A 144,179-nucleotide genomic window follows, 5' to 3' on the forward strand; every position below is an offset into this window, starting at 1 on the left:
GAAGCAGACTAATAAAATGAATGAAACAAGATTGCAAAATGTTGATAATTGTTAAAGCTGGATACTGAGTACATTGAAGTTTATTGCACTATTTATTTTATGCTTTTGTTTGAAAATTACCATGATTAAAAAATTTTAAATCTGATTCAGCAATTTCTATCTTATATAACTACTAGTTACTGTTGCCCTGTGTAAGCATTGTTTGAATTGTATCCTTCAGCATGAGATTGATATCACATAAACTTTTGTTGTTGTTTGTTTCAAGTAGCATTTATTCTTTGATTAGACCTGATAAACTTATAGGTAGAGTTTCAATATGTTCTGCTTCATATGCTTTCTTAATTCATTAAGTAATATGACATAGGAATTTTCTATATTTCCTTTGTGATGAAAATAAATGAAACACAATCCTGCCTGTGAAGGGCCTCTGTTTTTATTTGATATTTTATCTCAGCCGTTCCCAATCTGTGGATGCTGGGCCTCTAGCAGACCACAGAAAAAATCATTAAGCCAAGAAATATACTTTATGTGTAGTCTAAGTAATGTTTTACACATACATGAGCATGAAGAGTTTATGGAGATGACTTTATAACTGATAAAAGTCTCAATTAACTACTTAAATTATGATGACTCCTCTTCTATAAGGTTATGCATTTTGTTTACATTAATGAAAAATGTCCTAATTCTTGACAGTATTGAGGACCTCTATTTGATTCTGACACTATTCAGTGCTTATTTCAGTTTTTCAGTGATTTTAGTAATTTTTTGTATCTTTAAGGAGAAAAATCCCCAAAGATTCCCTATTGAAAAGATTCCTTGAGGATTCATCGTAAGTGGTCCTTCATCATTCCCTGAGATTAACTCCTCTCTACAAAATGTCAATAGGTTGAGAAGCCCTGTTCTAGTCTACATAGGTAGAATACCACATGAATGGAGCCCCTTGGGGCTGTGCAGCATAGTGACTCTGAGCACCAGGAAACTTTTCTGCCTAAGACTACAAAATGCAAAAACATTGTCCTTTTTATATAGTATAATTACATCAAGTTTTAGGATAACTTTGAATGTGTAAACCAACGAAGAGCAAGTATAACCAATGCCAACAGCTAGATTGTACAAAATTGTGCCCTTTTATGGCATAAATTGAATCCCTGCTAGATCTTACCTCAAATTGGTCTCCAGAGTGACTATAGAACATTGGAGGAACTGGACTAAGTGAAAGAAATACACTAGAGCCCAGTGGATTTCACATGCTGGTGAATGACTGCTTATTTATGATTGTTGACTATTACTTAGACAAAATGAAATCATGGTTATTTTTCTAGGTGCTTCTTAACTGTTTTGTAGATGTACAAAATGAATCATTTATACTATCCTTAAGAATAAGGTTACTTAAGAATTTTTTTCTTTGTACTTTGAAATCCTCTTCCAAATATTTTCCCTTTCTTAAGATAAACATTTCCAGTTGTAGTTTTAAATATGTAAGGCATGCTTTACCAAAAACATATGATTTTCCAAATAAAATGCTAGATTCTGGTTCCTTCATTTTTATAAAATGTTAAATCACCCCCTATGTGTGGAGGTGATATAATCAGGGAGGCTGTTATTTTCTGAAAAGTTTCCTTGCTCCTGGATAGTGCTGGAGGAAACCATGGTCCTAAAACCTTAGATGTAAATTGGCACCACTGCAATCAGAGTGAGATAAGAAAAATTTGTAATGTAAGAATAAGATAAAAGGATCAATCTGTCATTATTTTACAGAAACCTAAAATTAGAATGTTGGGAGAATAACAGAGATACAGATTAATTCTCTCCCTGGTCCTCTGTTTTGTACTTGCTTTCCTTGAACTATTCTCTGCTTCAGCCTCTTTCTGTTTGCTTTTCTGTAAGATAGTAAAGGGTAAAGAAATTATTAGTAGAAAATATTTCTGTATACGTAAGTGCTTAATTCATCTATGAAGAATGAGTTACCCTACCTTTAATTTTGCCTGTATCCAAAGGAATTTTTAATATTTTATGTTTATAACTAAATTTATTTAAAATCGGACATGGAAGAGAGACTTATATAGAGAAAGAACTGATGACGAACTCAGTACCAAACCCTGTACCTCAGTACCAAACCAGGCCTCTGGGTCACTTTTATAAATCTGATAACTATAAATCCAGAGGTAAGATGAACAGAGGAATAAAAAGAATAACAGGAACCTGAGATTAAAATGACTACCCAAGAGACTAGTTAAAATGATGAGCTCCCTAGTAGCAGTTATTGATGACATTTTAAAGAACAAAGAGACCAATATGAAATAGCATAAAGCAAGAAAGTGTTGTCTGATGGAGGTGACACTCAGGATAGGTTTTATTTTGGTTTTGTTTTTCTCTCTGAAGCACAAACTCTGCTCATACCCCTATGTGTCATAACTGACTAACTCGATCAATCAGCTTCCATAAAAATTCACTTCGGTCTCTTCATTTGTAAAGGAGAAAAATGAAAAGATAGCTTTCCTTTGCTATAAAACAAATAGAACTAGTTTTTTGAAAACTAAAACTATACCGTCACTGAAGGTAAAGTACTGTGAGAGGTTTTAAACTATTAACAAGTAAAAACTAAATCTGCTTTTAGAAATAAAAATGTTTCATGAGAATCATTACCTTCGTCATTGGATCATTCAGAATTTCTGGTTAAAATAGCAAACAATCTAATTTCATTAATTCTTCTTTCTCTTATAATTAGAAGATAAAAGCACTCCCCTTCTTATTATACCATAGTACTGAGTGCATAACATGCAGAATAGTTATTGGGGACATAACAAGTAGTTGATACACCAAAACTACTCGCACCAGAAACTTCCCCTAGATATTCTTTCCTTGCTTCCCTATCTATAACATGTTCCCTGGATACGTCACTCATTTCAGCAAAAAGACTGACATGTGGGCATGCTAACAAATCAAATTCTTGATCCAAGATCTTTTAGCCAATTTGAAAAATCGCATCAAAAGCATGCTGGAGTTTGAGTCACTTAAATATGCCTTGATGAAGGCATCCTATCTATTAGGAATGGTAGAGAAGGGCATTGGTAACACCCGAAGTACGTTCATCCAAATTTATGTCATCATTAGTTCTTTTGCTAAGACCAGCCTTTCCTTTAAAATGCATTTAGCACAGAAGAGCAACTTTCACCCAAGCATATTTAAATGAAAAGACACAGACAATTTAAGCATAAAAAAAAACTTCAAAAACTAAAACTAAAAAAAAAAAAAAAAAAGAATAGATAAGCCATTTCTAGTCATGATGCAAACATAAATGCCCACAGGGAATAAGTATGTAATATAGGTGAGTAAAACAAAATGATCCAGTTGTAAGAAAAACAGAGCAAAGGTAACTAAAAAATACTGGGAGGTAGTGGAAATCATAGCTGTCCTCAAGCCATAAACACTGGCTTGGCTCCAACTAAGAGAAGACAAAAACATATAAGAGAGTACTTCAAAAAATTTGTGGAAAAATTTAATTAAAGTTAATATGAATCTTTCCATGAATTTTTTGAAGTACTCTCATATTTTACTTGAAATCTCTCAGTTTTTAAACATTATGACTGTTTCAGTTCATTTGGGCTTCTGTAATAAAATACCATAAACTTGGTAGCTTAGAAACAACAGAGATTTATTTCTCACAGTTCTGAAGTTTGGGAAGTTCATGATCAAGGCACCAGCAGATCTGATGTTTGGTGAGGGCCCAGTTTGTGGTTCAAAGACAACAGAGTCTTCTCGCTGTGTTCCCACATGGTGGAAGGGGTAAAAGACCTCTTTTATAAGGCCCCTAATCACATTGTGAGGGCTTTACCCCATGACCAAATCACCTCCTAAAGCCCCTACCTCCTAATATCTAATCACAATGGTGATTAGGTTTCAACATAGGATTTGGGGGGTTGGGGGGAAGCACAAACATTGAGATCATAACAATAAAAAATTCAAAAAACATTTAGCTCCTCATGAAAACCAAAGAAAATATTATTTATTTTGTGACAAGTTCAAATTTTGCTTTAGGTCTTTAGCAATGTTTGCATTTTAGATACTGGTTTCTGAGAAATATGATGAGTAAATTATGACTACTATATTTTAAGTAATTATACAATTATAAAAAATAATTTTCTCATTAAAATAAAACACCCGAATTTCAAACAGTTCCTGATAGAGGCTATTGATGAAATTTCAAAGGTAATTTCAACAAACCCCAGGTGATCCAAGTTTCCATTTCCCTAGTATTAATGCTTCCTTGTCTTGGAGTCTTCCCTACACATGTTGATGCCAGTGTTTTTCCTTTTTTCTCTACATCCATTTGTGACTGTGCTTTATTTATTTAATAAATATTTTCCAATGTAAAATATCTTCTTGTGTGAACTCAGGTGTATGAGACTGGTTCAAACCAGCACCTGGGACTTCACACGTTAGCACAAATGTGACCCCCTATAACAACAATTCTGATATCTGTGGTGCTACAAAAATGACCATTATACTTATCCATATAGATGAATATCCCATTATGTTTTCCCATGACTTCTTTACCTATCACCCAATTAGCCAAAATCATTCAATGTAGTTAAAATTTCAGCATCAAAGTCAAGTCACTAATGAGGAAAGTACTATAAGGCACTCAGAAAAATGAAAAATTCTAACGAACATTTATAAAATTAATATTCTCAAAATATTAGATCATTATTAATTATACTAAAGGATATGACCAAGGAGAAGTAGAGAAATCATACAACTTCAGAGAAAATCTTGGTATGACTTTAGCTTATGAAAACCTACAAGTTGAAATAAAAACATATGGTAATCATACACCAACATTCATGTGAATCTACCAAACCCTCTGACACCGTACCCTATATCATTTCGTTTAATTTTGAGGAAGCTGTTAGTATCTCAATTGCACACATGAGTACAACTGAGGCTCAAGTATAAATAATCACTTAAGGTTACACAACTAAGAAAAGGCAGGTATATTCAAGCCAGAATTCAAATCCAGGTACAGAAAATTTTAAGGAGGTGGAGAGATTTCAGGAGTCATTTTATCCAACACCCCTATTTTATATTTGAAGAAATGGAGGGTCACTAAATCAAATCATTTACTAGTTCAAGGTCTCAGAAGTAGAAGCTCATTTTTTCTTCTCTTCAACTTAGTGCCAAACATATTAGTCACTTTTGCCAGCTTTAGCAGCCATGATTTACCATTTTATTCCCTAAGATGATGAGACCTCTTAGCCATGAGGTTACCATTTGGAAGAGTAAAATGGGTCAGTCCACTATTAAAAAGTCCTTGCCATCAACCAACCAAGTATAACAGAATTCTGAAGGGCATGCGAAACAGTTCTTTTATTTTTTCTCCAGTCATCCCTCTGTCTCTACAGAGCCCACCACAACAGACATGAGAGGTTCCTCTCTGAGTTCATCCCCCACCTCCACTCCCTATATGGTATTCTCACACTGATCACCTCTCTGTTCTATCCCATTTTCTTCATGGCTGCTGTCCTAGGCTGCCATTAAGGCTGGGTTTTTGCTCCACGGACCTGTTGGGAGATGGTGCTGTTTCAAAATTTCTACCTAAATGGTATTTCAGTTCAGTAATCTTTAAATGGGGTGAGGTAAGAGGTAGAGGCTAGGAGACAGGTTCAAGATTCATCTGTAAAACAAGCATTTTGTTATTAAATGGTGGGGTTTTGTTGTTGTCGTTTATGGTGATTTATTGTGGCTTTGGGAGTGAGGGCTGATTGGCATCACAGGTGTAGGGTTGCTAGAAACCTCACTCACCCTTTTAATTTTGCCACCAAAGGTGGGAGTGATATGCAGTTCAGGTCCCACTTACAGAAGGAGGAAATGAAGGAAAAATGGTCCTTCCAGGCCTAATCTCAGGGTGAAACAGCTACTGGAGAAACTAATGTTTTTCTTGTTAATATTGTCTATCACTTTTGGCAGGACTCTGGTATATTATGCTAAAAGAATCTATTTATTTTTTTCTTTCTAGCCAAAGCTCCTTGTAGTGTCCTATCTTGACAGGAAATGTGGCCCCAAGGGAGAGGTAGAAAAGTGTCTATAGTGGGTTGAATTATGTCCCCCCAAAACTCATTGAAGCTTGATTTGTGTCCTCCAAGTTTTATGTATGAGAAACTTGGCCCCCACTGTTAAGAGGGTCTGTTAAGAGAGTGGGAAATCCTATTATGGAAATTAAAAGGTGGAACCTTGAAGAGGTGATTGGATTGTAGGACTGTGCAGTAGTGAATGGATTAAAAACGGTGGTCAGGGGTGTGGTTCTGAGGGCTTTAAAAGAAGAGGAGAGTCTGTCTTTCTCTCTCTGCTCTCTCTGCTCTGCCACTTTCTCAATGTGATACCCTGATGTCACTGAAGTCACTACCAAAGAAAGCCTTCACCAGCTGTGTTCTCTAGACTTCGGGCTTCCTAGCCTCTGAAACTGTAAGCAATAAATTTCATTTCCTTATAAATCACCCAGTTCCTTGTATTTTGTTATAAGCAACAGAAACAGACTAATACAGTGTCTTGATCCAGGAAGGAAGGGATGGAGAGAAAATTTAGTCTCATCACAACAGAAACTACATATGCAAAATCCATCATCAAACATACCATACAATGCAATGTGGGAAAAGCACCACATAAGATTGTTGCTCCATAAAAAGTTTTTCTCTAGTGGTGACAGCAGTACATTTGTAAATAAATTGCCAAGTTGCTTTTGGTTTGAGGGGGGAGGAAGGAAAGGATTGTCCCCTGGAAATGCTTTTATTGTCTTAAAGGGGATAATATCTAGCTCTGTTCAGTAAACTGAACTCTTCTGAGGACCTTAACAAATTTATACACCTACCTCTCACCTCTTCCTCCCTGGTGTATTTCACAGGCAGCTTTGCTAACTGACTGCACTACTACAAATAGACTCTGTCACTTTAGAAATAGGATTGTCCTTTTAAAGGCGGATTGATGTACTAAGTGCTAAGGTTATAGAACTGTAGCATGGCTGTGGCAAACACTATAACCTATAAATCCAATATTGACAAATGTCCTGTCTAATCCAGATGTTTCCATTTGTCAAATTGCCTTTATCAAGTCATCACTACAAAGCCCAGGATATAGAAAATCATTGACAAGTTTTGAGTTACGAATCCATAGTTTACAGAGGAAAATGTTATTAAACAATTGAGTATTATTAACTGTTATATGAATATTCTATCTTAATTGTATGTCTCAGCCTCTCAAACTATGCTGCTAATTCTTGACAGTCTAATAAACAGAAAGGTAACCGTGGGTCTAAAGATTTCAAAACTTGGGACTTTCTATTTGTATCTTCTGTTTCATTTGTCAGGTCATTGGAGACAAAGTAAGTTAGTAAAGTAAAATCAACTATGAACTCTGTAACATTATCAAAAGCTTGAAATATATCTCTGTAGAATTCAAATTTAAGAATCTTTAACATAAATATTTCTTAAATGATTTATATTCCACTGTAAAAACATTGCTTTGGGGGTGCCTAGAAAAACATAATGGGTTATCTACCAAAAACCTTAAGAATCAAGGAATAGCCAACCAGCAATTCTCATTTTATATCCCTAATTCCAATATTGGCATTGGAATATCTATTTTCCTTTTTCACATATTGGTCCTCTATCAGTTATTGGATGTTAACCTTGTTCACTAGTGATTTTCATCGATACAAAATGCCATTAAAAGTAAAATACACTGTCATTTTATGACCACTAAGAAACAAAACACTCTGCCGATTATAAGAAGCATTCTGATTTCAGAGATACTGCAATGTTAAAAAATGTGTCTCAGAGTTGATGAAAAAATATCTCTGAATCTCCACAGAACATTATGTTTAGAATCAAACAGCTAAGGGAATATTATGAAGTTCAGTAGTTAGCATTTTCTTGCTATCTTTCATATCAAAGTACATTCCTACTTTGGAGTTCAGGAAGAGTTGTTCATCTGATTTCCACTTTTTACAGAAAGAATAGGTAACATAAGGCAAGCCCAACACATCCTATCTATACTATGCTGGAATTTTGCTAAATGTTTAAAAAACAAATTCAGATTGAGGGGAGAACTATCCAGGAATAAATAAACAAGCTATTAACTAGGACCTAATGAAAATAATTATTGAACTATTCATGGCAGGCATGCACACAGAAAATCCCCAAGTTAGCATTGTTTATTTTAAATATGCTCAGTTTGAACTTTCTTTGAAAATGTCATTTGTGTTTGGGCAGCTGTCATCTTTCAGAAGTTCATACTCACCTTGTACCCTTCTTGTTCCCATGGGTAGGCCAAGCGGAACATGCTTTTAAAACAACATTCCCCTTGAACTTCTGTAGAAATGCACTGACTGATGTCAGAGGCAATGAAATCCTAGAATATGAGATCCTATGTTTGAATGAATCTGAAAGAAAAAAGTCAAATAACAGACTTCTCTCTCTCTCTCCTGATACTGGGAGGGACATTTCACTAGAAACCTAAACATTTTTTTTTTTTTCTGTGAAGAAACATGAATTCCTAACAGCTTTAAAATAAGAGCAAAAGCTTCCTACTCAGATTTCTACCAAAAAAACAAACTTTGGTCCCAGATTCACTTATGAAAACATACCTTCACCAAAGCCTTGACTTATGTGCACAAAAACATTACAAAATCTCTCCAGTGAGTCCCAAATTTTATATATTCAATCTTTCTCTGTCACATTTCCCCTTGGGTGTGTCACTATCTTGAAATGCCAGACCGCTGTGTCCTAACCTGCTCTTTTTGCTCTCCCTATAATTTACTGTCATATACGACATTGCCATCCTCCCAGTTCAAACGAGAAACCTGGGAATCTGTCTTGATTTCTCATTTAATATCACCTCCTACATCCACTCCAGCAGCAGTACAAAATATATCCAAACACTTTAGTTCAATTTTCCCTTTTATCGATGATACCCTGAAGAGGCCACCATCACCTCTTGCCTGGCTTCTCTAGTTGGCTCTCCCACAGCCCCTGATCTATTTTCCACATAGCCACAAAGCGGTTCCTTGTCATCATCCAAGTGTCAGATCCTGTGCCACTTCTCAAACACAAATCAGATTGTTACTACCTTACTTTAAATCCTCCAATCATTCCCCATTGCATTCCAATTACTAGTTTCTTTACTCTCTGCATTTCAGTTTTTTCATCTGTAAAATAGGACTAATCATAATAATAACACCTCACATGGTAGCTATGAAGACGAAATGACTATATATAAAGCTATTAGAGCAACGCTTGACACACAGAAAATGCCATATGGAGCAGAGCTGTTACTGTTTACAAATAAAACGTAAAGCCCTTACCAAGTCTGACCCTTACCCCTCGTCTTCCACCTCATCTCTTACCACTGTCCCATTCCTCTAGTCTGATCTCTGTCTTTCTCAAGCACACTAGGCTCATTTTCTTCTTAAGGCTTTAGGCCTTCTGTCCTTCCCATAAGAATTGGCCCCCAGCCCTCTCGGGGCTTATTTCTTTTTATTATCCAAGTGTCAGATCCTGAGCTACTTCTTAATGAGACTTTTCCTGACCACCCAAAGTAAATGAGAACCCCTTCCAGTGACTCTATCAGGTCACACAGTTTTATTTCCTTTATAGCACTTTTTAATCTCTAAATTTTTGTTTATATATTTGTAAATGTCTTTATCATTTGTATCTCCATGTAACTCCATGACAGCATGCCATGTTGTTTCTGCTTGTCTGACTTTGGGCAAGTATTTGACTTCTTTGGGTCACAGCTCCTCCATGTGTAAACTAGGTAGGTTGATACCTTCATCTTAGAATTATGAGAATTAAAGTAGTTAATCCATGACAAGGGTCTAATAGTGCCTAGCAAATGAGTGGTCGTCACATACTGGCTTCTTCAAAAGAAAAATTAAATAAAATGTGCTATATAAAGCCGATCTATACCTGAGGCAAGAGCTCATTGGCACTGGAGATTGACGGGGCATTATCTTGATACTCAGAGAAAGATGCTCTGAGAGAATCTTTCACATGTAAAGGAAGAAACAGCATAAGTCCAACCTGCCAGAGACCCGACAATTTTTGAGTATACATTGTAGATTATAATGTTCATCTACTAAAACAGACAAAACTAAAGAGACAAAACTCTCTTCTCAGAAAAGAAGTTATAGGGTTTCCCTGTGCTCCTACTTTCTTGAAGCCTGGAACTGCTGGCCTAGATTGACTGAACAGCTAGTGAAAGGTAGCAAGACCCCAGGTTGATGTCAGAGCCCTTGGGATGCAAACTCCCAAGGTCCCCCAGTATTGTTTTATGGGCTTGCAGATGTCCAATAACAATTATTTTTACTTAGTTCTAAACATATGTAAGTTGGTGTAAGTTAGCACATCCAACCTGTTGTGGCCACGTGCTTGGTTGAATCCAGGCTCAAGGTAACTCATGCCTTCTGCTAGTACTCAGCTCCTAAGCTGTCATCAATAAATCTTATCACAGCTAACACAGCATGTCATTAGTAGTGTGGGATACCGTGTACCTTGCACAAAGCCCAGAAAACACCTACTATATTTTCTACATAGAGCATTTGACACAACTAATAAAACCATCAATCCATTTATGCCTGAAAAACAGCCAACATCACAGAAAACAAATTGCAATATGGAGAGGTTGTTTATTCTACTATAAGGCTACATTTTTTTCTGATATCTCATTTTAATTATAGAAGACATAATTAATAAATTTGCATCCTGGTTACCCTCAGTCTGTCCATGGTGCAGTTTTACCCTTTGACTTGTGTCTAAATGACAGAGTGATTTTGGTAAGGAGCAGCTCTGGATTCAGAAGTAAACACATTTATCTTCCCATTAGTTCTGATGAAATCTATCTACAGGCAGGTTATGTGCCAGGACACTGATATATGCTATGAGGATGCACTGCTATGAACTTCATCTCAGAAAAATCTTTCAGATGGAAAATAAATTAGAAAACTTCCTCCAGAGAAAATGAGCTAACTGGAAAGATTTGAGTCTCTTGGTTTAGGAGATTTGCCTAGAGTTAGCTTCTCTTGGGGAAATTCAGTGAATGTGTTCTTAGCAATTCTAGGAAGACTTGAGATCTTCTGAGACAAACATTATGGTCTTATGTAAATTCAAGGAAGCTTTCTTTGTGAAAATAGCCCAGGGAAGTAAATTTGCAAATAACTTTTAAGAGTCTACTGCAACTTGACTCTTAAAAGAATAAAATATGCATATTTACTCTTGCTTATAAGATATATAAAATGAAGTGTGGGAAAAAACTGGAAATTATCTTCAACTTTTAGGAACACATGAAACTAGCCATATCATGCAGGGTGGTCCCAGAAACATAGAGAAAGTTGTATTAGAACAAGATCTGCACTTTCCAAGCAGAATCTAGAGACATAGCCCTAATCAATAGTTACCCATCAACAAGTTAATCACAAGACTGTCATTCCAAAGAGTGATTCCTAAATGTGTCAGAATTGACAATTGCTAAGTTTAGGCAATGACAGTCTTTTCTGAGTTAGCAGGAGCATGCCAGTTTGACATTAGGCTGATACTAAACACTACTTCATTAATCTTCTCATGTGTTATCTGACTCACACAGACTCACATTAGGAGCTCATAAACCAGTTATCTATATTTCTATTTTGCAAGGTAATGAAATGTATTTATTCTCAGAAATAATTTACCAATGGCATCTGCATTAGTGACATTTTTCATATTGACTGCAGCACAAATTCAGTGTGTAATTAATAAGGCACAAACAACAGAGATTTAAAAATGGCTAAAAAACTTTGCAATAAAAATGTATAAAAAGGGAAACATGAAGTAGACATGCTTTTTCCTATTTCTACTGCTAAGTACCACTAAAAATTCAGGTCATTATATATAAAACAAACATAAGAAGACTTTTGAAAGGTGGAAAGAAGGTAGGCTGGCTAGGAAACTCAGGGCCTGGGGATTGACACAGAAGTGAGTTCCTTGGCTTGTTTTGTTTTGTTTTTATTTTTTGTCTCATATATCCCATACTTGGAGCTGAAGGAGCCATCAAACCAGAAATACTAACAAGCAGAAAAATAAAAGCCTGCCCTCTCTAGATAAATAATGAGGAAAAGGACAGCCTAGCAAGACAGAGAACTTTAGACGATAGCCACTCTACTGAAGCTAAATACCACAGAAAAAACCATGGCACCACACCCATGCATGTCCACCAAGGTTGAATGGGGTACTGAGACTTCCACTATGGGAAGTTTGTAATGAGGCACCACACTTCCTTCTGGAATGTTGTCAGAGAACTCTAGGGAAGATATTGGGACCTTCATCTCCACTGGGAGGTAATAAGCTCATCCCTAGTGGTTTCAGTGGAGACCACATGTGGATCCTGGACTTCCACCCTTTTCTGGCAGTAATGGGAACCCCCCACCACCACCCACCACCAACGCTTGTGTGTCAACAAAGGCTGAGGGGGAATCCTAGACTTTTACCCTCACCTGACAGAAATGAGGTGACACACCCCCATGCCCCACCAGAGTGATGTCAGAGTTAATGTTAAATTAAACCAATTAAAATAGAAGATACAAATAACATCCAGGGACTCATGACATAATATGAAAATGTCCAGCTTTCCATCAAAAATTACTCATCATATCAGGAATCAAGACAATCTCAAACTTAACAATAAAATACAATCAATAGATGCCAATACTGAAATGACAAGATGTTAGAATTATCTAACAAAGATTTTAAAGCTGCCACAATAAAAGTGCTTCAATGAACAATTACCAATATACTTGGAATAAATAAAAAATAGAAAACCTCAGCAATTCAATAGAAAGTATCAGCAACGAACAACCAATTGGAAATTTTAGAACTGAAAAATGCAATAACTGAAATAAAAACCCTAGTGTGTGGGCTCAACAGTAGAATGGGAAGGACAAAAGAGCCAGTGAACTGGAAGACAGAAAAATAGAAAGCACCCAATCTGAACAATATAGAGGATATAGACTGAAAAGACAACGAACAGAGTCTCAGGGACCTGTGATACTTAACAAAATATCTAACATTCATTTCATCAGAATGGAGAAGAGAAAGAGGGTGGGGTTAAGAGGGACCCTAAGGTCTGAAAGCTTCTCAAATTTAGAACATAAACCTTCAGATTTAGTAAACTGGGTAAACCCAAAATAGGATAAATACAAAGAAACTATGCCAAGACAAACCATAATTAAGCTTTGAAAATAAGGAAAGATAAAAATCTTAAAAGCCAGACAAACATGGAATCTGACCTGTAGGGAAAAACAATTTGAATGACAATGGATTCCTCGTTAGAAATCATAGAAGTCAAAAGGGAGTGGCACAATATTTCTCAAGTGCTGAAGGAAAAGAACTGTCAACCCGCATCCTCATCCAGCAAAAATATTCTTAGGAACAAGGGGAAATCAAGACATTCTCAGATGAAGTAAAACTAACCAAATTTGTTGCCAGCATGCCTACCTTAATGAATGGCTAAAGAAAATTTTGTAAACAGAAATAAAACGACAAAAGAAGGAACACTGGAACATCAGAAAGGAAGAAAGAACACAGTAGGCAAAAATATTAGTAAATACAATAGGATTTCCTTCTCCTCCAGAGTTTTCTAAATTATATTTGACTGTCGAAGCAAAAAATATAATACTCTCTCATGAAGTTCTAAATATATGTAAATGAAAATTTTAGAACAATTATATCATAAATGAGAGAGGGTAAAATGGCATAAAAATGAAGAGTTTCTATCCTTCACATCTGGTAAAATGACCTGTAGATGTATGATAAGTTATGTGTATATAATGCAATACCTACAGCAATTACTAGGGGAAAAAAAACTATACAAAGAGAAACATTAAAAAGTACTATAGATACATAAAAATAAAAATAGAATTCTAGAAAAATGTTGAAATAACCCAGAGAAATGAAAGAAAGAGGAAACAGAAACAAAAGAAAAACCAGAAAAAGAAAACAGAATACAAAAAATTAAATGGCAACATAAATCCTAACATATCAGTAATAACATTAAATATCAATGGCTTACACACTCAAATTAAAAGACACAGAATGACAGAGTGGATTAAAAACATGACAACTTTCTGCTGTCCTCAAGAAACTTACTTAAAATATGTGTAGGCAGGTTAAAAGATATACCATGCAAATATCAATCAAAGGAAAGCAAAAGAGCACATTAATATCAGATGTCAACCTCAAAGCAAAGAAAATAACAAAGAAGGGCATTATATAATGATAATGGGTCAATTTACCAAAAAGAAATAGTAATTCTAAATGTGTATGAACCAAAAAACAGAGCTATAAAATCTTTAAAGCAAAAACAAATAGAACTGAAAGGAGAAATAGACAAATTACAGATCCATGGTTATAGTTGGAGACTCAACACACTTCTCTCAACAATTTTATAGAACAAATAGAAATAAAATCTCCAAGGTTTTGAAGAACTCAACAACACCATTAATCAACAGGATCTAATTGACATTTTTTAAATGCTCCACATAGCAGCACAAAACACATTCTTTTCAAATGTCCATGGAACATATATCATATGGACAGTGTTCTCACCAGAACGCAGTCAAACTAGAAATAAATAATAAAAAGATAACAGGAAAATCTGTAAACACTTAGAAGCTAAAAAACAGTTTTAATTAACCCATGGGTTAAAAAAGAAAACTCCAATTTTTAAAGATATATGGAAATTAATGAAAATAAAAATAAAAATATCAAAATTTGTGAAACACAGGTAAAGCAGTGCTGAGAAGAAATTTTATAGCACTTAGCACATACATTAGAAAACAGGAAAGTCTAAATCAATAATCTAAGATCTTACCTTAAGAATAAAGAAGAGCAAAATAAATCCAAAACAAGCAAAAGGAAGAAAATAGTAACAATAAGAGTATTAATAAATGAAATTAAAAGCCAGAAAAATAATAAATAAAATCAATTTTAAAAAGAGCTGTGTTTAAAGAAGAAGTAACACCAATGCTACACAATCTCTTCCAGAAAATAGAAAAGGAGGGAATAATTCTCAATTCATTTTATGAAGCTAATATTATCCTGATATCAAAAAAAGGAAGGAAGGAAGGAAGGAAGGAAGGAAGGAAGGAAGGAAGGAAGGAAGGAAGGAAGGAAGGAAGGAAATTCCAAAAAAAGAAAACCAAAGACCAGTATCCTTCATGAATAAGAGGGTACTTCAAAAAATTCATGGAAAAATATAATTAAAAGATAATACAAATCTTTCTATGAGCTTTTTGAAGATCCCTCATACAGATGCAAAAATCATTTTAAAAAATCAGCATATAAAATTTAGCTCTGTGTGTGTGTGTGTGTGTGTGTGTGTGTGTGTGTGTGTGTGTGTGTGTATTTAAAAAATCATACCTTATGACTAAGTTTTGTTCCAGGAATGGTTTAGTATTTGAAGATTAACTAATGTAGTCCACAATATTAACAGGCTAGTAAGAAAAATTACATGATCATGTCCATTGATGCAGAAAAAGCATTTGACAAATTGAAGAAAGACCACACAGTAGAACAATGTCATCTCAATTTTAATTCCCACACATCATATCATAGCAAAATATGCACCTCCTAAGACGTGTTAGCTGTCCTATCTTTATAAGTTTGCTTTATTTGGTTCAGGTGGCCATTCTCAGATCAAGCAATTAAGGCCATATGGGTGAGGACCTCTGGTACATATATAGCAGAAAGAGCCCATTTTGATGAGGAATGAGGAAAGGGCATTGTAGGACTAGAAAGATAGTCCAAAAAATATCTACAGAAAATATGTTTGGAAAGTCCAATACATCTTCAATTCCAATAGGAACAAGAAAGTTATGAAGTTAGAACTTTATTACTTACTCCTTTTGATTAGCTCTTCCTATTTTTCAGATTCTACCATTCTTCAATGCTCAGTCCAATCCTACATCCTCCATGAATTCCTGTCTGTACATTCCAGTCTTCACTGATCTCAGCTCTTTAAAATTCCCACAGTACCAATGCAGCGTACCAGGTCATTTAGAATGTAATGATGTGTCGAGATATATGGTTCACTACTATTTTTAATTTATTAGTGCTGGCTCAGAAATCATGACTCATACTTCTAAATGCCCCTGTCTAGTGTTGTTTTCCACACACACAGTAGCACAACAGGTGTTGAATAAATTCTTATACATTTATTGAATAATCATGGACATATTCCTGTAGTCTTTTCCAAAATGGAATCCAAGAAGCTGCATATTTTGAAAGTGATAGAAAAATATGGAATTTATTGATCAAGATGAAGAAAAATATTCAAGAAATAAATTGGGAATTTTTCTACTGAGGTATTAAAATAAAAATGCTGGAAACTTGAGTTATTTACCATTGTTACTGAATTATTTCTCACAGAATATATGGAAGAAAGAAAAGTACCTTGCCTGCTTTACTAGCAATAAAACTGAGGTACAGAGGTACTGAGAAAATTACTTGGCTTGAAAATAAAGTTAGCTACAAAGCCAAGGCTCCATTTTATTTGTGTATTTCTATTCAGCTATTCATTCTTTATTGACTGTGTGTTATGGTTTTATAAAAGGTACCAAGGAATAAAAGAAAGGGTTCCCACCTTCAAAGAACTCTCATAAGTTAGTGGAGGAGACAAGATGTATAAATAAGGTAAAAGATAAAATAATATAATATCGAAATGCCTCTTCTCTGAAATCTTAAATTCCATTATCCTACTCTTAGACCACAAACACTTATCCTTACAGATCCCTCACTTTTACTTTTAATATATTTAGTATTTTTTTATTATTGAAAACTTTTGCCTTATACCATTACATTTCCTCCCAGCCTCTTAGACATCTCCCTCCCTTCATTTCTTCTCCTGCCTGTACCCCATGCTAAAACAGTGTGATCACTCAGTATTACCCTCAGTTCTCCTTTTTGTTCTATTCATTCATTCATTCATTCATTTAATCAATCCACAAATGCATATTAAATACCTACTTTGTACAGGCACTGTCCTCAGCACTGGGGGTAGAGCGGTGAATCAAATCATTGTCCCCTGAAGCTTATGAGGTTGTGGAACTAGCCAACCCCCCAGCTTTTCTTCTATATTCTGACTTAACTGATAAGGAAGAAAAAAAAAATCACAAAATAGGATGTTTTGATGCCACTAGAAATCCATGATCTTCTACCTCACCCAGACTACTTTCTTTTCTTTTTTGGCAGCTGGCCTGTATGGGGATCCAAATATATGACCTTGTTGTTACCAGCACCATTCTCTAACCGAGTGTGCTAACCAGCCCAGTCCTTCACCCAGACTTTAAACTTGATTAATGATCCCTTCGTGAATCCCCCTCTGACCTTTTTCCCAAATGTTTTCTCTTCTCCTCAGATCATCTACACCGTAATATCCCAGCCTTGGCAAATGGCCTTTTCCCTTTCTGCACTAAGAAAAGCAGGCCCATGTCATGAGAGTTTCCTCAGTTTCACTACGGTTTCTTTCCCCTGGGTTTGGCGTCTCTCCTGGTGTCTGGTCCTTCTCCTTGCCAGGTGACCCCTCCATTGTTTCAGAACTTTCCTGCTCTAGTCTCCCAAGAGGTATTGTTCTATTAACCAATCACCATGTTTTTCTTGTGCCTTCAACCTGTGATGAGTCATTCTCCTTTGCATATAAACATGCATGTCTCTCCTATCTAGAAAAATAAAAACAAAATCCCTCTGCTCTGACTTCTTCCTCTATTTATTATTCTATCTCCTTTCTTCCCTTAAAAACAGTGAATTAAGTGAACCTTTCATAAAGTGAAACTTTAAAATGCCCTGTATCCTCGATCTTGTGAGAGATCATGACAGTCAGAAACTCTTGGTGAAGACTCATTCTACATTGCTGTAATACCTGTAGATGGTAGTATGACAATCTTGATGATTTGTTTGCAGTTTTATGTAGCATTGTTTGTTGTGAGAAAATCCCTGGTGCCATCCTGGTAGTAGTGATAAATTGTCCATGTTCAATAACAGGGTACTTCAAAAAGTTCATGAATGGATTTTAATTCCATTTTCCACAAACTTTTTGAAGTACCCTTGTTAAGGCAGAGATAGCCTTCATTACCACTTGTCAATGCTTGAAATCCACCATAGGCATACACAACAAGCCTGAAAAAGTGAACAGCCCGGGGAGGCAGGGAAGTACAGAAGTTGGCAAAAAAAGAAAAAAAAAAAATTCGTACCTTTTGCTACCATGAAGAGCCCTTGGGACCGAGATGATTTGCGTCTCTACTGAGAGAGCAGGGTAGAGCCCACCACCCTGTCTTTTCTCATTCTGTTGCTCTGCTTCTCTTCAGGAACAAGTTTCTCCTTGGATCACCTTGCTTTGGGTTTCCTGAAAGCTCTGCTTCCACTCTGAACATCCGAGCATCGTAACTCCCCATCCTTCGGATGCCAGCAGAAAATAGAAGGTAGAATTATCTGCTGGAGAAACAATAGAATCTTCTCTACATAAGAATAAATAAATAAATAACAAATCAGTGTTTGATCCTGACAATATCTACAAGATCCAGAGAAGCAATGGATATAAAAAGTTCCAACCTTTTTTTCCACCAACTGCAATATCATTTCCATTATTTCTCCAGGCTCGCATTCTGAATTCAAAGCAATTTATCTGAAGTTCAGACACAGTCACTGCGATTTAGTTTCAGTTTTATGGCAACTGCAGGTCTCTAATAAGTATGCTCCTTTCATTGATTTTGTTCCCCTTCAGCTGCTGCTGTAAATGTAATTGAAATTTTCTGGGTTTTTTTTCCCTCCTGACCTAACTCTTTTTTTTAAACTGACAAGAAAGAAAACAGTGCAGTGTCCTGTGAGTTTCATATACTCCATTAATAAGAAATAGTTTCCTCTAGAAGTGGACTTCCCTTCATTTCCCTTTTATAACTTATCTATTTAAGAAAAAAAAGCCCAAGTAACCCCTCCCCCCATCACATTTATCTTAGAGAATCAGTTAATTTCAGCACTTAGAGTAGAAGGATCCTTTTAAATCTGGAGGGTTGCAACATGAAATATATGTAAGTAATCTGGATTTTTGAAAACAGTGTTTATTTTTTTAAGTTACTCTTCAGTGTTGAGATGTTTCTCCATTGATGGATTAATACAGCTATGTAAGGATGGACTGTTTCCTATGCAAGAGTTAACTTGAGACCTCAGGCTAAAAGGAACCAAAAATGGTTCTTGGGCAAACACAAGTACTTCCTACAGAGAAAGATATCCTTGACACAGGGAGGTTGACAGTCTTGCCTGTCATAAGCCAAAACTCAGATATCTCTGTCTCTTGTGCACAGTCATTGGAAACATACACTAAAAGTGACATATTGAAGGACCAGCCACATTTCATTCATTTCCTTCTTCCCCCTGAACTTTCCACTCTGATTTGAGATGACACTTTTAATATATACTACAATCTCGTATGTATTTGGGTACTTGGGGGATGACACTACTCTAGTCCAGTTTGCTTCTTTATTTTTAGAATATATTTTGGAATCTGGTTAGTTAGATATTTCTTCATTTTTCTTATTCAAAAGTGTTTTGGATTTGTTTACACATTGGTTCTTCCAAACATATTTTATAAAAATATAAAATGCTATAAAACTTCCCCTTCATATTTTCAAAATGTAATCAGTAAATTCATCTCTACAAGTATCAACCTTCCATTTATTTAGGTATTTATTTGTATCATATAATATAGTTTTTAATACTGCATTTTTATCAAATCCAGTACATCATTAATAGCAAGATGCCATTATTTTACATACAATTAATAAAGAGAAACCATTGCTAATTGTAGGATGCTATAAATTATTATATATGTTTTCATTTCAAAGAGGATAAAATTTTAAATAAGTGCAACTTAGAATCAATGAAATATGGTAACCCTTGTCTTTATGGAGTTCTAATTTTAAAAGTCTATTTCTGGTGCCTAAGCTTCCCATGAGTAAGTTTGTCCTATGTTTAGTGGCTTGTTTTGTTTAGATTTGACTATGAGTGAGCATTTAATTGAGGAACCATAGATACAGAAACATGTACAAATCCTGGATTATCACAAACGGAACACAGCCACCTAACATGCACCTAAGTCAAAGGTCAGAAATCACCAGCACCCCAAAACCCTCCTTGTGCCTTCTCTTATTCCCTATTCTCCTCCCAACAGAAAATTCTTATGCTGACTTCAAGCAGCATAGATTAGTTTTGCCAGTTTTTGACCTTTACGTAAATGGAACTATAGCATGTACAGTGTATACCATGTACTCTTTGGTGTCTGGTTTTGTTTGCTGAACAAAGAGATTTATTATTTTTGTTGTAGGTAGATATAGGCCTTCATTCTAATTGCTATATAACATCGCACTGTACGAACACATTTGTCCATTCCACTATTACCAGATAATTTCTACTTTCACATATTTCACTTATACAGTAAGCACTAGCTTTATTTGAAAATAATGGTTTTAGAAATAAACAAATTATTGCCTCATCATGTGTTTAAGAAATAAAACATGAAAAACATTTTAACACATTAATTTTGCTCTGTAGTTTCTGAATTTTTATCTTGATATATAGCAATGATGACATTTTAAAAACATATTTATTTCCCAAGATCAAGAAGAGATAACAAGCAAAGCCAGAGATCAGTCTGGGCTAAAGCCACAAATTGAAGCAGATTCCTTTCTAAAATATTGCACGCAATCAGAGGGATTTATCACCTTAGAAACCAAGTGTCACTATCTTTGACTTTTTTTTCTTAGTTGAGTTTCTCCTATTTCTTTATTTTTTTCTTCATTGCCTCCTTTCCTTTCCCAATAATGCTGTCACCTAGAAAATGTCCTCAAACTGCTAAGTTCAGTGGTGAAACATTCCTAAAATTTAAAAATCTACGTCTTAAAAGATATGGTTTGTCAGAGTGAGAAAGAGCAATGATCATATTTTAGCAACAGTTAAATTTATTTATCATTTCATAAAAAGAATACACCACTGAATACATGATAAAACAGACATGAGAAATTAACGTAAATTCTACTTTACTAAATTCTCCAACTTTCAGAAAAATCTAAGGGTCCATGTTAATTTCTGAAAGGTTGGTGTTCTGATTAGAGTATCACAGGACAGTATTTCAAAATAAACAGGAAAAATGTAAGAGAAGGTGATGTCTTCAAAAGCCACCCACTAAGTAGGGTCTCTATCTTTCGTGCTCCGTGTGTGCTCAGGAAATATAATGGTGCCACCTGTCTCAACTCTTCAGTCATCCACGCTCAGGTGCAGCTTAGAGCTGGGAGCTATGGAGCGAGCACAGGCTTTCAAATCAGCAGGCGCCAGCTTGGACAAGTGATCTAACTTCTCTGAATGTCAATTTTCTCATTCAGAAAATGGGAATAATAACATCTACCTCCTAGGACTGTGGTAAAGAGCACATGAATGATGCATAGAAAGCACCCAGACTGGGGCACCCAGTTTTCATTTCCTTTAGCCAACGGTAGGCAAATCTTTTCCATCTCCCATGAGATCAGTAGGTTTTAAACACATTTATCAGCCGAACCTTTTTATCAAATGAAATCTTACACAGACTTAATTGCTTATAAGCAATCAAACAAGTTAAAACCAGAGCACAATTTGAAATTTGTATCTAGATAGTTCTTCCATAGGTCATCAGGGAAAAAAATGTCCAAATCTTTTGCCATTGAGCAAGATGGTCTTCACTCACTTCAGAAAGATTATAGTCTTTTTAACAAAGTTCTCTCGAGAAAGAAATCTCACAGGAAATCTCTCATTTGTTAGCTTAAATTCCAGTATCTGCTAAGATACAGGCAAGAACTGCATCTCAAAGTTGCAACCAAATTACTCAGTATTGAAAAGAATCCCCTTTCTCCTTCCCTTGAAGGGGAATCAAAAACATCTACTCACATGCTGACACATGTATATCATTTATTGTAGGCTTGTTATGTCTCCCTATCACCCTCAAACTCTTCTCGTGAGATTCAATAACCAGTCCTTTAATCTGTCTTTAAAATTCTGTTCATTCAATCCTTTATCATTTTTCTCACCTTTCTTTGAGACATTTTAACTCTCCATATCTCACTTCAGATTCTTTAAATTTGGAAAAAATGCTCCTCTCCAAAGGGAGAAACTCTGCCCTGAAAAAACAAAGGCAGCCAAACATCTATAACCAAAATTGATTCCTCTGGGGGTTGGTGGAGGGGCTGACCCCTCATGAGAAAGAGAGAGATGTGATTTAAAATCTGCCTCCAGACACAAGCACTTAATTTGTTAGCCTTGGCAGCCCATTTGTACTATGTCACACCAATAAAGTTATAAAAATTGAAGCTGAAATGAATCTATTTCCTCTCAGCTCTGAGTCTGTCCTTTTCTAATCTGGTATAAGTGATACTTTGATTCAGAGTTCCTGTTATTCATGGTGTTGATATCCTAGAAAACATAGTTTGCTTAGAGCAAATGTGTTATAAACAATTTTGCAGGGTCAAACCAAGCCATTCAGTAAAGATGAGATTAATTCAATGGGGCAAAGAATTGCATACATTAAGAACCTCCTGTGTGTCAGGCCCTAGTGTAGACTTATCTTATTTAACACACACACATGCACATAAGCACACCCCAAGTGGGTAAGAGCTCCATTTTAAAAATAAGTAAAGTCAGCTCAGAGAGTTTAAGCAATACTCCCTGAATCACACAGCTATTAAGAGGTTAATCTAGAAAACAAGTACAAGGAAGAATGACTTCAAAGTCAATGATTTGGAGAAGGAAAGAACTAAATGAATAAAATCTTAAGGTTGTATAAAAACTATTTCCAAATATTTTTCTTTCTAGACCTCTCCTAGAAACACCTCAACTAAAATAAAGTTCAATATATCTACACTGTAACGCTGTCTTTGCCTGGGACTCCCCCTGACAGCCAGTCCTGAAACCACAGGGTTTCCATGACATGGGATAGAAAGAAGGCATATTGTCAAACTAATAGTCCCCATCAAGCTGAAAATTGCCTTCAGCAGGCAGATTAGAGCTTCAAGCAACTCCCTGTTCTCCTGCCCTAGCAACCACATCCCATCTGCAAACAGCTACGGTAGAGTCATTCCCCAAATTACGAGAAGAGATGAGGCTCCACAAACGACTCTACTTTTCTCCTCACTGTGGGCCTGCTTGGCAGATACCCTCCACTTAATGCGGCTTCTATCTCGGTAATCTCATGTAATCAGATTTTGCATCTATAATATTAATAAAATGCCAAGTTTCAAAAGGAGATGAAGTGAAGTAATATTCTTTTTAATTTAAAAGCTTTGCTACACATCTGTGCTTTACAATTATTTGTCTAAAACAAATGGACTCATCTGTTAATTTCCTGTACTAAAGTAGTACATAAATTAAATTAGAATCTCAATCATTAAAAAATAATGACACAGAGTTATGGATTTAGCCATTTCAGTGACTGAAAACAGGCCTTTTCCTTGGGAATTATCAGTAGATAAAACTATGACTAAGACAGTTAATAGCATTTAATGCATAAGGTCAGAGACCAAATCACTTTTAGCCCCATTATGAGCATTTCCTGGTTACTAGTTTGATTTTGACCTTGTTAATATAGATGTCAGAGGGCACAAGGGTACACCAAGTCTCTTTAAAACATAGATCTTCATGCCTAAGTGGCTCTTCACCATGCACTAGATGAAAAGCAGTAAGTTGTATATTCTGACCACTCCTGCTAGTACTTTTTTACAAGGGGAGCTGGTAGAGTTTCTTTTTGCATTGGTTTTGTTTTCATCAAAATCATTGATTTAACCTGTCTTAGATTGAGCTGAAAAAGAAGGGATAATGTAAGGTTAAGTTTTCAGTCGTAACACATGCTTATACATGGGTAACATAGCCTTTAACATAAAGGAAATAATGTGAAGACATCTCACAAGAAGATATAATGGCAGTATTACAAAGAGGAAAAATGAGGCATTAAATTAGGTGACATTTCTTAGACAAGAAAAGGAAGCCAAAGAGCACAGCGTCCCTGAGAGCCCAGAACAGGAAAAGTGTTCAGGCAGCCCAGAGCCCTCACACACTCCCCCAAGACTGAGTAGGAGTGCTACCAGAGAACATCGGAAATGTGAGGACAAGATCTCGCAGAAAAATGAGAATGTAAATTTCTTCCTGAATGAAAGTGATGAACTGACTCTCCCAATAATCTCAAAGAAAATCACAAATAACTATCATTCATTTAACTCTTTGCAGTCAAAAACACACACACTCCTCGTTGTAAAGTTAATATAATTATCTGCATTTTGCAAAATGAGAAGGCAAATCTTAGTGGTTAATTCATTTGCCCAAGGTAATTCAGCTAGTAAGAACTGGGATTGGGGCTTGAGCCCTGGTCCAGTGAAACCAAATCCTGTGATTTCCATTACAGCACATTATTCTAAACCAGCAATTGTTTGTGTTGCAAGAGAGAGAAAAAAAAATGATTGCTTTTTCTGCCTCTCTCCTGCTAAAGAGTAAGGACTCTTTTGCTGGACCAGATCCTAGATGCTCCTTTATAATCTTGGAAATGGAGGGAAAAGGGGAAACATTAAGATTCACAGAGGTTATCTGTGGACAATCTCTACATAATATAAAGCTAAGGTTAGGTAATGGGGGAACTGAGGAGCTCTACTGGCTCAATGTAGGAGGAAAAGTGAACTAAACCATGAATTCTTTTCCCCAGAAGTTAGCCAGGCCTGTAAAAATGTTTGGAACTAATTCTGTAGGAATTTTAAAGAGCTGTGTTTAGCATTAACGTAATAAAATGGGGTTTTTTATTATTATTGCTATATTGTTGGAATATATATATACATATATTTGGAACATATATTTCACTTTTGCTTGCTGAACTGCTGTTATTCTGGCTCCACACTAGTATTGAACCACAAGGACTTTAAGCTTATATGGGTTTCATTTGTATAATATATTTTTAAAATATCTTGGTAGTGATGGTAAATGTAAAAGCCAATACTGGACAATTTTACATAAATACATAGAGTTTTAACAGAAATTGTGCAAATATATAGTGAACCAAACCTTCCAGTCTTTTCTACCCTAACACACTCTACCCTCAGTCAAAATGGACTACATTTTGTTCCTTGGAAATACTCCAGACTTTTGTCGCTTCATATCTTTGCTCCAGGACCCCTTCAGGAATGGCTTCCTGTGCTTTTCTATATGGGCACAATGCATCTTAATTTATAGATGTCTGTTCAGACCAGTGGAGTATATTAGAGAACCCAGAGATCACTCCTCAGGCTTTCAGCCATCTGATATTAGACAAAGGAAACAAAAATCTACATTGGGGAAAAGATTGCCTCTTCAACAAGTCGTGCTGGGAAAACTGTATATCCATATGCAGAAGAATGAAACTAGATATGCATCTCTCACCGTACACTAAAATCAACTCAGAATGGATTAAAGACCTAGGTATAAAACCAAAACTGTAAAATTACTAAGGGAAAATAGAGATGAAACACTTCAGCAGTTAGGTCATGGCACAGGCTTTATGAACATGAGCCCGAAAGCACAAGCAGCAAAAGAAAAAAATTAAACAAATGGGACTATCTCAAACTAAAAAGTTTCTGCACAGCAAAGGAAACAATCAACAGAGTGAAAAGACAATCTACAGAGTGGGAGAAAATTATTGCTAACTATGCATCTGACAGGGGATTAATATCCAGGATATACATAGAACTCAAGCAATTATACAGTAAAAAAATAAATGACCCAATTAAAAAATGGGCAAAGGAGCTGAATAGACATTCTTCAAAGGAAGGCATGCAAATGGACAACAGATACATGAAAAAATTTTCAACATCACTAGTCATCAGGGAAATGCAAATTAAAACCACTTTGAGATACCACCTCATTCCAGTTAGACTGGCTATAATCAAAAAGACAGTGAATAACAAATGCTGGTGAAGGTGTGGAGAGAAGAGAACACTACTGCACTGTTGGTGGGAATGTAAATTAGTACAACCACTTTGGAAAACAATTTGGAGGTTTCTCAAACAATGATAGATAAATCTTCCATATGATCCAGCAATCCCTCTTCTGGGTATATATCCAGAGGAATGGAAATCATCATGTTGAAGAGATACCTGCACTCCCATGTTTATTGTAGCTCTGTTTACAATAGCCAAGATATGGAACCAAAATAAATGTCCATTAATAGATGATTGGATAAGGAAACTATGGTATATATACACTATGGAATACTACTCTGCCATAAAAAAGAATGAAATACTCCCATTTGCAACAACGTGGATGAACCTGGAGAAACTTATGTTGAGTGAAACAAGCAAAGCACAGAGGAGTAAATACCACATGTGCTCACTCATATGTGGGAGCTGAGAGAGAAAGGAAGGCAGAAAAGAAAGACCACAGGAGGGAGGGAACATTCCTAGGGCCGCAAATTGGAGTAGAGGGGACAGGGGGAGGGGGATGGGGCTGGGGGATAATTGGGAGGGGACAAAGGATACAAAAGTAATTTCTGGTAATGGATATGTCCCCAGGATGAATCTGGCCCTCACATCATGGGCAGGAGGGGGGACAATCATCTTTGTATCTCATGAATATTCATAATAAATAAATAAAATTTAAAAACTTGCACTTCTTTGAGTTCTAGTAAGATTTAAAATTTTTCATATGTTTCAAATTTGAATTAAAAAAATTATAGATGTCTGCTTTGAACAAGACCTCCCTAATTCATTCATGTGTTCATTTTACATTAATTCATTTCATTGTGAGGGTTTCACAAAGAAAGAGATAGGGAGAGACCTAAAGGGAGTTTACTACCTATTTAAAAAGTTACTATATGGAGTTGGAGAGTAGGGAAGAGCCAAATGCATCCCTACATAAAGTTGGAGTCTTAGGACCCTTTAGAAAAGTGAATCTTCTTTAGGTGTTTTGATCAATTCCACTGAGCATACAGCAGCTGGAAGGATGACGCAAGGGCTGGTTAGCTGATTGTCAAAGCAAAATCATCCCGAGCTTCAGACATTTGGAAATAAGCAGGAGAACTGGGATAATTGCCCAGCAGGTGGCGAGGAGACATTTCTACCATGAGACAATGAAACAGGTTTGAATATTAAAAATTGAACTGCAGTCTTCATTTATGAGTCTCCTACTAATCGTGGACGTTGAAAAAAATTGGTCTTATCTGTGACTCTAGTGAGACCGGATCCTGACATTAGTCAAGCAACTGAATGAATTTTCCTAAGTACTTACTTTATACCAAAACAAGAGTGGAGCTACTCAAGACAGCAAGCTGAAAAGGCTAGTCTCTCCAACACAGAAAAGCGTGAACAGTGTAGCCACCCACCTGGGACAACAGGAAGATTCTCCCTTCCCTCAAGGAGTTCAGTGAATTCTTGCCAATGTCATGCCACCCTCTCTGGGTTTTGTAGAATTCTGTGGGTCTAGTATATTAGATTCCATGGATTTCCAAGCTACAGACAAAGGTAATAGTCTCCTTCCTATGACACTTTGAATATGGTGTCACCTGTTTGATTCCAGAAGGAAGGCAAACTTCCTTTTAGACAATAATAGCAACCCACATAAGATGATATGTGCTGGAGTGCTTTTAAAATACACTGATGTATAAAGGATATGAGAACAGAATCTAGAAAACTTTGAATAAGAAATAAACACTCTGGTAAAGGAAAATCATACCTGTATAAATATAGCTTGTTCCAGGAAAGGTATAATATGAATCAGGAACAAATTTGGATTCAAGACTATATTTTTGACATGGTTACCTGTCTTTATTTCCATTAAAATATAGTGCTATTTCAAGTTCAAATATAGAAACGGGGCTTTAAAAGGAGCAAAACTGACTTACGTAAAGTTCAGTGTCTTCTCTTTTCTCTGTTCACCCCCAGTTGACCAAAAGCTAATCAGTTTAAGGAAGAAAATACAGGTAAAAGGTGAAGAAAATGCACCAACTCAATTTTATCCCTGAATGTTTAAGCAAGAATTGTGGCTTCTACCAGCAAATGTCCTTTGTGATAGGAATCTAGATATTTGGAAAAGTGTAATAAAATTTGGCCACATAAAAAATGACCCATTTAAAGGTGTGTTATAAGTAATCTGTAATAATTTGGGATTATAATTTTTATAATTTTTATGCTGCTCTGTACATGGCAAAAGACAACAAGAGATAATATTTCAAAAAAATCAACAATATTATTTCTGCCTGGCAGGGTGATTTGATGCATCTACCTACTTACAATAAGCATGTATAATTTTTAAATTGGAGGAGGAGGCAGTAAGACTGTTATTTTTAAAGAACATATTGTCCTTCCGTAAAAGACTTACATAGATTTTTGTCTTTAGTGCAACAGCTCCAACAAAGTAGAACTAAAACTATACTTGTCTCTAAAAGTGTATGCTCCTTTTGAATTTAACTCCTAGAATTTATGACAGGACTTACTTGAAGGAGAAAAAAACAGCTCAATTTTGCCCTTGAGAAACAAAGTAAAGTTTTTTCCACAGACAAAATAAATATAATAAAAGCCAATTTTTTAATCAATGTTATTATCATGTTCATTATTACAAATCATAATTATTCTTTGTGCCCCTTACCCAATTTCTCCCTAACCCTCCCTCCCTCCCTCTTTCTTACCTCTAGTAATCATAGATTTGTTCTCTCCTTCTGAAAGTTCAATGTATTATTTTGATCTTTCTTTCTTTCTTTCTTTCTTTCTTTTTCTTTTTTTCTTTCTTTCCTTCCTTCCTTCTTTCCTTCCTTCCTTCCTTCTTTCCTAGCACCCACTTATGAGTGAGGACATGTGGAATTTCTCTTTCTGTGTCTGGCTTTTTTCACTTAACATAATTTTCTCCAGGCTTATCCATGTTGCTGCAAATGGCAGAGTTTCATTCTTTTTTATGGCTGAGTAGTATTCCATTGTGTACATATACCACATTTTCCTTATCCAGTTATCTGTTTTTGGACAATTAGCTTGGTTCCATATTTTGGCTATTATAAATAAAGCTGTGATTAACATGGGAATGCAGGTATCCCCTCGACATGATGATTTCCCTTCCTTTGGGTACATACCCAGTATCATATGGTAGTTCTATCTGTAGTTCTTTGAGAAACCTCCATACTGTTTACCATATTGGTTGGACTATTTTACAGTCCTACCAACAAGTGTAGAAAAGTTCCACTTCCTCCACATACTTGCCAGCATCTGTTATTCTCAGTGTTTTTAATAATGATCAGTCTAATTGGGGTAAAATGGTATCTTATTGTGGTTTTGATTTGCATTTCCCTGATGATTAGTGAAGCGAGGTTGAGCATTTTTTCATGCATGTTTTGAAAGCCAAGTGTTTTAACAGATGAATAGAGTGGTTAGCATTAAAAAAAGAAACCAAAACTTAAATTCATCTTTCAATTAAGTTTTAGAATCATATGGTGTATGTAACAGACAGTTGAAGAGGTTTTGCTGAAGTATAATCTAATGCATCCAATGATTTTTTTTTTCAAGTGAAAATAAAATTTGCCTAGGATCATAGATACTACTTATTGTATCATTTTCTGTATGCTCAATTGTACAATGATCAACTCTGGTCCCTGTAATGATAATATAGGCAAACATCCAATAAATTGATGCCACAGTAGCTTAAATTTCAGAGCATCTTCAAAGCTTTAAATCAAAGCTAACGTACTTTGAAGTTGAAATGATTCCAATTAGCCTTGGTCCCTACAGGTCTCCAAATTCTTCACAGGAAAAATACAACCTCAATAAATTTCAAAAAATATTTACTTTGTTAATTTCCAACATCTTTCAAATTTTCTAAGAGACACAGAGTTCGAAGAATAATATTGCTGGTGTTAATTATGCCAATTGAATTTACATCAATGGTACTGAAAGCTCTAAGCAATTATTTCAGGTTCTTACCAGACTTGTAGCACAATGAAAATCCCCTCTAGTTCTAATAAATGTAATTGTAAAACTAAAATGTTCATGTAAAACAAGTCCAAGACAAGAATCCCCCTGAAGTCAGCTTTTTCTGGGTTTCTAATTCCAGGGGCACAAAGCTCCATTTACTTAAGATCTGATTAGACAAAAATTAGGAAGTGATAAGCTCAACAGTTTCTTCTGTCACACGCTGAAGCCGATTCCAGGTGAAAACTGTGGAATCACATGTTTATGTTTTAGAAGTCTTATGTGTGGCATAGTGAGGGTTTGTGGGGAAAAGTCAGGGTATAACAACAGCAATAATAGCTCACAAAATTTAAATACTAGGTAATTTATATGTATCATCTAATTTAACCTTCCCAACAGCTCTATGAAGTAAACATAATTATTTATCATTCCAATTTTATAGATAAAGTAACTGAGGCAGAGAAGTTCCAGTGGTCAGCTCAGGTAATATCATTACTAATTAGCAGAGCACAATTTAAATCCAAATCTATCTGATACCAGAGGTGAAGCTCTTAATCCGTTAATAACCCCACCTTTCAAGAAATTCTACATAGTTCTACTATTTTTCTGTAAACAGGGACTTTAAAAATCATATTGTCCTAGGTCAGATCTGATAAAAATCTGTCTAGAGTACTGACATCTCAGTGAAATCCAGATCTCCTTCTCTCAGATCACTGGTCCCCTTCCCCAGTTTCTAGCAGAATGGAAAAAAATTTACACTATCAGATACAAGGAGATGGAGGAACAACTTTATCTATTACCCCAGATCACTCCTAAAACTGCTGGAACCAATCTGAAATACTTAATGCTTGTCATAGGTCTTGCATGATCTACCTATTTTACAGATGAGGAAAGAGCAGATAAGTGACTCACTTAGTGTCACACATACCCCGAGGACTAGCACTCAGGTCTCCTACCTCCCAGGTCATTGATCCTCTACGATATGCTTTTACCTGCCTTCCATTCCAAAAGTCAGTTGTACTATACATTCTTTGATCCACACAAAGTTTATAAGCAATGAGCCAATGTTTTTTAAATGAAGATTCTTCACATAGCAATATGTTCAGCTTCTCTCTAAAGGGAGAAAGAGGAGGAGGAGGAGATCTGGCATACCCGGTAAAGCATTTCTGTGTAGGAACAATTTGCAGGACAAGGGGCATAAAGTTTGTAGGTCACTACAGCTGGTGTCACTCAGCTGCTGCACCTGAGGTTTTGATCTCTATTTAGCCCCATGGGTAACTTCAATGTATGTTAGTATGTGCTCTAATGTTGTAGCTCTAAGTACATCTGCTCCTGACTTTATGGAGAATGACCTTTAAAACTCCAAACTCTTACTTAGGTGATAAACTATGAATATTGTGGTGGTCATCCATACTCTCCATAAAATGTTCCCATTTTGCTTCCCAGAGCCATTGTAGCATTATACTCACCTATGCCCTTGAGGTTACATGTGGCCAAGAATTCACCTTGGACGTAGAAATGTGAGCATAAGTGATAAGGGTCATTTTTGGGAAGGAGCTTTAAATGCCCATCTGAGACTCACCACTCCTGTTTTGTTTTGTTTTATTTTCCTTTGCTACAATGAAGAGTTGCTCTGTGAGCCTGGATCCAGGAGTAAGGATGATGCAAAGCAGAGCCCCCAGCAACCTCAGTGGATATTTAGGAGGAGGGAGAGGAGAAGGAGCAGGAGGAGGAGGGAGAGGAAGAGGAGGAAGAGGAAGAGGAGGAGGAGCAGGAGGAAGAGGGAGAGGAGGAGGAGCAGGAGGAAGAGGGAGAGGAGGAGGAGCAGGAGGAGGAGGAGAGGGAGGAGGAGGGAGAGGAGCAGGAGCAGGAGGAGGAGGAGGAGGAAGAGGAGGAGGAGCAAGAGGAGGAGGAGGGAGAGGAGGAGGAGGGAATAGAGGAGGAGCAGGAGGAGGAGGAGAGAGAGGAGGAGGAGCAGGAGGAGGAGAGAGAGGAGGAAGAGCAGGAGGAGGAGCAAGAGGTGGAGGGAGAGAAGGAGGAGGAGGAGACAAAAGGCAGTGGATCTTGGTTGTAGAGGATTCATAAAACAAAGGTACTTCACAGGGCCTGGTTTTCCAAAGCCTTGCAGTTTCAAATATTGACCTTGCAAAGGACAGGAAATTTTCCCCAGGCTATTGAGTCTCTGTTGCAAGATAAGAATCGTAACACAGCAAGGCTGCTGGTTCTAAGACAGACAAGTTGCTAATTGATATGTAAAGTTACTAAAAAGCTGCTGGAGGGAGAAGGAATGTTTGCTAAATCAAGTCTTTGTTAGTGGATCACTTAATTGTCTAAATAGAATGTCATCTGACTTGTTTTTAGTGAATGTTTCCAGCTTCTATTGTAAAACTTGTTAAACTGTACTTAGCAAAACCCCACCTATGTCTCTTCCTATAACTTCTTGGTCTGGAGAATAAATGCAGGAAGAGAACACCAATTTGTGGTTAATTTCCCAAATGGAAGAAACGCCTTGCTGATGAGGGCAATGGGAGATTAACCCCTTTTTGAGGCTTCTCACTGCTCAGAAGAGATGGGCTTTGAGTAATCTTTGGCGGCTCCATCACCCAGGGGAAAAAGGGTGACAAATCCGTGGGAGGCAAAGCAACACTTGGTGACATTGGCAGCATGGTTACCAAAAAATTTTTCCAAATTTTGTTTCCAAATATTACTAGAATATTCATGAGATTATAACATTCCACAGCCTAAACTGACCCACGCAGTGTAAGTTGTCATCATGTAAGGCTCAGAATGTTAGATTAAGAGAAAACAAGTCCATGCTCTTATTTTACAGAGGTAGAAAGCAAGACCAGAAAGGTTTTCAGTATTGTCACATAGAATTTTCTACCATGATGGGAATATTATTCTGCACTGTTTAGTATAGTAGCAATTAGTAACATGTGACTAATCAGCTCTTGTGACTAATGGAACCAAAAATCTGAGTTTTTTATTTTATGTAAATTAATTTTAATTTAAATATTCAAATGTGACTAGTGGCTACTGTGTTGGACATTGCAGGTTTAAATGGTTTCCCAAAGGAATAAAAGTAGTATCAGGGCAGAATTTGAAAGAGGTTCCCCTGAATCTCAGCTTACAGTATTTTCCAAGATCCTTAAAAATATGAATCAAATTTGCTCTTGTTCTGATACACACATGAATAGTAACATCTGTTTTCCTCTGGTACTGCTGTTTCGTACATGAACTCTCCTAGAATTCTGCACTAGCATTCCAAGGTAGTTTGCTCTTCTGACATTCTGTGAGGTTACTAAAGTATGTAGCTCTAAGTATATCTGCTCCTGACTATATGAGGCATGACCTTTAAACAATCACTTTCTTTATCCCAATGTAAGCCTTTAATTTGGCAAAGATTTGGTAGATGGATTTGTGTTAAGTGACATGATTTCAAGAATTCTCTAAAATGATTACCTATGCTCCCTTCATATCAACACAGGTCCTAAATATTTTTCCCATCTTCTCACTTCAGCTTTCAAACACTGGCTGAATGATAAATATGAGCAAAATATAAAACTATTCCATAGGAACACTAATAAATAGGAGGGGATCTTCAAAAAGTTCATGAAAGATTCATGTTATATTTTAATTCCATTTTTCCATGAATTTTTTGTAGGGCCCTTGTAGCACTGAAGTCATTCTGATGTATTAAAGAATAATAGCTGATTCATTCTAGTGGTGCAACATTGATAAGAGAGGAGGTAGAATGTGATCCTAGGGCTGCCATCAGAGGTACAATTTACTCATTACTGAGTACTTACCAAGTGTATGAACTCTTCACTTCAGTTTCAATATCACAAAAATGTAAATTCTGTTTATACCCACATTTTATAGACTTCCCAAATCACAGCAAATGATGAAGCTGTGCTCAAAACTTACAGGAGTAAGTTGATGCTGTAATTTCCTGGGTAAAATAGGCAATGTAAAATTATAAAGGATTAATAACCAGAAAAATGGGTTTCTATCCTGGATCTGCCATGAATTCACTTTGCAAAATTGAGCAAGAAACTTCACTCTTCCAAGCTTATTGCTTTATAATAATAATAAAAGTAGATTGTTCTAGATGTTCTCTAAGGTTGCCGGAATACTAAAAGAGTATAGGTAGCAGAATCTAGTTCAAGCTAAAATCTTGCTTAGACCTTAGGCATGTTTCTTAATGTGCATCTCTTAGCCTGTAACATTATCTATAAGATGGCACTAATATTGCCATTTTATAGATTTGTTGAAAGGATTGAATGAAATAAGCCACCAAAGTACCTGGCATGTTGCCTACCACTATAAAAGCTTAGAAATTATATTTATCCTTCGCCCTTTTAGCACTAGCATTCCAATATTCTAAATAAAAATGCCTACATAAAGCATTCCTTAGTCTTTCGGCAAACACTAATTAACTAGCAAAACTGTGTATGATTTATTTATGATCAGGCCATAGTATACAACAACTAGCCATTATCTGTGCTTTTGCTGTAACAAAGGTTGTACCACATCAATGCATAAATCTCAAGGTATACCCATATTTAAGGAGGAAAGGAAACTATTTGCTGACTAGCAATGAGTTCTTTATACCCAAACTAAGAGTACAACATCTGTCAAGCAAAATAGCAATGAAACATCAATTTTAAGTACATCATCATATGAAACATGGACATTATAAATTACATATTATTTCTAAACATTAAAAGATTTGGGAACCAGGCTTCACTTAAGAAGTGGAAGAAAGTAAATATATATGAGAACTCAATTGATGGTGCATTTCAGTCTAAAAGGACAGAGAAGATATTTCCATAAATGTTATTGGGACAATGAGGTAACCATTTAGGAACTGTACATATACATACATAAATATAAAAAATAGTTAAAAGATGAAATAAAATTTCTAGAAGAGAACATTGTAAATGTAATTATAGGGTTTTTTTGGTTGGGGGGGTGATTTTTGTTTTTAGAAAAAGGAGATTTCTTGAAGGGAATACAAACTACAATGCAGTAAGAAAAAGGCAAAGTTGACAGCACAAAACTTTTCTTAAAAATGCAGTCAATCTATTCAAAATTCCAGAAAACACCTATAGAAATTGGCAGCCAATTCTAAAATTTATGTATAAATGCAAAAAGTCCTGGAATGACCAAAGCAATTTCTAAAAATGAACAAAGTTGGAGAACTTATCTTACCTGATTTCTGAACCTAGTATAACCTACACTAATCAAGACAGTTCGGTATCAGAAAAAGATAAACATTTAGATCATTAGAATAGAATAAAGTCCAGAAATAGTCCCATGAATTTGTGATCCACAGATTTTTTTATAAAGGCACCAACTTATGTCAATGGGAAAGAGAAAGGGTTAAACAAATGATGTTGAATCAACTGAATATCTGAAAGGAAAAAAAAGAGAGCATCAACTCTTGTCCCATACCATATACAAAATATTTACCTGAAATCGAGCATAGTATATATATGTAAAATCCAAACTACAAAATTTCCAGGAAAAAAAGCATAGAAAAAGTATTTGTTATCTTGGGGGAAATGTTTCTTAGTAGAACACAGAAAGCATAAAACACAAAAGAAAAAAATGATCAACTGTATTTCATCAAAATTAAAAATTTTTTGGTCTTTGAAAACATCATTAAGAAAGAGAAGCCACAGACTTGGAGAAAATATTAATAACAAATACGTACGACAAATCACGTGTATTTGAATATGTAAAGTATGCTTAAAATTCACTAATAAGAAAAATAAAAACCCTGATTTTAAAAAAATTTGAACAGACACTTTATCAAGGATAATGTATGATTGGTCAATAACCACATAAAAAAGATGTTCAATGGCATTAGTCATCAGGGAAATGCAGATTAAAACTGCTATAAAATACCTCTACATATTCATTAGAATGGTTAAAATAAAAGGACTGTTCATATTAAGTGTTGGTGAGGATGTGAAGCAGCTAGAACTCTTGTGAAAAGCTGATGAAAATACAGAGAGGTACAACAACTTTGAGAAACTGTTTGATACTTTCTTAAAATGTTAAACATAAACTTAATATATGACCCAGTCAAATACTCCCTCCTACGTATTTACCCAAGACAAATAAAAATGTATGTCTTCAAAAAGACTTTCACAAGAATGTACATAGCAACTATATTTGTAGTAGCTGAAAATTGGAAACAACCTGAATGTCTACCAACTGGTGAATGAATAAATAAATTATAGTGTATTCATATAGGCCAATACCATATAGAAGCAATACATTTATTGATATATACAACAATAGATATGAATCTCAAAAATGTTATACTGAATGAAAGAAATTGGACACAAAAGAGTACATTCAGTATGATTCCATTAGAACATGCCAACTGATCTATAGGGACAAAATGTCTATCAGTCACTACCTGGAAATAGAGGTAAATAGAGAGAGGAATTACCGAGGGTCATGAAGAAACTTTTGATGGTGATGTTCCTTTTTCAGGGAACAGGGGTCAATTAAGGCCAAATATTTATAGCATATGTAAGTGACAGAAGACTAGTTTTTCAAATTTATAGTGCTTATTTAAATTAATAAAAGAATTGCACACCTACCAAAAAATAAATGTGCAAAACATATCTATTAACAGGATGTTTAACTTGAAAGGAAGGAAGGAAGGAAGGGAGGGAGGGAGGGAGGGAGGGAGGGAGGGAGACAGGCAAATGGCCAGTAAGTATATACAAGTCAAATTAAGATCCACTTTTTCCCACTTTTGTGCTGGCAATCGTGTGGGTAAAGAGATAATTTATGTGTGATGAAAAGATAGATTGATGGCAATTTGTTTAATGGGTAATTAGTTAACACCTAGCCAAATTTAAAATTCACATACCCTTTGACTCAAAAATTACAGAATAATATATTTGTGTAAGGATGTTCATTATAGAATTATGAAAGAAAAAAATCAAAAACATAAAATAGCCTCAATGTCTATTCATAAGTTTGACTAAATAAGTTATGATACAACATACAATAAAATATGCATTTTTTAAAAATGAACGCACTGACATGATAATATCACCTACGTACAATATATTAAAAAGGCAAGGTGCAGAACAGTGTATGATATAACTTTTTTCTTATTAAATTTTTTCTTAAAAGACACATACACAGTAGGGATGTTTATATGCATAATTTTCTGATAGAAAATGCACACACTGTTAGACACTGTTAAGGAATTATCTTTTGGGATGAAGATTGAGTTAAGACTAAAAGATTTTTTTTTTTCATTTTATATCTTTCAGTGTGATTTGAAGTTTGACATTAAAATGTTTTACTCTCTTTTGTATGTCAAAAGGAATTATTTCAGGAAGAAGACATTGTTTCTGGGTTTTTTTTTCCCTAAGTTTTACATTTAATAACCGTAAATTTTTAAATAGCTGCATTAAAGAATTACTAAATTTTTTAATGGAAAGGATTTATATTTGCAGATAAAGAAGGTAAATTAGTTGACATTTTTAAGCAGTCTTGGTGAGACATTCAAGACTCAAACCTTTGACTGGTGACACAATTTCCAATATATTATTGATTATTGGCTCAGCACTCATACCTCATCCTGGAGGGTAGCATCCCAACACTGTGTGATGTTGGCCCAGAGTCTGTGCCTAAGCTTACTATTTAACAGGCCATTCTAACATTCTTTTAGGCTGGCTGCTTCAGAAAGATGAAGCACACTGCAAGACTCATAAATCCCATGGTACTTTGCCCATTGCCATACCTCCTTCTGAGGGTTGCATGTAATTAACCTACTTCCAAGTGGTTGGTAGTCGTCCTGGAAAGTGGTGCTATGTTGAGGGCTCAGCATTGCTCCCTGCTCCTGACAGATGAGGTGTTAAACAGTGGTAGGATCTGATCTGCCTTAGTGAGAGGAAGCTCATGTTGAAGTGCCATAAATAACCCCTATTCCTATTAGTAGAGCCACTCTATTCCTGGCTGTGTTGTGCCAGCACTGGAGCAGCCAAAGACAGAGAATGGTTGATATCTACAGAACAAGCCATCCTATTCATTTACATGTTGAATGCGTCCTCTATAGTGAATGGTCTCTGATACAAGACACAAAGACCTGCACATTTTGTACCCTCTTGCGCTGATCCATCCTCATGCTCTTCCACAGACTTCTTTTTCTAAGTCACCCAGTTTTGTTCCCTCAAATCCCAAGACCAACTAGCTAAGCCATTCCTCACTGCCCATGGAGCCATGTAAATCTCTACACTAGGAAACTTCTTCATCTACACAAAGAGAATGACCAAATGTCATTTTTACCCATTGGGGTGATTTCTTTTCACAGCACCTTCAGTGCTACCCCCGAGTAGGGGAGTAATGCAGTAGCAGTCCATCTCAGGCAAGCATAAATCAAACTGAAACAACTTGTCTGTGACCCAAGCCCAAGATTTTTCTCCTCTGTCAGTTGATTGTAGGAAAATTCCTATCATGAGTTGTCAGCTGAGTGAGACATATGTGCATGGGAGTTTAGGCCAAGAGCCCATGCAATTTATTGTGTCTACCAGGCTTGCTTGACCCAGTCCCAAATATTGTTTCCAATCTCACAATTGAATGCTGCCATACCTGCCCAGCCTTATGATTTAGCAGAACTGACAAAGTCTAGCTCACGAGAGAAGCTCTGGTTATGTGGTTACTTGTCCCATGATCAGGTGCTCAGTTTCTCTAGAGCCCGTTATTCTACCAGGCACTATATTTTGAATAGAAAGCAGTTTCCTGCCACAGAAGGCATAGACTTGTTCTAGAATGCTGAGTATCTGTGTTGGGACTCCTCTACTGGCAGTTGCCAGAGATCTCATATCATGTCCAAGCTTCCAAGCTTCAAGGAGCCAGCCAACAGCTCATCTTTAGTAAGACATTGAATCTCAAGACATGGGTTACTGATCTCATGTCAATGATTTCTCCATTACTCAGCCTTATGTTTTGTAGCCCATGGTACAAAACCCTTAAGATTCGCTCCCATAAAAGTATTCCTATTTCTTAATGGTACGTATAAGCTACATCCTTAAGTAACTTCAGTGTGTAAGCTAATTTCCTCCTGGAAAACTACATTTTCCTGCTCAGACTCTGATGAGTCCCAACTCTTGTAATTGGCCTGGAAGCAAAGAAGGATGGCAGGGAATGGCTATCCAGGAAGATGGGCAATAAATTTCAAGACAACTTCACCTTAGGTGGTTTTTTTGTAGAGTCTCCAAGCAAAGGGAGGCTGCTCTTCTCTATCAAGTAAGAAAGGCTTCATCTTCTATGCTAGAGTATTCAGTGTTCTTTCATCACTCAAGGTTATCAGGCTTATCTACTCAGATTTCTCTACTCCATGTCTCAGGATCCTGTTGTTTTCCTATTAAACTCTGACTTTATATAGGAAACCTCAGGAGGCTGTGCATTAATTCTTGTTTTCAGTTCTGCCGTTCTTACAAGTAGATCCTCAACCCAGTATGCAGCCAAAATGTCCTGTGCCTTAAGCAACCATGGTCTCTGTAGCTCTGGAATCGAGGACCTCTATCTTCAAGAGCTGGTTTTGATTTGATAATTAGCTGATCTAAATTTGTAATTTTTTTCAAGACTTACAGAGAAGTTGACAAAAGTCAGTCAGTTCCACGATACTTGCAATTGCCATTAACCTCATACTACTGATATACCATAGTTATCATGTAACTCAGCACTTCACCTTCTGCCTGCCCTTCAACCCAATCTACCGTTGGGAGAGCCTAAGTACCTGTGATGCTTCCACACATCCTGACTGATCTAGCTTGAGAAGCCCATAGTGTGATTTCACTTGTGGTACCAGCTGTCTGGGTTTCCCTGAAAACAGATCCTGACATAAAGGATTTCACGCAGGTAGCTTATCTGGAACTTTGTCATGGGGATAAAGAGTAAAGGCCAGGGGAAGTAAAACAGAAAAATCAGGAAAAGCCAATATAAGGATGTGTTATTGAGTTGGCCATTACATCCTACAGGTCTCTGAAGTGTCTTATAAAATGTGGTTCAAAACTGTTTGCCCAAAAGATTAATTTGGGAGGTATTGATTCATGGCTGCAATCCTACATGGGTCAACAGCATTTTGTGTGTGTCAACTCATAATCCCCTGTTTGTGCAGAAATGAGTGTCAAGTAAGTTCCATGGGTTCTCAATGTCTGAGAGGTAAGAGAAACCCCTAAGCAGGAAGTGAAAGTTATTTGGTGCAAAATCTGCCCAGGAGTAAGAAATGAGGATAAGAGGATTCAAAGTGGTAAGTAAAAAACATCTGATACTTCATTTGAATCTCACAGCAAACCTATATTTTAAATACTCTGATTATTCCAATCTTACAAGCTAAGAAGCACATTCAAGGAGATACACTTAACCCAGGCTAAGTGTGATTAATAGAGCTGAGATTTGAAGACAGGTCAATTTGACTGCCTGGCCTCTTAACCACCTCTCTCTCTTTTTTTTTAATCACTGAAACATAATTGATTGTACATATCTGTGGGGTACCACATTCAATATCAATACCTGTCCTCTACACTGTCTTTACAGCAGTGAGCTGAACATGCCAGTTATGAAAGAGATTTTCTTGACAGCAGAAACATTTGCTATCCTTTCCCCAAACGAGAAGATATAACTAATCCCACTTTACTCTTATCAGGTTATCAGACTATTCACAAGCAGAGTATGTGAACTTCCCTCTGTGTACTACAGCTAACCTCTTACCACTAACCCAGTCAGAGGTCACTGACAGAGCTTCTGCAAAAGCTGCTCTAATTCTGAGAAAACTCGTATATTCCCTGTCACATTTTGTTCTGCCTATATTTCATTTGAAGAACATTAAAAGGGCATTGGAATTCTAGAACCTACAGCATTACTTGCTGCTAATGGGCCTCATATATCTAATAGAAAAAGCAAAACAAACAAGAAGTTGCTCAATTATAATTCTATTTCCTAGAAAGAAATACTTATTGGATGTAAGTAACTTTGTTACTTTTGGTAAGAGTTGTGTGAAATACTTGATCACTATTGATGAATAGGCTGTAACCCAGTTGGTGTTGCTTCTCATTTCTTTTGCAGGTTCAGCAGGAGACAATACAGTGTCATTGTTCTCTCATCACTGAATAATAAAGCAATACAATCAGATGCTCAGGACATTCCGAAGCAGCCCCCATAGTTAAAGTTTTCCTGTAAATGCAACCCAAAATGATTGAAGAATCCTCTTCTTTGGGCAGAAATTCTCTAAAATATCTTTCTTAATAAAATGACACAAGAATGCAAAAGAAGGGTCCTTGGCTGGCCTTTTTGTATTTCCTTTACCAGAATGTGATAGCTTAACTTTTGAGAACTTGCTGGCTGGAAGAAATCACACAGCATACAAGGCAGCCTTGTCTGCAGAGATAAAGCAACAGACAAAACGAGACAAAAGTGACCAAAGAACACCAGCTGCCCCTGAACCACCCTGTGAATTTGAAGTTTGGCTCTGGCCTGTCACTGTGTCTAATTTCTCCCTTTTGCTTGTCCTGCATCTACCTGATGTGAATTAAGAATCATGACAACCATCCTTGTAGTCTAAAGTCATTTTTTAAAATCTCTGGAGTGATGCCCACACAGAGTAGCCTCTATGGCCTTTTCTGGCTTAGAAACTGGTGGAAATGAACAGACATATACCATGGTAAAGGTTGCCACTGACCTTCTTTTCTCACTTAAAAAATCATGTACTTTAAATGTTAGAGCTCAATATGGAATTACAGATAATCTGCCCAGAATTCCCCAAATATTCTTCCTTCATGATTTTTGCCATATGTGCATCCCATCAGTACTATTACTTATTAAACTTTTTTGTATTTTTCACTTTTTTTACTTAGCATCCATCCAGAGGACTATGTACTTTTATATGAATTACATTTATTCTAATATGCTTTGAAATAAGTGCATAATAAATAATATGTTGCATATACCACCTAAAATCTTCTTAACTGCCATCACTGTGTATACATCTCACCTTAGAAAACACAAATCTCCTTAAACAGTCCTTTTCATATGGAGGATCTGAAGAAATCAGTATATTTCCCAGTGCCATGGTGGCATGACTGGACTCACCCTCAGTTCTCTTGGCTTCCAGGGCAGGTGGTCTCTTTTGCATCATGCTGATTCAACAGCATGAAGGAAGGGCATGATAAATGAGGCAATGTTAAAAACTTATTGCACTTCTTGGCTCCATGTAGTGACTAAGGGTCTACACAGATGTCTGTGCAAAAACAAAGCAACCCCACTGCCCCCCACCCCCAGTTCCTCCTCCTTCATGCTTAATGATTTTAGCAGATCTTCTTCTCTTCTCTTGAAGTTTTCATCCTTCGTCTTCACCCTCATCAGGGTTATCATTCATTCTATTGCTGTCAGTGGTAGTGATCTCTTCAAAAGTTGGGGCAAAGGCCAAGATGTTGCACTTTGCCTGGGAATAATCATCACCATAACTAGAATTTATTATGAATTTACAATATTTTCAAAGCCTTTTGCGAAGCTTTATCATTTTCAATCCTCACAACACCCCTATGAGGTTATACTGCAGCTACCAAGGGTGTTTCTTCAGGGTTGCATGTTATGATCAAAAAAGGAATCTTCCATAACATGGAATAGAGAAGGGATAAAAACTTAAGTTACCACAAAAATATCACAGTATATCTGTTAGTCTATCCCCCCTTGACTAGACGTTTATATTGTCAGCATGAGTGATGTGTGTATTGATGTCATGCTAAGAAATGAATTTTGCTTCAGTAAAATGTTCCATCTTATTCATTATCTTAAATGATGCACTTGTGAAAGCTGTCAGTGAAGTCAGTTCAACATTCCAGCTTTCAAAGCATGGAATAAAAAGTGGCACCCTCTTAATTAGAATTAATTTTTTTTGCCGTGGAAGAACATGCAATATCCATCTTCCTGATAGTTCTAAAGTCCTTGGAATAATAGATAAGGCAGTGAAAGTAAATAAACAAGGCTCTCAAGAGGGGGGCGAGGTTTTTTCAGCTAAAGTCAGGATAGCTTTTAAGAAAAACAACACCTAAACACATACCAGACAGACATACAGACAATGTTGGTGGCCCAGGGCACCATCTTCAGTACCCTGATCATTATTAATGATGTCAGCCCAGGATATGGGATCCAATAAACTAGTGTGTACAGGCCACACACTCTCCTCAAGCCTTGTTGGATATGCTCCTTTGAGTAAATCTCCCTGAAAACTTACATTTGAAAGTTCACCAACTCTTAAAGGTCACTCGTAAATTACAGCTGCAGTTTGCCATGTGGAAACTTAATGACCTTGAAAGTTAATGTACCTCTCTAATCATCATCTTAACCATGTAAAATGGCTTATTCACCTTAACCTGACCTATCACTTGCCTGTTAATCTGTCTCACCACAAATTATTGTTTGTGGGAAAAGATTCTTAATGGCTCTCAAATGGTTAGGTAAGAATATGCAGTACATTTCTTGCCTTTTTATGAGCTCACAATGTACAAATGAGAACCACGGTCTCCAACCACCTCTCTTTGCTCTGCTATTCTTCAATATCCAGCACATTCCTTGACTTCCTTCTCTCAAGTGCTGAGTCAGTATGCCTACCTGTTTTAAGACTATAATAAGTAAAATATAGAAACAAGAATATGTTGGAAAATGCCCCCTCCCAAACCACAAACTGGGGGGGAAAATGTTTTAATGTATGTGACAAAAAAAAAAGTGTTGATGTTATTAATATATAAAGAGGTCTTAACATGGATAAGAATAAGGCAAACACCCTGTAGGAAAGACTTAGGTAGGTAACAAAATTAGATAGTGAATTCGATAAGATGGGTAAATTGCTAATAAGCATGAGAAAACTGTTCAACATTTTAAGTAATTAAAAATGCACATTTAAAAATGAAATGATATTTCCTGTCTATTAATTAGTGAAGAATATTTCTAAGTAAGAATTTTTAGTGTTGGCTATAGAATGAGGTAACAGAAATCCTCATAATCTGTTTGTGAGAATAAATATTGGTATGACCTTTCTAGAAGGCAACTTGGCAAAACATACAAGAATCATTATAATGAGCAACTTAGTTGTTATAACACCCTCCACTCTTAAAAATTATCCTGAGGAAGTAGCAGAGATTGCACAATAATTTCTGTAAAGCATAATTTATATTATAACATTATTTATCATGCTGCAAATCTGGAAACAATCTAAATGCCTATAATTAATGAATTGATTAAATAAATCATGTTACATCAATAGAGTACTATGAAGCAATTGATGTAGAGTATAGAAGTATATTAACATAAAAACATAAAACATAAAAATTGAAGAAAAATTAAAAATCTGTGTATATATACACATATTGTAATATAAATACACATATCACATATATGTCACATATATATTTCTGACATATATAAGACAGAATTTAGGGTGCAAGACAGTTTTCACTGTGTCCTTTTTTTTGTAAATTCCAAATTTCTATAATGAATATAACATATCATCATCTGAGGAGTGTCAAGACCCCAGATATGCATTATACAGCCAATTTTATACTGCCTTTGCAATTTTTGAAATGTTTTTCATAGAATGCTAGGCCAAACTAATGCAATCATGTGTTGGATTTTCAAAAGTGCATTCTTTCCACTTTTATGAAGGACTCTCCTCAAGCTAGTGATGAATACGACATAGATAGAAGGTAAGTCCACAAATATTAGCCTGACTGAAGCCAACTGGCCAAAGCTAATTGTCATCTAAAGTGGGTTGTGTATGTTTTCAACAGTGGCGGAGTGTGAGAATGATCTCTATTGAGGATTCTGACACTCACAGGATTCTTTTATCTCCATAAGCTAATGAACAGGTCAATAGATGCAGATGTCCTTCAGATGCATGGTAAATCATTTTATACAAACAACCCATGGCCTGGATGCCAGACCCCACTCCAGTCTTAAATTCTTCTATCAAGGCCCTGTGTAAGTTTGAGGCAATGATTCAGGTGTCATGGTCTTAACGGATGAGTTCTGAGAGGCTCTGTGCTTAAATTTCTTGTGCCATTTCTCCATTAAAACCAAGCTCTGGGTAGTTTTCTATAGGGCCCTAGAGAATTGGGCAATTCATTGAATTTGCTGTGCTGCGTTAAAATAGGCAGTCCATTGGGTACCACTTATATTTCATTCCAGAGATCAATATAACACTCCATTCAATCCAGAAGAAATTCACACTCATTCTTTTTTTACATGAGACAAGTCAGTAGTCAGCTTTAATTTCACTCCCAAGTATATGGAGATTCATACCCTCAGCACCACCTACTCTTTGGGCACTGATCAAAACCGTGCCTTAGACAAAAAGGGAAGGAAAATATTGCTATGGATACTGACATCCTCTCTGGAAAGGCAAGTATATTTCAGAAGATTGAAATACAAACACTTAAGCATTTTTCCTACAGTTCTTCAAAGTAATGAGACTTACAAATTTCCACATGCAAGGATTTAATAAACAGTTGAAAATATAAGTAAAACTTCAGTAAAAAAAACTTTAACATTATAGTAGCTTTGTTTTTGAGCTTGAAGCCGATTAGACCTCTGAGTAAATTTGTTTGAGGCCAATGAGTTGTATTATTTCCTTTGCCTAGAATGATGAAATGTGAAAGACATTAGTCATTCCTAGAAGAAGGGCTGGTGCCTTTAAAGGGCAGCTGGAAATGGTAGCCAAATAGAAATACTGAAACCTCCATGTCTTTTTAAAGTAACATCCTTAATTAGTTCACACTCTCTAAATATGTCTCATCATTCCTCCTCAAGAGTGGTCAGGCTTAGAAAATAAGACCAAATATAAAGCAAAATTGAGACTTATAACCAATGGAAAAAATGTCTTAGGCAATCAGCTAATGCACAAATAGAGTGTTCTTTCATTTCATCTGGTCCTGCTCTTGGCTTTGACATAGAGATTGAATCAATGATGGAGATCCAAGGCGTGTATACTGGAGCAGTGATTAAGCCCCAGACACACATGCATTATGCTATCAATTTTATATTACTTTGCCTTCAGGCAAGTAGATATCAACAGCCCATCTTTATTTCATGGAAAATAGTCAAAACCGATTGCACAGGTAAAACAAAGTCAGTTTTCACCATAATGTAGCCAATTATAACAGGATGCCTAGCCTTGAAGCAGAAAGTTCTTTATTCTTACAAAAAAGGTCAGAGACATCTGGCCTCAATATTGTTTCATGTCCTATTGGCAATAAAACATTTTCTCTGTTTGAAAACTAAAATGTTGAGCACAAGTTAGGAAAATTGCCAATCTTATCCTAGTTAACTCAGCTGAAATTTATTCCTAATATTTGTTCTCTTATAATTTAATAGCAATTTAACAATATCCAACTTCCTTTTTAGCATTTTGCATCAAAGTACAATAAAAAGATATGGTAAAGGGGCTTTTAGCAGGGGATAAAAACTTTATGAGCATAAAGTCTCTATTTAAATGCTTGTGGATGCTTATTTAGCTGTTTTTCTTCATTAAATATGAATTATAGCTCTTTAAATGCTGATTTGGAAATCAGGAAGGTTTAGTTTTACTCCATTGCTTTATATCCACAGGCAACATAAATCTATTTAAAAGCTGATTTAAGAAAGCAACTTGAGGAAGCAAATTGCTGGTGATTTGATCCCTTGAATTTTGCATGCTACATAATCAGAACTAGGTCTTACTGAGTACCAAAAACGTTTATTTGAATGTGGTTGAAAAATACAATTATTTCTTTAAAAACTTAGAATGGGTTGTGGTGGAGTTTAGTATCCACTTGCAAAACTAAATACATGTGAAGTATTTAGAACTCAAACAATTCCCCATCAAGGATGGATAGAGCAGGAAGAAAAGCTGATTAGAGACCACTTACCTGAAGAAAAGTTTTTTAAAAAGAATCCGTATGTTGGCTTCTTTGTTGGAAAATATTGATAGCCAATAAAGTTACAAAGCCCAGATGCAAAAATACATTTGAATTATAATTTTAATACTGAAAGAAAAACCACTTTTTGTTAATACATTAAACTAATAGTTTAGAATAAAACAAAATTTTATTATTGCATACCATATTTAGCAATGTGGTCTCTTTGAGATCAGAGTTAGTCTAATTCCCAAAGCCACCATTTCCAAGTCTTCCGTAGGCCCAAACAAAGGAAAGAGGTACACATATCACCTTATTTTGAGACCACCCTACAATAACATATGATCAAAAGTGACATCAAGAGTTGATGAAATTAAAAAGTATTGTGTGATATTGAGAGTGTTGTTTTAATAATTTTCTCACTCTAAGTGAAGCAACCCAAACTATTTACCTTCTATTTGCCTGCAAGAGAAAAATTGACTTTCCATTCACAATGTAGTAACAAGCAATAACTCTTCCTTACTCCCTCACTACAATCAAATGCTGACTGAAATTTTAAAAATATAAATTTAAAAAATAGAAGAGAGTTTTTTGTAGTCTATACTTTTCCTTTCTTTCTTTCTTTTTTTTTTTTTAAATTCCAATGCAGGATGACCAAAGACAATACTTAAATTCCTTTTTCTGATTTAATAACCAAGTGCCTGGTGGTAGATCTTACAACCTTGTCAATTGGAACTATTCAGAACAAGCACATTCTATGACAGAAAGTTTTTGGCAGCTTTGTGTTTGGCTCACACATAAATCACCTTTGCTAACCCACAATACCACAGGTAGACATCAGGTTCATCTTTTTGGAAATAAGTAAGACAGAGGGGCACATATTCAGAGCCTTCCATCATTGACCAGTAAACAAGTGTCAACCATACACAGTAAAATCAATTCTATTTTGCTTCAAATCTTTTTTTAAATTAGAAGGAGAAGGAGAAATCAAATTATACAGTTGTTCATGCATCAAGGAAATAAACTTTTCCAGAATGACCAACTATTTAGAAGTCAAGCCAAAAAAAAAAAAAAACACTGCAAAAAAAGAAAAGAAAGAAAGAAAAAAAAACCATGCAAATTTATATACCTATTTTGTAATTGGGAACTTTGGTTATCTTTCAGTGAAATTCATATTTAGCTATAAAAGATTCTGCTGAATAGGGAACTTTCCAACTAGTGAGGCATGATGATTGCAGAAGTTATTTCAGGGAAAAAATAATGAAATTTCTCCTTTTTTGTTCAATCTGAATCACTGTGGTCATATTTTAAAAGAAATTCACTGTGGTTTGCATGTCAAAACTAGAAATGTTGTCTTGACTAAATTACTACTAACTTTAAGATAATGAACAAAAGAACCAGTTTGAGGTAACACAAGTACATGTGAAAAGATACAGGCAATAAACACTACTTAAAAAATCACTGAAAAGGAATTAAAATAAGTATTATTATTCTCATTAAATATTGATAACATGTCAATTAGTCAAGTTAACAAAATAATCAGTTTTTTGTCTGAATAATTCATGACCTAAATCTTCCCCCCAAAACATGATTTTTATGGAAAACCAAAGCTAAAAGAAGTTATTAAGTAGCTCAGCAAAGATATGTTGATCATACCTAAGGATTTTCTTCAAAAACTAGAGGAATTGGTTAACTCTACTAACAGTGGTAAGATATTTTTCACAACAAATTACCCATAGGTAGAACCAATAGGTGGTTGAGAGACAGAGAGAACACTATAGACAGAATGTTTGTGTCATCCCAAAATTTATATGTTAAAACCTAGTCCCCAAAGTGATGGTACCTAGACGTGTGGCTTTTGGGAGGTAATGAGGTCATGTGGGTGGAGCCCTCATGAACAGGATTAGTGCCATTATAAAAAGAGACTCTGAAGAGCTCCCTCACCTCTTTAGCCATGTGAGGACACAGTGAGAAGACACTATCTATGAACCAGCAAGCAGTCTCTGCCCAGATGACGAACTTATCAGTGCTTTAATCTAGGACTTCCCAGTCTCTAGAACTATAAGAAATAAATTTGTTGTTTATAAGGCTAATCACTTAGTGCACAACTCTAAATTGTGAGGGGGGAAAACTTATATTTCTTCTCAGGTGTTAAATAACTCCCCCCACCTTCTTTCAGATTAGTTTAAATGTCTTCCGAACAAATTTCTATTCCATGTACTGAATTCTGTCTCTCATGACTCTCAATCATACTCCCTATTCTTACTGAGGCATCTCTATTCATGCCTTTCTTAATTCTGATTCTCTTGTCCAAATCTGTTTTTTTTTTCAAGTTGAGATAGTTTATTACTTATATACACAGCATAAGCAAGATTAGCATGTCATCAGCTCCTTGCATCCATAATCCCACAGCATGACAGCAAATTGGAGATTTGGTAGGTTATTCTGTCATGAGCCAATTTTATACTGCAGCTACATAGTGATAGTCTATAGTAGTACCCTAAGGGGCTGGGGGCAGGGTGGAAATTCCCATGGCTAACCAGAACTAGGGAGGCAGGTGAGAAATTGCCTGCTGATGGCCAGCAGCAAGACAAGGAGCCTTCCCCAAGAGATCAGTAAGAAAGAGCCTTATGTTAGTTCCTCACAAGACTGCCTCTCTTTCCATGTAAGGTTTGGATCAGACTATGATTGAGCTTCATCTATGTGGCCCACATGAAGATGTATTATATAAGGTCATCAAAGTGCCATAGCAGAGCCATTCCCTCGTACCTTGAACCTTGAAAAGAACTTGGTTTAATAAAATATCCTTGACTTGCACTTTCTTTACATATTTCTTGAAAATGCTGCTCCACTGATGCCTTGCCTTGTATGTTGGTGCCCATTTAATAGTGTCACTTTTGTGACTCATTTCACAGTGCTGCCTGAAAAACCCGAGGATTTTGCCCTCATCTAATTTTTTTCTTTTTTTTAATTTTAATTTATCAATATACAATGTAGTTGATTTTCGTGTTCCTTTACCAATTCCTCCTTTTCCTCCCCTCCCTTTCACCCTTCCTCCATCAACATCATATCTGTTCAAGGAATTGTTGTGATTGTTATGTCTTCTTTCCCCCAACCCCATTTATTTGTTTGTATATTTATTTATTTATTATTAGCTTCCACAAATAAGAAAAACATGTGGTATTTCTCTTTCTATGCCTGACTTATTTCACTTAGTATAGTTTTCACTAAGTCCATCCATGTTGCTGTGAATGGTAGTATTTCATTTTTTTTAATAGAGTAATATTTCATTTTGTGGATATATTATATTTTCCTCATCCACTCATCCAATGATGGGTATTCCTACAGATTCAATGCAATCCCCATCAAAATTCCAATGACATTTTTCTCAGAAATGAAAAAAATAATTCTAACTTCCTTATGGAACAATAAAAGATCACAAATAGCCAAAGCAATCCTGAGCAAAAAATATAAAGCCAGAGGCATAACACTACCTGACTTTAAACTATACTACAAAGCTGTAGTAACCAAAACAGCATGGCACTGATATAAAAACAGACACACAAATCAATGAAACAGAATAGAGAATCCAGAAATCAACCCATGCACCTACAGCCATCTGATCTTTGACAAAGGCACCAAGACTACACACTGGGGAAGAGACTGCCTCTTCAGTAAATAGTGCTGGGAAAATTCATATGCAGGAGAATGAAACTAGATCTGTACTTCTCACAATATACCAAAATCAATTCAAAATGGATTAATAATAAATATACATCCTGAAGCAATAAAACTCCTTAAAGAAAACTTATGGGAAATACTCCAGGAAGTAGGGGTGGGTACAGACTTTATGAATATGACCCCAAAAGCACAGGCTACCAAAGAAAAAATAAACAAATGGGATTATATCAAACTGATAAGCTTCTGCACTGCAAAAGAAACAATTAACAGAGTCAAAAGACAACCAACAGAGTGGGAGAAAATATTTGCAAAATATACATCTGACAAAGGATTAATATCCAGAATATACAAGGAATTCAAACAACTTAACAGCGAAAAAACAAGTAACCCAATTAAAAAATGGGCAAAGGAGCTGAACAGGCATTTCTCAAAGGAAGATATATGAATGGTCAACAGACACATTAAAAAGTGCTCAACATCATTCAGCGTTTGGGAAATGCAAATCCCAACCACTTTGAGATACCATCTCACTCCAGTTGGGATGGCTAATATCCAAAAGACTGAGAATGATAAATGCTGACAAGGATGCAGAGAAAAAGGAACCCTCTTATACTATTGGTGGGACTGCAAAATGGTGCAACCTTTATGGAAAATGGTATGGAGGTTCCTCAAACAATTACAGGTAGATCTACTATGTGACCCAGCTATTCCATTATATTCCTATGTTTATTGCAGCACTATTTAAAATAGTCAAGATTTATTTGGTCTTTTTTTTTTTAAAAAAAAAAGACAGAAAAAGCACCTGTTCCACATGTCAAGCTTCCACTAAGGCACAGCTCAGAGTATGTTTCCCTAGTGTGTGTGTTTATATACCAAATGCTTTATTTAACTTATAGTCCCACTTCATTCCACAAATGACTTGAGGTGGTTATACAAGTTTACTATAACTTTGCATTTCCTCAATTTCAGCTGAGCCTAAAATATGTGTACTACTGTGTATCATTATGATACACAAATTATGTGCTTATAGTACATAATACAATATAGTCCTAATGCTTCTGGGGTGGGTGGGTTAACTGAGATCAGAAAAGAATAAAGGATGAGGCACACAGAAAATATTTATGCATGTGCTGTTGAGGACAGTGAATCAAGTATAGTGCTGAATTTCACTTTCTTCTTTGCTTTCTCCATTCCTTCAAAGAAGAATTTTAGCAAGAGAATGTTAAGATTAATTGGGGAACCAGAATATTTCTGAGAATAGGATCTAAGGCAGAAGGAGTAAAGGCCCAGCCAAACTATATCAGCACTGGCATATTTCACAATACCTTTAGGCCATTCCAATAAAAAAAAAATAAAGTGAAGTTCACTAGATGTGGAGTATGCATAAAGCAAATGTACTTCACGGGGCCTGATTTTCCAGAGCCTTGCAGTCTCAAATATTGACCTTGCAAGGGAAATTTTCCCCAGGCTACAGTCTCTGTTGTAAGATAAAGAATTGTAACACAGCAAGGTTGCTGCCTCAAAGACAAGTTACTGATTGATATGTAAAAATACTGGGAAATTGCTATAAGAAGAGAATGTTTGCTAAAAATCAAGCTTTTGTTGCAAATTGCATTATGGAATGTCACCTTGCTTGTCTTACTGAATGTTACCAGCTTCTATTGTTAAACTTGTTAAACTATACTTAGCAAAAACCCCACCTATTTTCTCTTCCTGTAACTTCCTGGTCTGGGGTATAAATGTGGGAAGAGAACCCCAATTTGTGGTTAATTTCCCAAATGGAAGGAATGCCTCTTTCTTGAGGGTTCTGGGAGATTGACCCCTTTTTGGGACTTCTCACTGCTCAGAAGAGATGGGCTTTGAGTAATCTTTAGCGGCTCCATCACCCAGGGGAAAGGGGGTGACAAATCCGTGGGAGGCAAAGCAACAACTAGACCTATTATGCTTATTTCCTTTTACATCTTCCTGGTCACATTAATGTGTAAAGCACAAAGAAACAAATATTTTATAGCCAAGAGCTTTGCTTTCTTCATCTCGGGATCTGTAGCCTCAATTTTTAAAACTGATTCATAGTGCCCTTAACTTAATTTGGCAAGTTTATTGAGTATTCACCATACACTATATAGTAAAGACCCTTTTATAGTGTAAACATTCAACAAATGTAGCATGTAATGTGGACAAGATACTACAAAAAGATAATTTAGATCCAGATTTGTCCAGAAATAATAAGCTATATTAGTAGACATAAGTCAAGGACAAAAAGTGATAATTTCTATATCATCAGAATAGGACAAGTCTCATAAATTTATACTAATAATTTGCAATAATTTAGAAAAAGACTCTTTGGTTGGAGGGGATACTGTATTAGCCCATTTCCATAGCTGTAACAGAACAACTGAGACTGGGTAATTTATAAAGAATGAGGTTTATTTAGCTCACAATTCTGGGACAGCTGCATCTGGCATGGGCCTCAGGCTGCTTCTACTCATGGTGGAAAGTGGCAGGCAGCCAGCCCATACAAGCAGATCACATGGCGAGAGGAAGCAAGCAGGGTATGGGGGTTGCCAGGGACCTATTACACAACCAGCTCTCACAGGACCTAACAGAACAAGAACTCACTCAACTCACTCACTACCCACCCCTCAGGGAGGATGTTAATCAATTTATGAGAAATCCATGTCCTCCCCCCCAACCTAAACATCTCCCAATATTGCCACATTGGTGATCATATTTCGATATAGGCTTTGGGGGAACAACATATCCAAGCTCTATCAGATAACAAATATAGATTCCAAAGGCTTCTTCATGGAGGAAATATTTGAAAAAGGAGAAAGGAAATAAGAGGCTTAAAAAAAAATCTGTGAAAGCAGGAGCATACATTTGCCTTGATTTGTGTGACAGTTATTAGAACCATTGACTGAATATTACCAGCAACCATTCTTAAGATATATGAGATTGTATAAATATATTATATATATACACATTAATATCTATACATTATATATACATGGTAGGATTGCACTTCCCTGTCCCTCAGAAGTTGGGCTTAGCTATGTGACTTACTTTAACCAGTGAAATGTGCACAGAAGTGATATGAATCTCTTCTGAGTGGAAGCTTAAGTGCCATTTTGTGATTTACCCCATTCTCTTGCTCTTGCTTTTGAGATTTGTGAGGTATGAGTTGAGTTGGGTCCTCTGTCTGTCAGCATGTGTCTACGAGGGACTGCAAAAAGCAGAAGCTCCAGTTAACCTCTGATGGGCCTATAGGGTGAGCAAACATAACTTCTGTTGTTGTAAACCAAAAAAAAAAAAAAAAAATCCATAGAAGGTTAGACATTTGGAAGGGATAAAAAGAAACGAGAAGCCAGTAAAGAAAAGAGAAAAGGATCTGAGAAAACTAATATCATGAAAAGCATGAAGAGAGAGTTTTAAAAAGAAGGAAGTTTCAAAAATCCCAGAGCTGCTGATTGAGGGGGATGAGGAAGAGGAGATAGAAGAGGACAAAGACCAAAATAAACAAAGAAGTTGTGTCATCTATGACTAATGAGAGAGGAAATTTAGAGGCATGGGAACCATGGTGGCAGGACATCTAAAGTCAATAAAGGGGACATGGAGAGTCAGAGAAACCAGAACGTGGAAATTACTCTGTCAAGGAGTTTTTGGTAAAGAGATGCAATAAAAATAGTTTGGGGGTAAAGGGAAGCATTTTTTATGTGTTTTGTTTATAAAATAGAGATAAAGGTAAGTGTGTTTTGAAGTAGGAAAAAAGCTGTTAATAAGGAAGTTGCTGTGTTCCCCTCAGAAGATAGGTGGAGAAATAGAAGTATGATGAAGAGGAAAGACTTTAAGGAAAATCAACTCAGATGACCTTTTCTCCTCTTGAAAGTAGGAGGTCAGATCGTTCAGAAAAAGGCAGGAAGGAATGGACTCGAACAGAAGATTTGGAAGAGGCATTGTAGAGAACACGATGTAGGGACAAAGATGATAAAATACATAGTCAATCCACTGAGAGCTGTTTCTGTGATTTTACCTCATACTGATAATATAATTCATTACAGCAAATGATCATTTCCTCAGTGCCTTAGCCATTCGGTTCCAGTGACTAACCTTGTTTAAATATAAACCGATTTATCATCCGGAATTCCTTCATAACTCCAAGTCATTTCTTAGCTAACTTGCCACTCTCCAGTAAGGATTCTTGGGCTCTAAATATTTAGTTAACAATTTACATTTGTATCACATTTGACAAATTTAATTCTCAAGAAAACACTCTTAATAGTGTTTTATAGCTGGATAAAGGGAGGCCCCCTAACTTAATTGAGGCTTCATAGGTAATAAGTTACACAGCTAAGAATGGAACTTGGTCTTTATTTTCCAAGTTCAGGATAAAAAGCAGTATTTCTCCTAAACAGTCCAAGAACTGATGTTGACTGTGACCCATTTATTAAAATATAAAAGGGGGAATGGGACACTTTTCATAAGTTTATATAATTATCAGGATGAAAAATCCTTCCACTCAAGATCTGTGTGACTCAGAATGTGATGGGGCCACAGTCTGCCTCAGACCTGAGCGTATCTCTTGGGCCAGGGTAGTGCAAACCTATAACTCTTGGTCTAAAGTAAAATTAAAATGACTTCTACAAGGAGTCATGGTGGGATGGCACTGGGGAAATGTGAGCTTTCTAAACCTTTCTTAGTTCTTAGTATAGGAATGCTAAGGAAAAAACATGTCCAACACAGAAGGAAAAGAAAAGAATAAATAAAACATTACACCCAAAAGAAAAAAAAAAAATCCCATCCTTTCTAACCAATCCTCTTCTATTCTGATATTTCAGTTCCATTAAGATTATGAGGAAAAATGAAACCACATGGAGCCTAAAGCAAAATTGTGCTCCAGACTTACTTGTTTATCCCTTTGTAGCAATATCTAGCACTGCTCAAAAGTAGCAGGCAAATAGCATTTTGGAGTTTATGAGGAAAATCCTTCTCTGATTTTCTCAGAATTCAAATGAAAACTGTGGTTTAAAGCCACTGAAACAGAATTACATGTGAAGTTTAGAGGGGATTAATTTCATAAATTTCTTAAGTTGTTAATGGAACCATCTGGCAGTTTGAGAGATAACCATTAAAATCTATACAAGAAAATGTCTTTCTGTAAGATTATAATGACTCAATATTATAACATCAGGATTATAAAAACTAATGAATATTTTATAATTGAAAACAAATGCTCTGGACTTTAAAGTAATGTGGGATCTCTGCTCACTTCTAAAGGAAAGGAGCTAACGTGTGAGGCACACCTACAGAGCCTTGGAGACACTACTTCATCTGATCCTCACAGAAGGCTGCAAAAAAATTACCACCTGCAGTTTTCTGAGAAGCAAATTTTGACCCAGAGAAGTTAGGTGATATTCAGTGCACTGCTAAGTATAAACCATACACATGAGATTTGAACCAAGATTATTCTTGCTGAAAACTACATGCTGCTAAATTGCACTGCCTTCTGTAATAATCAATACTATTTATCAGGTAGGTGTAGATGAGGGACCAGGGACTTTATTGTACATCCTACCCAGGTGTTTCTGGCCAACCTGAGAGTCACTGATTTGCCAAGTGTTTTCACAAAAATTCTTCCATTAGTTTCTCAGTGTATTCTAACTAAGCATCACTATCATTACTACTTTTTGGAAGAGAATGTGTTCATTAAAGGTAATTTAACTCACAGACAAAAGCAATGGTTCTTATACCTGGATGTGCATCAGAATCCTCTGAGGAGCCAGAAAAACATGCAGATACCTGGGCCAAAAAGATGGCTCCCTGAGAAGGGCCTGTGTACATATATGCATATTTTTATAAAACTTCCAAATATTTCTGATGCCTCTTAAAATCTGATTTCTATGAAAATAGGGTAGTCTCGATATAGAATAGTGTTTGTTAAGCAGCCTACCCAAGCCGGAATGCCTGGGACTGAATTCCAGCTCCTGCAATTGTGGAATTTGTAATCTTAGGCAAATTATTCATGTCTATAAATTAGTTTTCTCACCGGTGAATGAGGGTAATTAATAATACCTATGTCATAAGTTCTTATGAAGACAAATGAATTCATGTGTTCTGAGAAGAATATCTGGCATATCCTAAGTGCCTCACAGATGATAGCAGTTGTTAATCCAGTACTTTATTTAAGAAGGCACAGTTGGAGAGCTTTGTGATGCTTTTGTGAGTCAGGTAGCCACTGGAAGCTCTCTGCCCAAAGCAAAGAGAGCTCTCAAAGCAAAACTACCTCCCATAGACATCCACTGTGTCTCAAGAGATAAATGAACCGTCAGGCAGAAATAGGGTTTTTAATTACCTTAGTGATGCACAGAGGGACAAATTGTTCTCTGCTGAAGAGGATGACCTCAACTGTCTTTTCTTGTGCATTCCCCAGCATACCTTCATCTCAGCTTTTCTGTACTGCCTACTCTAACATCTCAGTCAATCTCTCCCACAGCTCATTCACAACACAGTTCTAGCAAGCAGTGTCAATATTTCCTTTACATAGCTACCATGAGTAACTTGAAATGGCAATGCAGCACATTACTCATATCCTAGGCATTTCTTTAGCACACTCCTATAAGCTATACAAATGGTGCATTTGGAATCAACCTTAGGGAGCCTTGCACTGGAAACCAGGGGCCACACAGGGTCAACAATCTGACAGAGGTCACACAGCCAGCAAGCCACAGAGCTGGGACTCCTGAAGCCATACGCTGTACTTTGTCCAGTGCAGAGCCAATCCCCTCAGCTCTTCAAGGGAGTTCTCTGTAATATTCTACCAAGCTTTGCCTGTACTCTGTGCTTCTCATCCTCCCTTCCACCGCTGCTCTGAACAGACCTTGTCCTGGCTAGCACAGTTCTGTAGCCTTGGTATTTATTGTGGAATTGGATGCTGAACTGGAGATTGGTTCTAACAGTAACTCCAAAATACTTCCTCCTCATATTTCTAAACTCAACACCACTCCACAACCATTATCACATCAGTCACTCCCAGATTCCTGAAATCTCCAAAGTGTACCCTGAATTCTAAAAATACTTATTCTCTCCTCTGGCTGTACACATACTGTCTGAAACGCCTCCCTGCATTGACCTGCAACCTGCAGTGTTAACTACTATTCTTTGAGACATATCTAAGAGCCTCTAGCAAATGACTGTGGAGACCAAGAACAAAATTTGTATATTCCTTTTGTTGCTGAATTATGAATTTGCTTTGAATTAATAAATAGATAAATAATGCCTTTTGGTTTTCTGTAAGATTTTCCTAATATCAACCAACAAATGACTTTGGGCTTTATAAACAACAGATATCTGGCACATACCAGAGTAAGTGACTGAAACAGAAAATTCCACACTACTCACAGAAAGAACATGGCTACTGAAGATCACTATATTTATTTATTAATAATTTTGATCATCAGTCATACATTCAGCAAACACCTCTTGAGTGTGTTCTGTGTGCCCAATGCTATCCTTCATGCTAGGGCACTGCCCTAAACAGTACACATGTGTTCTGCTCACATGCAGTGTACACTTTAGTAGAAGAAACCTAAACTAAACCAAGGAACAAATAAATAAAAATATAATTCCTATTAATCACAAAAGCTATGGAGAAAACAAAACAAGATTTTATGAAATAGAGTGAATGGGAGAGGCTAATTTTAAAGGGTAGACAGAAAGGCACATCTAAGAAAGTGGTGTTTAAGCTGAGGTTCGAATTATGAAGAACTACCAAAGCAAAGAGCATTTTTATTTGCTTTTTGTTGTTTTTGTTGTCATTGTTGGGGGGGAAGGTGGGAGGAAGGCGGTATATCAGGCAAAAGAAAAATATGTCTGAGACAGGAAAAAACTTAAATTCTTTAAAATAGATAGGAGGCCAGGATAGCTGGAGGATAGTGAGCAAGGCTTGGAGAGGTACAAATAAAGTCAGAGAAGTCAGAAGGAGGCAGACACTTTAGGGCCCTGTATGTTAGGGTAACAATTTAAAACCTACAGAGTTTAAAGTGACAATGATCTGAGCTGTGTAAAAAAGAGTATTAGGAGTATTAGGGCTACTGGATGAGTAGGGAATGGATGGCATGGAGATGAGAGCAGAAGTACACAGGAGCTCCTGCAGCAGTTTACAAGAGAAATGAGAGCATTTCATCTACAAGCTGAACAAGCTACATTTTTTTCTATAGTATCAGTTATAAAAACACACAGAGCTTGGCTTTGCAATAGTTGAATTGCTATGACTCCCAGTTGTTTTGCCTGTTACTTGAATATAAGACACTCTGTGTAAGACCTCTTCAGAAACCTTCATCCTACTCCACCAATTTTTCTGAATTGTTTCAAAGAGAAACAGCAATTGAGGGTTACTAACTGAACCAGCTTGCACTCATAATTGGCTCTCCTCATGGGAATCAGCCCAACCCCTGATTTGGGGGCTCTTGCCTGTATATCCTCAGTACACCTGTCTCGTTGTTTTCATAAAGCAAGTGTGTTAGGAATCAAAGGTTCATTATACTGTGTTCCTTGTGCTGGGCACTCTATGAGTGACTCTGAGAAATGGAATAGTGAGCAGAGCCCTTGGGAGTACTTAAGTTTTACAGCTGTGCCATTTAATAATAGTTTAGGTAAAAAATGTCTCTTATCAAAATTTTCTTGAGACAATTCTTTTTCCTGAAGCAATGACTTATGTCTGAACTGTCATCAATTTATCAACATTTTAGCTAAATTGGAGTAGAAACTTCTAAGTATCGTTAGTGCCTTCACCTAGAGTAAACATACCAATTTATTAACATTTTGTGGTAAATAATGAGGACTAATAATATCAGGACTGTCAGTGATACTATGTAAAGTTTAGGGTTCTCTTTCTGTCTACTCACTATATTAATAGCCAGAGAGAGGACACAATTAGAACAGTACCATTTACAAAATTCCAGAAGAGAAAATCATAATATGAAGACTTAGCTACAGTGAGGATTACATGTGAAACGTGCAGTGCGGTAATCCGGACACTACAAAGAGTTCTAAAAATATATTACAAAGAATTGATGCACAACGTTCAAACAAAATTTGTACAAAAAATATGCTTCCTGCTTAATTAATGGAAGCAAATTGAATGTTTGTGAAAGAAGTTAAATGGTGCAGCAAAATAGATGAGGACAGAGAAAGTTACCGGAATATTAATATGATAGTTTTAAATCATTTGTTTACCTGCTTAAGAGATTCATTTATGCCTGAAAATAAAAAAATATTTTAAGTAATAAGGTAATTCTCTACAATTGAGAACAAACTATTTCAGGGTTTCTAGTAGAACACAGAGCAGTCTTTACAAAAACTGGAGGAAAGCTTAATATTAAAAGAACCTCAGAATTTAATGTGGATATTACATATTTTGTTTAGTTGTATCTCTGTTCATATTTTTTAATGGTAAAATATCCAACAAAGTACACTAGTAGAACTAGTTAGTCATCGAATATAAATAATTATATTGTTTATTATTTACCACAGAATGTAGGGAAAGAAAAATTAATTAGAGGCAAGGGAATCTCAGACACGTATTTATAAATATACTTTTCAAAGGGTGAAAAATATCCTCAAGTTAAGAAGATAAATTAGAATATTCTTTAAAATATAGTGAAAGATTATCATATGTGATTTGAAGCAGTAGTAATAGTGGGAGAACAATTAACAATATCTCTCATGAACTATTCATTCATTTGTTTTTCCATTCTTTCATGAATGTATAGGTGAAAAAGAACACTTGGGCCAGGCATGGTCCTTGAAACTGAGGACACAAAAAAGAATGAGACAGGAAATCTCCCATCAAGGATCTTCCAGTCTAGGGTAGCTGTTCTTAACATTATGAATGCATACATGCACACAATCTTTACTTTCCTACTGCTCTCAAAATGCCTAAAATCCATCCATGCACTAAGGTGATAGTTGTATCTTGGGTTAAGAAATGACAAACTTGATGAGGAAAAAAGGCAAGATGCCACCATCCCAACAACTCTGCGTTCCAATGCTGTACAGAGAGCTCCACTGATCTTTGCTTGCTGGTGATGTGTTTTATTTTGTTTTGCCTTTTTCGTGACCGGCACTCAGCCAGTGAGTGCACCGGCCATTCCTATATAGGATCCGAACCCGCGGCGGGAGCGTCGCTGCGCTCCCAGCGCCGCACCCTCCCGAGTGCGCCACGGGGTCGGCCCGCTGGTGATGTGTTTTAACTAGACTAGTGTTTTAAACAAACACATTGGGCCAACCGTGTTTTTCTATTGATCACAAGGAGGAATAAATCCCATCATGCAGAAAGAAACCATCCTTCCTGCCAAAGACCACTGAGCTGTCCAAGGTTCTGATAGTTCCTGGGTCACCTTGGTACATAGGCTAATTAAATTTATACATACCTATAATTTTACAGCCAGCCTGGCTACCCCAAAACTGAGCTTACAAAACCCTAAAGGTTTTAGAGCACTTCAAGTCTCAAGGTGAAATATGAACACTTTTACTAAATGAATTATCCCGTGTCTGTGAGTATGCTTGAGTGTGATAATTTTATCTCTGCACTGTTTGCATTTATAGCCTGTACTATATACTTACTCATATTCTCTTTCTCTGTTTTTACTTCTTTTTGTTTGTATCTATGGTTGCCTTTCTTTTCAACATAAATATGAGTTCCTTTATGGTAGAGCCAATTCGGTCTTTCATTTTTATCTCGCATACCTTGGTATATAGCAGATAGCATGTGATAAGATCTCACTAAGTGATACTGATGTATAGTCTATAATCCTTTGTATTTATTGTAGAGTTTGAATTGTAGATGCATGTGTGTATATATATATATTTTAAACAAATATATGTCATACATACATATCTATGTATGGCACATATTTATTAAATAAATAAGCAATCTCAAATTCAAAGTGATATATCCATCATTGTTTTCATTTTCATCACTGAACATTACAGAAAATAATTTTCTATACTATCATTGATGCTAGATTATTTAACCCATACATTTCCTCACATCTTGCAAATATGCAGTCTTATCAAATTACAGTATAAATAATATTTCAATTTTATTTTTGATTTTGAAATATCTCTATAAACTAATAATAGACATGTAGTTGCATAAAATAAAAATGAATAATAACCTTAAGCAAATAATTAATATGAAAAAAGATAGCCACTAACACTAATATTTTGTTAAATAATTTTGGTATTCTTGATTATGCAGTAGAACAAAAAAGGAATATAAAACATAACAAATATCAGAAAGAAGGGTAAAATATCATCATTATTTACAGACATTATGATGCTCTTTCTGGTCACAAAAAAAGACAACAGGAAAACAAATAAAATCAATAGGATAGTTCAATAAGGCAGTCTGTTATTAAAATCACATATATAAAAGTCAATCATCTATATATATGCAAATAGTAGCCAGTTAGAAGATATAATAAAAACTGGATCATATTCACAAAACCATACAAGACTTATTAGGAATTAACAAAATGAATTATTATATATAAAGTCTAGCAAATATACAAAAAAATACAAAAATATGCTGAAAGACACAAAAAATGTTATTTAATTCAGGATTGTTCTATGATCCGGAATGGCAAAACTAATTTCTATATATTACATAAATACAAATTCCCAAAATGTTAATCTACAACTTTAATGCAATTCTAGTAAAACCTTCAACAAGACTTTTTAAAATTTGACAAAACTTTTCCTGAAGAAAAAACAACTATCAAAATCTTTAGAAAAATAAATAATGAAGAAACTGACAAATTAGACAGCAAAAGCTACCAAAAAGATACCATAATCTAAACCTTCAGTTAATGGCGCATATATAGAAAGCTAGTTTAATGGACTTTTTTAAACAACAACAAATATAAAATATTACATGGGTTAAAGAATTAAATAGAAAATGAAAAAGTGCAAAGAAGCTAAAAGAAAATCTTGGTGAATAAGTGCCTAATCTTAGGATGGGAAAGACTTTCTAAATTGACATGTAAAGTCAAAATTTGCATGATTATTAAGAATTTTGATGATATGATTTTAAAAGTGCAATTATAAACATTAAGTGGCAAAAGCCAAAACAAGAAATATATCTTCTAAATATGTGGAACTTAAAAGATAATATCCCCAAATACATAATATTAATAAACATACTAATAAAAAAGTGATAATGAACATGTACAGAGAATTTACAATGAAAAAAAAGCAAATTGGCATATTAGAAGTTAGTTACAATTTCATTCACTCATTCATTCAACAGCTCTTTATTAGGCACTTATCATATGCCAGGAATTTTTTAGGTCAGTGATTTTCAAAGTGTGGTCCCTGTATCAACATCATTAGAATAATTTAGGAACCTGATAGAAATGCAAATTCCTGGGCTCCGCAACATATTTTTGAATCAGAAATGCTAGCAGTGGGATCTAACAATGAGTGGTCTAATAATCCCTGCAGGTCATTCTGTTAAACACCGAAGAGTGAGAACTTCTGATTTCATGAACGAAACAGACAGTGATCTCTTTCCTTGGGGAGCTTTATTTTAGGGGAGGACGGTAAGACATAGAGAAACAAGAACAAGAAACAAGAAATAAAATGAGTGACTGATATATTTTCATCAAAGTAATGAAAAAACACAGCAAAATAAAGAGATTGGGAGTGTGAAGGCATGGGCCAAGTTATAATTTAAAATAGGTGCTTAGCGTAGAAGTCATTGAGAAGGTAAATTTTAAGGCAATGGCTTGATAAAGATGAGGGATTAGCTACATAGGCATCTGGAAAGAAAGTAAGGGAACAAAACACGGCAAAGACACTTGCATGTATGAGAAATTATAAAGAAAACTATAAGGAAAACATGAAAAGTACAGCATAAAAGGGGAACAGCATTAGAGATAAAATTGGAAAGATTGTGGTCCACGGGCCAAACTATTTAGAGGCCACAATGGATTGAAAGGATTCTGGCTTTACTCTCAATAAAACAAGGTACCACTTTAGAGCTGTAGCTTTGTTGTGGCATGACTTTTCTTAAATTTTTAAAAATCCTCTTGGTTACTGTGTTGAAAATAGACTATGGTGGTGGTAGGGAAGAGTAAATGCAGGGGAACCAAGCCATGGACTATTGGGATAATCCAGGGAAGATTTGCTGGTGGCTTAGAATTGAGTGGTGGCAATGTGGTGATAACTTGGATATGAATTATAAGAAAAAGGGATAACAGTGACTCTAAGGTTTTTAGCATGATCAGTTGAAAAGACAGAGCTGCTGTCAACTAAGATGAAAAAGGCTGTAGGTCAAATAGGTACTTAGAGAAAGAATAGGAGTTCAGTTTGAACACATAGAGCTTGAGATATTTACTGGACATTAAAGAAGAAATATATAGGAAGGTGTAAAGTTCAATAAAGAGGTCTGGACTGTAACTATGTATTTGGGAGGTATCAGTACATAGATGGTCCTTAAATCCTGAGAATGAATGAGATCACCAACAGACTAAGAATAGGTAGAGAAAAGGAAATTGGAGTGGAACTTAAGGCACCCCAAAAATAAAAGAATAGAGAGAAGGATTTTTCAGTGCAGAAATCACTTGGAGTGTTAGCCTTCAAGTATATCACGAGGCAGCTGTACCAAATGTTATAAAACAGTAAGTCTCACCACTATGGCCTGAATGTTTATACCCTCCAAAGCTCATGTTGAACTTCATCCCCAATATGATATTTGAAAGGTGGGGCCTTTTAGAGGTGATTGGATTGTGAGGACTATGCCTTCATGAATGGATTAATCCATTTACGGATTAATGGGTTAATGGTTCAGTAGATTATCAGGAAGTGGCTCTGGTGGCTTTATAAGGAGAGCAAGTGAACAGGTTAACTCTTACTCTTGCCCAGCCATCATCATGTGATACCCTGCTTTGTCTCTGTGGAGACTCTGGAGAGCTCTCACCAAGAAGAAGGCCCCACCACATGTGTTCCCTAGACCTCAGACTTCCCAGCCTCCAAAACTGTAATAAATGAATCTAGTTTTCTTATAAATTACCCAGTTTCAGGTATTCTGCTATAAGCAACAAAAAATGGTCTAATATACTTACCAAGTAAAGACATTCAAAGCATGTACTTTATTGAATCAATTAAACATAGAATAAAAAGCAGAAAGAAAGATATGGGATCGACTAATACTTAGAATAGAATGCAAATGTGCTAGAAACACCACACTACCCAAATCTTGTATTATGCCATGTTTACACTTCCTTTCTCCCTGCCACATCAGTCTTCCTGCAGACAGTGTGAATATGAGGATGGAAGCTAAATGTGGGCAAGAGGGCCGATACACTCTGAATATTTGTGTCCCCCACAAAATTTATTTATTGAAATCCTAACCTTCAAGGCAATGGTATTAGGAGGTGAAGCCTTTGGGAGCTGATTAGGTCATAAGGGCATGAACAAGATTAGTGCCCTTATAAAAATGGCTCAAAAAATCTTCCTTGCCCTTCCTACCATGTGAGGACATAGCAAGAAGGTGCTGTCTGTGAACCAGAAAGTGGGCCCTCACCAAACACTGAATCTGCTGGTACCTTGATTCTGGATTTCAGCCTCCAGAACTGTGAGAAATAAATTTCTGTTGTTTATAAACCACCTGGTTTATGGAATTTTATGATTGCAGTCCAAGCAGACTAACACAGAAAATTGGTATCGAGAAGTGGGGATGCTGCTATAACAGATATCTAAAATATGGGGAATGCATAGAGGCTACAATAGTTTGGAGGTGCATAAAAAGAACTACATTACTATGAATAGACTGTTTAGTGTGATTCTGGTGGGGGCTGAGAAAGAGCACTATAGGGAAAACCTCAGTCTGCTTAGAGAATACCTAAGTGGTCATAAAAAGAATGTTGCTAGAAATATAGATTGTACAGGCCATTCTGATGAGGTCTCAGATGGAAATAAGGAACATGTTATTAGACAATAGAGGAAAGGCCATCTTTGTGGCAAATAAGTTGACCGCATTGTGTTTGGATTCTAGTGCCTTATGGAAGGTAGAACTTGTGAATGATGGAATTGGATATTCATTTCTGCTGAGGAAGTTTCTAAGCAAAGTGTTGAAGGTGCAGCTTGGCTTCTCTTGACTGCCTATAGTAAAATGAGAGAAGAAATAAATAATTTAAAGATGGAATTGTTAATCAATAGGGAAGCAGGATATATAAATTTGGAAAATTCTCAACCTATGTATCTTGGAAAAAAATGAGAAAGCCTGTTTGGGAGAAAATGAGGGTAGGGCCAAGCAACCATTTGACAAGGAGATTACATATGGATTGGCCATCTAAACAGAAGCCAGGACCTATTGACCAAGACAACAAAAGAATGACACCAGAAACATTTCAGAGATTACTGGGGCTGCTCCTCCCATCACAAGTCAGAGTGCCAGGGCCTAGGGGACAGAATGATATCAAAGAGGGGCCATTTCTGCTTGGTGTCACTTCACATTTCTGGCTTTATTCCTTGCATTCCATAGCAGTGCTCCTTGGCTGTCCTTGGTATGGCATGTACTGTGCCCAACAAAGCTATGGAAGTGTGGCTGCCTCCACTTGATTTCAAAGGATGCCCTGGAGAGCCTTGAGGCTCAAGCAGAAAACTGCAGCAAGAATGAGACCACTGCAGAAAGCCCTCATAGGGCAGTGCACATCAGAGTTGTGGGGGCTGGGCCAACTCTGGAACCCCAGACTAGTAGAGCAGCCGGTGTGCAATTCCATCCTAGGAGAGCTGCAGGCACGTGATTCCAACCCGTGAGAGCAAGGGCCACACACACAAAGCTGTGGGGGCATGCAAAGCTGTGGAGACGAGACTGCTACCCCAGTGGGTATGGAAGACAAGACCTCTGCCCCACTGGGCCTGGAAAGTAAGGCATTAAGCCAAAGAAGATATTCTCAAGCTTTAAGGTTTTAGACTTCCTCAGGACCTGTCATTTCTTCTTTTCTTTCATTTTTTTCCCTTTTGAAATGGAAATGCCTATTCTATTCCTGTTCCACTGTTGTATTTTGAAAGCACATAATATATTTGATTTCACAGGTTCACAACTGTAGAGCAATTTGCCTCAGAACCTTGAGTCTCACCCATATCTAAGTTAGATGATTTAGATGATATTTAAGTGAAAGTTTGGACTTTAAACTTTTGAGTTGATGCTGGAATTAGTTACGATATGTAGGGTTGCTGGGATGAAATGAATGTATTTTGCATGTGCAAAGGACATGGATTTGGGGGGGCAAGAAATAGAATGCTATTCTCTGAATGTTTCTGTCCTCCCCAAATCTGTATATTGAAATCCTAACACCCAATGTGATGGTATTAGGAGGTGAAAACTTTGGGAGGTGATTAGGTCATGAGGGTAAAGCTCTCATAAGTTGGATTAGTGCACTTATAAAAGTGGCCCAAAAAACTCCTTGCCCCTTCCACCATGTGAGGACACAGCAAGAAGGTGCCATCTGTGAACTAGGAAGTGGGGCCCCAGCAAACACTGAACCTGCTGGTACCTTGATCCTGGACCTCAGTTCTGAATCTCAGTCTCCCAAACTGTGAGAAATAAATTTCTATTGTTTATAAGCCACCTAGTTTATGGTATTTTGTCATAGAAGCCCAAAAGGACTAAGACAGGGGCTCATAATAAGGAAGATGCCTGAAACAAACACACATCTGCTCTGTTGAAAAGATGTAGGATCTTTTACTCCTATTCAGTGATGATAACCTGCTATTATCTTGCAGAGCAAGTTATTCTTGTTTATTGTTCCTCAAATTTTCTATGCTATTACCGAATATTTTTAAATAGCAAAAGAATTACATATGGAAACCAGCAGAGGATATTAATAAGAAGAGAGTTGTAGGAGAAAAACCAAGAATATGTATTATCTTGGAAGCCATGTAAAGTGTAACAAAAAGGAGTGATCAATTTCTATCAAATGTTGCTGATAGGTCAAATAAGAGAGGACTGAGAATTAATTACTAGACTTTTCCATGTGTGGTGTCTGGTGATTTTTACAAGAGCAATTTTTATGGAGTGGTAGGGGTGGGAGTCTGATTGGAATGGACTGAAAAGAAAAGGGGAGAAGCAGAATTGTAGACCACATTTATAGACAGCCTGTTCAAAGAATTTTGCTACAAAGAGCAGCAAAGAAATGTGGAAAAAATGGAGTAAGGAGATTTTATAAGATTGATAAACTTACAAGATTAGTGTATTCTTGTAGGAATGATCCAGTAGAAAGGGGAAATTTTATAATGTAAGAGAAAAGGGGAAAATTACTGTCCTCCAGTAAGAGTGATGTGATAGATTTTGTGCACAAATTTAAGGCCCAGAACTTACAAAGCAACTCAGTTCATCTTATGAAAAGTGAGAAGGCAGTGTGTGGTGCAGCAAGGCTGTGACATGGCTCTTCTGATTGTTTCAGTTTTCTCTGGAAAGTAAAAGCAAGATCATCACTTAGGAATGGGATGGAATTTGGAAATTCGAGGAAGGAGGAGAAGGTGTGAAATGCTGAGAAAGAGGGGAAAAGATTTGTACGCAGGCACGAGCATTTGATGTTTGTGGTCACTAAGAAGGGCAGCAGAGTTGTATTTTTAAGATTCATTTTGTGTTTTCTCTAGCCATATTCATCTGCACAGGCATAGGGGCAGAGCAGGGCAAAAGTTGGATTTTGGCAAAGTTGTAGTTTTGTCTAATGAGCCTGAAAAAGCAAGAGATGTGCAACAGAGTCAGGGATGTTTGCACAGGGATGGTTATAATGATTGGTCATGAAACGTACTTGAAATTTACGTGAAAGAAAGGACATTGAGAGTGGTACAAGTAAATAAGTATATGCAATTGGAACCACTTTAACTCTGACTACTTTTATATGAGATAGTATTTGAGAGCAAATATTTACTCATTTTGTTTCCAAAATAAAAATAATATGTTATTCCTATATAATGACCATCACTGAGTTTAATTTGAAATGCCACTCTTGGTTTATGATACACATGTATTTCTAGTGAAATTCCATGCAAAAGAAACAATAGAAAAAGAACTATGCATACAAATATTGTGATAGAAGAATCACTACTTTTAAAAATGGGCATTCTCAATTGCTGAAAAATACAATATTTACCTTCTCTTCATTCAGAGTGGAGTAATATTAACAATGTTTACCCCTAAAGATAACTCAAGTATTTAATATACATTTCGTTTCCATGCTTTCTCTTATTTTTACCTGCAAAGTTATTAATGGAAGTTTCAATAACTTTTTTTTTTCATTACACACTGAGAAGAGATCACAGGAACATTGTCCAATCATGTAAATACACCTCATAGTGTCTAATCTTGTAGTCCATTCTCATTGTTACAGAGACCATAGATTTGGTTCCAAATAATACGGCTGCAGATCACATATGCCCCCCTGTGGAGTAAAAGCAGCTTATCTCACCAAGAGGGTATCTGATGCAGATTAATGGGGCAGTGTTCATGCTATGCCAAGGCATTATCAAAATTATCTTATCATTGGATTTTTAAAAAAACATTTTAACACATTATATTTCAAAAAGTTGTGATCTTTGTGTCAGATAGGTAGGTAGATAAATGAGAACTTCTTACATTCTGGAATTACAATTCAATGCTTTTGAAGTTTTTATGTTGGCTTCTTTTTCTCTTTCCATCTAGACAATCTCTTATACCCATATGTGTTTACAGCACAAATCCATTTCCGCGTAATGTCTCCCTCTGCTCCACTATAAAACTGCATATGTTACAGCATAATGCCTGTGTGCAAGAGAGATCCTTGTGAACTGGACTCTAACTGAAATGAACATTCATGCTGAGTATATGATGCAAAAAAAAAAAAAAAAAAAAAGTCTTCATTGTTTAAAAGGAAACGATCTTTTCTAGAATACATTCTTTCTTTCTTAACCTGGAAAATCTTAATAAAATTGAAAACAATGTTTTGGTCCTGGGGCCTGTTAAAGGAGGAAACTAAGGAGTTTGTTCACTTGTTCTTTATTAAACCACAGATTTTTATCCAGGTCTCACATGTTACTGTGACTTATATACCTAAAGTAAGTAAAAGTAATACATCATAAAGCAAACTACAGTTTTAAAAAATCCAACTGGTTTTCTCTCTTTCTGCCTAAAGAAAGATGGGTCCTTCATGACAAGGCTGAGACACAAGAGAAAGTGCATTTAACAAAACAAGCACCGTGATGAGCATTCACAATACTGTTATTACGCTGCTGGTCAGGTTGTAAGCCAATTTCAAGTAAAATGTAGGTTTGGGATTTATGCCTTGTATAAAACATAATCAAGTTTCATTATTTCCGTGAGTCACAGCATTTTAATCTTTTCTAATTAAATGTAATTACTATTCTTTCTCACAGCAGGAGAGCATAGAAGCATAAAAAATATGAGATGCCACATATATAAGGGGGAAAACTATGAAAAGGAAAAATACAGGTATCATAAGTAAATAAGAGAGTTTTTTGCTCTCAGGTGGCACTGGAACCATTCTCTCAGTGGGAAAAACGGACACTGTGACAAAGCATAGTAGGTAATTATTATCTTCTTAAAATATTATTTTGTAAAAAGTGGATCTAGGTCCAAGGACAGAAATATTTTCCATATGGAGAACAGAATTCTAATGTCAGAGTTTGTGCATTTTAATTAGGGCAATTTAGCTAATCAGAATAAATTGTCTTTTAAATATTATTATGAATAATGTACTTCTCTGGCAAATACTCTTTTATTTCTTCTATCTTTATCTTCTGGTAAACTAAGACCAGACTTTCACATAAAATCAAATAAGAAGTCTTCCAAATCTAAAAGGATAAAAAATGTTTCTGTTGTAACTTCAATATTGAGAGCTATTCCCATAAAGAGCCATCACAGAAGCAAAAGAGAACATGAAAGATTCCAGATTCCCTTATTCTCAATTTAGGAAAACTTTTTACCAAAATTACATATGCATGTAGAAAAATTTTTTACACATTTTTTGCCCATAAGTTCTTCGGTGAGCAATTTTTTCCGCATAGATTCTTCAAAATCAGTTGTTAAATGGGCAATTGGTGAAATTAGGTTCAATCAACACATATTTAACAAGTTGTTTTATATTTATAGGGTCTACTTGTCATACAAATCATACAATTCTTTTGGACAAAACAATCTGTTCTGAGACCTGGATTAACTACTTAACCTGTCTACATTGATCAAATCAGCTGGTTAAGTGTTAGAATTCTTTTCCAACTTCTATTGTTTAGAGAACAACAAAGTCAATAAACTGAAATAGTGAGTTTTACTAACTATAAGTATAAAGATACACCTTTGTAATGCTGAGTTTTTATGCTGGTTCAATCTGCAAGACATGAAATTGGAAATTTTATACAAATTTATTACACAACATAAGGGAACCCTCCAGGTCATTGTTCTATTTCCAGGTTTATGGCTGCCAAACTCAGATAAATCCTGGACAAGCAACATCGATTACCCAGATTACCAAAGTTTTCCTAATTGGCAATTTATAACTTCCAGCTGCTCTAAACACAACCTATCACCCATTGAAATGTTGACATTTTTCTGCCTCATTAAAATTTTCTGCAATATTCTGTGTGAATATATTGTTCAATTAGACATTATTTCTGAAGATACACAAGGAGGTGATAAATGATTAAAACACCAAATTAAATTTGTGGTATCAAAGCAAGCCTATTTACACAATAGCCACCTGTATATTTAGACAATATTGGACCAATATCATGATGGCCAGAAGGAGCGTTTTATCCCATGGAGCACATTATTTTTTAGGCCTTAAAATGTACTTTTGTTGTGGTTTAAATTTTCTCACTTTTCCTCTATTAAAAAAAATTTCATTTCCATTTTAAAAATCAGTTTTTGCTAAAAGTATTAGGTAAAATTAATTTATTCCAAACAGAAGAATATTTGTCCTTTACCCCAATGTCAACCAGTACGTTGTGATTCCATATGGGCATACTCAGATATTTTTTAATGAGGTTAATTTTTATATGTGGCTGTAAAAAAAAAAATCATTCATGATTTTTGGTCCTAGAAGTATTCCTTTTGGTGAGGGGGCATCTGACCTCTTTCATGCAGCATAATTATTTTGAAATCATTCACGTGCGTTTTAAAAGTTCATTGATTTTTGTAGTTGATTAGTTTTCCACTGTATGGAGCATTTATCCATTCAATTTTTGATTGATATTGGGCTTGTTTCCAATTTTTAGCTATCACAAATAAGGCTATTATGAATACTTAAGTACATCTTACGTAGACAAAGGCTTTCATTTTTCTTTGGTAAATGCTTAACAGTGGAATGTCTGAATCATTTGGTAAGTGTACGTTTTGCTTTTGAAGAAATTCGAAAACTGTTCTCCAAAGTTGTTTACCATTTTACATTCCCACCAGGAATGTATGAAAGTACCTCTTCTTCTGGGCCCTCACTAATACTCTAAATATGTAGACTTTTAATATTAGTGATTCCAGAGGGTATCTGTGAGTAGCTTCTTGTGCTTTGCATTTATGTTTCCATAAAGAACTATTGATATTAAGTAACTTTTAAAGTGCTAATATAATATCCATATATCTTCTTTAAAAAATCTTTTGGGCATTTTTAAATTGTGTTGTTTGTTTTACTAGTATTGAGTTGTAAAGCTGGCTGGCTGGCTCACTTGGGAGAACCTGGTTCTGGTAACACCAAGGTCCCAGGTTCGGATCCCCATACTAGCCAACTGCCAGGAAAAAAAAAAAACAAAACGTATATATATATACATATATATAGAGAGAGAGAGAGAGACAGAGAGAGAGAGAGAGAGACAAAGAGAGAAGTTGTACGATTTCTTTATGTAGTACAGAGTCAAGTTTTTTGTCAGATATATGTTTTGAAAATATTTTCTCTAGTCAATGACTTGCTTTTCATTTCTGTAACAGTGTCTTTTGAAAATTGAAAATTTTAATTTTAATGAAGTATAATTTAATCACTTTTTTCCTATAGTTCATGCATTTGGAGTCCAATTTAACATATCTCTGCCAATCCCAAGCCATTCTAGTTTTCTGTTGATTAGTGTTAGCATGTCATATATTTTTTCACCATTTTACTTTTAATTTATTTACATCTTTGCATTTATAGTGTATGTCTTGTGAGCAGTTTATAGTGGGAACTTGCTTTTTAAATTCAATATATGACTGTCCACCTTTTAATTAAAGTGTTTAGACTGTTCACACATAATAGATGTAACTCCGTCTTGGGAGTTATTTTCTGCTTGCACACCTATTCTTTGTTTCCTTTATTCTCCTTTACAAACTTCTTTTGGATTAAGTATTTTATGATTCCATTTTATCTACTTTGTTTTGTTTTGTAATAATTATTATTTTTTAATTAGACATGTTTATGGGGTACACTGTGTTGTTTCAATATATGCATATATTGTATAATGATTCACTAAGGGGAGTCAGTATATCCATCATCTAAATATTTATCATTGCTTTATGATGATAATATTCAAGATCCCCTTTTCTACCTATCTTCAAATACACAACTTTGAACCCTTTGACGAAACTCTCCTCATCTTCCCTTCCCCCATCGCCTCCACAGCTTCTGATTACCACTCCTACTCTCTACTTTCATGTGAACACTTTCTTAGTTTCCGTACATGAGTGAAATCATGCAGTATTTGTCTTTCTGTGCCTGGCTTGCTTCACTTAACATAACGGTCTCAGTTCCATCCATGTTGCCACAAATGACAGGATTCTCTTCTTTATGGCAAAGTAATATTCTATTATGTATATATACCACGATTTCTTTTATCCATTCATCCGTTGATGACTGACTCCATCTCTTGGCTATTGTAAATACTGCTGCAATAAACATGGGAGTGCAGATATCACTTTGACGTACTGATTTCCTTTGGCTGTATTTCCAGTAGTGGGATTTCTAGATCACAAGGTAGTTCTGTTTTTAATTTGTGAGGAATCTTCAAACTTAATAATTTTGTGTTTTAGTTAAAAGACAAGTGAAGACCAGGATAATCTTTGTACCCTGTAAAACAAGAATGGTTAATACTCATAAATTTATTTTGGGTTTTCTGGGGGTTTTATTTGTTTTTTACCTGTACTTGGTCTGTGAATCTTTTTTTTATGAATTTTTTAAAAAATAATTGATTAATCATATTTGTGGGGTACAGAGTTGAATATCAATACCCGTATAAAATGTGTAATGATCAAATCAGGATAACTAGCATGCTAATCATTACAAAACATAATCATTCCTTATGTCCATTAACCAATTTCTTGCTAGCCCCCCTTCCCCTCCCTCTTTCACACCTCCAGAAACCACAGCTCTATTCTCTCCTTCTGAAAGTTCAATGCATTATTGTGATTGTTTCTTTCTTTCTCTCTTTTTTCTTTCCTCCTTTCCATCCTTTCTTCTCTCCTTCCTTGCATTCTTCCTTCCTTCTTTCTTTTATTCTTTCTTTCATTCACTCCCACCTATGAGTTAGTTTTGGTATATGGCAAGAGGTACAGGTATAGTTTCATTCTTCTACACACGGATATTCAGTTTTTTCAGCACCATTTGTTGAAAGGGCTGTCCTTTTCCCAATGTATGTTATTGGTGTCTTTGTCAAAGATCAGTAGGCCTTAAGTATCTCGGTTGATTTATGCACTCTCTATTCTGTTCTATTGTGCCTGTTTTTATGCCAGTGCCATGCTGTTTGGGTTACTATAGCTTTGTAGTATAACTTAAAGTCAAGTAGTGTAATATCTCTGGCTTTATATTCTATTTATTTATATTTTGCTCAGTATTGCTTTGGCTACTGGGGGTCTTCTGTTGTTGCATGTGAAATTTAGGAGAGGTTTTTTTCTATTTCTGTGAAGAATGTCACTGGTATTTTGGTGGGGATTGCATTGAATTTGTAGATTGTTTGTATAGTGTGGACATTTTCACAAAGTTAACTCTTCCAACCCATGAACATGAAATGTCTTCCCATCTTTTTGTGTTCTCTTTAATTTCTTTCAGCAGTGTTTTGTAATTCTCATTGTGGAGAACTTTCACCCCCTTGGTTAAACTTATTCCTAGATATTTTATTCTTTTGGTAGCTATAGTGAATGGAATTGTTTTCTTGATTTCTTTTTCTCTTAGTTCATTGTTGGGTATTAAAATGCTACCTATTTTTACATGTTGATTTTATATCTTTCAACTCTTCTGAATTTGTTCAATAGCACTAGGAGTTTTTTAGAAGAGTTTGTAGGTTTTTCTATATATAGAATCATGTCATCTATAAACCGGGACAATTTGACTTCATCTTTTCCAAGTTAGATGCCCTTCATTTCTTTCTCTTGCCTGATTGCTTTGGCTAATACTTCCAACACTATGTTGGATAAGAGTGATGAGAATGTGCATCCTTGTCTTGTTCCTGTTCTTAAAGGGAAACCTTTGAGCTTTTCCCCATTCAGGATGATGTTGGGAGTGGTTTTGTCATATATGACTTTTGTTGTTTTGAGATAATTTTCTTCTATACCTAATTGGCTGAGAGTCTTTATCATGAAGTAATGCTGAATTCTGTTGAATGCTTTTTCTGAATCTATTGAGATAATCATATGGGTTTTGCCTTTGATTTTCTTAATGTGGTGTATCACATTTCTTGATTTGCATGTGTTGAACCATCCTTGCATCCCTTGGATGAATCCCACTTGATTGTGGTGTATAATCTTTTTAATGTGATGTTGTATTCTGTTTGCTAACATCTTGTTGAAATTTTTGTGTCTATGTTCATCAAGGATATTGGCCTGTAGCTTTCTTTATTTGTTATTTCTTTGTCTGATTGTGATATCAGTGTGATGCTGACCTCATTGAATGAGTTTGGGAGAATGGCATCTGTTTCAATTGTTTGGACTACATTGTAAAGGTTTGGTGTTAATTCTTCTTTAAAGGTTGGGTAGAGTTCAGCAGTGAAGGCATCTGGTCCTGGGCTTTTCTTTGTTGAGAGTCTGCTGACTACTGTTTCAATCTCCTTGCTCATTACTGATCTGTTCAGTATATATTTCTTTTTGGTTCAATTTTTGTAGTTTGTATGTGTCCAGAAATATATCCATTTCCTCCAGATTTCAATTTGTTGATGTATAGTTGTTTATAATGACTCCTGGTATTTCTGTTATATCAATGGTAATGTCTCCTTTTTCACGTTTGATTTTTATTATTTTGGTCTTCTCTCCTCTTCTTTTTAGTTAGTCTGGACAATGGTTTGTCTATTTTATTTTTCTTCTCAAAAAAACAACTTTATGTTTCACTGATTTTTTGTATCATTCTTTGGATCTCTATTTTATTTAGTTCTGCTCTGATCTTAATTACTTCTTTCCACCTACTAGTTTGAGGATTGGATTGTTCTTATTTTTCTAGTTCTTTGAGGTGTAACACCTGGTTGTTTATTTGAAGTCTTTCTATTCTTTTGATGTAAGCCTTTTTGTAATAAACTTTCCTCTTAGAACTACTATTGCAGTATCCCATAGATTTTAGTATGTTGTGCTTGTATTTTCATTTGATTTGTTTCAAGGAATTTTTTGATTTCCTGCTTTAGTTTCTTTTACCTATTGGTTATTCAGCAGCACGCTGTTTAATTTCCATGAATTTGTATGGTTTCCAAGGTTTTGTTTGTTGTTAATCTCTAATTTTAATCCATTATGGTCTAAAAACATACTTGATATGATGTAAGTCTTTTTAAATTTGTTAAGACTTAATTTGTGGCCTAACATGTGGTCTGTCCTGGCAAATGATCCATGTGCTGATGAGAAGAATGTATATTCTGAAGTTGTTGGGTGAAATGTTCTATATGTGTCTGTCATGTCCATTTGGTATAAAATGCTGCTTAAATCCAGTATTGCTCTGCTGATTCTTTATCTGGATGATCTTTCCAATGCTGAGAGTGGCATGTTAAATTCCCCAATTGTTACGGTATTGGGATCTATCTCTCCCTTTAGATCCAATAACAGTTTTATATATCTGGGTGCTCTAATTTGGGGCATGTATATATTTATGCATGATTGTTATATCTTCTTGTATATATCTTGTTATATATCTTCTTGCATTGATCCTTTTATCATTATATAGTGTCTTCCTTTGTCTCTTTTTATAGTTATTGGTTTGCAGTCCATGTTATCTAATATAAGTACGCCTTTTTTGTTCAGTTTTGATTTCCATTTGTGTGGAATGTTTTTTTTTCCCCATCCCTTCCCTATTATTCAATGTGTGTCTTTATTGGTGAAGTGAGTTTCTTTCAAGAAACATATAGTTGGGTCTAGTTTTTTAATCCATTCAGCCAGTCTATAACTTTTAAGTGGGGAATTTAATCCATTTGCATTCAGGTTTGAGAGGTATTGTCTTATTTCTGCTGTTTTATTAATATTTTTATGTTTGTTTTATATTTCTTTACTTCCTTTCTTTCCCTTTTATTGATTACCTTTGCTGTTTGGTGTTTTTTACTTTGCTTTGCTTGTTTTCTTTTGTTGGTTTTTTTTAGTGATAAGATACATTTTATATCTCTTTCTCACTAGTAGTTTAAATTCTTTCTCATGTACTTACAGTGAGGTATATCACTCTGTTGATTTCAGATGCAGTGTTCTCTTGAGGATTTGTTAATGGGCCAGTTGAGTGGTGGTAAATTCTCACAGATTTTATTTATCTAGGAAAGACACTATTTCTCCTTCATTATTGAAGGAAAGCTTTGCTGGATATGGTATTCTTGGTTGGTGTTTTTTTCTTTTCTTTTCTTTTATTTGTCTTTTTAATTAGCATATCCATTATTGCAAATCATAATTATTCTTTATGCCCCTTACTCAACCAATCTCTCCCCAACACCCTTCCTCCCTCACCTGTCACCTCTAGTATCCTTAGGTTTGTTCTCTCCTTCTGAAAGTTCAATGTATTATTTTGGTTCTTTCTTTCTTTCTTTCTTTCTTTCTTTCTTTCTTTCTTTCTTTCTTTCTTTCTTTCTTTCTTTCTTTCTTTCTTTTTTCTTTCTTTCTTCTCTCTCTCTCTCTTTCTCTCTTTCTTTCTTAGCAACCAGTGAGGACATGTGGTATTTCTCTTTCTGTGTCTGGCTTATTTCACTTAGCATAATTCTCTAGACTCATCCATGTTGCTGCAAAAGGCAGAATTTCATTCTTTTCTATGGCTGAGTAGTATTCCATTGTGTACATATACTACATTTTCCTTATCCAGGCACCCATCAATGGACATTTAGATTGGTTCCATAGTTCAGCTATATAAATAGAGCTGTGATGAACATGGGAGTGCAGGTTTCCCCTTGACATGATGATTTCCATTCCTTTGGATATATACCCAGTAGTGGAATTTCTGAATCATATGGTAGTTTTATCTCTACTTGTTTGAGAAACCTCCATGCTATTTTCCATAATGGCTATACTAATTTACAGTCCCATCAACAGTATAGAAGAGTTCTGTTTTCCCTGCATCCTCACCAGCATTTGTTATTCTCACTCTTTTTGATAGTGGCCAGTCTAACTGGGGTGAGATGATAACTCAGTGTGGCTTTGTTTTGCATTTCTCTGATGATTAGTGATGTGGAGCATTTTTTCATGTACCTGTTGTCCATTTGAATATCTTCCTTTGAAAAATCTCTATTCATCTCCTTTGCCCACTTTTTAATTGGATTATTTCGTTTTTATATTTTGTAGCATTTTGAGTTCCTTATATATTCTGGATATTAATCCTTTGTTGGATGTATAGCTTGCAAATATTTTCTCCAATTCCACAGTTTCTCTATCCCTTCTGCTGATTGTTTCCTTTGCTGTACAGAAACTTTTTAGCTTGATATTATCCCATTTGTTTATTTTTTCCTTTGTTGCTTGTGCTTTGGGGCTCTTATTCATAAGTCTTTGTCTAGTCCTACTTCCTGAAGTGTTCCCCCTAGGTTTTCTTTTAGAAATTTATGATTGTAAGTCTTATATTTAAGTCTTTAATCCATTTTGAGTTGATTTTGGAATATGGTAACAGGTACACATCCAGTTTCATTCTCCTGCATATGGATGTCCAGTTTTCCCAGCACCACTTACTGAAGAGGCAGTCTTTTTCCCAACCTATGTTCTCCGTGCCTTTGTCAAAGATCAGTTGGCTATAAGTATGTGGGTTGATTTCTGAGTTTTCTACTCTTTCCATTGGTTCAAGTGTCTGTTTTTATGTTAGTACCATGCTGTTTTGGTTACTATAGCTTTGTATTATAGTTTGAAGTCAGGTAGTGTTATGCCTCCAGCTTTATTTTTGTTGTCATTGTTGCTCAAGATTGCTTTGGCTATTTGTGGTCTTTGGTTGTTCCATATGAACATTAGGATTGTTTTTTCTATTTCTGTGAGGAATGTCATTGGTATTTTGATGGGGATGGAATTTAATCTGTAGACAGCTTTGGGTAGTATGGACATTTTCACAATGTTAATTCTTCTAGTCCAGGAGCAAGGAACATCTTTCCACCTTTTTGTGTCCTCTTTAATTTCTTTCAACAGTGATTTATACTTCTCATTATAGAGATCTTTCACCTCCTTGGTTAAGTTGATTCCCAGGTATTTTATTTTGTTTGTGTTACTGTTGTAAATGAGCTTGATTTCTTGATTTCTTTTTCTGCTAATTTATTGTTGGGATATAAAAATGATACCAAAGTTACAGTTGCAACTTGTAACTTTACTAAAATTGCTTATCAACTGTAAGAGTTTTTTCTTGTAGAGATTTTAGGCTGTGCTGTATATAGGACCATGTCATCTGCAAACAGAGACAATTTGGTTTTATCTTTTCCAGTCTGGATGCCCTTTATTTCCTTCTCTTCTCTGATTGCTCTGGCTAGTACTTCCAGTATTATGTTAAATAGGAGTGGTAAGAGTGGGTATCCTTGTCTTGTTCCCATTCTCAAAGGAAAAGTTTCAACTTTCCCCATTCATGATGATATTGGCAGAGGGTTTGCCATATATGGCTTATATTATGTTGAGATACTTTCCTTAGTATACCTAATTTGCTGAGAATCTTTATCATGAAGGGATGTTGAAGTTTACCACATGATTTTTCTACATCTATTGAGATAATCTTATGGTTTTTGTCTTTGCTTTTGTTGATGTAGTGTTTCACATTTATTGATTTTTGTATGTTGAACCATCCTTGCATCCCTGGGATGAAACCCACTTGATCATGATATATATATATATATATATTTTTTTTTGATGTATTCCTTTATTCTGATTGCCTATATTTTGTTCAGATTTTTTTGCCTATGTTCATCAAGGATATTGGCATGTAGCTTTCTTTATTTGTTATATCTTTTCTGATTTTGATATCAGTGTGATGCTGATCTCGAAGAATGAGTTTGGGAGAATGGCTTCTGTTTCCATTTTTAGAATAGTTTGAGGAGAATTGCCATTGATTCCTCTTTAAAGTTTTGATAGAATTCAGCTGTTAAGCCATCCAGTTCTGGGCTTTTCTTTGTCAGACTATTGCTGATTACTGCTTCTATCTCCCTGCTTGTTATTGGTCTGTTCAGATTTTCTGTTTCTTCTTGTTTCAGTCTTGGTAATTTGTATGTGTCCAGAAGTTCATCCATTTTCTCGAGGTTTCATATTTGTTGGCATTCTGTTGTTTATTATAGTCTCTAATGATATTTCTGTGGTATCGGTTGTAATGTCTCCTTTTTCATTTCTGATTTTTGTATTTGGGTCTTCTCTCTTTTTTTAATTTTTTAATCTTTTTGCTAACCTATTTAATGGTTTGTCTATTTTATTTATCTTCTCAAAAAAAACCCCACAACTTTTTGTTTCATTGATCTTTTATGTCATTGTTTCATTTAGTTCTCTGATCTCAATTATTTCTGTATGTCTATGACTTTGGGGATTGTATTGTTTTTGTTTTTCTAGTTCTTTGAGGTGCAGCATTAGGTCATTTATTTGAAACCTTTCTATTCTTTTCATGTAAGCATTTATTGCAATAAGCTTCCACCTTAGTACTGCTTTTGCAGTATCCCACAGGTTTTTTATGATGTATTTTTATTTCTATTAGTTTCAAGAAATTTTTTGATTTCCTGTTTAATTTTTTCTTCATCCCATAGTTCATTCAGTAGCCTGTTGTTCAATTTTCATGCATTTTTATAGTTTTCAGAGCCTTACTTGTTATTGATTTACAGTTTTAGTGCATTGTAGCCTGAAAAGATGCTTGGAATGATTTCAATATTTTTTAAATTGCTGAGACTAGATTTCTGACCTACCATGTGGTCTATGCTGGAGAATGTTCCACATGCTGATGAGAAGTATGTATGTTCTGTAGTTGTCAGATGAAATGTTCTTTAGGTATTGGCCAGGTTGAGTTGATCTAAGGTGTAGTTTAAATCCTGCTCTCTTTGTTGATTTGCTGCTTAGAAGATATATCCCATGCTGAGACAGTGGTGTTCAGGTAACCCACTATTAACTTATTAGGGTCTATCTCTTTTTTTATGTCTAGGAGTTCTTGCTTTACATATCTGGGTGCTCCAGGATTGGATGCATACATATTTATGATTGTTATATCTTCTAACTGGATAGATTCCTTTATCATTAGGTGGTGATATTTTTTGTCTCTTTTTATGGTTTTTGGTTTAAAGTCTATTTTATTCAATATAAGAATAGCTACTCCTGCTCATTTTTGGTGTCCATTTTCCTGATATATCTTTTTCCATCCCTTCATTTTTAGTCTGTGTGTGTCTTTACAGATGAGGTACATCTCTTCCAGTTAGTCAGTCTGTCTTTTAAATCTGATGCATCAGTATGTGTGTTTTGAATGGGGAGTTATTCCATTTACACTTAGGGTTGTTACTGACATGTAATTTTTTTACTCTTGTCTTTTTTTTTTCTTTTTTGCTTTTGTTTAGATGTTTTAAGTATCTTTTGTGCATTTCTTTCCCTTTTATTTCTTGTCTTCAGTGTTAGTTGGAAATTTGAGTTGGTATGTTTTAGCTTCTTTCTCTTTCTTGTTTTTATTTTTATATTAAGGGCAGGCTCTTTCTAGTGTATCTGTGATTAATGTTTTTCAGATTCCAGATGCAGGACTCCATTGAGAATTTCTTGCAGGGATGGGCATGTGGTGGTGAACTCCTGCAATTTTTGTTTATCTGGGAAATACACTATTCCTCTTTCATTTCTGAATGATAGCATTGCTGGGTATAGAATTCTTGGCTGGCAATTTGTTTCATTTGGTGTTTTGAATATATCATCCCACTTTCTTCTTGTCTGTAGGGTTTCAGTTGAGAAGTCTGCTGTTAGTCTGATTGAGGCTCTCTTATAGGTGACTACACTTTTCTCTTGCTGTTTTAGAGTTTTCTCTTTGTCTTTGAGCTTTGACAGTTCGAGTATAATGTGTCTTGGAGAGATTCTTTTTGAATTGAATCTGTTTGGGGATCTTTGTGCTTCCTGGATCTGAAGTTCTGCATCTCTCCCTACACCTGGAAAGTTTTCTGTTCTTTCCTTGAATAGATTTTCAATGTCATTTCCTTTCTCCCCTTCCGGAATACCCACATTTTGGATGTTTGAGAACTTGAGGTTTTCTGCTAGCTCTCTTAGACATTGTTCATTTTTTTAATTCTTTTTTCCTCTTGCTTTTTTTGTCCTCTTGTTTGTCCTCTTGGTTTATTTCAAAAAGACTATCTTCAAGATCTGAAATTCTTTCTTCTGCTTGCTCTAGCCTGCTGCTCAAGCTCTCTGTTGTGTTTTTTATTTCACTGAGTGACTCCTTCAATTCTAGGAGTTCTGCTACATTCTTTTTTATGGTATTAGTCTCTTTGTAAATTTCTTCCTTCATATCCTGGATATGTTTTCTTGTTTCATTGTGTTCTCTAATTGAGTCTTCTCTTATTTCTTTGAGTTTTCTTAAGATCATTGCTCAGAAACCCTTTTCAAGGGTTTCCTGTTCGGTGGGGTCTGATATTGAGCATTGCTGTATTCCTTCAGAGTTGTCATATCTTCCCATGTAGATGATTTGGTGCTTTTCTCTTGCTGTTTTTAGAACTCTTTCTTTGTCTTTGACTTTTGATAATTTGACTAAATTGTGTGTCAGAGAGTTCTTTTTTTTTTTTTTTCTGGTTAAATCTGTTTAGGGATCTTTGGCCTTTTGGGATCTGTAGGATTGTATCTTCATACATGCGATGTTTTCAGCTATTATTTCATTAAATGTGCTTTCAATGTCTTTCCCTTTCTCTTCCCCTTCCAGCATACCCATACTATGGTTGTTTGTATTCTTAAGGTTCTTCATTTTTTAAAATTATTCTTTCTTTTTATTTCTTCATTTTTTAATTCTTCTTTCTTTTCCAAATGTGTTAATTCCAAAAGCCTGTCTTCTGGTTCAGAAATTCTTTCTGTGCTTGCTCTAGCCTACTGCTTAAGCTCTTGCTAGTATTTCTAATTTTGGTGAATTAATTGTTCAGTTCCAGAATTTCAGCATGTTACTTTTTAAAAATTGTCTCTTTCTCTTTGTTGAATTTTTCCTTTGTGTCTGCAATTTTATTTTTGACTTCATTATGGTTTTTGTTAATTTTTTTCCCATCATTTTGAGTTTCCTTAGTCTTACCTTTCGGGACTCCTCTATTCCTCTTCAGGTGATTCACCAATTTCCTGTTGTTTGAAGTCTGATATCAGAAAAGTGCAGTCCTCTTTTGGGGATGTTATGTTTCCCTGTTTTTTCATGCTTCTCATATCTCTGCCTTTATGTCTGGACATCTGGTAGTGTAGATGCTTCTTTTACTTCTAGGAGTGGTTTTTGAAGGGAGAGACTCTTTCCTGTAGAAGGGCTCTATATTGACAGTCAGGTTGGGCATTTTAAGTTTACATCTGGGTGAGTGCAGTAGTACATCCTTTATGCTACTTCTTCAACTCTATTTAATCTTGGAGTTGTCTTTGGGTGCCTTTGTAGCCTAGTCAGAGAGGTCCTCAGCAATTGCTTATTGGAGTTGGTGATCTGCTGTAAGTCAATGAGCAGTATACACTGTTGCAGCTGGTCCTGGAGGCTCTGTAGGGGGCCACTGGATCAGCCATTGAGTTTGGAGTAAGCCTGCATGGATGCCAGAGGACCCAGAAGCTCTGTAGAGCTATGGAGGATTGTGGGGGTAAGAGGGACCACTGTAAGGCTGGCTGTCATCAGAGGCACCCATGGACTCAGTGGGTCCACAGGTTATGCAAGCTGGTGCACATGGACATAGAGAATAACTGCTTACTGATGGCTTCCCTGCCCAAATAGCCTGCCTGCCCACCCTGGGAGGTAGAGGAGGGAGTTTCACACAGGCTTAAACACCAGAGTCTTTGTCTGTCTGGCCTAGGTTCCAAGCAGCTGTGGTTGTGGTTCTGCCAACACCTGTGAGAATGTGTGGATGGTTGCAGAGGGAGGCAGGACTACTCTTGAGCTGGGTTTGAGCTGGTATGAGAAACTGTGGTTTCAGTAGATCTGCAGGGTTATGGTCTTGCCAGCACCCATGTGAACATGTATTAGCTCATGGTGGGTGGTGGGGTCACCAGTTCCACAGGCTATGCAGGGCAGGCTGTGAATGTGGGGTCTGCCTCACCTTGGTGGCTTTTCTGCTCTACTGGTCTGCCTGATTGCCTGGGGAAGGTGGAGGTGCTGCATGGGTTCAGACACTGAGGTTTGGATCTTCTGCTAGTCCTAGGCTCCAGGCAGCCTGGGCCATGGTCCCACCTGTGCTCATGTGAGCACAGTAGAATGCAGGCAGGGCCTCCAGACAAAGGGAGTAAGTCTCACTGGGTCTGAGAAAGAGTACACTCCCAGCATGGGTTCAGCTCCAAGATGGTGCTGCATCTCAACTGCTCAGGGCAGGAGGGTTTTTTTTGACCTTGGCTTCCCCTGTGAGATTGTGCAGCTATGCTAACTCCCAGAACTCTCTAACTAGGCCTGGGTCTCAAAAAGACCAAGGGAATTTCCTGAGGTGGGAACTGCTGGCATTTGTAGCAGGTATGGTGTTTTCAGCTTACCTTCTCTGTGCCTGTTCCAAGTCAGACCCTGTGGTGGGACAGAAGCTGGATGCCTTACTCTGCTCTCTATGGTGCTGTTCTTGCCTTCCACATTTTACAAGGATCTCATCACTCTCTTGGTTCTCTACATCATATTTCCTCAGTCATTCCAGTCAAAAGATATTTGTCTATCTGTTGTTTTGGTCTCCTTTTGTGGGGGAGGGAGGACTTGTTCTTAGAGCAAAAGCTTTCAATTATTCCCCATTCAGTGTGATGTTAGCTATGAATTTGACTTATATGACCTTAATTGTGTTGAGATACTTTTCTTCTATACCTAATTTGTTGAGAGTTTATATCAACAAGGGATTTTGAATTTTATTTAATCTTTTTCTGCATTGATTGAGAGGATGATACTGTTTTTGTTCTTCATTTTGTTGGTGTGATGTATCACATTTATTGATTGCATATGTTTATGCATCCTTGCATCCTTGGGATGAATCCAATTTGGTCATGGTGTATAAACTTTTTGATGTATTGTTGATTCTGTTTGATAATATTTTGTTTAGGATTTTTTTCTTCCATGTTCATCAGGGATATTGGCCTGTAGCTTTCCTTTTTTGTTATGTCCTTGACTAATTTTGGATCAGAATGATGCCGGCCTTATAGAGTGAGTTTGGTAGAATACCCTGTTTCAATATTATGGAATAGTTTGAGAAGAATTAGTATTAATTCTTCCTTAGAAGTTTGGTATTGTTAGGCAGTGAAGCCATCCAGTCCTGGGCTTCTTTTTGTTTGGGGACTGCTAATTACTGATTCAATATTGTTACATGTTATTGGTCTGTTCAGATTTCATATTTCTTTGAGATTTAGTCTTGGTAGGTTGTATATGTCCATAAGTGTATCCATTTCCTCCAGATTTTCAAATTTGTTGATGTATACTTGTTCATAATTGTCTCTAATGTTTCTTTATATTTCTTTGGTATCACTTATAATGTCTCCTTTCTCATTTCTGATTTTCATTATTTGGATCTTCTCTTTTTTCTTACAGACTCTAGTTAATAGTTTCTCTGTTTAACTTTTTTAAAAAAACAACTTTTTGTTTCATTGATTTTTTTTTATTTTAACTTCTCAATAAACATTGTAGTTGATTTTCGTGACCCTTTACCCATTCCTTTCCCCCCCCTTTTTCCCCTCCCCCACCTGAATCATATCTGTTCACTTGTCTTAAAAAGTTCAAGGAATTGTTGTGATTATTGTGTCATCTTCCCCCCACCACCCTTTATTTGTTTTTGTGTTTATTTATTGATTTATTTATTATTTTTTTAATTTTATTTTATTTTGTCAATATACAATGCGGTTGATTATTGTGGCTCATTACCAAAACCTCCCTTTCTCTGCCTTCTCCCCCCTCTCTCCCAACAATCTCCTTTTTGTTTGCTTGTCACATCAACTTCAAGGAACTGTAATTGTTGTGTCTTCTTCCCTCCCCCAACCCCAGGTTGTTTGTGTATTTGTTTATTTATTTTTAGCTCCCACTAATAAGTGAGAACATATGATATTTCTCTTTCTTTGCCTGACTTGTTCTACTTAATATAATTCTCTCTAGGTCCATCCATATCATTGCAAATGGCAGTATTTCATTCTTTTTTATAGCTGAGTAGCAATCCATTGTGTAGATATACCACAATTTCCATATCCACTCATCTCATAATGGACATTTGGGCTGGTTCCAACTCTTAGCTATTGTAAAGAGTGCTGCAGTGAACATTGGGGAACAGGTATACCTTCAACTTGATGATTTCCATTCCTCTGGGTATATTCCCAGCAGTGGGATAGCTGGCTTATATGGTAGATCTATCTGCAATTGCTTGAGGAACCTCCATACCATTTTCCATAGAGGCTGCACCATTTTGCAGTCCCACCAACAATGTATGAGAGTTCCTTTTTCTACACAACCTCACCAGCATTTATCATTCAGTCTTTGGATATTAGCCATCCTAACAAGGTGAAATGGTATCTCAGTGTGGTTTTGATTTGTATTTCTTGAATGCTTAGTGATGTTGACCATTTTTTCATTTGTCTGGTGGCCATTTGTATATCTTCCTTTGAGAAATGCCTATTTAGCTCTTTTGTCCATTTTTTAATTGGGTTGTTTGTTTTTTTCTTGTAAAGTTTTTTCAGTTCCTTATATATTCTGGATATTAATCCTTTCTCAGATGTATATTTTGCAAATATTTTCTCCCACTCTGTTGGTGGTCTTTTAACTCTGTTAATTGTTTCTTTTGCTGTGCAGAAGCTTTTTAGTTTGATATAATCCCATTTGTTTATTTTTCCTTTGGTTGCCTGTGCTTTTGTGGTCATATTCATGAAGTCCTTGTCCAGTCCTACTTTCTGAAGTGTTTCTCCTATGTTTTCTTTGAGAAGTTTTATTGTTTCAGGGTGTATATTTAATTCTTTAATCCATTTTGAGTTTATTTTATTATGTGGTGAGAGGTATGGGTCTAGTTTCATTCTCCTGCATATTGATATCCCGTTTTCCCAGCACCATTTGCTGAAGAGGCAGTCTCTTCCCCACTGTATAGGCTTGGTGCCTTTGTCAAAGATCAGATGGCTGTAGGTGTGTGGGTTGATTTCTGGATTCTCTATTCTATTGCATTGATCAGTGTGTCTGTTTTTATGCCAGTACCATGCTGTTTTGGTTATTATAGCTTTGTAGTATAGATTAAAGTCAGGTAGTGTTATGCCTCCAGCTTTATTATTTTTTGCTCAGAATTGCTTTGGCTATGCATGGTCTTTTCTCTGCAACCTCTCCAGCACTTATCATTCTCATTCTTTTGGATATTAGCTATCCTGACTGGAGTGAGAAGGTATCTCCAAGTGGTCTTGATTTGCATTTCCCAGATGTATGATTCAGATATTTGAGCACATAAAGTTATCTCTCTTAGATTTTCTTCAATTTTTTAAATTCTTTTTTTCTTTTTTCTGGTTTGCCTATGATAATTCAAACAGCCTGTTGTGAAGGTCAGAAATTCTCTCTTCTGCTTCTTCTAGCCTGCTGGTTAGACTCTCTGTTGTGTTTTTCATTTCATTGAATAAATCCTTCAGATCCACAAGCTCTGCTACAGTCTTTTTCAAGGCATTGATTTCTCTGTACATTTCTTCTTTCAGATCCTGTATATTTTTTCTCATTTTATTGTGTTGTCTAACTGAGTTTTCTTGTATCTCATCTAGTTTCCTTTGAATAGTTACTCTAAATTCCTTGTCAGTCATTTCAAGGACTTCCTGTTCTATAGGATCTAGAGCTTGAGAGTTATTATTTTCCTTTGGTGGTGATGTACTTTCTTGATTTTTCATATTTCTGGTGTCTTTCTTTTGGTGTTTTATCATTTTGGCAGGGGGTATCACAGTCCACTTGTTTCACCCTGATATCTGGCTTGGATCCTGAAGGGACTGCCAACTCCAGGGAGCAGGAAGTAGCCTGTGCTGGAGATCCCGTGGCACTTACCTTTTCCGGCATGGCTGTCTCAGGGCATGTGGACCCAGAGTCTCTTAAGTCTCTCTAAGCAGCAGAGACCAGGCTGGGCTGGAGGTCCCATGGCACCTGCCTTTTCTGGCATGACTGACTCAGATCTCAGGCCTTTCCTGGCAGTGGACACTAGCCTGGACTGGAGTCCCGTGGTGCACAGCTCCTGCCTGTTCCAGCACGGATCTCAGTTCTCCTGTTGTTGCTTTTTAATAGTTGCAAGTTGGTCACTTTGTGGGAGAGTGAGACACTAAGAACTGCCTAGTCTGCCATCTTGACCAGAACTCCTGGCATGCATTCCATCACACCTCCAATCTTAAAGTTCAATGCAGATCTCATGGTCTGGGCTCCATAATTCTTATCATTTGGGACCTTGATTTCACCAAAGGTATCATATTCTATCCAGAAGGAATTTTGGCTTGCCCTTTGAGCTGTGTTCAGGGCCAGAAAGGGGGCACAGCTGCACCACCTGAGCCGGCAGCTGAGGCAGAGGCCAGAGGATGCATGAAGCAGCATGTGCACATGAGGTGCTGGAGTCTGTTTCATTGAGTTTTATATATATATACATATATACGTCTGTATTTTATTTAGTTCTGCTTTTATATTTATCTCTTTCTTATTATATGATATATAATTAGTTATTGATCCCTTCATCATTATATAATGTCCTTCTTTGTCTTTTTTTTAATAGTTTTCAGTTTAAAGTCTATTTTATCTGACATAAGTACAGCTACTCCTGCTCACTTTTAGTTTCCATTTGCAAGGAATATCTTTTTCCATCCCTTCACTATTAGTCTATGTGTGTTTTCACAGGTAAAGTGAGTTTTACTTCTTAAATAGGAAATTTTATCCATTTACATATAATGTTGTTATTGAAAGGTATTGCCTTACTCATGACAATTTGTTAAATTTTTTATGGATGTATATTTTGTTTCTTCCTTTCTATTTTATTGCTTGTCTTTGCTATTTGTTGGTTTTCTGTAGTAATAAGGTATGTTTTCTTGCTCTTTCTTTTTAGCATATCTGCTCTATCAGTGAGTTTTATTCTTTCACTTATTATCATGATAGTTTTTATCATTCTTATTGCTTCCAGATGTAGGACTCCCTATGGATTTCAGGTAGGGCTGGTCTAATGGTGATTAATTCCCAAAATTTTTGTTTGTCTGGTCACGACACTATTTCTTCTTCATTTCTGAAGGATAGCTTTAGTGGATATAGTATGCTTGGCTGACCGGTTTTTTTCTTTCAGCACTTTGAATATGTCACCCCACTATTTCACAGTCTGTAAAGTTTCTGCTGAAAAATCTTCTGTTAGTCTAATGGAGATTTTGTTGTATGTGACTTGACAATTTTCTCTTGCTGTTTTTAGAATTCTCTTTGTCTTTGATTTTTGAAAACTTGACTAACATGTGTCTTGGAGAGGATATTTTTTGGTCTCCAAGACTGTTCAGGGATCCTTGAGCCTCTTGGATCTGGCAGTCCATATTTGTCCCAGTACTTTGGAAAATATTAGCTATTATTTTCTTAAATAGATTTTTGATGCCTTTTCTTTTCTCTTCCACTTATGAAACACACATAATACATGTTTGTATGCATAAAGTTATCCCATAGATCTTATATACTTTCTTAACTTTTTAAAAATCTTTATTTTTATTGCCTGACTAGGTTACTTCAAAAGAAATGTCTTCAAATTTAGAAATTCCTTCTGCTTGATCTAGTCTGTTGCTTAAGCACTCAGTTGCATTCTTTATTTAAGAAATTTTTCAGTTCCATGATTTCTGTTTGGTTTTTGTGATATCTATCTCTTTGTTGAATTTCTTCTTTAGAACATACATCATTTTTCTGATTTTGTTGTGTTTTCTGTATTTTCACATCTCATTGAGTTTCTTTAAGATTATTACTTGGAATGACATATTAGAAATTTACTTTTCTTTGGGGTCTAGTACTGGAGGATTATTGTAATCCTTTTGGATTATCATGTTTCCTTTTTTTTGTTTGTTTGTTTGTTTGTTTGTTTGTTTTTTTCATGTTTCTCATATTCTTACATTGGTGTCTGGGCCTCTGATGGAACAGTAACTTCTACTTTTCTGGAGTAGCTTTTGGAGGGAGAAACTTTTTACCTGTAGATGTATTCTACAGTATCAGTCAAGTAGGGGTATTTTAGGTTTGATTTCATGTGAGCATAGTAGTATAGTCTCTGTGTGATTTCTTCAACTGTATTTGGTGTTGAAATTGTGAGTGCTTTCATGGTCTAGGCCCTGGGGCACTCAGCAGCTCCTTGCTGAAGTGGGTAACACTAGATGTGGTTCCTGGGGCTGCAGTTTGGACCTCTACCTCTTGAGAGATGCACTAGTGCACTCAATGCTTCCTAATGCTTCCTAAACTGAAGTTGCTGTTGGGACCTCAGCATTCTGGGAGAGGTGCTATTAGCTATTTCTCTGATAATGTGGGCAGGGTCACTGGGGTAATTGGTGGGATTTTGAACCCTTGGGAGAAGCATTGGGGTACTCTGCAGCTCCTTAGCTGTAGCAGCCAACCCTGAAGGGACATCACTGGGTCTGCAGCCAGGACCTTTGTCTCCCAGGAGAGACACTGGAACATTATGCAGCTCCTCAGCTGGAATAAGCAACACTGAACTGGGTTGCTGGGGTTGTGGGCAAGGTCTCAGGCCTTGGAAGAATCATTGGAGTGGTCTGCCACTCCTCAGCTGGAGCAGGTGACTCTGGGTGGGCTAACTGGTTCTGCATCTAGGATCCTGGCCCCTGAGAGAGGCAATGGGGTACTCTGCAGCTTCTCAACTTAAATGAGTGACCCTGGATGGGATTGCTGGAGCCATGGCCAAGACATTGGACTTTGAGGGAGATGATGGGCACTCAGAAGCTCCTTGGCCCACTTCAGCCAAAGAGCTGCTGAGTGCCCATCATCTCCCTCACTGAGTAGGCCCACTTTAACTTCAGGAGGGGTTTTATGCCCCCAGGAGAGGTGCTGGGGCAGTCTGCATCTCCTCAGCTGGAGTCGGCAAGCCAGAGTGAGGATCACTGGTGATGCCACTGTGATCTCAGAATCCTGAAAGAGATGCTGGGTTACAGTTTAGCTCCTCAGCTGGAGTGAGCCACTCTGGGCAAGGTCACTGGGGTCATGTGGGATCCTGAGCCTCCAAAAGAGATGCTGCAACTCCATTGTTGAATCTGGGTGAGGTTTCTGGGGTCATGGGTGGGGCCCTATGCCACCAAGAGAGATGCTGGGTTGCTCTTTAGTTATTCAGCTGAAGTGGGCCACTCTGGGCAAGTCCACTGAGTTGTGGACAGGACCCTGAGCCCCACTTAGAGATGCTGGGTCACTTTGCAGCTCCTCAGCTAGAGTGGGCCATTTCATGCAAAGTTCCTGGCATTGTGGGCTGTTCCCTGTTCTGCCAAGAGAGATCCTGTGGCATTCTGTGTTTTCCCTGCTGGAGCTGGTGGCCCTGTATGGGATCACTGGAGCTGCAGGCAGGGCTCTGTGCTCATAGGGGAGGTGCACAGGCACTCCATTGAAGAGAGCAGGGCCACCAGTGGTGGCAGAGGCCCCGATCTGTTGGTTCTCAGCCTCAGGAAAGTGTAAGCCCTGGCTCTCTTTGTCCTGGAGGTGACCTCCACACTGTGCTAGACTGCCTGTTCCAAGAGTGCAGGTCACCACGTGGGCTCAAGTGCCAATGTCAAGGTGTGATGGGGGGTGTGGAGATGCAGGAGCTATTGGGCCTAATGAAAAATGAACTCTGGTGTTGGCTCTGATCCCAAAATGATGACGTCTTGAGGCAGCCTGGGACCCAGCAGGTGGGAGGCTCAGCATGAACTCTCTATCTGGATTAATGCAATTGCATGGGCTCCAAGCAGCTCCTCACATTGGACTCACAGACTGAAAGAGCCACTCAGTTACTTTCTACCTTGGATTACAGATGTCCATCATGTATGGACTGTTGAAGATTTCCCTTGACTATCTTTGCCTGCAGCAAGGAGTCTCTCCTATCTCTGAGCTGATTGTGGTCGAGCAGTTCATTTGTCTTTCTATGCTGACATTGTGAGTTTCTGAACCTCAGGAGGTCTTCCTCATTCTTTTTCTGAATTCTGGTATTTTTCTCCCAGAAACTCTTTTCAGTGTGTGACTTGTTGTTTTGGACTTTATGTCAGAGGCAAGAGCTGGCTGCCTCTAGGCAGCCATCTTGAACCTTTTCTCCTCATTTTTTTTTCTTTCTTTCTCTCTCTCTTTCCTTTATTTTTAATTGATGTATAATAATTGTACGTATTTATGGGGTACATACAATGTGATGTTTCAATACATGCACACAATCTATAATAGTCAAATCAGGGTAATTGGCATATTTATCACCTCAGATATTTATCATTTCTTAGCACTTAGAACATTCGAAATCCTCTCTTCTTGCTATTTGGAAATATACAATACATTATTGTTAACCATTGTCACCCTGCTGTGTATTGGAACAGTAGAACTTATTTCTCCAGTCTAACTGTAACACTGTACCTACTGATCAAGCTTCCTCATCTTCCCCAGCCCCCAACGCCTTGAAGCCTCTGGCAACCATAACTTTACTCTTTACTTCTATGAGATCAACTTTTTTATTTTTTGTTTTTTATATAAATATGGTGTTTTATTAATAAAATGTATAATCAATATCAAAGAAAATATCACAGGTGTTACGCACCACATACTATAGAAGAGACTGTGAACACATACAAAATAATGATGATATAAGGGAAAAATAGAATGAGAAGAACAAAAAGAAGAAGAAAGAAAAAAAGAAAAAAGAAAAAAGGAGGAAGGCGATCGATAGGAGAAAAAGATAAGCAGAGGAAGAATTAAAAGCAGTTGAAAAAATATAATAATAATGTGAGTCTAATATATTTCAATCTTCACCTAAACAAGGAGAAAGAGATAAATAACAAGAAAGAGAACAAAGGAATAATTAACATAATTAGTAAAGGAGATCAACTATCTAAAATTTCACATACAGTATTTCATGCAGTATTTGTCTTTCTGTGCCTGGCTCACTTCACTTAACATAATGCCCTCCAGTTCCATTCATGTTGCTGCAAACAAGAGGATTTTATTCTTTGTTATGGTTGGATAATATTCCATTGTGTAAATATAGCACATTTTCTTTGTCCATTCATATATCAATGAATACTTAGGTTGATTCCATATCTTGTCCATTGTGAACAGTGCTACAGTAAACATGGGGGTGCAGATATCTCTTCAATATACTGATTTCATTTCTTTTGGATATATTCCCAGAGGTGGGATTGCTGCATCACATGGGGCTTTTATCTATTTATTTTTTTAGGAACCCGCATACCATTCTCCATAGCGGCTGTACTAATTTACATTCCTACCAGAAGTATAAGAACTCCCCTTTCTCCACATTTGTTATTTTTTGTCTTTTGATAATAGCCATTCTAACTGTGGTGAGATGATATCTCTTCGTTGTTTTTATTGTTATTTTCATGATGATTAGGGGTGTTGAGCATTTTTTCATATTCTTATTAGCCTTTTGTATGTCAATTGTTTGAAAAATGTCAATTCATATCTGTTGCTCATTTTTTTAATCAAATTATTATTGATTAAATAATAATTTAATTTCAAGATTGTTTTGGCAATTGAAGGATTTTCATGCTTCTATATGAATTTCAGGATTGTTTTTCTATGTCTGTGAAAAAAATGTGTTTGGTATTGTGATAGAGATTGCATTGAATCTGTAGATCACTTAGGGTAGTATCGTAGTATTGGTAGTATTGATTTATCCAAGCTGTGAACACAGGATATCTTTCCATTTATTGGTGTCTTCAATTTTTTTAATCAATGTTTTATAGTTTTTATTCTAGAGAACTTTGTTTATTTAGTGGTTTTATTGGACATTTTAGTATACCTCTTTAACTTTGATTAAAGTTAACCTACTTTCCACTCTCGCAGACTTTGTTTGTTGTAGTCATTTATTTTACTTCTACACATATTATAAGCTCCATAATACCGTCTTGTTAGTTTTATATATTCAATTATATTTTAAAGAGATGTATAAATAAGAGGAAAACACAGGACTTCTACATTTACCTGCATTTTATCATTTGATATTTCATTGTTGTTTTAATTTGCATTTCGCTGATGACATATGATGTTGGGCATAGTTTAGTATGCTTATTTGCCATCTGTGTATCTTCTATGATGAGTTGTCAGTGAAGGTGTTTTGTCCATTTTTCAACAGGGCTGTTTGTTTTCTTATTGCTGAGTTTTAAGAGTTGTTTGCATATTTTGGATGAGTCCTTTATCAGATGTGTCTTTTGCAAATATATTCTCCCAGTCTGTGGCTTGTCTTGTTCTCTTAAGCCATTATTTTTCTCATAGTTTCTCTGTACTTCCCTCCTCTCTTTGGGAATTCCCTATTACACATAAATTAGAAAATGTGAAGTTGTCCCCAGAGCTTATTAATATAATTTTTCCTTCTTCTTTTGTCTTTTTATCTCCATGTTTAAGTTTAGGTAGTTTCTGTAATCATGTCCTCATATTGACTGATCTTGTCTTTGGTAATGTCTAATCTGTCATTAATGTGCTCTTAATCCCGGCTAGAATGTTTTTATTTCCTTTTTTTTTAACCTCTAGAAGTTTAGTAGGGCCTTTTTCGTATCCTCTTTATATCTCCTTAATACACTCATTCTCTCATTTATGTTCTTGAACATATGCTGTCTACTTAAAATGACTCAATTTTCTTGTCTATTCATTCTACCATTTGTGTCATTTGTGTCATTTTTTATTAATTTTTCTCCTTATTATTGATTGCATTTTTCTGCTTCTATGCATGACTAGTAATTTTAGATAAAATGCCAGATATTTGGGATTTTATATAATTGAGTATTAGATATTTTTATATTCTTTAAAATATTATTGAGCTTTGATCTAGAATACAGTTAAGTTACTAAGAAACAGTTTAATCCTTTCAAGCCTTTACTTTAAGCTTTGTTAGGTGGGACCAAAGCAGCTTTTCATCCAAACTAACTTGGCCCACAACCAAAAGGCCATCTGAGTACTGTGCCTGATATCCCATGCTTTGAGAAGTTTCTCCCCGCTAGCTAGAAGAACATGAACTATTCATGGCCCTGTGCAAGCTTTTTGTAGGTTGTTATGACTGCCCTTTCTAGTAGTTTTTCCCCTGGCCTCAAGCGGTTTTCCCAGAAGCATACACTGATCAGTATTAGCTGAAGACTCGACAGGAACCCTGTGCAGACCTCCAGAGCTCTCTCACTGTGCCGCTCTTTTTTTTAAATCTCTCTCCTCTCCAGTGCTCTGCAAATTGCAGCCACCTAGGCCTCATGGAATTCTGCATTTGCCTCTCCAACTTAGGGAGACTACTGGACTTCACCTGACTTCCCCCTTTCTGTGCTGTGGCATGGGAACTTTCATCAGGCAGTAAAAATGAGACAATTATTCACACTTATCCTGTTTTTTTCCCCCTCTCAAGGATCAGTAACTTATGCTGCCTGGTATTTTATCTCTATAACCCATTGTTTGATATATTTTGTCTGAATTTTTAGTTGGTTAAGGTGGATAGACAAATCCAGCCTCTGTTATTACATTAGGGACAGAAACAGAATTCTTTCACTTTTTTTTGATGTAAAAAATCTTTGTTGTTTATGTACCCCTTTATTACAGAGCTTTGCAGAGAGGTTGAAGAACACCAGAAAAGATCCTTGGACTTAGAGGGTCGTAGGTGGCCACAGGTGCCAGAGTTTGCAGCTGCCCCAACAGAAAAGACCTTGACCTGAAGCAGCCACTTGAGAGTGACTCTTATCTAAGTGTACTTGCCCAGTAGGGCTAGAGTTCATTTAGCTAGTACAGATAGGTTCTTGGAGCTCTTTAACCTTCCTCTAGGAGATAAAGCTATAGGGAGTTCTTGAGCCTGGGCTTAGGACAGGTAGTGCCTTGAGCATGCAGATTCAGGACAGAATGCTGTCTTCCAGGCTAGGATGGCATCAGGATATACCATGGCACCCTCGCATCATTTATGAGAAGATTTGCATGCCCTGGAGGAAGCCCCAGCATCAATACCAGTTTTCCAGCTTCAGGAGGCATAAGTCTCTCTTTTCTTTCTCTCCTGTCAATGCACAGAAATATTAGGTCTTGTCTGCCAGGGCCATGTTGTTGTAGCACACCTGGTAATCGAGGAGAAGCCAGACTGGAGGTCTGTGTGCCTCTTTGTCCTGCAGGAAAAAAGGCTGATGTTGCCGCTGCACACGCAAACTTATTTCTTTCATTACTGTCACATTTGTCTGTCAGATACTTTTAGAATAATACATGGTAGTTGTACCAAATTTAAAGAAATGGAAAGATAAACATTGGAAGCATCCCCAGACCCATAAACATTATTCAAGTATCATTTTATAGGCTTCCTGTCTTATGCAGGAATATGTGCGGTTTTACAAATTAACATATGCATGTGTGTATATGTGTGTGAATGCACACATTACTAAATTTTTCTTTTTAACCTAACCTTGTTTTATGACTATTTATATACTGCACAATGTAATATTCATTAACGTGCATAACAAAATATATTTAACCATTCTTCAACAGTGTAATATTTCAATTGTTGAAAGTCTTTAAGCATCATCAGATTATGCACATTTATACATAAACTTTTGTATAATCCTCTATTTTCATAAAATAAATTTCAGCAAGATAATTTTTTCATAGGGCTGATATATACTGAGAAATTTCTGTTGATAAGCTAACAAGTTACCTATTAGCATTTATGCACAATTGATCACTTTCCTTCCAGAATTTAATATTATATAATTTTTACAGTCTATATCAATTTGATTGGTAAAAATTGTAATTTATTACTATTTAAATTCTTTGCCTAGTATTGAAGTGGAATTTGTGGTTTAGATACTAGCTAATTTATTCTGTGATTTATCAGTTCTCTCCCTCTGCTTATTTTTCTTTGGATTTTAATGTTTTATCAGTGTGTAAGAGTTGTTTATATTTTCAACATTGGAACAGTCATATGTGTTATGAATATGACGTAGCTCTTGAACTAGTGAAATTTTGTTTTCCTCACATTCTGAAGACACCCTTTATTCTCTGGCAGCATGATATTATGGGAAGAAAACCCACCCATGTTCAAATCTTGAACACAGTGCTTCTTTACATGATCTCATATGTGTTGCTATGCCTCCATGAGTCTTCGTTTTATGTCATCTAAAATGCATATGATAATTCCTACCTCACAGAATTAATGTATGGGATTACATAAAATGTTATGCAGGCACTTGCATGAGGCATGGCACAGAGTAGGAGCACAATACATGTTATTTTTCCTCCCTGCACCTCCCTCTCTGCATGCACAGATTTTGAATTCCACAAATATTTCTTGACAACATCCAAGGGGTCCTTCAACTTGTTTATGGAAAGATTCACATTATGTTTTAACTGTATTTTTCCACCAACTTTTTGGTGTATCCTCATATATTAACTTAAATATTAGTTTTCCATGATAGTTTTAGAAGATTTTCTGAGTGCCAAATTAAACTGGATAAAAAATTTTATTAAGTTTTTGTTTTTTGAATCCATATCTTTTTATTGCTGTTTTCAGTCAGTAAGTTCACCAGTGTGTTAATGTTTATATACCCTGCCAAGGTAGGAAAGAATCAGGGTGTAGATTGTGTGTGTGTATTTGTGTGTGTGTTTATCATAATTACCAGTTCACCATTACATGAATCGGGGCACATCTAAGAGCTTTGGGAAGCTGTTCTCAGCTGGCATAAGTTATAGAGGTATAAAAGGCCTCACTCACCAAAATATTTCCTCTTGATTAGGCTGTCAGAAATTTCTAATTTTCCTGTCACTCCTAAAGACCTTCTAAAGGTGCTGTGCATTTTAAGTAGCCCCAAATTCACTTTTATCTGAGAAGACAAACATTATCAGAGATTAGTCTATCAAAATATTCCATTATCACCTATTATCGTTTAAAAGAATTCCTGGTCCTGAGGGAATGAGACTTGATAGACAAGGTTCGAGTGCCAGCAGAAGGGCTAATATCCATGATAGTGATGGTGAAATGTTAGGTGGAGATACATGCAGTGGAGTGGGGGTGGGATTTCAGCCTGCGCATCAGTGGGAAGCCTTGAAGACAAGCATCAAAGTATTTGAGCCCACCCAGGAATGCCAAAAAAAACCAACAAAAACAAACAAACTTCAAAGAAGTCTCATCACATCCATGGTCACATAAAAGGCTATGTCCAAAGGCCTTGTGCCTTATGTGTCTGCAGCTGTGCAGACATATTCTGGCCAGGAAAGGAACTGGGATGGTTAGGACCAAGGGTTCTGCCTTTGTGCTTTTCAATTTTTAGTGCATGTATCCTGGCACTAAAAATCAAACTGCTTAAACTTTTCTCAGTAGCCAAAGAGCCTATCAATTCTCAAGTGGTGCCAGAACATACCAGAAAATACAAGAGTGAATATGAAGGACAAATTTTTATCTTAAATTCAGAGAAGGAAGAGACAATCATTGTTTGTGTATTACAACATGAACTTTATTGTTATATAATCAAAAATAATAAAAATTAGTGAAACAATCTCTTAGAGCAACTTTCTCTCATAAGTGATTATCAAATATTTGTATAATCCTGAATGCACGTTGAGATGGCTCAATACATTAATAGTTTCTTTTTCATATAGAGAAGAGATGCTAATGAATGAAGCAGGGGTCAAACTGATAAACCCACAGTCACAAAATCCTGAGACTGTTTCCCTGTTCATCCCTTCAGTAATTAATTCACAGCAGCCAATTGCAGAAAGAGTAATTTCCTCACCACCGAGGACTTTCCCTTTTCCTTATAAGTTCCTCTCGCAAAACTTTTCAATATTTCCTTCTCCATTGTTAAACTGCCAGTTGCACACACAAAATTATCAGAATGGTGAATTTAAATGATAGAACATTTAATTTTGAACAGATTTTGAACAAATTACCTGGCTATTTTGACATCTATAGGCATGATTATGTTACGTTACTTGTACTGTTCATATTTCTTACCGGGATTCAAAAATGGACAAACAATAAGAAGGGACTAGGAATAGGAATAAAACACACTGGTGTTTCAGCCTGCTGTCCTATGACTTATTAACAACTGTAGTAAACATTTCGGTACAAGATGTTTGAAACTCTTGGTTAGAATCAATTATGTTGAATCAATTAATATTTCTTAGTGGCTAAGAAAACATGGCTATAGAATTAGCCTGGTCAGATTTACTGGCTCCGCTGTTCAGCAGCTGTGTGACTTTGGCCAGTCACTAACCTTCTCTGTGCCTCAGTTTTCTTATTGGCAAAATGGGGAAATTGTAGTAATGCCCTCACAGGATTGCCGTGAGGATTAAGAATGTACATAAAAGCTATTAGAAATGTGTTTGACTCATGAAAGTAGCCTTATTGATGTTCGCTGCTACTATTATTATTATCATCATCATTATTATTTAGTGAGTAGTCATACAGTCAATGTGAAGAGAATGAAAGCACCAAGTGCAAGGTCTCTGTACCCAAGGACCTTCAGTCTCATGAGAAATAAAAGCCTCATTGAAGAAACAATGAGAGAGCAAAGGCACTATAGTTTGTGATTCTGATTACTAACTCAATAAAAGCTCCGAGAGGGTCAGGATCAGTGTGCACTGCCTTTGCTACAACAGGATTCTTGGAAAGGTACAATGCAGTCCTTGAAGAATAAGTAGGATTTCAAAATTGCTTTAGGGTCACCCTTGGACATGTGGTCCACAGATGTGTTTTGTTTGGCTTATACAGTATTTTTAAAACAGTTTAATTAGTCACCAACATTTAAAATTAGATCACCAATTTAATTATCTGCCTAGTTCCTGCCATTTGAGTTTGCAACCCCTAATCTATGAACTTAAATCCCATTCTCATTGCCACTGGTAACTATAAGCTTTGGTAGACATATTAGAATGATTGATTTTCTTCATGTAGCGTCACAGACTTCTATTCCACTGCATAACAAGGGGTCATAAAAATTATTTTTTTAAAGTAATCTTTCTTCTTAAGAAACTGTTTTCTAACCAGTTCAATTTAGAGTGGATTCAAGGAAAAATTATAAAAAACATTATAATTTCTTCAACTGTTCTGTCTCTGTTTTTTTTTTTTTTTTAATTGCACTGTTGGATTAGAACTTAAGGAACTATCTTTTACAGGTAGAGAAAGAATAGTATGGTGAAATTCATAGGAAGGATCTACACAAATCATTGTGAAAACTGGAAACAAAACAAAAACTTCCTAAGGGACGAACTCCTTATTTGGCCTTGGCTAAAGCTGAAAGCAGCCAGTACGCACTGGGAACACTGGGAAGAGATAAGAGAATCACCAAAGTTTATGCCTGCAAGCTATAGTGATTAACTCCTATTCACCCCATTGGTGAAGGAGGGATCCCAGGCCCTGCAAGTTTCAAGGGACCGAACACCCAACACCCAACTCTGGGTAGATGAAATTGATAGCAGTTTATTAGTCACATAAACTGCCACTGCAATTGGTTTCTTTGAATAATTTTACTGGCTGGCAGGACATACTTGGCAGGAGCTAGGCCTCTGAGGCCCTGTGGGACTCAAAGGTGTTGAGGCACTGCATAGAATTTCAGGTCTTACAACAGACCTGTGTACATTTTTTTCTGTTTTTCCTGATATTTTGAAATCAGGTATGGAACAGGCTAAGTTTCTAACTAGTGGTTTTCATGTCCTGAATATATCTCTTTTAACAGCGAGGTGTTGGATTTTCAAATACACATGTTTGATGAACTACTATCATATATAGCTTTTCCCATATCAGTATGAGGTTACTTCAAAAAATTCGTGGAAAAATAAAATTAAAAGATAATACAAATCTTTCCATGAACTTTTTGAAGACCTCTCGCATATCCTTTCTATATTTCTGTATCAAGTCAACTCATACCATGCCTCTCATGCTGTCTCTTTGGTTTCTTAATAAATTCCCACAGACCATACTTGGGATACAGGATCTGTGGCCTAAACCTCAATTCTCTCTCTTTATTATTTTATGATTCCTTATGGCATTTCTTTCAACATCACCTTGGTTTTACTATTTTATTGCCTTTTATTTACTACAGATGATTCACACTCGGTGTGGCTATCTGAGAGTTTGACACCCTGCACAGGGAGATAACCAGATGTTTATAATGTCTGGCAAAGGGAAAGTATGAAAGAATACAACACTAAGAGGGTGGATGATAAAAATGATCTTCTCTTCCTTATAAACTATTTCCCTGAAGCCCTGGGAACTTGAGAATGCTTCCTAGATTGTTTTGTTTATTGGCCCTTTCTAAGCCGCATTGGGTGACTGGGATTTCTTAAAAATTAAGAACGTAAATTTTTTTGACGGATACTTCAGAAAAGCAAAGATAATATTGTTCAAAAGAACAACTTTGATTCCAGGAAGATTCCGTGTGATTAAAAATTGAATAATTAAAAATTGTGGATATATATTTTCTGAATTTTTCTGTTGGTATAAGAGTTTCTTCTGTCCTGTGTGTCTCAGTCTTAATTACTTCAAATATAAAAACTCTTGGTGCAGCATATATTTTCTCAAAATGGGTACTTACCCTAAATATAAAAATTAAAACATTGATTTCTTAAGAACTTTTTTCCAAATTTCTATAGAACGTACTTTAAAAATATTACTTGTTTTCAAACTTTATAAGATATGATCAGTGACATCTATCTGTGGAATGTTTTAAGTGACACAAATAGCATTAAGCTTCACAAGAATAATAATAAATATGCCTTCTGATCTACAAGAAAACAGTTCGTATATCTTATTTTCTTATACATAATCTTTGCCTAAATGTTATCTGTTGGAACACATTTTCTTAGAAGTTCTGATTGTCACAGTAATAAGTATGGTGATCCTTGAAGAAAAATTCTTCCTCAGATCACCATCTGATTTCTCCACGGAAATCACAGTACTTTCACTGCAGAGTCAATGCAGAAAGCCTTTCTTTAAATGCATCTCTTACAAACTCTGAATATAAATTCAACATCAAGAAGAGAAATTCTGACTTTCCTAATAGAGCTCTTAAATTGATTGAAAATCTGAGACTAAAGGCAGACGAATAATCTAATGGAACATTTTTTAAATGATGATGTAATCGTGACTATATATCCATCATAATTTTTACTAGAATGCTTTTCTGATCAGAGAACATCTAAAGCAACCTGAAACACATTGCTCTTGCATTAAATTAAAGAGCAGGTTCTGTGCTATGTTTTAATATATCTTAAAAAGATGATATATTACTGTGTCAGAATTGTCAGCCTGAATAAAAAGAATGTATCTTCTTTAATCATATAAACATTAATAGATTTCTTCATTAACTTTTTGTCAAAAACCAATCAATGGATTTTTTAAATTATCTATATAGACTTTCTTCCATCCATACTCTTTATTGACCATTAAAAAATAAATGTGTTCTCTGAGTGGTACATCACACTTCCTGAAAATACCAAAGAATACAGGAAATGTATTCTATTGTTGAACTTAAAACTAGGTGACAGAATCTTTCCTTACTAGAATTTTCAATAGCATAACTAATTTATCTAAAATTAAGTTTGTGTGACCCATAATTTTTTTTATTTTCACACATTCAAACAGTGAGAAAGTTATGGATCTTATTTCTTCATGCTTTCAATTTAGGATGATCAGAACAAATGAATGAAGTATATGCATTTTATAAATGTGTGCACTTCGGTATGTGCCTCTATATTTACAGCAATAAACTAATAATAAACTCTAAATTATTGGCATTGAAAAGTGTAATTTTTAAGTACTCACTAATTTTTAAAAGAAGACTAATAAAAAATGGAGACTGACCTTACAGAGACTGAAATATGCTATGGAGTACAATTTAGTTAGTACACTGCTAATACAAGTACACATGACCACAGCAATGGAAGAAAATAGCACATAAGATTAAAGGAGATGTTACAAGTTAATGGAGTAGTAGAAGATAATTTCAACAGATTATTCTGGTAACTTTTTAGGCCACTTGGGAAAAAGAATGTTTGTTTGTTTTTAAAATTTTTCATGACACTCCTTATACCAAAAAATACAAATGGTTTAAAAATTTAGTACAAAAAAAATAAATAAACTGTAACAAATTAGAAGAAAATGTAAAAAAATATTTATTTAATCACAAGGTAGAATAATAACCTTTCAAAGTATATGTGGAAAAGCAGAATCCTCAAATCAAAAAAAAAAAAAAAAAGTTAAATAAAAATTCAAAAGTTGCCACAAATATAGCAGGAAAATGTTACTACCTTTAATATACAAGAAGAAATGTTAAACAAAGCTGTTTTTGCCCTGAGGGAATTTGCATAAATCTGCAAACCTGGACTAAAGTTAGACAGCATCATAAAGCTCTGAGGGCAGAAGTAATGGCCTGGAACCTACTCTAGGTGGTGAGTGTTAGAGGATACACATCCTGGATTAAATTGAGACCTCACAGGGCTAGACAGACATTTGGGGTAAAATGGTACTTGTATTATCCAAAAAGAGGTTAAGGATATATACTAAACATAGACTTTGACAAGTTAAGAGTATATGCTGTAAATTTATGATAACTGCTAAAATAATATAAACAGTGTAATACAAAATGCTTGAACTAGTGCAGAGAAAAAAAATGAAATGATACATTATCTACAAGCAGGAAAATAAGAAAAAAAATATAGAATGAGTACAATTGGAGAATACAAAATAAGATGCCAGATTAAATGCAAAATATAGAAGTAATCATGGTAAATGTAAATGGTCTAAATGTTCAGTTAAATAACAAAGACTAATAAACTGAAGAGAAAAAAATGGGTATGCTTGTATTAATAATTACAAAAGATTCAATTCACCAGGAGGATATAATGATTATAAATCTTGTTATTCTTAATGGCAGAACTTCAAAATACGTAGTCTTTCTGTCTACTAATTTTGGTTTTGGTTTGTTCTTACTTTTCTAGTTCCTACTTTTTTGACACAAGCATCTATTGCTATAAACTTCCCTCTTAGTTCTGCTTTTGCGGTATTTTATAGGTTTGGGTATGATGTGTTTCTATTTTCCTTTATTTTGTTTTTTGGGTGTTTTTTTTTTCTTTTATTGGTTATGAATATTCATGAGATACAGAGCTGATTGTCACCCCCTGTGCCCAAGATGTGAAGGCCAGATTCATACTGGCAGCATACCCATTACCACAAATTGCATTTGCACCCTGTATCCCCCACCCAATTATCCCCAATCTCCCTCCACCCAGTCCTTCCCCCTGTCCCTTACTCCACTTTGTATCCCAAGGTATGTTCTCTGGAAACTGTTGTATATATTACAGCTGGAATACTACTCTTCCATATTTCCCTTCAAGGGATTTTTTTTATTTTGATCTTCATTTCTTCATTGATACATTCATCATTCAGAAGTGTGGTATTTAATTACCATGTATGTATTTGTACAGCTTGTTGTTTATTTCTAGCTTTATTCTGTTGTGGTTTGAAGAGATGCTTGATATTATTTCAATTTTCTTATGTGAATTGGGACTTGTTTTGTGACCTAATGTGGACTATCCTGAAGAATGATCCATGATGATAAGAATGTGTATTCTGCAGCTGTTAGATGAAAAGTTCTGTAAATGTTTGTCAGATATATTTCGTCTATAGTGCATATTTCCTTGTTGATTTTCTCTCTAGATGATGTATGCAATGCTAAGAGTGGATGCTGAAGTCCTCAACTATTAATGTTTTGAGGTTTTCTCCCTCATTAGCTCTAACAATATTTGTTTAATATATCTTAGTGCTCCAATGTTGGGAGCATATATAATTATAATTATTATATTCTTTTGCTGAATTGATCCACTTATCATTATGTAATCATCTTCTCTATTTCTTTTTATTTTTTTCAAAATTTATTTTATCCAATGTAAGTGTAACCACTCCTATTCATTTTTGGTTTCTGTTTGCATGAAATATCTTTTCCATCCCTTCACTATTAGTCTATGTGTGTTTTTACAGGTGAACTGACTTTCCTGCGGGAAACATATAGTAATGTCCTATCTTTTTAGCCTTTCAGCCAGTCTATGTCTTTTAAATGAGGAATCTAATAAGTTTACATTCAAAGTTGTTATTGAAAGGTGTAGACATTTCTTTTATTTTGTGAATTGTTTTCTGGTTTTCTGTGTATTATTTGTTCCTTTCTTTTTCTTTTACTATTTATCTCTGCAATTTGGTAGTTTTCTGTAATGATAAGATATAATTCTTTTCTCTTTCTCATTTGTGTATCTGCTCTACTAGTGAGTTTTATTCTTTGACAAGTTTTGATGGTGGTAATTATCATCCTTTTACTTCTACATGTAGAACTCATTTAAGGATTTCTTATAGGACTAGTCCAGTGATTAAATTCTCTCAGTTTTTGCTTTTCTTTGGAAGGCTATTTCTCCTTCCTTCCCAATGGTTGCCTTGCTGGATAATAGTAATTTTGGCTGACAGGCTTTTTTCTTTTAGCATTTGAAATATATGATTTCATTCTCTCCTGGTTTGTAAGGTTTCTACTGAGAAATCTGCTGCTAGCCTAATGGAGATTCCCTTACGTATGACTTGATGCTTTTATCTTGCTATTTCTATAATATTCTCTGTCTTTGATTTTTGACAGTTTGAATATAGTGTGCCTCAAGGAGACATTTTGAGTTGAATCTATTTGCAGAACTTTGAGCTCCTTGGATTTTGATGTCCATATCTCTCACAAGACTTTGAAAGTCTTCAGCCATTATTTTGTTAAATAAGCTTTTAATGCCATTTTCCTCTTCTGTTCTCCTTCAGGAACCCCCATAATTTGATTGCTTAAAGTTGTCCCATAAATCTTACAGGCCTTCTTCATTCTTCTTTCTGTTGTTTTGTGTTTGTTTGTTTCTTTCTTTTCTTTTAACTTTCCCTCTTTTTTTTTTTTTTGGCCAGATGAGGCTGAGTTGTTTTAAATAACTTGTTTTCAAGTACAGAAATTTTTTCTTCTGCTTGTTCAAGTCTGTTATTGAAGCTCTTGGTTATGTTTTTTATTTCATTCAATTAATTCTTCAGTTCCAAGATTTCTGTTTGGTTCTATTTTATAATATCTATCTCTTTGTTAAATTTATCATTTAGATCATGAACTGTTTTTCTTATTTTGTTAAACTGTCTCTCTGTATCCTCTTTCATCTTACTGAGTTTCTTTAAGATCATTATTTACAATTTCTCTTCAGATATTTCATAGATTTGTGCAGGGGAGGAATCATTTTCTGGAAAATTATTGTGTTCCTTTGTAGATGTCATGTTTTCTTGCTTTTCCATTTTTCTTGTATACCTACATTGATGCCTGTGCAGCTGTGGGAAGACTTCTCTGAAGAAAAAAGCATAAAAATTATAAAACAAGAGTCTTTACAGTAAATTTTCTGACTTAATATTCTATATCTAGGTATTTATCTTGGCATTAATGATATAAACATAAAATATAAATAATGTAAGCAATAAAAAAGCAGGATAATAGTGAAGTAAATTTTTTACATTCATATTATACAATATAATGCATCATTTTAAATAATGTTTGCAAATAATTTATATGGAAAAATATGTAATATGGGATATAGAAAGAATGGGATATAAAATTATTTGCATAGTAGAATTTCAAGGAAAGAGCTAAAGTATGTATTGGAAAATAGAAGAATGAAATATACCAGAATGTTAATAGTAATTATATATGAATATGAGCGATTTAATTTTTAAATTATTTTCTGTATTTTCCTGGGGGAAAAAAAGATTTCAGTTGTCATATTAGTCTTACATGCGTTCTCTTGGTGCTATTATTTCCAGTCATAATTCTTCATCAGACCACCTGACACTCTTTAAGGAATTCATTATATCAAAGAAATTCTTTCCCTATCCTGTTTGCCTCAACATGCTTCAACCTAGCTATATTTTCTTTCTGTCTTACAGCTGTTATGTACTTTCTTCTCTGAAGCAATTGTGAGTCCCAGGATATTCCTCTAGCTGAGTCTTTCCCAGGCAAGTATGAACTCATTTCTTCTTCCCTGCCTCTTCATTCTACTTACCTCTTCATTCACCTGCATTGCTGGTCTTGCTTTCAGCTCCCCAACACCTCCATATGTTATAGCTTCTACTCTTCTTAGAGGCTGCCAACATCTTATCTATCTTCCTTGTAGCAGTGGTCTTTGACCATAGCACATTTGTGCAGCCATGCTGTGTAGAGAAGGGAAGAACAGGTGCTGGAACATATTTTAGGGAATCAAGACAGCATACTAATTCCCAGCCAGGCCTTCAGAAAGAGAATACAAAAGAAGAGTAAGTATATGCGTGTTTATTCCAACAACTCTAGAGTCCACCTCCAAAGATTCAGAGAAGCCTATGCACTATGAAAATTCTAGAACCACTTTTACATCACCATTTGACTTCCACTTACCTTATTGGTCTGCAGAAAAATCTCTTCCAACTCTGGGCTTGAGAGAGGAGAGAGATCTTACAGTTTGGACTCACCAACAACAGGAAAATAAATTTTGGTAAAGGAAAGAATAGCCCATTTTCCATTTCACAATTTAAGGTGGTCAGTTTTTCCCAGTGTGGCTTCATTTTGCAGAACATCATGATGTCCTTCATCTGTGCCACCTGATATGAGTCACTCTGGGAGCCTTAGCTGAAGCAGAGTAGCATAGCAATTTTATATTTTTATATCTTTGTCTAGGTTCCTGTTTTGAGGTGCCAGTTATATTTTCTTCTTGAGAAGTTGAGAGTGTAAGTAATCACCTCAACAAACTGTGCTGAAAGAGCACAAGATATGTGTCTACTACTTTTACTAATCTGTTGCCCTGTTATTAACACTCCATGAAAGATCTCTGCTTGCTGATAAGTTCTACACTGCGCACACAATCCAAGCAAGATATGAAATTGATTTCTTTATAATTGTATATCAGTGCCTTTGCTTTTCCTGTCACTAGTTTCTATGAAATATACTGTAGTTAGATACTTTAACCAAACCTTACATGCCTCCCTCCATGCCACATTCAATTACCAAATGTCTCTCAAGATTATCTACCCACAGTAGAGATTAATAAAGGCTCAATCTGATAGACTATATATCTGAAAATAGATTTTTCTGGCCAATATAATTACAACACAACCATACTATAAATATTTTCCTAGCCGAAAACACTTACATAACCCCTTCCTACACCAATACCCCAATGACCAAGACAGTCAACCAAAGTAAGTCAAATATATCTGGAATAGAAACTATTAGCCTTATCTTCAAATTTTGTCAAAAATTCTAATTACTGATGGCCTTTTTCTGTTTTAACTGGGCTAATTTACTTTGACTCATGTGGTAGTTTTCAAAGCACTGATAATCTGGTTATGGTTTCAGAAACAGATATTCTCCAAAGTAATCTTCAAAGGCTCATCTTATCCTTACATTGCTCCCTTCTCAACAGTCTTTCAAAAGAATCCCCATGTCCATAGTCCATAAGATCAAAAATAATTATTAGCAATCTCAGTTACTCGTGTTACATTTATATATTCACTGCCAAATAAATTTATTGTTTAATTTCAACTTCTTCTACTACAGTCATTACTGCTTGTCAGTAAGTGATAACATAAATGGCTTTCACAAGGTCATGAAAATTGCACAGATGTTAAATTTCAGAGCAAGAGTTTAACACTGGAAAAGAAAAATTATCTAGAGTAAGGGACAAGAATTTTATATGCTAAAAATGACCTTTGGTGATAATAGTACTAAGAATAGGACTCTTTAGTCACACTATGTACATTAGGTCTGAGGAGTAAGAGTAGATTAAAGGACCAAGGGTAATGATGTCATTCTTGCATGATTTGAAAGACCCAAAGACCAGGGCTAAGAGTCCACATATCAACTTCATGAGGACACAATTAGGAGAATAGAAGAATACAGTAGGTAAGGGAGGAATGATACAAATACCCAATACTCCACTTCCTCTCCTCAGCAGCCTGCTGGAATATTGAAGTCCACTGAAGAGTTAGACACAAATTCTTTCCTTTAAAGCATTGCAGATGTATATTGGATGCTACCACAGAGAGGCCTGGGACCTGAGAGGAAGAAATGAAGTAGTTTGGAGGTACTGGAGCCCTTTCCCATGCCCAGTAGGAGGCATAAGGAAAACAAGAAGGAACTTTCATGCAGCCCACTCTCGGCTCACTTCTATTTTCTGCATGAGAATGGCTGCTATTCAGCCTTTGATTTCTCTTGTGGCCTGCCACACTTGGCTTCTAAATGGAAAAAGCAATGTTTTCAACCCCTTCTCTCCATTCTTTAAAATCTTTACTCTTTCATGGAATCGCACCATTTCCATTTTATGCAAAGTCACTTCTAAACCAAACTGGACTAACTATACTTGACTTAAATATATGTTTTCCAAGCAGTTTTATTCCATTATCTGAGAATTTAGCACCACTCTGCAGTCCTAAGTGATATCAGAATACACTTTCACTATAAACTGTCAAAATATAATACGGCTTACAATAAAACCTAATAGGAAAACAAAGTAACAAAAACAACTTCCTTTTCAAAGGGGCAGTGAAATAATATTTTAACATGTCCTTCTGATTCAAGATACTAATATCTTACTAAATACATTTATTTGCAGTTTGTATGCCTCATTCCCAGGCCAATACCTTATTTGGGTTTAGTTGTGGCTGTTGTTAACCTTATAACCAAACTAATAAATAAATGGGAGAGATTTGGCCAGTTGGAAAAGAGCTAAAGTAGAATTGCATGCACAGCAGATCTCAATGATTTTCTCTGGAATACATCGAAATATTGCCAGAGAATTGAGGGCCACAGCAAGCAGACTGTCATCAACTGGGAGTGATTTTCAATATGGGGATTTTTCTGTTTGTTTTCTGTTATGAATGTATATCTTCTTTTTTCACTCACTCTTTCTTGACCCAGCCTATGAAACTACATAATCAACAAGATATCTTTCTTTGGGTTTCTTTCTGTTTGTGAATCTTTCAACACAGTGTATTTCTTGAAGTGACTGTGCTCATATATGCCTATTGCTTTGTTTGAAGCACATTACTGCATTCATTTTATATAAAAAGCATACAAACAAAACATGTGATAGAGTCTGATTTCTTCTGAAAGGTCACATGATGTCTCAGTTCAATAAAATGAAAATAATTCTGTTTTCAAAGAATAATTTCTCTTTGTGTATTAGATTTTAGACACGCATACAAATAAGAAAAAGAAAATGTAATGAAAATGTGCACTTCTAGAATATTGTAAAATGATGGAAGCCTTGTCTTTAAAAAATATATATGCCCATGTAAAAAATGTACTTAACTAACAGAGTTCTTCTTGTAAGCCACCAGTGGGACTTCTCTGGTCTCCATGTAAAGGGGTGCCTACTAAGATCGAGAGGAGTTTATATTCCACTTGCCATCTTCATGCTTGTTTCCATTGCAAAGATACTGTTCAAAATTTCTGGGTTGATAGCTATTGCTTAAACAACGTTTTGAATCATTTTGATAATCACAGTTTCTGTCATTAGTAGGGCAAACTGACAAATTAGCAATGGCATATTTACACCAGCAATGGCATCCCCTGGCAGCCAAGATGTTGGAAAACATACTTGAGTAGCAACATGTATAGAATGTACTAGTTCGCCATCTGGTTGTTTGGGTTGAATGCTGGAGAGAGTTCTTTTGTTTGAACTAGGCAGGACTGAGAATGGGACTGGTTCAGCAAAAATCTCACTAAATGAAAATTTCTACTGCATGTTAAAGCAATATTTCACCCCATGGAATGCTATGTTTCTTCCCAATAAGTAGCAAGTGAATTGTGGTTACATGGCAGTATCAGACTTCTTGAGGTGTAAGCCCAAGTCATTGGGAAAACTGTGTATTTTCTCAAATGACCATTCCCTGAAGGATATGAATATTTCTAAAAATGTCATCCAAGTAGATAAACCAAATCTTTTCACTCTTATGCATGTGTAATTTTTCCTTAAACTAAAGTCACTTGTCAGCAGCAGTAAATATATTAATATTCAGATAAGTTACACAGTGTCTTAGCTCAGATCGCTACAATAAACACTACACACTGATCTCTTAAACAACAAAACATATTTCTCACTGTTCTGGAGATTAGAAAATCTAAGATCACCTTGCTCATTTCCTCATATCATAGGGGGGAGCAAGTTCTTCCTGTTTCTTCTACATTTTTTTTTCTTTTTTTTTAATAATTGTGCTAGCTATGAGGGGTAATACAAAACACATCGATAATGTAGATATTTCTCTTTTTAAAATTTATTTTTATTGATCATACATGTTCATGGGGCACCAAGCTGACCATAGCATCTGTGCACAAGATGTGATGATCAGATCAACACTGTCATCATGCCCAACAGCTCAAATTGCAATTATTCCCCATGTCCCCAACCCTACCACTTTCCCACTCCCTTCCACTCCCCTTCCACCACCTCAGGCAACCTTAGTTCTGTCCCCTCCCTCTGCTAGTCAAATGCACCACTGTGGTCTTTCGTTCCCTCCTTATTTCTCTCTTAATGCCCATTTATTAGTGAGGACATGTGGTGTTTTTCCCTCTGTGCTTGTCTCATTTCACTTAACATAATTTTCTTCAAGCTCATCCATATTGCTGCAAATGGCAGAATTTCTTTCTTTTTTATGGCTGAGTAGTATTTAATTGTGTATATATACCACATTTTCTTTATCCAGTCATCCATCAATGGACAGTTAAGTTGGTTCCATATCTTCACTATTGTAAATAGAGCTGTGATAAACATGGGAGTGCATGTAACTATTCAACATAATGATTTCCATTCCTTTGGGTATATACCCAGAAGTGGGTTTGCTGGATTGTACGGTAGATCTACCTGTAGTTGTCTGAGAAATCTCCGTATAGTTTTCCATAGTGGCTGTACTAATCTATAGTTCTACTAACAGCATAGGAGTGTTCCTCTCCCTCTGCATCCACACCAACATTTGTTATTCTGTCTTTTTGATTATAGCAAGTCTAACTGGGGTGAGATGGTATCTCAATGTGGTTTTAATTTGTGTTTCCCTGATGTTTAGTGATATTGAGCATTTTTTCAAGGAACTTGTTGGCTATTTGTATGTCTTCCTTTGAAAAATGTCTATTCAGCTACTTGTCCATTTTTTAATTGGATTATTTATTGTTTTACTGTGTAGTTTTTTGAGTTCCTTGTATATTCTGGATATTAATCCCTTCTTAGCTGTATAGTTTGAAAATATTTTCTCCCATTCTGTAGGTTGTCATTTCACTCTGTTGATGTTTCCTTTACTGTGCAGAGGCTTTGTAGTTTGATATAATCCCATTTACTTATTTTTTCTTCTGTTGCTTGTGCTTTTGGGGTCTTATTCATGAAGTCTTTGCCCATTTCTGAAGTGTTTCCCCTATGTTTTCCTTTAGTAGTTTTATAGTTTCAAGTTGCATACTTAAGTATTTAATCCATTTTGAGTTGGTTTTTGTATATGGTGAGAGGGGCAGGTCAAGTTTCATTCTTCTGCATATGAATGTCCAATATTCCCAGCACCATTTATTGAGGAGGCAATCTTTTCCCCAATGTTTTTCATGTTACCTTTATCAAAGACCTGTTGGCTATAAATCTGTGGGTTGATTTGTGGGTTCTCTATTTTGTTCCATTGGTCTGAGTTTCCATTTTTATGCCAGTACCATACTGTTTTAGTTACTATAGATTTGTAATATAGTTTGAAGTCAGGTAGTGTTATGCCTCCAGTTTTATTTTTTTGCTCAGATTGCTTTGGGTATTTAGGGTCATTTGTTGTTCTATATAAATGTTAGGATTGTTTTTTACATTTCTGTGAAGAATGCCATTGGTATTTTGATGGGGATTGCACTGAATCCATAGATCATTTCAGGTAGTTTAGCCATTTTCATAATGTTGGTGCTTCCAGCCAAGAGCACAGAGTGTCTTTCCACCTTTTCGTGTCTTCTTTAATATCTTTCAGTAGTGATTTGTAGTTGTCATTTTAGAGATCTTTCACCTCCTTGGTAAAATTGATTTCTGGGTTTTTGTGTTTTGTTGTGTTCTTGTTGTTTTGTAACTATTGTAAATGGGCTTACTTTCTTGATTTCTTCTTCTGCTAGTTCATTATTGGAGAACATAAATGCAAATTGATTTGTGGGCATTGGTTTTTTTATCCTGCAACATTACTGAAATTGTTAATAACCTCTAAGAGTATTTTGGTAGAGTCTTTAGATTTTTCTATATATATATAGGATCATGTTATCTGCAAACAGTGAGAGTTTGACTTCATCTTTTCCAATCTGGATTCCCTTTATTTCATTCTCTTTCCTGATTCTCTGGCTAGTACTTCCAATACTATGTTAAATAGGAGCAGTGAGGGTGAGCATCCTTGTCTTGTTCCTGCACTTAAGAGAAAAGCCTTCAGCTTTTCCTCATTCAGAATGATATTGACGGTGGGCTTGTCATATATGGCATTCATTGTGCTGAAATACTTTCCATCTATACCTAATTTGCTGAGAGCTTTTATCATGAAGACATGCTGCATTTTGTCAAATGCTTTTCAGCATCTATTGAGATAATCATATGGTTTTTGTCTTTGATTTTGTTGATGTGGTACAGCACATTTATTGACTTGTATACATTGTACCATCTTTGCATACCTGGAATGAATCCCAGCTGATCATGGTGTATAATTTTTTGTATGATTGCTAGCATTCTGATTGCTAGCATTTTCCTGAGGATTTTTGCATGTGTGTTCATCAGTGATATTGGCCTGCAGCTTTTCTGTTTCAATTTTTTGGAATAGTTTGAAGAGAATTGGTATTAATTCCTTTTTAAAAGTTTGGTAAAATTCAGCATTAAAGCCATCCAATCCTGGGCTTTTCTTTGCTGGGAGATTGCTGATTACTGCTTCAATCCCTTTGCTTGTTATTGGTCTGTTTACATTTTATATTTCTTCTTGGTTCAGTCTTGGTAGTTTGTAACTGTCTGGAAATTTATCCATTTTCTCCAAGTTTTCAAATCTGTTGACATATTTGTTCATAATACTCTCTAATGACTCCTTGTATTTTTGTGGTATCAGTTGTAATGTCCCTTTTTTCATTTCCAATTTTTTTATTTGTGTCTTCTCTCCTTTTTTCCTTTCTTTTCTTTTTTTCTTTCTTTTTTTTTTTTTTTTTTTTTTTTTTTTTTTTTTTTTTTTTGGTTAACCTATATAATGGCTTGTCTATTTTCTCTTCTAAAAAAACCAACTTTTTGTTTCATTGATCTTTTCTATCTTTTGGGGGGTCTCTATATAACTTAGTTCTGCTCTGGTCTTAATTATTTCTTTCTGTCTACTAATTTTGGGATTGGATTGTTCTTGTTTTTCTACTTCTTCAAGGTGTAACATTAGGTTGTTTATTTGAAATCTTTCTGTTCTTTTGATGTAAGCATTTATTGCAATAAACATCTATCTTAGAAGTGCTTTTGCAGCATCCCGTGGGTTTTTGTATGATGTGTCTTTATTTTCATTGGTTTCAAGAAAATTTTTGATTCCTGTTTAATTTCTTCTTGGGCCCATAGGCCATTCAGGAGCCTGTTGTTTAATTTTAATGTATTTGTATAGTGTCCTGAGTTCCACTTGTTATTAACTTCTAGTTTTAATACACTGTGGTCTGAAAAGATACTTGAGATGATTTCAATTTTTTTTAAAGTTGTTGAGACTTGATATGTGACCTATCATGTGGTCTATCCTGGAGAATGTTCCATGTGCTGATGAGAAGAATGTATATTTTGTAGTTGTCAGATGAAGTGTTCTATAGATATCTGCCAGGTCCAATTGGTCAAAAGCATAGTTTAAATCCTGTGTTTCTCTGTTGATTTGTTGCCTGGATGATCTGTCCAACACTGACAGAGTGGTGTTCAGGTCCCCCACTACTATTATGTTGGGTCTATCTCTTTCTTTGGGTCTAAGAGTTTGCTTTACATGTCTGGGTTCTCCAGGTTTTGGTGCATATATATTTACAATTATTTTGTCTTTCTGATAGATAGCTTCTTTTATTATTATATAGTGGCCTTTTTATGGTTTTTGTGTAACGTTTATTTGATCCACTATAAGAATAGCTACTCCTGCTTGTTTTTGGTTTCCATTCACATGGTATATATTTTTCCATCCCTTCACTATTAGCCTGTGTACATCTTTACAGGTGAGGTAAGCCTATTGAAGACAACATACAGTTGGGTCTGGATTTTTAATCCAATCCATCAGTCTGTGTCTTTTGAGTGGGTAGTTTAATCCATTTACATTTAGGGTTGTTAGTGAGAGGTACTGTCTTACTCCCAGCATTTTATTGCTTTTTGTTTACATGTCTTAAATATCTTTTGTTCCTTTTTTCCCCTTTCATCTTCAATGTTTGTTGGTTTTTTGAAGTGATAAGATTTAGTTTCTTCTTTCTTTCTCATTTGCATTTGTGTTTTACTAGTAGGTTTTTGTTCTCTATTGTGTATTTGTGGTATTGATTATTGTTTTTTGGATTCCAGATGCAAGACTCCCTTGAACATTTCTTACAGGGCTGGTTTTATGGTGATGAACTCATGTGTTTTTGTTTTTCTGTGAAATACATTATTTCTCCCTTATAGCCTTGCTGTGTACAGTATTCTTGGCTAGCAGTTTTTTCTTTTAGTATTTTGAATATGGCATCTCATTTTCTTCTCACCTATAGAGTTTCAGTTGAGAAGTCTGCTGTTAATCTGACAGGGGCTCCCATATATGTGACTTGACACTTTTCTCTTGTTGCTTTTAGGATTCTCTCTTTGTCTTTGAGCTTTGTCAGTTTGACTATGATGTGTCTCAAAGAGGATCTTTTTGATTGAATCTGTTTGGGGATCTTTGAGCTTTCTGGATCTGAAGGTCCATGTCTCTCCCTATACCTGGGAAGTTTCCATTATGACCTCATTGAATAGATTTTCAATGCCTTTACCTTTCTCCTCCCCTTCTGCACTACCCATGATTCAGATGTTTGTATGCTTAAGGTTGTTTGCTAACTCTCTGAAACTTTCTTCAATTTTAAAATTATTTTTTCCTTCTTCTTGTCTGCCTGGGTTATTTTGTAAACACCATCTTTGAGATCAGAAATTCTTTCCTCTGTTTACTCTAATCTGTTGCTTAAGATTTTGGTTGTGTTTTTTGATTCATTGAATGAATCTTCAGTTCCAGGAGTTCTGCCTCATTCTTTTTCAAGGTATTAATCTCTTAGTATATTTCTTCCTTCATATCCTGGATATTTCTTCTCATTTCTTTTTATTGTCTAACTGAGTCTTTTCTTATTTCACTGAGTGTCCTTAAGATAGTTACTCAGAATCCTTTACAGTTATTTTAAGAGTTTCCTGTTCTGTAGGGTCTGGTAGTTGATAATTACTATATTTCTTTGGTGGTGCCATATTTTCTTGTTTTTTCATATTTCTAGTTTCTCTATGTTGATTTTTGGTCATCTGATGGATCAGTTGCTTCTTCTATTACTTGTGAAGGAAGACTTCCTTCTCTTTTTCCAGACTCCTCTAGTGACACTCCTTATGTCAATGCAGTTGAAGATGTGGCAGGCCGCCTGCTCAGTGGATGTGGCTGCTACTATGGTGGCAAGCCATTCTTGCAGCAGTAGATGCTATGGTGGTGGCCGTTGTAAACCTCCTTCATAGAAGTAGTCCAGGGCCTCCCCAGTGAAGGTGGCACTAGCTCCTTCCTTCTGTGCAAGTGGAGTGGGGTGATCTGCCTTGGGTTTTTGCCTGCCTGGGCCTCCCAGCAGCCTGTTTCTTCTTATAAGAGCACTAATCCCATCATGGGACCTCCACTTTCATGACCTAATTACTTCCCAAAGGCCCAAATCTCCAAATATCACCACATTCAGAATTAAGATTTCAATACATGAATTTTGTGGAGACACAAACATTCATTCCATAAAACATAGCAAATAAAATGATTTGCATGTATTATCGCACCCCTTAAGGTACAGGCCTTTAACTATTTTTCATATAAAGTCTGATTGCACATCATAATAATATGGAATGTATTGTCCACCAAAGTATACTATAGTGGTTATCAGCATCGACAATTATCAGATTTCCTGGGTTTCAATCTCTGCTCTGTCACTATCTGTGTGGTCAAGTTAACTAACCTCTCTGTGCTTCAGTTGTATCATATATAAAATGATTTTGACAATAAAGCCCTTCTAACAGATATATTTTGAGGATTAAATGATAATATATATGTAAAGTACTTGGGAAAATTTTCTGGCATTTAATAAGTAATATGTACATGTCAGATATTATTCTTACTATTGTTATTATCATTACAAATAAAGAAATCTTATCCATATATCACTTTGCTGTTTGCATAGAGCTTTCTCACATGAATCATGTTGTTCATATGAACCATTTCCCCTCTTCCAGATTGTGAGCTCCTTGGAGGTGAAGGTCCATGTCTTTTCTCCTTCTTAAACTCAATACCAACCACACACATTAATCATGGGCCCTGCCATACCCACAGCCTCTTTTGAGGGAAACTGCCACCCTGTCCCTGCCTGAGTACCATAAGCTTTGCTCTAACAGATTGTGAAACCAAACCCATTTCCTCTTCTAGGATTACAAATGGTGTAACATGGAGAGAATCAGGGAGAACCAGCTGCAGTATTGTATCAAGAGAGGACACAGATAGAACAGGGACCACGAAGGTCAGAGCACAGACCTATATGGAAATTATGAGGATAAAGAAACACGAGTTAGAAAAAGCTACAAAGAAGAGCAAATCAAGAGTAGAAGGCAAGGCAGCCCATTCAAAGTGGGAAGAAAAGAGTCAGCCTAAGAAGGAAGAGAGCATGAAGAGCAAAAGAATGAGGATCTGAGAATGTCTTGCAACATCTTCCAATCCAGCCTCCTCAGCCCTCCCCTTGCCAAGACCTGACATTTTGGTTTTACTTAAGGTTTCATATGCCGAGAATGTCCATTCCTAATCTTCCCAGTAAATGCCCCCTGTAAATGGGTTATTCATGAGGGGTTTCTAACAAAGGAAGTTGTATTAACTATGTTTTTCTATTTTCTGCATTTTTGTTGCTCTGACTTCTGAGGCCTTGCTGACCAGGAAAGACTGTCTTCCAAGGGCTGGCTAATTCCTACAGGTATTAAAGGACTCACTTGACAGCACACCTTTGATATGCAGACCAACCAATCCAGAGCCCATACCACCAACCACCAAGCTTTTCATTTCTCGCACTCTGAGTCATTATCCCCCTGCCCTAGTCACCCCAGGTCAAGGTAACAGAAAACAAGCACAGCCCCTACAGCATAGAGCCCACTGAAATTATTCAAGTGATGCAATCTTAAGCCTAATTACCTTGTTTTACCTCTTTCTTACCTCAAAAACTACAATAAAGGTTTTACCCCACTAGTCTCCTCTCTCTCTCTGCTTGCTCATCTTTCCTAGGGGCTTCCCCACAGGGCCCTGTGGGGCAGGCTATCCCTCCTGTTCCTAGGGCACTGCAAGTATAATAATTTCTTCCTTCACATCAATCATTTCTGTGTCTTTGTGTCTTAACATACCTGATTAAGTTAAATCCCAGGTACTATTAAAACAGAAGGCAAGACTCATGCAGGAACACGAATACATATTCTATAGTGGTAGGTGCCTTAAGGGTACATATCAAAGAGGCCAGAGACACTAGAATGTGAATAAATGATTTCTGGTTATGAGAATCAGAAAATACTTCTCAGGATGTGTGGCATTTGAGGTGTATGTTGAATGACAGGCAGAATTTGGACATATGCTGCATGGTGAGTTGCAGGGGAGGTCTGCTAAGGGAGTAGCCTGAGCACAGGTAGAGGCAAGTGGGATTATAGGATGGAAGTCTGATTAATTGAAAAGTTCTGAGGAGGCCAGGCCTGGAGGAAAGGTCAGAACTGAGTTCACATTCATGTTTCTTTGAAATATTAGCCCTATATGTTGGCTTTAACAGAGTAGAGAGAAGGGTTCAAATAAAAATGCCAACTTCCAAATGAACCTTTGCAAAGCCTAATGTTGTCACTGACTTGTCATGGACTAGCTAATCTGATGAAAGCTGGTAGCTGGCAGGAGAGGATGTACACACACATAAGGTAACCATAAGGGCTCAGCTTCTGAGGTGGCCTGCTTTGATGGCCTTAACACCATTTCCAGGAGTAAATGTTTCCATTGTGGTGTGACAAATGTAATAGGTTTTTGAGGTCACATTTTCACAAATTAATAATACACATGCTGTGTGAATACATTATGCTCAGAGGCATGTTTTCAAAAGTTTCTAATAGAATATCTCAAAGAAATAATCCTAAAACGAAGTCATAAAATTTTACAATGTTTGATTCTAGTAATAGTGCATGGGAAATAGATTTATCACTGAAGGGTATGAGAAGGTAACAAAAACTAGGAGATAGCCAGTGCTTCTGTTCCATTAATTTTTAAAATTACTTCAATTATATACTCTTACCAGGATACAATGAAGAATCAGTAGGTGTTTATGGAAGATTGAGAGGGAAAAAATACACAAACAACATTAGTAATAAACTGAGAAGGAAAAGCTACCTTCTATCCCACCAAGTCTCATTCAAAAAGCCCTGTGAAAAACAATCTATTTCTATAGGCTGAATTTAGCAGGATAATTTTAAAACAGCAGGACAAAAATTCAAGGTAGACATTTCACTGAATTCATTAACTGAACAGAAAAATAATTTGATTATTTAATTAGAATTATTGTAATATTTAATAACACTCACTTGACTTTGATTTGGCTTCTAGCACAATCTTCAAACAGCCTTGCCTGATTTCTTCATCTTGACAGGGGGAAGGTGGGAAAACCAGATCACTTGCTTCTTAAATAAGCTATGTTTTTACTTCTGCTTATGTACATACAAACAATAAAGAACTGAGAGGATTAGATACACATTAAACATGGATTTTGAGACTATCATACTCCCAAATACATGTAAACAAATGTACATTGCTTAATCTCTAAGAGACTTAACATGTGAGACACGTATAGAAAGGAATATATATTGGGACAAAGAAGACAGAAGGAGCTTAGTGGTTTGAGAAGTTCTAATCATCAAACCTGTCTTTTTTATCTTTTTATTCAATTTTCATCAGCCTCCTCGATGAGAAAAAAGTATCTTGTAGTTTACTGAGCTACAAGTAGGAACAACTTCTGCAGTTTCAGTTACTCATGTAATGATGCTATGAAATAGTTTAAAATTTACCATAAACATCAAATTTGTTTTTCTGTGTCAAATTAACACATAGGCATACATCAATTGATGAGCTTTCAGAACTCCCAAAATCTCCCCATTGGGTATCAAGTGGACTGATGTAATCTGTATATATTGAGCATTTCCTATACCAACCATTACCCAATGTGTTTGAAATACAAAAGGAACGTGGCGTGGCCTTTGTCTTCAAAGGGTTCACAGGACACAGTGTACAAACAGACATGGTTAGCTAGCAATATCCTTCCTTGAACGTTAATTGCTAAATTCATGGTTCAGAAAATCGATACCATAGATATTCCTACTTGAGGGTCACCATTTTGGTCAGAAAATTAGGTAAGGAAATTTACTTAGTCTTTAAGCAGGCACCACAGGATCCAAAGACATAGCCAAGGAGTTCCCCAATCTATGAGGGGTGTCCAAGAGTGGGGATTAAGAAAGGTATGCATCCCTGAAGAAGTAAATAATATTCCAACAGTAGCAAGAAAAATATTACAGGTTTGAGGCATTTGTTCTCCTTACAGAGGTTTCTTATAATTTACTAAGGTTAGCAGTTGTTTGTTCATTTGTTTCTTTTTAACCTCTAGGAAGGTCAAGAAAGAGATCTAGGCACAAATGCATGGAGGCAAATGGGAATGTACTGTCTTTCACATATAAAGATGGAGCCATAAGTTGACCAGATACTTATGTGGTGATAAGTGCTTCTTATGCACTTGGTTCTATTCTTGCCTATGGCTCCTTGGGACCGGGTAAATATTTGAGAAGTAATTGCTGGTTAAGAGCACAAGCTTTGCAGTTAAATATCTCTGATCTTACTTTCTAGCTTGGTCACTTACTAGCAATAAGCTCTTGGCCAAATTATTTGTCCTCCATGTGCCTAGATCTCCTGATTAGTTAAATATGAGGTGTAAACACTCAATTCAAAGGAGAATTGTGAGGATCTAATACTGCATGTGAAGCACCTGAGATTTAGTAAGTACTTTTTTACAAAAAGCTACTATTCTTGCAATTAAGATAACAATAAAAAATACACTACCAAATTACCCTCCAGGTTCTGGCCAATGATCTCATTACCACCAGCTGGTTTAACTGGCCACAATAAGGAAAATATAAAATATCCAAGCCAAAATGCTAGACAAATAAAGAAACATCAAAAAAGTAGAGTAAATGGGAAAACTGTCAGAATGGGGTCAGATCAGCCAAGGGGAAAACAGAGCCTCCACTCTACAAGGCCATGTGGAGACTGAACTGTAAATGACTTTTGCTAGAAATGTTCATTTGTAAGCAAATGCCTACATGCTATGACATTTCTCCATGTTTTAATCCCTTATCCACCCATAGCCTCACTCCCATATTCCAGTTGCAATACTGCCAATATCCTCCTTCCTCCTTCATTAAAGAGGATACATTGAACAAGCCACATGGAGAGATTTATACTGCAATGGCTGTCAGTGGGAATTCCAGCACACTGATCTACTTTAGTATCAAATCAAAAACTAGGGCCAGAAATCCTTCATTATCATTTAATATGAACCTATTTCACTAATTTAAAATCATGCATAATTTATCACACGCATTGTTCATTTATAGTTTAGCATGATTTCCCTAGATGTGGTCTCTACATTAGTTTTGCCCTACTATTTTTCTTTCATAAAATGATTGCAATATACAATTCTTTATAATGGAAATAGGATGGCTCTTTTTTCTTTGTTAAATTGGGTCACTAATTTTTCTATGTAACATGATAATACTTTCCATCTCTTATTTTCAAAACCCTTTGCTAAATATTGTCATTTTATTCTTCTCATAATCATGTTTTTATCAACATAGTTGGATTTTATTTATTTTAAAAGGAAGAAATCCATGACACCAAAAGGAAGAAATTTGCTCAAATAAAATACAGTGACAGATTTAAATCCAGAAATCAAATCTCCTGGATTCTAAGTCCTCCAATTTCTAAAGCAAAGATCCAAAGCTTGGGGTTTTTTTCCTCTCTTTAGAAATTACCTGTATGAAAACATTAGTATATAAGCTTTAAGCTATAGGGTTAATGAGTCAGTTTTAAGTCCTCTCTATTAAATAATAATAATATAATAATAATACTGTCATAAAATGTAGGTTTTTATTACTATTCAGGTATGATGAAGCAAAAAAATCTGGAGACAATTGCCACTGAAAAGATAGTATGTTACTCACAGTTCCCAAGAAGAGAAGCCCGGAAAGCATCTGAGTCAGGAGGCAAATGGAGCAAGGAAAAATGTGGGCAAGAGCCATTGTAATTTCCATGGGAAGAAAAGGGCAAGGTAGAGTAAACAGGCTTAAGACTGGCTTTAGTTTGAGTAATTCAGCAGGCTGTGGCTCATAGCAGTTGTCCTTAGTTGTCTGGAACCTGGCCAAGGGGAGATTAAAGCAGAGGTATAAGGACCCTAAATATCAGAGCCCAATAGAGGAGGTAGTGGGGGTGTGGGCTCCAAATTGATTAGTTTGCATGTGAAATGTACATACATATTTACTATCTCTAGGAATTGGCTAGCCCTCAGAAGGACAGTCTCTCCAGAGTTAGCAAGGCCCCAGATGTCAAAACTTTAGAAACATTGTTAATACAAATACTTGGTCATTTCTATATGCCAGACACAGTGCTACATATTCAGCATGCATTATCTTACACTTCCTAACAACACTAAAAAATAAATATTATCATCAACACCATCATCATCATCATCCTATTTTATAGATGGAGGACCTGAGATTTAGAGACAATAGGAATATGGCATGCATCATACAGCCTGAAGTTGAGGGGGATAGGTATTTGACCCATTGAAGCCTGGCTACCACTGCTGCAAAGTTTGTTCAGAAAATTCAGGAAACATGATTGATGACTCTAATTTTTCCACAATGCTTCCATTAGCCCAAAATGGTATTCAAGTCGTCCTCTTCCTTAGCCACGTGGCTAGATCAGTTTTTGTTCAGGTGACATGGTTGAGAAACTGCTGTGTGATTTGGAGAAAGGGTGAGGAGCTAGGAAGAAAGCTTTGAAAAATCTGAGAAAAGTCTCTTGACTTAGGAGATTTTGCAGTCAAACTCTAAAGTAAGTCTTATACATCTTCTTTTTTTTCTTTTATTATAAATTTTCTCTCTTTTAAAATTTATCTTGAATGTTGCCTCTAACTCTGGCTGCGTAATAATTTTGCTGAATGGCCAAAAAAAAAAAAATGGCATAATCTCCAAATCTCAAAGATGAGGTCCTAGCTCATGAGGGCATTGAAAGGATACATGAGTTTAAAATGCTATCATACAGAGCTCAGATAAAATGGGCTGTGAATCCTGTTGTCTCTAAGGTAACGTATACCTTAGTTGGCAAGACCAATAAGAGGATTACCCTAAAAGAGAACACCCAGATACTCTTGCTGAAAACTCTACCACAATGATCAGTTCAAAGCATTGGTGGTTCAGTGGTAGAATTCTCACAATGATCAGTTCAGAAATTTCCCACTGTTACCAAAGCTAACCACCAAAGCCTTGTGATCCCTAGCTGCCACATTTGTTACTGTGCCACTGCCATCATGAAAGAGAATCAATGACTCTGTGTATTACCACTAATGGCATCCACCACACACACATTCCCATAGCCATGATGAAGTCATCAGGGATACCTTGCAAAGGTAAGGACATACTCTGCTTGCAGGATCTCTTATTAAACACTACTGAACTCAGAAAAAAAGAGGTTCCAGCTCTAAGGAGTAAGTCTCCTATTTATTACAATTTAGTTCCTGATACCCTTGCAATTCATAAGTCTTCAATACTGTCTTAACTTTCATTCCATAATAAATAAAGAGCTATTATGAGCAGAGAGACCATATAATTCATTATCGAAACTGGGACATTTCTCAGGGTGAAAGGGATCACTATTAATAGTTACACAGAGACAACAGGTATAGATGGGTTCAATCCCAGACAAACATGAATGTGTGAGCTCCTAAGTGGTGGGAAAGAGAAGATCCAGCTGACTATGACATGCATACTGGCTTTAGAGATGTTTTTCTTCATATATCATCTGTAAGTCCTCAGTGGATCCCAATTAGTCGGCATTTGAAAGTTTCTTTGTGATCGGGTTACTCCATAAGGGTCTTCCCAAACTAGCAAGTCTATAGGTGAAGTGAATATCAAGTTCTGAGGAAACTATGGCAATGTTAACAAATGATAACACAATCTAAATTTACCCCAATTTGTTTTACAATCTAAATTACCCCATCCCAAAAGTAATCTATGAAATATTCTAAGTTAACCAGGAGCTCAAGATATCGCTGAGAATATGGTATGTTCTAGAGCCAAGAAAAGGCACCACCTATAAGAACAAAATAGAAATGCATGTCAAACTGATGAGATTTTGATTTAAGCAAATCTTATACCATTTGAGTGTTTAGCTCAAATGTGACTGAAGGGAAATCTAGGAGATGATACTGCAACCACTGGCCATAGAAAGACTTTCTACCTGAGCATTAACAGGTACCAAGAGTCAATGGTCTAAGCCAAGATACAGGGATGTTTGTGACTTAAATACATGTGCAATGTTGCTTCACAAAATATGGATTATCTTCAAACCCTCATACAGCTGAGTAGGGAGTTATAGAAATTATGCAAATATGCGTAATAAGAACTTGGTGAGTACCTTCAAAGATACAAGAATAAACTGTTAAGAGGTCTCAAAGGAAGAAAATAGCAGGACTGTTTGTAATACTGAACAAAGTGATTGTAATGTTGAAGGAGCAAGAAAAGTTTCCTGGAGGAGGCAGGATTTGAAACCAATATCCAAAGATGGAAAAGATTCCGACAATGCAAGGGAGGTGAGAGGCATTCTGGGCAGAAGTAATAATGCAAGCAAAGTAAAAAAGTGACATACTCCCCATTGCTGGAGGGCAGGACTGGAAAGATAGGTCAGGGACCAGAATATGAGAGGATCATCAAGTTAAGCAGCTTCTAACACAGACGCTTTCTTTACAGCATTTGCAAAGAAATAATTCAGTTATAATCTCTAAAACTTGGCCATGACTGTGATTATTCATGAGAATTAGCATACCTTTGGGAAATAGAATATTGATAGATGTATTTGTACTCTCAGATCCAAAGGTAAAATCCCCCAAGTCAGCCCAGCTGTGGGTAACCTAGATAAGAAACGAAACTGTAAAACTTTTTTACAAACTAAAAGCAAAAATAGCAAACGTAAGATTGCAAACTAGCAAAGTCTCTGGTTCAATTTTTGCACATTAAAGTCTTCTATAAAGTACAGCTATTTCTGAATATCATAAAAACTTTAAAGATGCGTTAAAGTGCTTTTGAATTTTATGAAATTGAAGGATGGTCTTTCTTTGGAACAACATGATAAAATAATTAGGACATTAACTAGGACATTATTCCTGCAGAGAATGGCTTACAAACCCTTTCCTAATAGTAGCTAACACTTGAGTGTTTAAAATAAAACTATTTTAAACGTTTCACATATAATTACCAAAAAAGCCCTTAGTCCAAATCAAATCTTAGGCCCAGTTTTTTTTTAAAAAATGAAAATATACACAGAGAGCCCTGAAGAGCCAAGAAAGGTTTCCTGGGCTCTGAGCGATTTCAGTTTGAAAACCACTGTTGCAGGCTTCCCACAGAAATGGACACCACAAACACCATGTGTCTTAGTCCGTTTTGTGTTGCTATAACAGAATTACCTGAGACTGGGTAATTTATAAAGAAGAGAGGCTTATTTGGCTTATGTATCTGGGACAGCTGCATCTGGCACGGGCCTCAGGCTGCTTCTACTCATGGCAGAAAGTAGCAGCAGCCGGCGGGTACAAGCAGATGACATGGCGAGAGGAAGCAAGAAACAGGAAGCAAGAGAGAGAGAGAAGGTGCCAGGGTCTTTTTAAGCAACAAGCTCTCACCGGAACTAATAGAGCAAGAACTCACTCATTAATTAACCCTCCTTCCCCAGGGAGAGCACTAATCCATTCATGAGGGAACCGCCTCCATAACTCAATCAGTTTCGAACACTGCCACATTGGAGATCAAAATTCCACATGAGTTTTGGAGGGGACAACACATCCAAAGTCCATCACCATGTCAGTTAGTGATTGCATAGCTCCTACTTTGGAACCTAAAGGAGTATTAAAGAATGATGGCAGACATGTTTATTGGCCCTGTACAGAGTTTCAAAATATTTTTATTGGTTGCCAACATTTTAAAATTAGGAGATTTGATGATAAAATTGAATGTCTAGCTTCTCTTAGAAAATCAGAATATCCGATAATAATGGATCTCATCATCTTATACAACAGCCATATCGTATAAGGCAGAGTTGATCTATGGGCTCTTCTCTTCATTGCATAACCATCCCAACCAGCCTTCCCAGCCTACAGAATTTGAGACTAAAAAGCTTGGTTTAGGGTGTAAATTTCAAATGCTAAATATTGATTATCTAGAGGTATGGCTGCGATAGTTACTAGATCAGAAATAGTTTCACTTGAAATTTTCAACTCAGCTAGGAAAAGTGGAGGTCCATATAACGTGGCCAAGCAGCTGGGATTTGAACATATTATCTTAATTTTCCAATTTCTCTTTTCTCTTCTTTTTCTTTCTTTTTTTTTTTTTTTTTTTTAGCAGCCTTCTGGTCTCCTTTTCTTTTCTTTCTTTTTCTATCTTCCAAATTTTATTTTATTTTGTCAATATACAATGTGGTTGATTATTGTGGCCAATTACCGAAACCTCCCTCCCTCTTCGCTCTCCCCGCTCCCTCCGAACAATGTCCTTTCTGTATGCTTGTCTTATCAACTTCAAGGAATTGTAATTGCTGTCTCTTATTCCCTCCCCACCCCCCACCTTCTGGTCGTTTGTGTATTTATTTATTTATTTTTACCTCCCACTAATAAGTGAGAACATGTGGCATTTCTCTTTCTGTGCCTGACTCGTTTCACTTAATATAATTCTCTCTAGGTCCATCCATGTTGTTGCAAATGGCAGTATTTCATTCTTTCTTATAGCAGAGTAGTATTCCATTGTGTACATATACTACATTTTCCATATCCACTCATCTGATGATAGACATTTGGGCTGGTTCCAACTCTTAGCTATTGTAAAGAGTGCTGCAATGAACATTGGGGAACAGGTATACCTTCGACTTGATGATTTCCATTCTTCTGGGTATATTCCCAGCAGTGGGATAGCTGGCTCATATGGTAGATCTATCTGCAATTGTTTGAGGAACCTCCATACCATTTTCCATAGAGGCTGCACCATTTTGCAGTCCCACCAACAATGTATAAGAGTTCCTTTTTCTCCGCAACCTCACCAGCATTTATCATTCACAGTCTTTTAGATATTAGCCATCCTAACTGGGTTGAAATGGTAACTCACTGTGGTTTTGATTTGCATTTCTCGAATGCTGAATGATATAGAGCATTTTTTCATATGTCTGGTGGCCATTTGTATATCTTCCTTTGAGAAATGCCTATTTAGTGCTTTTGCCCATTTTTTAATTGGGTTGCTTGTTTCTTTCTTGTAAAGTTGTTTCAGTTCCTTGTATATTCTGGATATTAAACCTTTGTCAGATGTATATTTTGCAAATATTTTCTCCCACTCTGTTGGTGGTCTTTTAACTCTGTTAATTGTTTCTTTTATGGTGCAGAAGCTTTTTAGTTTGATATAGTACCATTTGTTCTTTTTTCCTTTGGTTGCCTGTGCTTTTGGGGTTATATTCATGAAGTCTATGTCCACTCCTACTTCCTGCAGTGATTCTCCTATGTTTTCTTTAAGAAGTTTTCTTGTTTCAGGGTGTATATTTAATTCATTAATCCATTTTGAGTTGATTTTGGTATATGGTGAGAGGTATGGGTCTCGTTTCATTCTCCTGCATATGGATATCCAGTTATCCCAGCACTGTTTGCTGAAGAAGCAGTTTCTTCTCCAGTGTATAGGCTTGGTGCCTTAGTCAAAGATCAGATGGCTATAGGTGTGTGGGTTGATTTCTGGATTCTCTATTCTATTCCATTGATCAGTGTGTCTGTTTTGATGCCAGTACCATGCTGTTTTGGTTATTATAGCTTTGTAGTATAGTTTAAAGTCAGGTAGTGTTATGCTTCCAACATTATTTTTTTTGCTCAGCATTGCTTTAGCTATGTGTGGTCTCTTGTTATTCCATATAAATGTCTGGATAGTTTTTTCCATTTCTGAGAAAAATGTCTTTGGAATTTTGATGGGGATTGCATTGAATTTGTATATCACTTTGGGTAGTATGGACATTTTCACAATGTTGATTGTTCCAATCAAAGAGCATGGAATATCTTTCCATCTTCTTGTATCCTGTCTAATTTCTCTCAGCAGTGGTTTGTAGTTCTCATTACAGAGATTTTTCACATCCTTGGTTAACTGAATTCCTAAGTATTTTATTTTTTTGGTAGCTATTGTAAATGGGAAAGCTTTCTTGATTTCCCTTTCTGCGTGTTCACTATTGGAGAATAGAAATGCCTCTGATTTGGGGGTGTTGATTTTGTATCCTGCTACTTTGCTGAAATCATTTATCAACTCCAAAAGTTTTTTTTTTTTTTTTTTTTTTTTTTTGTAGAGGCTTTAGGCTATTTGATATATAGGATCATGTCATCTGCAAACAGGGACAGTTTGACTTCATCTTTTCCAACCTGGATGCCCCTTCTTTCTTTCTCTTCTCTGATTGCTCTGTCTACTACTTCCAACAGTATGTTGAATAGGAGTGGTGAGAGTGCGCATCCTTGTCTAGTTCCTATTCTTAAAGGAAAAGCTTTCCGTTATTCCCCATTCAGGATGATATTGGCAGTGGGTTTATCATATGAGGCTTTAATTATTTTGAGATACTTTCTATCTATACCTAACTTATAGAGGGTCTTTGTCATGAATGAATGTTGAATTTTATCAAATTTTTCAGCATCTATGGAGATGATCATATGGTCCTTGTGTTTATTTTATTAATGTGGTGTATCACGTTTATTGGTTTGCGTATGTTGAACCAACCTTGCATCCCTGGGATGAAACCCACTTGATGGTGGTGTATAATTTTACATATGTGTTGCTGTATTCTGTTAGCTAGTACTTTATTGAGGATTTTTGCATCTATAGTCATTAAGGATATTGGCCTGTAGTTTTCTTTTTTAGTTGTATCTTTACCTGGTTTTGGTATCTGGGTGATGTTTGCTTCATAGAATGAGTTTGGGAGATTTTCCTGTTTCAATCTTTTGGAGTAGTTTGTAAAGAATTGGTATCAATTCCTCTTTGAATATTTAGTAAAATTCTGCTGTGAATCCATCTGGTCCTGGGCTTTTCTTTGTTGGGAGCCTTCTGATAACAGCTTCAATCTCCTTTATTGTTATTGGTCTGTTCAGATTTTCTACATCTTCTTGGCTCAGTTCTGGTAGCTTGTGTGTGTCCAGAAATTTAACAATTACTTCCAGATTTTCAACTTTGTTGGCATATAGTTGTGTATAGTAGTCTCGAATGATTCCTTGTATTTCAGATGAATCAGTTGTAATATCACCTTTTTCACTTCTAATTTTTGTTATTTGGATCTTTTCTCTTCTTTTTTTTTTTTTAGGTAGCTGTGCTAATGGTTTGTCAATTTTATTTATCTTTTCAAAAAACCAACTTTTTGATTCGTTGATCCTTTGTATTGTTTTTTGGGTTTCAATTTCATTAAGTTCTGCTCTGATCCTAATGATTTCTTTCTGTCTGCTAACTTTGGGTTTGGATTGTTCTTGTTTTTCTAGTTCCATAAGGTGACGTGTTAGGTTGTTCACTTGCCATCTTTCCATTCTTCTGAAGCAAGCATTTAATGCAATAAATTTCCACCTTAGTACTGCTTTTGCTGTATTCCACAGATTTTGGTATGAAGCATCATTATTTTCATTAGTTTCAATAAATTTTTTGATTTTCTATTTGATTTCTTCTTGGGCCCATATGTCATTAAGTAGAATTGCCATTTAATTTCCATGTGTATGTATAGTTACCAGAATTTCATTTGTTATTGATTTCTAATTTTAATCCATTGTGGTCTGAAAAAATACATGGGATAATTCCAATTTTTTTGAATTTGTTGAGACTTGATTTGTGACCTAACATGTGATCTATCCTGGAGAATGATCCATGTGCTGATGAGAAGAATAAATATTCTGAGGTTGTTGGATGGAATGTTCTATAGATATCTGCCAAGTCCAATTGGTCTAGAGGGTTGTTTAGATCTTGTGTTTCTCTACTGATTCTTTGCCTAGATGATCTGTCCAATATTGACAGTGGGGTGTTCAGGTCCCCTGCTATTATGGTATTAGTGTCTATTTCCTTCTTTAGGTCTAATAGAGTTTGTTTTATAAATCTGGCTGCTCCAACATTGGGTGCATACATATTTATGATTGTTATGCCTTCTTGATGGATCAATCCTTTTATCATTATGTACTGGCCCTCATTATCTCTTTTTATGGTTTTTAGTTTAATGAATATTTTATCAGATATAAGAATAGCTACTCCAGCTCATTTTTCATTTCTATTTTCATGGTAAGTCTTTTTCCATCCTTTCACTCTTAGTCTATGTGAGTCTTTATGGGTGAGGTGGGTCTCTTGAAGGCAGCATATAGTTGGGTCCTCCTTTTTAATCCAGTCAGCCAGTCTGTGTCTTTTGATTGGGGAATTTAAGCCTTTTACATTAAGAGTTGTTATTGAAAAGTGTTGATTTAATCCTAGCATTTTATTGATTTTTGTTTGGATGTCTTAGGTGTCTTTTGTTCCTTGCTTTCTGATTTACTGTTTGTTTTCTGTATTTGTTGGTTCTTTGGGTTGTAGATAGCCTTTTTGTTTGTTTTGTTTTCTCTTCATGGATGCCATTTTTATTATACTAGTGGGTTTTGATTTTTCTTGGGTTTATATGACAGTGGTAGTTGTTTTTCAGGTATCAAACCCAGTACTCCCTTGAGAATTTCTTGTAAGGGTGGTCATGTGGTAGTGAACTCCTGCAGTTTTTGTTTATCTGAAAAATATACTATTTGCCCTTCATTTCAGAAAAATAGCCTTGTGGGGTTGAGTATTCTTGGCTGGCAATCTCTGTCTTTTAGTATTTTTAATATATTCCTTTCTGGCTTTTAGGGTTTGTGATGAAAAGTCTGATGTTAGTCTCATTGGGGCTTCTTTATTGGTGATTTGACATTTCTCTCTTGCAGCTTTAAAGATTCTCTCTTTGTCTTGAGTTTTGCCAATTTGACTATAACATGTCTTGGAGAAGACCTTTTTGAGTTGAATACATTTGGGGATCATTGAGCTTCCTGAATCTGAAGATCTGTGTCTTTTCCAATAACTGGGATGTTTTCTGCCACTATTTTGTTGAATATGTTTTCAATGCAATCTCCTTTTTCCTCCCCTTCTGGAATGCCTATGACTCAGATATTTGAGTGTTTAAGGTTGTCTGATATCTCTCTTAGATTTTCTTCAATCCTTTTAATTCTTTATCTTTTTTCTTTTCTTTTCTTTTCTTTTCTTTTTTTTTTTTGGCTACCTGTGTTATTTCAAATAGCCCAGCTTCAAGGTCAGAAGTTCTCTGTTCTACTTCTGCAAGCCTGCTGGCTTAACTCTCTGTTGTGTTTTTTATTTTGTTGAATGAATTCTTCAGTTCAGCAACCTCTGCTACATTTTTATTCAGGGCATTGATTTCCGTGTACATTTCTTCTTTCAGGTCCTGTATACTTTTCCTCATTTCATCATGTTGTTTAGCTGAGTTTTCTTGTATCTCATTCAGTTTCCTTAGAATTATCACTCAAAATTCCTTGTCAGACATTTCAAGGGCTTCTTGTTCTATAGGATCTAGAGCTTGAGAGTTATTACCCTTTGGTTGTCTACTTTCTTGATTTTTCATATTTCTGGTATTTTTCCTTTGATGTTTAGTCATTGTGGCAGGGGTTTTACAGTCCACTGGTTTGACACTATTGTCTGGTTAGGATGTTGCTGGGGTTGCCAATTTGGTATGTCTACCTCAGTGTCTGCTCAGTGTCTGCCTTGGGTCTTGGGCCTCTCCGGGTAGCCGCCTCTCTGGTCAGCATGCACTTGGCCGGGTTGCTGGGTCACACACCAGCACCACAGAGCGTGTTGTCTCTGTGGAGCTTCCGCCTCCCCTGCTGGACGTCTCCCTGCTCCGTGTGCACTTGGCCACACTGCTTGGTCACGCACTGGCCCTGCCCAATTTTTCTTTATCTTTTGTTTCAGCCTTCCATGACAACTATAGATGATCTAGTTCAACACACTCCTTACATAGATATGGGTACTTGAGCCAGCTGGCAGTGGAATTAATCCCAGGACCCCAATAGCTAACCTTAGGGTTTTTTCATACATTACTGGCTCTCAACACCATGAAACTCCTGACCAATCATTAAAGGTTGTCTTCGTGCCCTAAAAAAAAATGTGCCCCATTGGTCCATTCTTAAACATTTTAATTTATTATAATTGGAGTTATGTATTGTACATGTTTAAGAGGGAAGAGAAGAGATGTGATTTAACCTTAAATTAAGTAAAAGAACTGGAAATACAAATAAGTGTTTCCAGTCATTAAGTGTACATTGTGGAAATTAGCCAGCTTTTTGTTTTTAAGAAAGGCATAGTCCATCATTCAAGAATGACATCAAGTTGGTTTTTTTCTACCATAGGTAATAACAGCAGGGACTGGGCATGGCCTCGAATGTCAAGAATGAGCCAATCTATTAAAACTTAAAATCCTATTCCTAGGGCAAAGAAAAGTCTCCATAGGTCTTTCTTGGCTTTGCCTCAATTTCTAATTATAACCCATAAAGGGAGTTCTTAGTCCAAAAATAGCTTCTTTGAAGTTGAAGAGTAAAGAATAAAATGATAACACAAACTAAGCCTTCATATGTGAATACCTAGAAAGGTCATGGTCAGGGCTAGGAAGGGAAGATTTTCACATACTGGGACTTTTCTGGAGTAACAATGGCCATAAGTCAACTATATTAGTTTTCTAGAGCTGCCATTCTAAAATATTACAGATTTGGTGGCTTAAACAACAGAAATCTATTTTCTCACAATTCTGGAGACTGAAAGTCCCAGACGAGGTGTTGGCAGGTTTGGCTTTCTTTGAGGCCTCTCTCCTTGGCTCGTGGACAGCTACCTTCTCTCCGTGTCCTCACATGGCTTTTCCTGTAGTGTGCACATCCCTGGTGTCTTTCTTTCTTCTTATAAAGAGGCCGGTAATATTGAATGAGGATCCACACATACGATCTCACCGAACTTTATCTCTTTAAATGTCCTGTCTCCAAATATAGTCACATTCTGAGGTACTGGTTATTAAGATTTCAACATATAAATTTTGGAGGAACTCAGTTCAGTTCATGACATGAGCACACATTGAAAGAGGAGGGAAAAAAAATCAGAGGGACCAGAATAGAGACCTTGATTTAGCCACAGAGAGCTGATGCACAATATCCCTATCTTTGATCCAGGGAATTTTTATACCACTGCTACATATGTCAAACTGCCTCAGGATTGCAGCAAAAATGTGATCCTCCCCTCCAACCACATTCAAATATGTCTGCATAGCTACTGCATACTTACTTCATGAAAAATCAGGAGGGCCCAGGCTAGGGAGCTCTCAGAGTCAGCACTTGTAGAACACTGAGAGTGAGGGTTTCCTTAAATGCTGCACCATGGACATCTCTCTTGAGTCGCTCTAGTCTTGACCCTCAGGACATCAAATTATTAGAACAGTAGCCCTAGAAAGAGCTGAAACTGAGAAGTCACATAACTTCTGATACAAATCCCAGGTCAGCATCATGTCAGAAGGGAAGTGTATTAGTCCATTTCTGTTGCTTATAACAAAATACAGGAACTGCATAATATACAAAGAAAATAAAATTTACCACTTACACTTTCAGAGGCTAGGAAGTCCAAAGTCCAGGGAACACATCTGGTGAAGGCTTTCTTTTGGTTGTGACTTCTGTGATGGCAGAGTATCACATTGTGAAAATGGCAGAGCAGAAAGAGACAAACTTTCCTCTCTTCTTTTAAAGCCCTCAGAACCACGTCTCTGACCACCATTTTTAGTCCATTCACTACTGCTTGGTCCTACAATCCAATCACGTCTTCAAGGCTCCACCTTTCGATTATAAAACTTGGCAGATATAATTCAAGCTTCAGTGACTTTGAGGGGACATAATTCAATACACTGTATTCCACCACAGCCCCAAAAACTCCTGTCCTTTTCACATACAAACACATTCATTTCATCTCCAAAGTATAAACTTGTTTCAAAAGTCCAAAGTTTGAATTCCCACCTGTGAAATCAAAACAAGTTATCTCCTTCCACGATACGATGGTGGGACAAGCATAGGGTACATATTCCTGTTCCAAAAGGGAGAAATAAGCCAAAAGAAAGGTGTAATAGTTCCCAAACAAGTCCAAAACCCAGTAGGGCAGACAGTAAATCCCAATGCTGGTGAATCATGTACCTTGAGTCCATGTTCCACGTCCTCTACATGCTGATGTGGGGGTTGGGTCCCCAAGTCCTCAAGCAGCTCTGCTCCTATGGCTTTCCTGGTCTTAGTTGATGCTTTAGCTCTCCCAGGCTGGTATTCCACTCTGGTAGCTCCACAAGTCTGAGGTCTCCATGGTGGTCCCACTCTCATGGCTTCACTAGACATGGCACTGTTGGGGATTCTCTGCTGCAACTCCAACCCCACCTTTCCATTTGGCATTGCTCTAGTGAAGGCTGTCTGTGGTGATTCTGTCCCTGTGACAGATCTCTTCCTGGGTCCCCAGGCTTTTCCATACATCCTTTGAAATCAGCAGGGGCTCCCAAGCCTTCAAATCTCTGGCATTCTGTGAGGTTGCAGACCTAACACCACGTGGATGCTGCCAAGGCTTCTGGCTTGTATCTTTCAAATCTGCAGGTCCAGCCACACCTAGGGCCAATTCAGCCATGACTTGAGCAGCCAGAGCAGTTGGGGTGCTGGTGCTGAAAGCAGCTTTCCAAGGTGGCCTTGAGCAGTGAGCCCATGGAGGGTGCCTCAGGCCTGTTCCCAAAGATCATTATGTCTCCCTAGGCCTTTGGGCCTGAAATGGAAGTGTTGGCCCCAGAGGATTCTGCAATGCCTTCAGGGCCTTTTTTTCCTTCTCTTGATATTCCTTTTCTTTTGCACTAATCTTCTTAGTTAATGGTCACTGGGCTGCACCATTGCATTCTCTCTGCTTCTCTACCACATGGCCAGACTGCAAATTTTCTAAATTTTTACACTTTGCTTCTCTTTTAAATTCTGGCTTTACATTATGCCTTTGCCACCATAACTTGGTGTAGGCTATTGCAAGTAGCCATGCAGATTCCTGAATGTTTTGCTGCTTAGAAATTTCTTCTGCCAAATGCTCTGTTTCACAACTCTTAAGTTCCAACTTCCAAAAAGTCCTAGGGCATGGACACAATTCAGCCAAGTTCCTTGCCAGTTCATAGCATGGGTGATCTTTGCCCCAATTTCCAATGAACTCCTTCTTATTTCTGAGACCTCTTTAGAATGATCTTTACAGTCCGTATTTCTATCAGCATTCTGCTCACCACCACGTAACCAGTCTCTAAGACATTCCAAACTTTCCCTCATCTTTTTGTCTTCTTCTGAGTCCTCCAAACTCCTCCAACCTCTCTTTCACACCTGGTTCCAAAGCCACTTCCACGTTTTCAATATTTGTTATAAGCAACACCCCACTTCTCTGGTACCAGTTTTCTGTATTAGTCCATTTCTGTTGCTTATAACAAAATATGCAGAACTGGATAATTTATAAAGAAAAATGAAACATTGCTTACAGTTTCTGAGGCTGGGAAGTCCAAAGTCTATCTAGTGGTGGTGACAGTGACTCAGGAGTCTCACATTGCAAGATGGTGGAAGCAAAGAGAGAGACAGAGACAGAGACAGACTCTCCTCTCTCTTCTTTAACACGCTTGGAACCATGCCACTGACACCATTTTTAATCCATTCACTATGGCATGGTCCTATGATCCAATCACCTCTTCAAGGCCCCACCTTTCAATTACCATAAAGGGATTTCCCACCTTCTTAATAGTCACAGTGGGGGCCAAGTTTCTAATACATAAAACTTGGGGGACACAATTGAAGCTTCAGTGAGTTTGGGGGACATAATTCAATCCACTACAGGAAGGAAGGATGGAACTACTAGAATAATTTCCTTCTTGCCTATTTTAACGTTTAGATAGCAGTCAAGACAGGAAGTAGATGGCTGATGAACAGGAAGTTATTTGGAATATATATTTTGTCTAAGTTATTTAGAGAATATGTTAAATTCTAGCTGTTATTTTTAAAGAATTATATAGATTTAAAAATCATAGAAGAAAAATTATGGCCAAAAAGATGCTGATGGAAAACATATATCTTGGTAAGGTAATACAGCAATTGGACCACCACTCTACACTCCCCCCACCCAGCAGAGGTCAGAGGACATGAGAAAGTGAGGTGCATATGAGATCATTAAGCCTAGCAATTCTAAGGTTGTTCTACACTTCCACTGGGCAGGCATCACATTCAAACCTATATGATTTGGAAGTTGATTTTCTAGAATATTATAGCAGAAACACTGAGTGTCTTGTGCTCAGGATTTTTTTTTTTAAATCAATAAGGCATGCTTCATACCTGCTTTGGGTAATCCATTCAAGTGGTAAGCCCTACTAAGAGCCAATAGTTCTGATAATGTTATTTTAGTTTGTTTGCTTCCTTGAGATCTCTTCCAGATGGAAGTTTACAGCACAGAATATGAAACCTCTTTATCTTTTACAAAGCCACTAATCACAGTCCTTGACAGGCACCTGGTTTGATTGGTTTGATTTCAGTAATGTGATTAAACTCTTCTAAAGCAATCTTTAGTTTAATTATAGTATGAAGTTAACATAATTGGATTACTTAGCCTGGAGAAGAAAAAAGCTGAAAAGTGACTTAGTAACTGCTTCAACAATATACAAGATTTTTTCATTAACACTATTAACTATATATATAAAGGATTATTGCAAGGAATCAGCTATTCCTTAGATATGATGGGAGAGAAGGCGTAAATGGATTTTAGGAGAAGAAAGAAGGTTAGTTAGTAAGAGAATCTTTTCAAGTCTTATATAGATAAATACTAGACTGTATTTAGGAACTATTAACAAGGGCAGTTGTTTTACAGAACCACGTCTCTTAAAAATCTTTAAAAACTTCATGGATCCTTAATGGCTTTTATACTTAAGTCCCTTAAGTTTCCATCTAGCAAAGCTGATCATCTTAGTCATGTAAAAATGTGCTCGAAAGAAGCTCCATCAGCCCCTAGTACTGTATTTTATACATAATATATACTCTGTAAATATTTATTGTATAACAATGAGTGAATAGAGAAAGGAGTAACACAGTAGCCAAAATCCACAAGCTTATTTCACTGAATTCATTCTACTATACAGCAACAGTAACCAGATCTAATTTTTCAGTGAAAAATATGCTAAGAAGTATTTGCTTCAGTGATAGGTTATGTATTAATTAGGATAAAATTGCCATTGCCAGAAGAGACATTACAAGGACCCTTAAAAATATATCTGTTTAGATACATCTCCACCAGCCTACAAACGTTTCCCAAGCCACACCTCATTTAATGGGTGGCTCTTCCTGGCAATGAAAGATTAACACTCTTCAACCTTGAGGCTCCAGCTCTGTCTGTATTTGGTATCTCATAGATTCAAAGAAATGACTTTACCTCAGAGAAGAAAAAGAATTATGGCATTTCTGGAGATACAGCTAAGCAGAATTTACTGGCTGTCTCTTCAGAGCTTGGCAGTTCCTGGCTATTTCTACTCGATTAAAGTTCTCTAGTGCAAATCTGGTTGGACCAGCAAGTGTCACAAAGCAAGCTGTGGCCAGGGAAGGATAGATCCTCAATGCACCCTGGGTGTTTAAGAAGAAGAAAAGTGGTTGTACTAATTTACAGTCCTACCAACGGTGTAGGAGCATTCCCTTCTCTCCACATCCTCATCAGCATTTGTTATTCTCTGGCTTTTTGATTATAGACAGTCTAACTGGGGTGAGATGATATCTCAGTGTGGTTTTAATTTGCATTTCCCTGATGACTAGTGACGTGGAACATTTTTTCATGTACCTGTTGGCCATTTGTATGTCTTCCTTTGAAAAAATGTCTATTCAGTTCCTTTGTCCATTTTTTAATTGGGTTATTTGTTTTTTTACTATCTAATTTCTTGATTTCCTTGTATATTATGGATATTAATCCCTTGTCAGATGCATAGTTAGCAAAAATTTTCTCCCACTCTGTAGGTTGTCATTTCACTTTGTTGATTGTTTCCTTTGCTGTGCAGAAGCTTTTCAGTTTGACATAGTCCCATTTGTTTACTTTTTCTTATGGAGGTTTCTCAAACAACTACAGAAGATCTTCCATATGATCCAGCAATTTCACTTCTGAGTATACACTCAAAAATTTGGAAATCATCATGTCGAAGGGATACCTGCACTCCCTTGTTCATTGCAGCTCTGTTCACAATAGCCAGGATACAGAACCAAACTAAATGGCCATTGATGGATGATCAAATAAGGAAAATGTGGTATGTATACACCATGGAATACTACTCTGCCATAAAAAAAGAATTAAATTCTCCCATTTGCAACAGCATGGATGAGCTTGGAGAAACTTATGTTGAGTGGAATAAGCAAAGCACAGAGGGATAAATACCCCATGTACTCACTCATAAGGGGGAGCAAAGAGAGAAAGAAGGAAGGAAAGACCACAGTGGTGTGTTGGACTTGCAGAGGGAGAGAACATACCTAGGGATACAAAGTGGAGTGAGAAAGGGAGGATGGGGAAGTAGTTCAGGGATAATTGGGGGGATAATTTGGTAGGGGACACGGGTTATAATCACAATTTGTGGTAATGGGCCTGCTGCCAGTATGGATCTGACCATCACATCTTAGGCACGAGTAGTGACAATTTGCTTTGTACCCAATGAATATTCATAACCAATTAAAATAAAGAAAGAAAAAAATAAGAAGAAAAGGAACGTAGAGCAGGCAAGTTTAAAAAAAAACAAACAGGACCCCTTTAGTACCCTCCACCTTTACAGACTGAGAATGGGCCTGTCAACCTATGCAACAAAGTATGTTGGACTTAGAATGAGAGATGAGTGATATTAACATTTCAGGATGTATCTTCAAAAGTCAGGTCTAAAATCTTTGAAAATGAGTGCTCACTTTCAGTTACCAGTCTCATATCATGACTAGTTTCTGATAACCCCCAAATTTCTTTCCTCTACTTCCTCCCACATCAGTTTCCATCAGCTGCAAACAGTGTCTCAGAACCAGGAAGAATAACTTCAAGTTGCTCATATCACACAGATAAATTCAAGGACATATAGAAAAGCGTGGCCACTTCTTCACTGTTTCTACTGCAGATATTTTTCTTAACACCCAAATTAATTATGTATCACCCCTGTTCTTCCTATTTATAAGTCAAGCTATTGTCTATTCCACTTCTTATCTTTGGAGATTCCAGTCCTGGTTTACTAATTCTTTGCAATTTAAAATGTGGGTCAAGAGCAAGTTACAGAGTCCTTTAATTAATTATGCTCTTCACAGCTTTAGAATTCTCCTTCCAGTGACAGCTCATTACCTACTGCCTCACTTTGTTTTCTTAAGCCAACCTGAAGAATTCTGCTTGTGTTGTTTTTGCCTCTTCCTTATATCCCATCAGTCACTCCAAAACCCTCTATATCTAACTTAAAGATTGTTGTACTAATTTTATACAAATATGACAAAAAATTAACTCAGAAAACATAGTTATTAGAATTATCACAAATCTGTAATGCCAGCTGAAATCTTATGACTTTGTAGTTGCAATAATATGTGATTATTCAGGTAGCAAGTTAAATTATAATATTAATAGGCTGAAATCAAATTGAAAGACAATGCTATCAATCTTATTTAAAGTTCCTCAGAGCTATTTATTTTTTGATAAATACTATATATTTAATTTTTAATAGAATTTATTTTGTAACAGAAGTTTAGATTCACAGCAACATTGAGCAAAAGGTACCTCCTTCCCTCACACATGCCCAGCCTCCCCCATTATCAGCATCACTCACCAGAGTGGCACATTTGTAACAACTGATGAACTTACATTGACATGTAATCACTCAAAGTCCATAGTTTACATTAGGGTTCACTTGTGGTGTTGTGCTTTCTATGGATTTTGACAAATGTATTGTGGCATGTATCCACCATTATAGCATCATACAAAGTAGTTTCACTGCTCTAAAACATCTCCCTGCTCTGCCTATTCATCTCTCCCTCCTGACCTCTTGCAACTCCTAATCTTTTTACTGTCTCTATAGCTTTGCCTTTTCCAGAGTATCACTTAGTTGGAATCATACAGTAATCAGTCTTTCAGATTGGCTTCTTTCACGTAGTAATATGTATTTAAATTTCTTCCATGTCTTTTTATGGTACATTTAATTTTCAATTCCCCAAACTTTTTTTGAATGCCTGTTGTGCCATATGGTGGGTACTGGGAAACAAAATAATGCACTGCCTAATTTCCACTAGAATGTGTGAATGTCAAAAAAAAAAAAATAGACCGAAGTAAATAGGCAATTATATATAAAGACAAATGGAAATAATTTTTGAAGGAAACAAATAAGATACTATGCGTATCAGGATTCCCTAAGATCACTCTCAGCCTCGGTGATTCATGAGAATGACTCACAGGACTCAGAAAAGCAGTCATACTTACAGGTATGGTTTATTACAGGGAAAAAAGTACAGATTAAAATCAACAAAAGGAGTGATATACAAATTCAATGCAATCCCCATCAAAATTCCAAAGACATTTTTCTCAGAAATGGAAAAAACTATTCAGACATTTATATGGAACAATAAAAGACCACGAATAGCCAAAGCAATGCTCAGCAAAAAAAATAAAGCTGGAGGCATAACACTACCTGACTTTAAGCTATACTACAAAGCTATAATAACCAAAACAGTATGGTACTGGCATAAAAACAGACACACTGACCAATGGAATAGAATAGAGAATCCAGAAATCAACCCACACACTTACTGCCATCTGATCTTTGACAAAGGCACCAAGCCTATTCACTGGGGAAGGGACTGCCTCTTCAGCAAGTGGTGCTGGGATAACTGGATATCGTTATGCAGGAGAATGAAACTAGATCCATACCTCTCACCATATACTAAAATCAACTCAAAATGGATTAAGGATTTAAATATACACCCTGAGACAATAAAACTTCTTAAAGAAAACATAGGGGAAACACTTCAGGAAATAGGACTGGGCACAGACTTCATGAATACGACCCCAAAAGCACGGGCAACCAAAGGAAAAATAAACAAATGGGATTATATCAAACTAAAAAGCTTCTGCACAGCAAAAGAAACAATTAAAAGAGTTAAAAGACAACCAACAGAGTGGGAGAAAATATTTGCAAAATATACATCTGACAAAGGATTAATATCCAGAATATATAAGGAACTCAAACAACTTTACAAGAAGAAAACAAGCAACCCAATTAAAAAATGGGCAAAAGAGCTAAGTAGGCATTTCTCTAAGGAAGATATCCAAATGGCCAACAGACATATGAAAAAATGCTCAACATCACTCAGCATCCGGGAAATGCAAATCAAAACCACATTGAGATACCATCTAACCCCAGTTAGGATGGCTAAAATCCAAAAGACTATGAACGATAAATGCTGGCGAGGCTGCGGAGAAAAAGGAACTCTCATACATTGTTGGTGGGACTGCAAAATGGTGCAGCCTCTATGGAAAATGGTATGGAGGTTCCTTAAACAATTGCAAATAGATCTACCATACGACCCAGCCATCCCACTGTTGGGAATATACCCAGAGGAATGGAAATCATCAAGTCGAAGGTATACCTGTTCCCCAATGTTCATCGCAGCACTCTTTACAATAGCCAAGAGTTGGAACCAGCCCAAATGCCCATCATCAGATGAGTGGATACGGAAAATGTGGTACATCTACACAATGGAATACTACTCAGCTATAAAAACGAATGAAATACTGCCATTTGCAACAACATGGATGGACCTCGAGAGAATTATATTAAGTGAAACAAGTCAGGCACAGAAAGAGAAATACCACATGTTCTCACTTATTGGTGGGAGCTAAAAATTAATATATAAATTCACACACACACATACACACATACACACACAAACCGGGGGGGGGGGGGAAGAAGATATAACAACCACAATTATTTGAAGTTGATAGAACAAACAAACAGAAAGGACATGGTTGGGGGGGAGGGGGGGAGGGAGAAGGGAGGGAGGTTTTGGTGATGGGGAGCATTAATCAGCTACAATGTATATCGACAAAATAAAATTAAAAAAAAAATAAAAAATAAAAAATAAAAAAATAAAATAAATAAATAAAAAAAAAAAAAAAAAAAAAAAAAAAAAAAAAAATCAACAAAAGGAAAAGATGCATGGGATGAAGTCCAGAAGGAACCAGGCACAAGCTTCCAGGTGTCCCCTTTCAGTGGAGACACGTGGGGATGTGCTTAATTCTCCCAGCAATGACGTGAAACAACACGTGTCAAATGTTGTCAACCAGGGAGTCTCAGCTGAGCCTGTTGTCCAGGGTTTCAGTTTGGGGGCCTGATACCTAGGTATGCAGCTCCCACATGACTGCCCACAATTACTCAGACTTTATCCCTCTTAGTAAAAGGAGGCATTCATCATAAATGACATTCTTAGCATGAGCTATCTAATCAAAATGGAACTGTGTGGTCCAAGGTGTCAGGTATACAAAAATCTCACATCAGGCAGAATATTCCAAGGGCTCAAAAGTTATCTTCCAGGAGATAGCTCTAAAAACAGCGCTTTCTTTGGAACATGGAGGATTTGAGCATGCCTAGCCTGCTGCATTAACCCTTTACTGCACACTGTAAAACAGCATAACAGGGTAAATGTGGTTTAAATTGGTCCTTAAGGGATCCCCTTAATGAGGAAGTAACATTTAATCTGAGATTTGAAGGATGCGTAGACAAAAAGTAAGGGAAGAGTGTTTCAATCAGAGGAAGAAAATGTTAAAGTTCTTAGATGGGAAAGAGCTTTGCCTCTTTAGGGAACTAAATTAAGGGCCAGTGTATTTGAAAGAGAGCAATTGATCAAAGGGGAGAATGGCTCATAATAAGCACAGAAAAGTACATAGGGACCAGACTGCACAGAGCCTGAAAAGCCCTGTTAAGTATATTCTATTTTATGTTTATCCCAAATACAACAGAAAATTATTGGGTGCATTTTAAGCTTTCTTATGGTTTAAAAAAAAAAAAAAAAAAAAAAAAAAACCTGGCTGCTTCATAACAAATGGATTGGAAGGAATTAAAAGCAATATAGGGAGACCAGTTACAAAGCTACTGAAATAGTCCTGATAAAAGTGATTATGGCTCGGACCAGGGCATACAGTGAGAATGAAGAGAAATAGATGGATTCAAAATATATTTGGGGGCAGGGGAATTCCAGGATCACTTCCATGTTTCTGGCTTGGGCCACTGAGTCAGTGAAGGTTATATTT

The sequence above is a fragment of the Cynocephalus volans genome, chromosome 2 (assembly GCF_027409185.1).
Source record: "Cynocephalus volans isolate mCynVol1 chromosome 2, mCynVol1.pri, whole genome shotgun sequence".
Lineage (NCBI taxonomy): Eukaryota > Metazoa > Chordata > Mammalia > Dermoptera > Cynocephalidae > Cynocephalus > Cynocephalus volans.